Source organism: Lepidochelys olivacea (assembly GCF_965140295.1).
Source record: "Lepidochelys olivacea isolate rLepOli2 genome assembly, chromosome: 3".
NCBI lineage: Eukaryota > Metazoa > Chordata > Testudines > Cheloniidae > Lepidochelys > Lepidochelys olivacea.
Window position 1 is genome coordinate 195451326 of NC_140413.1, and position 136531 is coordinate 195587856.

Sequence of the window (136531 nt, forward strand, 5' to 3'; positions counted from 1 at the left end):
TTATACCATCATGGGGAGGGGTCAGGAGCATAGACTGAGGCCATGTCTACACCCTGGGCACTACAGTAACATAGCTACAGTGCCGTGACTATGCTGCTGTAATCCTGTAGCACAAACACAGACTACAGTGGCAGGAGGGGTTTTTCCATTGCTGTAGGAACTCCACCTCCCCAAGCCAAGGTAGCTTGGTTGAAAGCAGCTTTCTTCTGTTCACCTACCTGCGTCTACACTGGAGGTGTAGCATAGTGCCGTAGCTATGTTGACCTACATTTTCAGGGGACCCCAGAGGCCTAAATGGTCAGAAATACATGCTAGATAGGGCAGGGAGGCTCTAGACTTAATTTCTTAAGTGTTTCCAAACAGCAAAGGTGTTTTTAACCTTTGTGTCAGAAGAACATATTATAATATTTGTAGAGTTTATGCACATGCTTAACTTCATGTCAACAGGTCTACTCATGTGCTTTAAGTAAGGAATGTGCTTGAGTGGGGCCCTATTTGGAAATTCCCAGCAATACATGATGTTGTAGCATTAACTGTATTTTACCTAAGTCATTAAACAACATCTTTACTATAACCATGCATGTAAAACCATCAACAGAAAAAAAATCCACTGTAAAATAACACACAAAATATATAAAAAAAAGGAGGACTTGTGGCACCTTAGAGACTAACAAATTTATTTGAGCATAAGCTTTCGTAAGCTTCAGCTCACTTCATCGGATGCATTCAGTGGAAAATACAGTGAGGAGATTTATATACACAGAGAACATGAAACAATGGGTGTTACCATACACACTGTAACGAGAGTGATCAGGTAAGGTGAGCTATTACCAGCAGGAGAGCGGAGTGGGGGGAGGGGGAGACCTTTTGTAGCGATAATCAAGGTGGGCCATTTCCAGCAGTTGACAAGAACGTATGAGGAACAGTGGGGGCGGGGGGAATAAACATGGGGAAATAGTTTTACTTTGTGTAATGACCCATCCACTCCCAGTCTTTATTCAAGCCTAATTTAATGGTGTCCAGTTTGCAAATGAATTCCAATTCAGCAGTCTCTCGTTGGAGTCTGTTTTTGAAGTTTTTTTGTTGAAGAATTGCCACTTTTAGGTCTGTAATCGAGTGACCAAAGAGATTGAAGTGTTCTCCGACTGGTTTTTGAATGTTACAATTCTTGATGTCTGATTTGTGTCCATTTATTCCCGCCCCGCTGTTCCTCAGACGTTCTTGTCAACTGCTGGAAATGGCCCACCTTGATTATCACTACAAAAGGTCTCCCCTCCTGCTGGTAATAGCTCACCTTACCTGATCACTCTCATTACAGTGTGTATGGTAACACCCATTGTTTCATGTTCTCTGTGTATATAAATCTCTCCACTGTATTTTCCACAGAACGCATCCGATGAAGTGAGCTGTAGCTCATGAAAGCTTAAGCTCAAATAAATTTGTTAGTCTCTAGGGAGCCACAAGTCCTCCTTTTCTTTTTGCGAATACAGACTAACACGGCTGCTATGCTGAAACCACACAAAATATACATTCAAATGTTACCTGTTCACTCCAGGGAGCACCAGAGATTCAAGCTCAACAGGGCCTCTGAGGAATGTGTCGCTAGCCTGTTGCCTCACCCTGTCTGAAGGAATCCCCTTGTGTATATTGTTTTCTCATTAGTGTTGTCAACACTCTGATGATATTTTTCCTGTCATCAAGCAGGAGAAATTCTAGTTTTTGGAAACAGCGAGTTGCAGAAGGATGGACTCACTGCTATGTGGCAATGCTCTCCACTCTAGTGCCACCTGCTAACCGTTGCTTCAGTCCTGTGAAAAGAAAAGGAGTACTAGTGGCACCTTAGAGACCAACCAATTTATTTGAGCATGAGCTTTCGTGAGCTACAGCTCACTTCATCGGATGCATCCGATGAAGTGAGCTGTAGCTCACGAAAGCTTATGCTCAAATAAATTGGTTGGTCTCTAAGGTGCCACTAGTACTCCTTTTCTTTTTGCGAATACAGACTAACACAGCTGCTACCCTGAACTCAGTCCTGTGGTAGTCTGCCTCTTCTTGTGACTCAGCCTTCCAGCCACATCACTTTTAGTCCCACCACTTCTGGGGTATCAATATGCCAAACAACACTGGTCATCAAATATGACATATTCCTCTCTTCCAGGGCTCTTTTCCTGTTCCACTTTTTTGTCAGAGTAGTGCCCCTCCGCTTCTTCTCCCTGGAGTCTCTTAACCAAACTCAGAAGGGAAAGGCAAACCACAATAAAAGCAACTTCTGCCCCTTCCTCATGCTTAAACTTTTAATCCATCCTGGGTCCTCCCCCAGCTCTCTGTTCCTCTGCAGAATGCTGGCTCTCAAGCGTTACCACACTGGAGCCTTGCCTCTACTCTGGATCCTTCACTCCTATCTACCCCCTAGGCCATCTGCTCATCAGTTGGGTTTCTCTCAGACCCAATCCAGGATTCTCCTTCACCCCTGCTTCCCTCTCCCATCAGGCCCATCACAGGGAAGTAAATTCCCTTGAAGCTCCTCTTCAGTTGAATGTCTTCCTGGATTTCTTCCCTGGAGGCCCAGGTCTTGCTCTTTTGTCAAGGCTCACTGATGTAGCATTCGCTATCCCACAGTTTCTCTGTATCTCTCAAGTTTCCACCCTCCGTTATTCAGAGGCTGCAGCATTCTTTGTCCCTCTTACAGCCTCCTTCTAATCTGTGCTGCCTTTCCTTATACTCACCCACCTAGCTCCTCTCCAGCTTGCCTTCATCTTTAATTAAGCCCGGCCCAACCTCCAGGTGCAGACAGATGGGTTAACTGGCCTCTGAGGCCCACATTAACCCTTTCAGAGGCAGGATACTAGTATGGTGTTAATAACCCATCGCACAATTCCATTCAAGAGCAAAGAACTTTAACACTATCTGTGCCCCAAGGACAACATGTCATGTGCATCTAAGATTAAGATTTGGGTTTATCGTCTTCTGTTTACATCTAAAGCAAGTTATGCACATGAGAGAAACCATCGTGTAATGAGGGGAACAGATCTCTAAATGTTTACTACTCAGGCTAGATCAGAGTTCTTAATGGGAACAGGAGAGAGAAGTGAAACGGGTTTTTTTTAATAGCCTAAAAATACTTTTTAAGCATAAAGCAATATAAAAGAACTTCATAAGAGAAGTTAATGAGTATTTTCCATCCATTAACAAAACAGAACGCAATAAAAACCTAACAAGAACTTTAGGACTGCCAGATCTCATGCAAAGCAGCAGCCTTCAGCAATGTGGGCCATATCTCGCTCTCCCACATGATGTTACAACTCTGTAGAGCCTCTATATCCTGCAGGGCTGCTCTCTGTTTATCTCAAAATTACACATTGGTGAAGATACAACACTGCTGACTATAACTCTGTTTCCTTTCCCACTGGCAGGTGACAAAAAATCCTCAACATACATGCTCACCTCCTAGGCCTACACTGATCCAACGGAAAATCTCAACCAAAGTGAAGAATCTATAGGTTATATTTCAAAACATTACAATCTAAGGAATGCATCTACACTGAACTGTTCGTGTTTGCAAGCTTAGATTATTTGCTTTTGCTATAAACCCTGAGAAGCGTCACTGAAAAACATTGATGCTCGTTCTTGTTGCTTTTAAAATACAATCGGCTTCCCAAAGGACTATTCTGATGGATAGATTCAGGACTATAGGGTTTATTCCTCACTCATCCCAAGTCACAGAATGAGTCAGTGACAAAGCCATTTAAACCAGAATATTCAACTTGGATGTTTAAAGATAGGTGCCTAAACTCATATTTAGGCTTCTAAATAAGTTTCAGCCCAAAAGAAGAACTTCTAAAAAAGATGAGAGTATGCAAAAGCAGGAGGTTAGAATGGAAGTCTGAAAATAACCTTAACTATAGACTTAACTAATAACTGTATTATTGTAAAAGATGACACATTAAACCAAAGCAACTATAGGAGCCAGCTAATGCTACAACTAAGTTTGGTGAATTCCATTTTCCTGTCAAAAAGGATCAGTTTGGAATACACTATATTCTTTAAAGTAGTTACAATATAACTTTGCATCATAAACTTTCCTTAAAAACCAGAATGTAGAACAGTCATATCATGCAGCTAGACACTAAGCTGAAACTGCTGTCTTAAAGTACTCTCACCAATGGCTAATTTTCTGTACTGGAATGATCACATCACAGGGAAAACTGCATTCTCTTCGTGTGAGTAGTAACACTGTATGCAACAAACAATAAGGAGGGATATACAAATAGAATATGTAACCCTGAGAGACACTCAAAATATCCAATCTTTTCTATGGCTTAGAGCCACCATTGTATCTTTCAGATATTTCATTCAGAAAAGCCAGATGTTTGTAAGTCATTATCCATGGGACCAGCATGGTAGCTTCAAATACCACAAAACTATCATTTAGTATTCATAAATATTAAAGGGATACTGAATAGCTATATATTTCAAGTTGCATAGCAGGGGAAACAATTCAAAGAATAGTTATGTTAATAACAATCAAATTATTCTGATAGTGAGACCAGAGATCAAATCTGAGATCTAGGGGAAATTACTTTTATAATGAGTTATGGTACAAAATCCAATTCTTAAGTCTAAGAGGAGTCCATATCTGACCATTATGTATTTATTACAAACAAAAGAATTACATTAAAAGAACATTAAGTTTGCAAAGTTAAGCATGAAAGAGTTAGGAAATGCCAGAATTAAGGTTGCCCCCACAATCATAATTCAGACCCCTTGTGCATATGCATTATGATTAAAGCTACGTTTTAGTCACAGGTATTTTTAGTAAAAGTCATGGACAGGTCACGGGCAATAAACAAAAAGTCATGGCCCAGTGACCTGTCCATGACTTTTACTAAAAGTACCTGTGACTAAACCTTACCTGCGGGGAGGGGGCGCTCCTAAAGACTGCTGCTGGGGGCGGGGCAGCGCGGGGTGATGCTTCTGTTGCGGGGGGCAGCCCGGGGCCCATTGCCACTGGAGGTAACCCAGGGCCCCCTGCTGCTGGCGGGGGGGATCGGACGGGGCCCCCTGCCACTGCTGTGGGGGACGGCCCGTGGCCCTCCCGCTGCCGCCACCAGTCCGGGCAGGGGGTGGCCCGTAGCGCTGCTGCCACTTTGGGTGAGGGTCAGCCAGGGCCTGCAGGTCTGGCCGGCGACGGCCCAGAGCCCCGCCACCGCTGCTCCTGAACCGCTGCTCCAAGGCAGTGCCAGGGACCAGCTACTTGGGGCTGCCGGAGCAGCGGCCAGTGCAGCTGACCCTGGGGCTTCCCCAGCTGCTGGGGTGGTCCTGGGGGGTCAGTGCACAGCGCTGCAAAATTCACGGAGGTCACGGAAGCCGTGAATGATTTGCAGCTTTAATTATGACTAGGCTTAGCAGAATTCAATTTTAATATTTTGATAACTTCAACAGATATCAAACTTTATTTTAAGCGTTTCTTATTTTTATCTATTTAAATTTTCACAGTTGCAGGAAATTAAGCTGGTTCAGACATTTATTTCATGCCATTGAGATTCAAAACGTTAAAGCTTTATGACCACTAATACACAACTTGTCAACACCATATGTCAAAATATACTAAGTAAATAACTTTGTCAAACTCCAACAATTTCTCAAGTAGCATTTTTCTTACTTTGCCTATTTTCTATGATCATCAATAGAAATATTTTTTCTTCAGTTTGTGTGTACAGTGAAACTGATATTTATTGACATTTACAGATACGTACAAGTCTAAGACATCCATGCCTAATTACGATACACTATTTTCTCCACATGACCCCTGTTATGTCTTAGTTCTATCTTCTATACTCATTCTGGTCCTGCAGCAGTTAACAACCAAAAACTATTTTCAGTAATCTGCTGACATCATCAGTACTTTTGCTATACACAGACATTTTGGCATTAAAAGGTGTAATAGAACTTAACAGCCTTTGTAAACCCAGCAACCCAGAAACACAGTGGGGAAACGTGCTTTACACATAGGACAAGGACCAAATCATTAAGGAAAGTACGTTTGTTTTCTAGCTTGTAAGAGGATATTTACAAATGACAGAGAGCAAAAGCAAAAGTCAGCACTATGAAAAAAATGGTGACAAAGTAATTTTAACTTCTACAACGTGGTGAACTGACAAAACAAAGGTTTCAGAGTAGCAGCCATGTTAGTCTGTATTTGCAAAAAGAAAAGGAGGACTTGTGGCACTTTAGAGACTAACAAATGTATCTGAGCATAAGCTTTTGTGAGCTTATACATTTGTTAGTCTCTAAGGTGCCACAAGTCCTCCTTTTCTTTTTTGCGAATACAGACTAACACGGCTGCTACTCTGAAACCTGTCATTATGCAAGGCACTGAATTTAGCTGTATGATGAAGTGAGCTGTAGCTCACAAAAGCTGATGTTCAAATACATTTGTTAGTCTCTAAGGTGCCACAAGTACTCCTTTTCTTTTTGACAAAACAAAGCGTATGATTCCTACAGTATCTCTACAGGACTGTTTTGTTCCTTTTAAGGTATTAGACACTATCATCTGATTCTTAGCTCACCTACACCACTGTAAACCAACTGAAATAAGTTGACTTAAACCAGCACAAAACTGGTGTAAGAATGACTTGAAATAGACCTTGCAAATTTAATCAACTTCTGCCTGTGGGGAAGAGAGGTTGTGAAGTGCGTAATGAGCCAAGTTTTCCAAAAACGGCTTCCAATTCTGAGCCTTCAAATAGTTGTTGGCACAAATTACGCCATTTAGATTTACAAGCACAATCAGGTAGTTGGACATGTACGTGCCACGATTTCCACTCACAATTACCTAAGACTGATCTGACTTCCCTTTAAAATTAAGTTCAATGTATCTGCTAAAAAGAGGTATTTCCCATTTAGAATAAGAAGTAGACTTTGCAGATAAGGAGTTTCCACAGGACAGCAGCCAAAGATGACCTTCTTGGAAATAAAGCTTAGACCGGACGGAAATATTTTTTTTCCCACTACTAATCAATTATGGTGGAATTTTGGTTTTTCATTATCACCTTTTGTAAGGGTCATTCGACTATACAAATTAAATCTTATTTTCCAAAAATCAGTTTCTACTGCTGCTCATGTGTTTGTCCCTCATGTATATTTATACTTACTGGGTTTTCACTTGTTAGGGGCAAACTGAAAATGACTTTTTTTCTGTTTTTTTCAGAGCTAGGAAAGGATTTCACAATGTATTTGCAGACATTCAGTCGCATGTAAAGAATGATACCATTTTTGTCAGTACCCTCTTTAGCCAAGAACAACACAGCGGACCTGCATAGATACTGTTATGCAGGAGGGTGCTGGCTACCGGAAGATACATAGCTCATGCTGTTAGCTACCTTTAATCCAGGATAAATGTACAGTAAAAAGCAAATATTGTAGGCTTCTTTGTGGAGTAAGAAAGCTGAATCAATAACCATCAGCAAAGAGACCAGACCACATGCAAAGCCAATCAGAAGCAGGGATACGTGGGCAAGGGGTTCCCCAGGGGCTGATTGTAAACCCAGTAGTTGTGCGTGTCTGTGAGAAGCAGAGAGCTAGGAGAAAGCAAGTGGACAGTGAGAGAAGCATTGGTATCATGACCCTGAGACAGCTCCTTGGGGCACAGGACCAGCTGGAAAGCAGGCATGGATTTCTGTGAAAGGAAACTGCCTCCTGTTGTTTGTTCCTACTGTGTTCAGTGAAACAGGACTTTGTGTAGATTCATTGTAAATACATGGAATAGCATCAAAGGAGTACCTAACCTGGCAAGGAACTGAATATTGGCTAATTGCTTGGGCCGAGAGGCAACAGTATTAAAATGCTTCATGGAAATGGCTCTTTGCTTCTAAGATGGGCAAGTTGCTTCTTTGTCCATGACTTGAGAAGGATTGTATGGGAACACAGGACTCATTCTTTTGTCCCTCACTTCTAACGATAGCATGCAACTCTCAACAACTCCTCTTCTACAGGAAAGAAAGGAAGAAGGTTGCCAGATGAGAGGAGCTGGCGATTAGTCTGCCGATGGCAACTCATGGGAGACACACAAAGCATGGCACCAGTTAAAGGGGGGGGGCACATGACCTCCCCACGTGACTCCACCCTGCCCCGCCCCCAGCCTGGGGCCTCCACGCTCTCCCCATCCCCTCCCCATCCCACGTTACCTTGGGGGTAGCCTCTATCCGCCCGCTGCACTCGGTATTGATTTCAGCAGATACAGATATCTGAATCGCAGGGCTCTCCCAGGAACCACGGCAGCTAAAGAAGCAGAATGTGGAGCCGCCGGGTGGCCCCACGCCGGCAGCTCCTCTGGCGTGGCTGTACCACCCCCAACCCTGTTCTCCATTGTGGCTGTACCATTCCCAGCCCTGCCCTCTGGCGGGGCTGTACAAACCCCAGACAGGAGACACAGCTGCATGGAAGGCCTGGGGGTGGGCCCCAGCGGCCCCACATTCTGCTCTTTTCACTGCTGTGGTTCTCTGCTGAATGTGCCCCACCCCAGGCATCTGGAGGGGGGCATGTAACCCTTCTTGCCCCTCCCAGGTGTCGCCCACCTGCCAGTGGGTCAGGGCCACACTCCTCTCTCCTGCCTTTTTGGGTCTGGAAAAGCAGCTCCCCTTTACTTGCAGCTTCTCTCTCTCAGACATGCATGACCTTGCCAGCCCCCAGGGCATTCAGCTGCAGCTCCTAGCAACAACAGGCATCACACTTTCAGTCTTCATAAAGCTGGTTCCTAGGGGATAGTGGAGTTGAGGCCTTGCCACATGCTAACAGCTGAAAATTTGCGTGTCAGCTTCCCAGGGCTCTGACACGTCCTATCCCAGACATTCATCAGCCCCTTTCCTGTTAAGAAATCAGGGTATTGGTGTAAAACACAGCTAATAACTGGTTATTTCTTTACTTTAAAAAACCCCTGATGGTAGGGGTGGTTAAACCTAGTCAATAATTTAAGGCATGACTGGGAGGTTATTTATGCTGCCCCAGGAGCAGACCAAGGACCAAACTATGGCTGAGAGAGTTACAAATGGGGCCCTAGTTCCCCCCTTGCTGCCAGTAATCCACAACCAACTCTATCTATTCCTGTGGTTTACCTCTTCGCTGGTTAGCTATGCTGGCTGGTGTGTTGAGGGGATGGGAGAGCAATCCGGACCCTGCCCACTTGTGTGGGAGGGGGAGTAGTAGCAGCTAAGCAGAGGCCAGTCTACACAACAGTATAACCTGTGATGCAGGTGGCCAGTGCAGGGGAGGAAGGAGGTGACTTAATCCCTTTAATCCCATGTGCAGGTACACAAGGTTAGCCACAGTCTTGGTATTTAGTTCAAGATCACTGAGACCCACGCTACAATGGAACTATTTTGTGCCTTGCATGCCACACAAGAACTCGTAGTGCAGATTGGAACAATAATATAACCCATGGTGTCAGTGAACTGGAGAATAATATGTCCTAACTATGGGCCTGATCCTCCAGACACTTGCCAGGTATAATGCCTACTACAATGAGTAGTCCCATTCAAACCAATAGGACTATTCATGGTAGTAAGCACCATGCTGGTAGCAAGTGTCTGCAGGAGTACACAGTAATCATGACTTATTTCCCTGTGTAAGAATCTTTTTAGAATACACTTTTGGGGAAGATGCTTTATAATTATTATAAGTGTACAATAAAGTGAGTTATAAAAACAAGTAACAGCAAAAGAAGAGAGAGACTGAACAGAAAGTGAAATGTCTCTTTGTTGCTGTCTGATTAGATGTATAAACAAGTTTCTTCAATTAAAAGTTAAGCAAAACATGTTGGAAGGCTCCTGGAGGAGCCATTATAGTACATTGTGTCTGTGTATAGCCTAGCTTTTATAGTACAGGCTTTTGATTTAATCTATAAAGTAAGTACTTTATTCTGTAAAGTGCTTTGAGACCCTTGGAAATACAAAAACAAACTCCATGCATCTAAAGAAGTGGGGTTTTTACCCATGAAAGCTTATGCCCAAATAAATCTGTAAGTCTTTAAGGTGCCACTGGATTCCTTGTTGTTTTTGTGGATACAGACTAACACGGCTACCCCTCTAATACTTGGAAACACAGTAGAACTTCAAGTTTACAAACAACAATCTTACGAAAAACCAGTGATATGAAGTATTTTTCCAAACAGGAAGAAACAAAATACAGAACAAATGTGATGTTGATGAAGAACAAGTTAACATCCCTCACGTTCTGATGCCTTCAATGCACTGGAAATCGATTTGCAGTGGTTTGAAGAACTGCAAGAAAGTGATGCACTGGAACTTATACACCATGCCTACTGTAATTGTGAGATATTCAGTTTTATGAACACCTCAGTCCCCAATTGGTTTGTAAAATAGAGGATCTGCTGTAATAAGGTGCTATATTTATATAGTGCTGAAAATATGGAAGTAATATAAATATATAACATTATTATTCATTCTTTTACAATGCCAGTATCATTCAATGCAGCTTACAGACTTGTGTGAAGACAAGTACCAAGCATTACTATTATGATAAAGCATGACGCTGCTTGGGGGAGAGTGTGTTGAACTCCCCCAAACCACCTGGCACCACAGCAAAGAGCTCCCTGTGAAGTGAAATGAAGGCAAACAGAAAACAAGACAAAAAATCAATGAAAAATGCAAAAACAAATCAAATGCATGAAACTAACATGAAGGGATTTGATTTACAACCCTAGGAGCAAAGAGAGTGAAAAAAAATCCCTTATCTCCCGCATTACCACTTACCAGGGTGTCCCAGCCTGGGCACAGCTGCCTAGAGCTATAGCACATGCCGCAGTCCCTGAGCACAAGGGGGTGAGCTGAGGACAGAATCGCTGCTCCAGCTCTGTTTGCATGAATGGCCTTTGCGTTTGGTGGGCAGGAGCAAGAGCCTTCCCCATTCATATCTGGCAGCTCCGAGTAGGGGTATTTGGGAAGGGAAAATAAAAGGTGCGCCTTTTAACTGCTTTGAAACACATGGGTGTGGAAGACATTCCTGCAAAGATACTAAGGGGGTGTGTGTGTGTGTGTGGTGGGGGGTGGGGTGGGGGGGACAGTTACAGATATTGTCCCTTAAAATAAGCATAGGGTCTGAGGCTCCAGGGAATGGGATTATAAGAGAGAGATACGTCCTTAGAAGCTTGGATTATATGGGGTATCAGATGTGTTATTGAAGGTTATGGGGTTATATGAAGGCAGATGCATTTTTGAGACAGAGCTGTGGTTATATAGGGGCAGGTGTATTCCTGGGGTCTTGGGTTTCACGAGGGATCAGATGCATTATTGAGGGGGCCAGGGTTATATTGTGGGGTTGAGTTATATGGGGTATCAGATGCATCAAGAGGCTCGATTTATACAGAAGCAAATGCATTTTTGAGACAGATGGGATTGTATAGGGGGCAGAACCACTACTGCGCGGCTGGGGTAATATGGGGGATCCAATACTTTACTGAGGGGCTGGGGTTATCTGGGGACTCAATGCAGTACAGGGGACTGGGGTTATATGGGGGATCCCATGCAAAGTGGGGAGGGCTCAGCTGGGGGAGCCCATACAGTCCTGAGAGCTGGGGATGTCTGAAGGATCCCATGCAGCACAGAGCGGCCAGGCTGGGATGATCTGTGGGGAGTCCCATACTACACAGGAGGCTGGGGGTACAGGGTAAGGTTAAACGGGGGGGAATCCCATGCAGCACGGAGGGACCCATCCGAGGTTACACGGGGGGATCCCATGAAGCATGGAGGGACCTGGGTGGGATTACCTGGGGTGGATCCCATGGTGTACAGGGTGCTGGAGATACAGGGGGATCACATACAGCACAGAAGGGCCCAGCTGAGGTTACACCGGGGCATCCATGCAGCACAGCGAGACTCTGCTATGGTTATCTGGGGGACACCATGCAGTATTGAGGGCTGGGGTTCTACAAGGGATCCTATGCAGCAGGAGAGGCCCCGCTGCCATGGGTGCGAGGGAAGCCCATGCAGCGGGAGGGGCCCGGCCGGGGTTACACGAGTGGGGGAGGGGGAGTACACGCAGCGGGGCGGGCCCGGCCGGGGTTACACGAGTGGGGGGGGGCGAACTCACGCAGCGGGGCGGGCCCGGCCGGGGTTACACGAGTGGGGGGGGGGGCGAACCCACGCAGCGGGGCGGGCCCGGCCGGGGTTACACGAGTGGGGGGGGGGGCGCGAACCCACGCAGCGGGGCGGGCCCGGCCGGGGTTACACGAGTGGGGGGGGGGCGCGAACCCACGCAGCGGGGCGGGCCCGGCCGGGGTTACACGAGTGGGGGGGGGGCGCGAACCCACGCAGCGGGGCGGGCCCGGCCGGGGTTACACGAGTGGGGGGGGGGCGAGCCCACGCAGCGGGAGGGGCCCGGCCGGGGTTACACGAGTGGGGGGGGGGCGAGCCCACGCAGCGGGAGGGGCCCGGCCGGGGTTACACGAGTGGGGGGGGGCGAGCCCACGCAGCGGGAGGGGCCCGGCCGGGGTTACACGAGTGGGGGGGGCGAGCCCACGCAGCGGGGCGGGCCCGGCCGGGGTTACACGAGTGGGGGGGGGGCGAGCCCACGCAGCGGGCGGGGCCCGGCCGGGGATACACGAGTGGGGGGGGCGAGCCCACGCAGCGGGCGGGGCCCGGCCGGGGATACACGAGTGGGGGGGGCGAGCCCACGCAGCGGGAGGGGCCCGGCCGGGGATACACGAGTGGGGGGGGCGAGCCCACGCAGCGGGAGGGGCCCGGCCGTGGTTACACGAGTGGGGGGGAGCCCACGCAGCGGGGCGGGGCCCGGCCGGGGTTACACGAGTGGGGGGGAGCCCACGCAGCGGGAGGGGCCCGGCCGGCACTACGGGGAGCAGAGGCGGCGGGCGGGGGCTGGCGCAGCGCCGCCCCGTGCACGCCGAGCGCGGCTGGGCCCGGCAGGCCGGCCGGCCGGAGAAGGAGGTAGGGGGAGGTCCTAGTTCGCAGACGCGTCTCCGCCCCTCCCCGGCTCGCTCGGGCTCCGCAGTCCCCGCGCTCCGGCGGGCGTGGAGGCTGCCGCGCGGCGGCGGCTTTGGCAGCGGCGGGGCTGCCCGATCACGTCATCGCTTCCGCCCAGCTTCCTCCTGCCGTCGGCGGCGGCGCGCGCCTCGGCCATGGAGTGACTGAGGCGGGGATGGGGCTCGCGCGGGGCCGCCGCCTGCACCCGGGCGCCGCTGCTGCTGCTGCTCCTCGTGCCGCCGCCCGCTGACCGGGCCCGCCCCGAGCCCCCGCCCGCAGCCGGGCGGCCTCCCCCGCAATGTGAAGCCCGGGAAGATGCGGAGGCGCAGCCCGGCTGCCCGCGGCGGGGGATGAGCCTAGAGGTGGAGAAAATGACCGAGGAAACCCACCCAGACGAGTAAGTGACGGGAGAGAAACACCTGGGGGGGGGCAAACTTACGGCACTTGTGCGTGGAAGGGCTGCTGGGGGGTACCCCGGGCCAAGCCAGCGGGGGCGGTGCATGCCTGCTGTGCCCTGCAGCCATGCCCAGCCTGTGCGCCCCCCCGCCCCCCTTTGCTGGTTGCAGGGCCCCTGCTGGGTGCGCTGGGTGCACGGTGCGTGTCTCTGCAGCCTTTGTTGCTGGCGGGGAGGGGGCAGGAAGGTCCCGCGGCCGGGGAGGCCCAGTGTGTTGTCTGTGCCTGGGCCATATGAACGGTCCTACTAACCCTGCCCCCCCCCCGCTCCCGGCTCTCCCAGCCTGGTTCTTGGAAGCCCCCGGCCCGTGCCTCCAGCCTGGGCAGTCCCCTCCCCCGGGGTGTGCGCGCTGCAGCCCTCACATCCGCCATTTCTTTTTTCTTGAATCGCCCTCATTTGCATACCACATTTTCATTCATAAAAAAAAAAAAAAAAAAAAAAGCCCCGTCCAGACAGGCGAGGGCCTGGCGCGGCGTGCGGGGCTGGCCGCTGGCGGAGCGGCCCCGCGGGGCTGCCGCGGAGACCCAGCAGCGGCTTGGGCCTGGGGCGGCGGCGGTCCCGTGCGAACGGGGCGGTCCGGGGCGCCCGGCGGAGCGTGCCTGGCCTGCCGGCGGGCCCTGCAACAGCCCCGCGGAGCCTGCCCTGGGGCTGGGCTCGGCCTCCCCCGCCGGGCAGGGTGCACGGCTGGAGGCGGGCAGGGGCAGAGCTCGCCTCTCCCTGCCCCGTGGGCCGGCTCAGCCAGTGGCGCGGCGGCGGCTGTTTGTGAATAGGACGGTTCCCGTTATTGTCACATGATCCTGGCATTCACAAATCCGGTAACCTTCAGCCTGTCCCATTCACTCGCTCCGGCTGCCTGGTGCGCGGCTGCTGCCCGCAGGGCCTGGCGGGGAGCGGCTTTGCCTGGCTGGGAAACTCTCCCTCTACAGAAAAAACAACACTCGTGGGCCCCAAACCACCTCCTCCTCCATGCGCTCCGCTGAAGGGGAAGTGACTCAGTTTTGCAGCATAGGCGAGGTGCGGTCGATGTCGAAGGTGTAATCTCGCAGGCGTGGGGAGCATATTGTTACTGTTGCCCCTAATTTGGGTGGCCATCAACGCGTTCGGAAGAGCGGTTCCTGCCTCTTCGTTTGCGTGAAGATTGGTGCAGGAATGCGGTATCCACACTTGACTAGGGGATTCCACTGCAAATAATGAACCTTGCCCATCATATGCAAGGAATGGTAGTAGACCTAAATAAAAGGTTAAATGTCAAACCATCAAATAACATTGGACTCTGCTTAAAAGTAATTGGTGTGGGGAAATGCCTATTAAAAGTGCACTACCCTCTGGTTTCCGCAGCTTACAATCTTTGTATGCATATTTAGTAATGAGTTCTTCAGACCCATGCCCTCACATTTTGTCCAGAAATCTTGATTTGACATGGTTGAAGAAAAAAGGAATTGTAGTATAATTTATTCAACTGTTCCATTGTTGCAATTATAATAATGGCTCGGATTCTGCAGTCACTTACATGCATGTTTAAATTTACATAAAGCACATGTTCTTTAGTGTTTGCAGGATCAAGTTAAGTCTTAGGTATGTAACCTTCCTGCAGTGCAATATGGCAGTAGTCATCAATAAAATGAACAAGATATTTAATTTAATATACAACTCAGACTGTTAGCATGACATTTCTATTTCAATAGCAACAGAGTAGAAAGAGCTGAACTCCTCCAATATTGTAATGCTTTTTTCTTGTTCTCCAGTTAAACCTCTCAGTGTTAACAGTATTTGCAAATAAATAGATTAATACTTCTACAAGATTGTTTTGTGGGTAAATGCTGGGAATGCCATGTTTGCATTTATTTCATAATTATTGAGAAGACTGGTCTCAAAAATAAATTAACGAAGATGTTACTGCAATATTACAGAAACCTATTTAAGAGATGTACTCACCAAAACATTGTTCCTGGCTATCTTTTTCTGGGTTTGTCAGACAGAAAAGTGAGTCTCAGCATATAAAATGGATATATGCTCCAGTATTTGGCATTAGCCCCATACTTAAAATACCCAGCTGCTCACAGGTACTTTAAAACATTGTAAAAAATGTACAGCTTTATTCCTGTTTACAATAAAAATGGTAGTTCAGTGGAGTGTCAAATGTTATCACTATAACTAAAAACCGAACCAACACTAAATCAGGTTGAGGCAGAAAGAGTGGTGAAGGAAATGGCTTTTAACTTCAACCCAGGTGTTAAGAGGGATTATATTTTTCACATTTCTCAATGGAGAAGCTGTAAACTATATGTATAGCTTCTGAAATTGTGATCGGCTAGATTAATAATAAATTATTTTGAAGTCTAGCAGACTATGGCAATTCTTCCAAGTAAGAGTCCAGTTTATCGTATGCATTTTTTCCAGTAATTAAGTTAGGTTTAAAACAAACAAACTCTAAGGTGGGTTTTTTAGTAGTATTACAAAAAATGGTTGCCACGCTTTCCAGCCTATTAGGCCACGTCTAAGCACAGTTAGTCTGTAGTGGAGAAATTAACTTTCTGGTTTACAGTGGATTAAGGTGGTTAGTGGTTATGTATTTATGCTCTTTTATCTAATTAAACAATATTGTACTTTTTATGGTATTAGAAGACAGAGTATTCTAAGTGCATTTGGGGGTTGGTGCCAGGATGGATGTTGATTTAAAACAGCATATTACAAAATTGAGAGAATTCTGTTCAGAAATCTGATGCTTTGTTTTTCAGTGGTTCATTTTGATTTGTTTTAGAATCATTTTTCCCTTTAACTGTCCCACTGTTTAGACTTACATTTCGGTCACGCTTTTAAAAAGGAAACTAACTCATGACTATTTTATTTTGACAGGGTTTTTTTTGCCAGGGGGCGGGAAGCAATGCCACACTAGTTTGCCCTGGGATCGTCACAGTTTAACCAAGCAAAGCTGTCCCTGGCCATTACTTAAATGTGTGATGTACAAGAAAATCTCATGGGCGAGTGGAAGTGGTGCTGGAGCCTCAGTGGGCAGCGCTCTTTAGTCTGAGTTACTGTTGAACCAGTTTCCCTGTGTAGTGCTAATTGTCATCATGGCTATTGGAGGTGCTGCCTTTCAGGTCAAATGTAAAACAAAGGTCCTGACCACTTGTGGTCGTTAAACATCCTGAGCAAGTATTTGCGAGAGTATTCTTGTTTGTTCTGGTGAAACATGGCTTGATGCAGTACAACTCAGGCAGTTTACATTATGACTTGCCTCAATATTCTCTGTAATTTCCTTTATAAGTAATTCTTCACCTCCTGTCCTAAACTGATGGATAGTGTTGCTGAAGTAGTGACTTGTACGTTGTTTTTCACTTCAGGATAAAGAAGTAAGGACCAATACTCTGATCAATTTCCTTAAGCTCGCCGAACAGTGGTAATAAGCTCTTCTATTTGCCCTTGATATCTGGCTCTGATTTGCTTAGTTATTCTAGTTTCACTGAGTACACTACGAGCAAATGTAACTAGATTACAAAAATGGCCACTGTTGAGATGAATTCTAAAACAACCTTTTTCAAGGTAATTTTTTGTTTTGTTTTTGTTTTAGTGTATTGAGCTGAGCAAACTTTGGAACAACTCTGTAACCATTTGTAAATCCAAACTGAGTGTTTGAAACATTAAGATCAATATTTGAAGGTGCATTTGTCATTGCACAGAATGCCTCTTTCTGCTTCTAGAGCTTTATTTCTGTCCCCATTCCTTTCCCCATCTGCATATCACCACAGTACTTCTAATTCATGTTGGTGTTAATGGGCTTGCGAATATTTAATAAAACTTAAACCTAATTAAGATGTAGTGTTGAGTGAGTTGAAGCTAGGAGATATATAAAAAAAAAATGTTAAATTCCATGTTCCTCTGGGCCATTCCACTACAATTGTCTTTAGAATTGAAGACTATAGGTTAGTTGATTCTGTGTTCTGTACAGATGTTAATTTATTTTCAAGAAATGGGCAGGTAGTATGTAACTCAAATCCTAAATGCACATTGCTGGTGTTGTGTTTACAGGTTTCACTGGGAAGAATATAAGATTCCATCAGAATTTGCATGTACAAAAAGATTCAGTTATATTTAATGCTACTTTCATTGAGCATAATGCATACCCCCAGTTCCAGAAGAAGTCACAGGAAGTAATTAAATGGAAAAGGTCAGAAAATGAGATTTGTTTGTGTGTAGTGTTGTTTGTTGTACTGTGTCAAGATAATTAAGTTAGTCTCGGGGCTTGTCTATATGGGGACACTCAGGAAAGTTAAGACAAATTAACTTAAAATGTGAAGATATAGCACATTAAACCCTTGTGTCATAAATATAAAGAGAAGGGTAACCACCTTTCCGTATACAGTGCTATAAAATCCCTCCTGGCCAGCATCCTGTTACCTGTAAAGGGTTAAGGAGCTCAGCTAACCTGGCTGGCACCTGACCCAAAGGACCAATAAGGGGACAAGATACTTTCAAATCTTTGGGGGGGGAGGCTTTTGTTTGTGCTCTTTGTTTAGGTGGTTGTTCTCTCTTGGGACTGAGAGAGGCCAGACAGAAATCCATCTTCTCCAACCCATCCTAATCCAAGTCTCCAGTATAGGTAAGCCAAGCAAGGCGGATTAGTTTATCTTTTGTTTTATGTGAATTTTCCCTGTGTTAAGAGGGAGGTTTATTCCTGTTTTCTGTAACTTTAAGGTTTTGCCCAGAGGGCGATCCTCTGTGTTTTGAATCTGAATACCCTGTAAAGTATTTTCCATCCGGATTTTACAGAAATGATTTTTACCTTTCTTTTTTTTAATAAAATCCTTCTTTTAAGAACCTGACTGATTTTTCCATTGTTCCAAGATCCAGGGGTTTGGGTCTTTGATGATTTTGTAACCAATTAGTTAGGATATTATTCTCAAGCCTCCCCAGGAAAGGGGGTGAGTAGGGCTTGCAGGGATATTTTGGTGGGGGAAGAAGTCTCCAAGTGGTCCTTTCCCTGTTCTTTGTTTAAAACGCTTGGTGGTGGCAGCATACTGTTCAAGGACAAGGTAAAGTTTGTACTTTGGGGAAGTTTTTAACCTAAGCTGGTAAGAATAAGCTTAGGGTGTCTTTCATGCGGGTTCCCACATCTGTACCCTAGAGTTCAGAGTGGGGAAGGAACCTTGACACCTTGTGTGGATGCTCTCCTTCAGAAATAAACTGGCCTTAGCTCCTCCACCAGGCACCTGTAGCTTATTCATGGCATTAAGTTGGCTGGGGAGCAAATAGTTTGTGACTCTGATTAGAAGTGTCAAAGTTGCTTTATGGAAGTCTGTAGCAATTGTGCCATGGTGCGCTGACCTTGCAGAAACTTGGTCCTAGAAACAGTAGAGACACATCCCAAACTTTGCAAATATGACTAGCAATCCTCTTGAAATGTTTCAAATAACAGTTTAAAGTGGAATATTAACTTTGCATTGGCATGTTTTGCAGCTGGTTTTATTGTCAGGGCATGGCTACACTTGCAAATGTAGAATGCTTTGAGTTAAACCAGCCTTCAGAGTGCACAGCAGGGAAAGCGCTGCTGTCTGTCCACACTGACAGCTTCAAGTGCACTGGCGTGGCCACATTTGCAACACTTGCAGCGGCATTGGGAGCGGCGCATTATGGGCAGCTATCCCAGCATGCAAGTGACTGCAGTGTGCTTTTCAAATGGGGCGGGGGTGGAGTGTGACAGGGAGTGTGTTGTGTGTATGTGGGGGAAGAGAGAGTGGGTTTTTGGGGGGCTGAGAGCATGTCAGCATGCTGTCTTGTAAGTTCAGACAGCAGCAGACCTCCCTCTTCTCCCCCCCACCCCGGTGCGCCTCTCACACACACAGAGCATTCCACACTAATGGTTTGCTTTGTCTCAGAGCAGAAGAACAGCCAGCTGTCAGAAACGGAGCTTTCAAAGGGCATATCAGCATTCCTGGAGCAATTCAAAAACAACGATAAGAGTGGCCACTTGACTTAAGGGGACTATGGGACGTTTCCAGAAGCTGATCAGAGCGCAGTAAAGCAACACCTCGTTCACACTGGTGCTGCGGCGCTCCAGCGGGGGCGCAGCAAACGTTATTCCACTTGCTGAGGTGGAGAACCAGCAGCGCTGTAGCCGCAGAGTCAGAGCGCTCTGTGTGCCTTGCCAGCGTGGACGGGTAGTGAGCTAGTGCGCCCGGGGCTCCTTTACTGCGCTGTAACTCGCAAGTGTAGCCAAGCCCTTAGATACGATCCAAAACCCACCCACCACTGAAAATAAGAGCAATAAATCATCACTGTGCTTACTGTGAATACTGAACATAGTGAAGCGTTAAGGTTGCCCTTTAGAATTAGACTTGTCTCATTTTCATAGTAACTTTGTCTATTGCACATTACTGACTGCTTTCTCCTAGATGTAATAAACAACTGATTGCTTTTTTTTTTTTTTTTTTGGTCATGAGTACAAGCTGTGCAGGAAGACACTGGCCATACTGTGTGTCGTGACATCATTGCTTGCACTTGGGACAGGAAATGCAGGCTTGCCAAAATGTAACCATTCACTCTGTGGCCTAAAAATGTAATATGATTATTTCTGAGGTTTATACGTTATTTTAAAAAATACTACAAGTAACTAGCTAATGGATTCAATTACATTGAGAACTAACTGTTTTCAAGGGACGTTCTTAATGAGCTGTGATAATTGAATCTAGCACCTTCTACTTCCTTATCCCAGGCCAGGGCTTTAAAGGGACTCCTAGGTTTGTTTATTTATGTATTTATGCTACATCCTGAATGGTTTATGGGGAGGATATGTGGCACATGGTCAAGTGAGAAAGCAAGAGGAAGAGAAGTCAAGACAACAGGGGAGGAACAGAGCTGGTAGAAGTGCACCGTATTTCTCACCAGAGGTAGCACTTGACTCTGAATTACAGACAAGGTCAGCTTACAGAACAGCAAGTTCAGGTATTGGGAAGCTGAAGTGATAAGGGAGAATCAAATAATTTGACTTCAGTTAGACAAAAAAGTCCATAGTCCGTACATCCTTTTAAACTTTTTTGTTGTTTCTGGGCAGGTGTGGTTCTCAGGTTGACAGCCCTGGACCTAGAGGTTGTTTGCTACTTATAAACCAGATGCAGCCCAGGCAGTGGCAATGGACCGCCCTGCAATGTGCCCCATTCCTGACCTGGCAAAACAGCCACTTAGGGCTGAAAGGTTTATTTCCTCTGCGGGTTTATTAAATCCTAACGTTGCAAACAAGAGTCTCCAATGTAGTGGAATGTTTTTAATGTAGCTCTCTGAGAGCTGGATTTAAATTATAACTTGGTGTGTTAGGCCAGCAAACCACCATTGGATGGCACTCACTTGTAGTCACTCAGACTGAGCCATATTAGAACCAGTGGCATTGAGACAAAAGGCAACTGAATGCCACTATAAATCCCTTGAGCCATCCAATTATTCTGCTTCCCAACACTCACTGTCAGGTTTATTAAATGAACTCTACTCATCATCTCGCACTGTGCTGGAGGAGAGGAAATTATCCTCCAGTTGGGTAAAACCTGGGAGAGGAGTCGTCAGGCAGTTGAATACCTTTTATATCTTCAGAGGGACTGTTGCCATTTAGAACAAATCCAAAGCAAATGGTATAAAACAGGGACTCAAGCCTGTCGTATTCTGGGTGCACTCAACTTCCACTGAAGTCAAGGGATTAAGAAGACTTGTAGCCTTGCAAGGCTGCACCCTATATATCCTTGTATCTTGGGACCAGATTCTGCTCAAGAAGATATGTGCAGCTCCTGCTGACTTCAGCGGATTGGGCATGTTTGTTAAAAGGCAGAATAATGCCTTCCTATGAGAAACTGAAATTTACATGAATACAAGTTTATGTTATGGGTACACACAGAGCTACATAATCAGAAACTGCAGGTGGAGTCTTTGTTACGTAACCTATTTGCTGAACAGACTAGTGAGTCTGTGTATTTAAACTGCCATGGTAGTGTAGACAGCAAGAAATGATGGTATGTAAGCTCTGATGTGAGGGTATATGTTTCATTTAGTAGAATCTATGAAATGATGAGTGAATTTCTAGCCTACCTGACGTTGCATCTTGTGCACAGAGAGCCAGAAACACAATACTTAGGCCAGTTATCCATTTAGTTGAGGTGAATGGATGGCTAATTCTCTTGGTTTTCTCTGCAAGTCTTTCATCGCTGGACTGCTATTAAATATTTAGGATTGAAATGTAGCAAATAGGAGTATAAGGAGAATCCTTGCACTTTTATTTCCTTTGCCAAATAGACTGAAATGGACTGAAAATGGAATCACCAACAAATGTACACTATGCACAACAGGAACTGAAGAGGGGGTATTGTAACTTTTCCCCAGTCATAAGGCCTAGGGAAAAGAAGAGGAGCAGCTCCCAGCTGCAGAACCAGCCACTAGAAATGAAGGCCTTCCTCACTCCAAGTGAGAGCAAAGGATACAGGGGCATCTTCCAAACTCTTAGTCTGTGAAGTCAGCTCCTTACTTGATTTTGGGACACTTCTCCCCCTCCCCTCCCCCCAATTGTTTTTCCTCAGACTCCTCCTGCTTTTCTTCCTTGATACCTCTGCTTTCTGCCTTATCCCTGCCTTCCATACACTCTTCCTTCTTTCTTCTCCCTTCTTCTTCCTCTTCCTTTTGCCTTTGCATTTGTTTGGTCTTACTAATTCTCACCCCCAACCCCATTTAAAAAGAAACACAGTAAGGGCTTGTTTACATGGGGAAATTGACCAGCATGGCTATACTGCAAGACTTATAAGAGTTCTGCTCTATCTATACTGGTTTAACTCCCTGTGTGGACACTGTATTCTGAAATGAAAGTGACTTTATTCCAGAATAATTCTTCCACTATAGCTGCGCTGGAGGATTTCCCTATGTAGAAAGCCGTAACGTTTGTGCCAGATATCACTTGGATAATTTATGTTCTGCATCCCTTTTCTTTATGAGGGACTCCCACTGAAGTCAGAGTCTTGTGCAAAAGCTGATGGCAGCTTTTAAACATCAGTAAGTACGATGTGAAAGTGAAGGTCCCCATCCTGCAAGCTGCTTTGTACAGACAGACCCCTGCACTTTTTTGGAGCCCTATTGCTGGATCAGGGCCTAAATTTGTAAGAGAATTCTGCTTTGCACTTGAATGCATGTGAAGACTTGGAAACATTTAGATTTTAATAGTAGTAGTGTTCAGAATAAAAAAATATGCTTAGAGTTTCAAATTAGTCTAAATTCTATTAGAAAACACCCCGGACTCTGTTTTTTGTCATATATTGAAATGCGTAGCATCGCTTTAATAAACTATTAGTAGCTGAGCAAGATTAGTTTCCTGTTCAGTAATTTTATAATATTGAATAATTTAACTGCCAATGTACTTATTTAAACAGGTATGTGTAGTAGTTACTGTTGTGGGGAAAATATTGTTTTCATTTTTATTAAAATTTCTTTAAATTGTATTCATGAAGTCTGATGATGGCACTGAAGAGTCTCAAACGCTAGAGGAAATCTCTTCGTTCTTCCCCAAACAGCTGACCAAGTGCCCTCTGTCTGTGGCCTACAACACCAGTCTGGTTCCTCCCTTGCCTTCAGCATTTGTAATTGTACTAAACTGTGACTTTATTATCTGGATTAATGCACATTGAGGATTAGATTGATACCATTAACACCACTTCACTTGTGACCTAAAGGTTATTTTAAACTAGAGTCTCCAGATGAGACTATAGTTCACTGACTCATATGGTATCTTTTTCTTTTGTCCTTATGCAGTGGAAAAAGCAGTTCTAAAAAGATCACCCAAACTCAAAAAGGCCACCCGTTCTCCCTTCTGCTAGGGATTCCTCTTGTATGTATTTATTTTTTTTCTTGTAAACACCACTCAGAAACAGGCAGAGTGGTCTGCATTGTGAAAAATCAGTAATGAATTGTTTCTTGCAGCTGAAGTGCTGCCAAACAGCATCTATAGAGTGGTCCCTACTGGGTGACACCAAATGTTCTCTATGAGCGGTGTTTTAATGCCCTATCACATTGCTTCCATAGCTGACTATATCACGTGCTATGTTCAGTGAAAGCCAGGAAGCTAATTCACCCATGTTTTCAGTATATTTTTTTCCATTAACATGTCTTAACAATTTGGTGCTCCTGCATTTTAACACGTGGAAAGTAATCTACCTGTTTATGTGGTTTGTGAGCAGAAAGGTATGCCCCAAAGCTGCTATAAGGTTACTAATACTTCAAGTTACAACATATAAAGAGGAGTGTGTTTTGCCTCAAGTTGAGACAAAAGTGAGTTAAGGTTGTGACTCTGTTGGCTAATGCTCCGATATTAGGTTGCAGCAGGGGCAGGCCTCAGTGTATTTCCTCTTGCACATCCTCTTCTCCTTTGGCAACAGGACTTCTTCCTAGTGACTTTAGAGTGGGAATTGGCAGCCCACAACACTGGAACTAAAGCTGATAACTCTCATAATCTTTAAAACTGCTTTTCAAAGCACCAGCTAGACATTTGTCCTATATTGTTAGCCAAGTAGTGCAGTGGAAGGATGCTAGGAGGCATCCATAGGGTTAATGAGAGCATAAATTCAAACATTCCTGCATGGCTTCTACATGGGCTGTTGCAAGCTATTTACAAATAGGCTGACTTTTAAATGCTTGTATGAGGGTAAATAGACCATCTTGTCCTTTGAGCCCTAGAAGTTTATGAAATCATTTATTTAATTTTAAGGACTCTGTTAAATGTATAGAACTTTAAATGTTCAAAGTTTGGTACCATATTTCTAAGATTAACTTCATTGCCACAGCAGGCTTGCTCTTGTATTACCAACTCTGTCTCTTAGGTAGGAAGCTAAGACAGAGAGGCTAAGTGACTCTCCCAAGGCCACCCAGTGAGTCAGTGGTAGTAGTTTGATTCAGACCGTAGTAGTTTGACGCTTAATATTTTAGTGGTGCATGCTGGTGCTTTTATACTTAACAATTTGTAGTGAAAACTTTATATTTCAGGATTCATAACTATGCCATCATAATTCACCCCTGACTAAAACTTGGCACAACAGGGTAGCAGGCTAGTTGTATTCTTTCACCTGTCCTCCCCTTTTTTACATGCTATTAAAATGAGACTATTTATTTTATCGGTGTCCGGAGGGAGGCAGGAGGAAAGGTAATAAATTATGTTGGCATTTGTCCTTTTTGTAAGGAATACTTTTGATACTCTTTTGTATTCATATGACTTAAATCAACTTGGTTTTAAAATGAAAGTTGTCAAATAATTAGTCCAAATAAAATCAATTAAATTTAGAAATAAGAGATACTGTCAGTCAAATTAGTTCAAACTTTAAATTTTGTAAAAAGTAAGCTTTTATAAAGTGACGATTAGTAAAGCTTCCAGGGACATAAATCCTATAGAAACAGTTATTTTAAAGAAATAAACTTTTCCCCATCATGTTTTCAAACCAGAGATTGTGGCATTGTGCATGAGAACCAGAAAGTAAAATTGATTAGAAACTGACTTCACAAAAGTGAAGACAAATCTATTTTTATTGTCCCAACTGACTGAAATGCAGAAAGTAAGCTAATAGGAGACAAGACAAAAATAACAGAGACTTTTAAAATGCTTACAATTTTAATAATGGAAAGTGGTGGTGGTTGTAAGGAAATTTTGTAAATCATGATTCTTATTTTCCTTGAAGACGTATATGTAAATAAAGAAAGATAGCTCCAACTAACACTTAATGCATATGAGTGACTTTACTTAAACAAGTAGTTCCATATCTCAGCAGAACTACTTAGTTATCTGCAGGATAGGACTCTGTATTACTGAGACCTGCAATATTGTATGTATGTAGCATCTTTCTGAGTGGAGTCTGATATACACACTGAGGACCAAATGCTGCAGGAGGTCATAGAAAGATTCTCATTGTAAGCACTATGTCTACTAGTGAGGGTTTTGTAAGACTGGTTTCTTTTTAACATTCTTCCATGTACTTACATAAACTATAATAGCTCTAAAGATCTTATCACATAGGTGAGGTGCCTTTTAAAAATACTTCCTAAAAACAAATTACACAGTAGACCTCAACAGCTACTTCTGAGCCATTAGTCAAGTTAGTTCATGTTTCTACAAGTTCTTCCTGTATTTATATAATTTGCATCAGTTTAAATGTAATAAGTCATAAAGTTTCTGGGGATCATCACTCTCGTTATTCTAGATGGATTGCTTTTTCAAAAAGAGGATTTAAAAACATAAAGATAATTAAGTGAGACACAAATCGACAAAAGCAAAAAATAGAAGGGTGAGACTCTATCCTTGTGTCTGTTTTGCAATCCTTTTCACACAAGAAGCTGTCTTTTGTACCCCTCTTGCAGAGTGTCGGAGCCTGGGCTCCAGCCCGAGCCAAAATTTCTATGCTGCTATTTTTGGCCCTACAAGTCTAAGTCAGCTGACCCGGGCTCTGAGAGTTGGTGCCACATGTTTTTATTGCAGTGTAGACATGCGCTTAGTGTATGTGCGCCAGGGGATCAAATTAAAGTTGCCTGACATTTCCAGACTTTTGAGTGGTTGGTTACGAATAACCTTAACCTTTTAAAATAGCTTTTTGCTATTCAATAATGTATACAACTAATGACTGGAAGGGGGAACAGTCTCCATTAATGGGCCAGGTTCCAGTGGGGCTCTTGATAGTTGTGGCATCACTTGGAGCTGGAGCCAGTGAAACATAACTTCGGAGCATCTGTAAAAGAAATCGGTGTGCCTGGGATTTTCAGAGGTGTCTAGGGAGTTAAGTTAGCCAAGGGCCTAACTCCCTGAGGTGCCTCTGAAAATTCCAACCTGTATGCCTCGACCTTATTGGTAATGACCAGACTTAAATTTTGTTGCAGATCACCTTTGGTAAATGCCTAAAAACAAAATTCCAATGTACCCGCCCCTCCAAAATTGCCTGATAAAAGTACATACTGGAAAAGAAGTACACCTTTTATATATCAAACTGAAATGTTCATAAAGAAGCAGACCTGTCAAATACATTGTAACCATTTACTTTTAAAAAGTTAATTCAAAAGATTATTCATTTAACCAGTTTCTAATTCATTTTTCAAAATAATAGTAGCCAAGAATATTCCCCAAGTTAATAACTGTAGTGAATTTGGAGATATGTTGTTTATTGATAACTTAAGATCCATAAAGTATTTTGTATTTATGATAGCTTGGCTATGGCTTTTATCTCATGTGCTCTTCCCTTGTGCACGTGCACACATATATATGAGATGCTAAACTAAAAATAATTTCAGTAGCTCTGGACCAGTTCGTGATTATTCTCGCATGCAAGAATAAAGCTAGCCAAATATACCAAATTTCAGCACTTTAAAAGGGTAGTACAATTTCATACTGTCTTGTGTCCTAGTCTGAATAGCATTCAGATATTTAATAATAGCTTAGTGAAAAATAATTCTTGTGGGCTTGGCATGTTGGGGATGTGTGCACGAGCACTCATATCACTATGGAAGTATAGGCTACCTTTATCAAGTTATTAGAGGAACAGCTTATCCCAGCATGCTGTGAGGTCAGAAAAGAACACATGCAATAAATATTTCATTGCTATATTTTTTTATATACACTATCTTCATTTGATGGGAAGAATACAATATATGCGCCTTGGAGTCCATGCAGCATAGTTCAGATGTGGCTGTTTAACTTAGTTCAAAGAGAGAGCTTTGGGCATTTGATCTGAGCAAGCAGAACACTGTTATAAACCAGCAGTGAGCATGAGGGGTAACTTCCTTCTTAGATGTTACTGCTACAAAATAATATCCTTGGTGTGCATATGCCCTCTACTGATGTTGGTGATATAATTGTTAAATGACTTTATTTTCCTGATTACACCGGTGCCTTTGAGGTGTATTTAATGTGGATATTAAAGTGTGGGCAAATAATAGTGTTACACCAGCAACCAATAGATTCTTGATATCTGAATAAAATACTTGAAGTAGAAACTGCATGGATGTCCAGAGTAGCTAATAGAAAAATATTCTGTATGTTTCTCAAAGGGGAATAATTATCCTTAAATAATACTTATAATGCTTAGTTCTGGTCTGCACTAAAGAGTTAGGTCTACCCACCTACATTGCTCAGGGGTGTGAAAAATCCACCCCCCTAAGCAACACAGTTAAGCCGACCTAACCCCCATGTAGATAGTGCTAGGTTGATGGAAAAATTCTTTCGTCTGCCTAGCTACCGCTTCTCTGGGAGGTGGATTACTTATACCTGGTTTCATACCTGCCAGCTCACCCTCCCACTTCATCAGCAGCCCACTGGGGACCCTGGGCTTCCAGTGTCTGCATCTTCAGGATAGTTTGCCCTCAGACCAAATTTCAAGTAGCAAAGTCTTTTGTGAAAGAGGTTACTTTTTTTCCACTCAGGTCTAGCCACAAACCTTAAAATAGAAATCCCACAAACATATCTTATGAAAGTAAACCTTGCCGGAGAATTTAAGACAATCAGCTAAATGTCTTGCTTATCTGTGCGTCTGTTTGGCAAGCATGTTTCTTCATGAAAGGCTGCAGCTGTAGGCAAGGGTACACAGAACTCAACATAAATCCATGGCACTATAGAGCAGCAGCCTGCTCATTCTGCAAGTGAATTTGCTGGGAAGATTGTTTTGTGAAAATACGAAGAATAGCATTCCACCCTACACCTTAGTGCAACGACTGAAGATGAGAAGGGGGACAAGCCCCTCAACTTTTTATGCTACTGAAGTCCTCTTCAACATGACTGAAGGACCCCATGCGTTTTCATTATTTCATTATTCATTTCAACAGAAAATAGTCTTAGGCTCCTTAGAATAATTTTCTTCTAACTTGCTGTGGTGTTAATGATTTTCATGAAGCAGAGAAACTGCCAGCCAGCACAGCAGGGGTTAAAGAAAGCCTTTGGGCCCAGCTAGCCCCACTCCGCTATACCTGCAGCCGATGCCAGGCCTGGAGGGGGAATAAAAGAAGGACTTTCCGTTCAGGGCTGACTGGCGAAGAGGCAGAAGCTGGTTGTCTCTCTGCCTGAAGGGATAGAGCACCGGTGCCTGCCAGTCAGGGCAGCCCCCTGGAAGTAAGTACTGGTTTCCCAGCCAAGGGAGGCTACAGAGGAACCCCCAGCATAGGGAAACTGAGTGAGCAAACCACAGAAACATTGTGAGGCTTGCCCTCGCCAACCTGCAGCTGTCCTGCCCAAAGTAGTCTAGGACCGCAGCAAGGCATCCTCTGGTCCCAGAGGGAATCCTGTGGGAAGCAAGCCGCCCTGCAGCTTAGACTAGAGGGGCCACACCCCAAACTGAATAGACTGGTAGGAAGTAGCCCAGGGCAGCAGATTTTGACTCCCTGCCCTGGACGCCTCCCTGGGAGAGGGCCCGGGTCTCCCTCCCCTCACCCCAGCCTTAAAGGCTGAAGCCAGTCAGCCAGTAGGGGGCTGAGAGCCAGGTGAGCTAACCACTAGACTGCCCGGCCACCCAACTCCTGTTACAGTGATCAACATTACATCTTTTATTGTCTGTTTCTTTGTAATGTGAACTAGCATGCAGTATGCTGCTTAAGTTAAGAATGGCACTTTCAATGACTGATTTATAATAACAATCAATACGTAAGTTATTTCCAAGGACAATTTTGATAAGGGGTAAAATTTTTAAAAGCATGCAAGTCCCATTTGCAAAAGTTTAATTGAAAGTCAGTGGGACTTAGATCCCTTTTGAGCTCAAAACTTGCTTCTTTTGTAGGATTCCAAATTTCCAAAGAATGAGTGAACTTGCTGTTTAAAAAATTTCACATGGAGCATATGAGAGCTAGATACCAGGTGTTTGATTTATTTGGAACAGTCAAAGTGATCTTTCACATTTTAGTCATCTTTGCCCATGTTTAGGTGGTGTTTGCTTCGGGTAGGGAATTCCTTCATACTCCAAAATTTTCACTGGGACATTTTCATCTGGTGCTACTTTGACTTTCTTGGAGGTCAAGAAGTCTCTCTCTTTGATCTGTGTAAAACAGTAACTCTTAGCTTCTGTAACCTGGCTGTGTGCAAGAGAGACTTCTGCTACTAACCAAAGTCATGCAGACTGTGGTACAGTAGAGTAGCCTAATGTTTACTCCTATCTTCACTAAAGGGGATTCTTGCTTAAAGATATTGGATATTAGTTTGTTCCTTTTTTTTTTTTTAATTGGCTCAAACTACTATACAGAAACCAAGCACTTGGCAGGATTTACCCTAGCTCAGACTGCCATTTAAATAAGATTCAGTATGTCCTTGTTCATACTCAACCAAGTCCCTTCCTTGTTCTATGCCAGTAGTCTGGGTTGTGTTTTTCTTTGCAGTGATTGTGGCAGCTCAGTGTTGTAAAGCAGATGCTCAAAACTGCGCTTACTGTGCTCATGTAGTCACCTGCAAAGATATTCAAGAGCACCTAGAGGTGCACCCCTTGCATGTGGAGAAGACAGTTGTTTAGGGGCTGACCATGTGACGGTGGCCGAGAGCTTGTGTCCAAAGAGGATGCCTCCTTTATATTTCGTAAATGAAAGTTAAATGGAACAAAGTGTTAAGAATACTTTGAAAGTGGCATTAAAACTCATCTTGAACATAGAAGAATGCTGGATCTTCTTCTCAGGTAAAATATTATACATAAAATATTATGAGGTGAGCAGCATGGCTGCCACCAATCAAAACACAAGCTATAACCAAAAAAAATAAATAAATCCATATTGTGTAGAGAACACTTTACTTTCAGATTTAGAATGAAGAATTAGGTTAGTTCAACGCTTTCTACTGAACAGAAATGCCTGACGTTATTGTCTGAATGTAAACTTTCCCCAGAACTGTTGAATGTTCTATAGATACTAGTTTAATTGTTGGCTTAGTCACTTTCTTTAAATAATGACATAGAATGTGCCGTGCATTTGAGTGACCGTTTTTTGCTTCATGTAGTGTTACAGGCCATGAAGCCAAGGTCCAACTAATTTTCATAATCTGAAAAGGGCAACATCTCTATGCCAATTTTTTATGGTATGTGCATGTAACCACCAAAGGGGTTAAACTTGATCCTTAGCAATCCACTGCCTCAACCTTATTTTGCTATTAATTAAAGTCCTAGGTACGCTGTGAAGCTTGGCACACCCTCTGCATGGTATCCCTTACTGTGCCTCTAATCTGTTCTTCTCTGTATGCAAATATGCAGATTCACAAGAATCCTGCTATCTCAGGGCTAGTCTACACTGGAAACACTACAGTGACACAGCTGCAGTGCTATAGCACTTCAGTGTAGCCACTTACTAAAGTGACAGGAGGGATTCTCCCATCAACGTAGTTAATCCACCTCACCAGTAGGTGGTAGCTAGGTCGACAAGAATTCTTCCGTCAACGTAGCACCAGCTACACCAGGGGTTAGGCCATCTTCACTATGTCGCTCAGGGTGTGGAATTTTCTCACACCCTGAATGACACATCTGGGTCAACTTAACTTTTGAGTGTAGACCTGGCCTCCATATTGTGGCAAAATCTTGGAGCTTAATTCGCCCACCCTTGCTGACAAGATGTGATATCTTACTATGCGGATAGCGTTATTGAAGTTAATGGCACCACTTGCCTAGTATGGTGTGCTATACAATGTGAGTAAGGGTGGTAGAATGAGGCCTGGTCTGACTTCAGTAGAAGTGTTCCAAAGTATGCACAGTGGAATATTAGAAATCTGGACTGTGCCTTAATCTTAATGATCATAAAGGTTCATTATTTAATGCATACCAGTCATGATATGGGCTGACATCTGCTAAATGTGTCATTCAAACTTGTGAATTCATTGAAAGTATCTCTTTAAAACAGGAGGAGTTGTAATAATCACAATGGAAACCTTGCCTGTTTGAAATAATTAGTTGCCTCAGGCCAGATACAATAGTAACTGGAAATATTTACACACGTATGTTCAGAGGAGTCGGTACAAGAGAGTGGCATGGTATTCCATGTCACGATACTGGATTCAAGTCCTGCTACTAGTGAGTTTGATTCTACGGGTTCTTCTCTCTGTCATTTGTGCACATAGCAGCATTGGTTGGATGCATTTGGTAGGCTTTTCTCTGGAGAGGTAAAGACCTGGAATGACAGAGATTGTGATCACATTATTTACAATAGTTCTTTTTCCATCTTCCAACTGCTTTACAAACAGTCAAGCCTTCAATAACCCTGTAAGCTAGGGGATTCCCCTCTTTTAGAAATGGAGAAAACTGAGGAAGAGAGACTGTTACTTGCCCAAGCTTCCAAGGGAGTTGATATGAGAGCTATGATGAGAATCCGCAAAAAGAAAAGGAGTACTCATGGCACCTTAGAGACTAACAAATTTATTTGAACATAAGCTTTCGTGAGCTACAGCTCACTTCAAGCTTATGCTCAAATAAAATTTAGTGTGAGCTGTAGCTCACAAAAGCTTATGCTCAAGTAAATTTGTTGGTCTCTAAGGTGCCACAAGTAATCCTTTTCTTTTTGTGGATACAGACTAACACGGCTGCTACTCTGAAACCTATGATGAGAATGTAGAGTTTCCTGGCTCCCAGTCTTGTGCTCACTCATCTACTTTAAGTCATTGCTAATTACTCCAAATATTTAAAATAGTTCAGATGTGTCATGGTTTTGTCACAAACAGGTGAAAGTGGAGACACCTGAAGAAGGAAGGTTGTTCTGTTTAAAATGGCACTTTGTCCATAAGTTTAGAGTTGCAAAAGCAATGAATAAGTCAGTGCAGGAATGACAGGAGATGCCAACCCTTCTCTGAATTTCTTTCCTTTATTTAAGCTGAGTAACTACCATCACAGCTGGTATCTTTGAAAGTTAGCTTGTATTTAATAATTTAGTGAATGTTATAGCCACAAACTGTAGACCTTGAATTTTGGTTTGGGGTTTGTTTTTTTGGGGAGTGAGGGAAGAGGGGAATTCTCAAAGGAGTAAACCCACACATATGTGCAAGACATTTTAGGATAAAATCAATACATACAGATACTTTGTAGGAATGTGGGTTTGTGATCCATTCAAGGGCATCATCAAAATACTAGCCTATACTAAACTCCTCTATGTGCATAATCAAGAAAAACCTCTGTTTTCTGTGTGTAGTAACTTCCCATTGTAGATTTGCTTTCACTTTGTTAAAGCCATTTGCCTGAAAGTTCTAAATATGGTAAGTGGTGAATGTCTCTTTTTTCCCTCCAGTCACAAAGCAAACAAACAAACAAAACCCTGTGGCTAGTTGTTGTGTTTTTCTGTATGACCACACTTCAGATGAAATCATTCAGTAGAGAGCAACTCTCTCTAGTCCCTTTTTGGCCCTGATCTCGAAGCCATTTTCCGTGTTCTGGACTTGAAGCCAATAATTCTTTTATACAAAGGCATATTCCCAATATTTTTGTCTGACTGGGGAGTGGCTTGCCAGATCCAAATTTTCCTGTATGGTAATAAGCTTCAGTTCCCAGCAAGCCCTTTGGCTACATTCAAGTTTTGGTACCTCAAAGAAACCATTCAGGTTTACAAACACAGAATGAGTTCCCTAGACATGTCAGTGCTTGATATTGTAAAGATCATTGTTCTAATTTAGGCTAGTAATGACTGATACACATTTGTCTAGATTCCAAACCTGTGCTTTGCAAGCAAAAGCTATAGGTATTTTGGTTGACTTTTTCTTTTTTTCAGCTTTCTGTCATGTTGACCAAATATTTTAAGCTGATAATTGAATCTAAGATAGAGTTTCCCTTGAAAAAGTATAACACAGATAGGGTTGCCACAGATGTACAATTAGTAATTTGGAGAAATTCAAACACTCCAGGAATTATGTGAACTTTACATGAGGTTCATGTATGCAGCATTTTGCATAGACCTGCAAATGTAATCAGTTTTGTCATCTGGGTCCTATCCGCAGCATGCCATAGAAGGTGCTAAAATGTGAATTGGGCATGTCACAACTTCAGAGCATGCTGCAGATCCCTCTTAACCATGAATTCGGACAGAATAATTTTGTTTTAACTCAGAGGTGTGCTGAATATGTTCCCTCTTTCTCAAATTAAACACTAATCCTCCCCACCCCAAATTACTCCCACTCTTGGAGTTTCACCGTCCTGAAAGATGTTCAGAACACACGTTGAGTTGGTGCGGTATTTCAGTTAACTATTAAGTTCTTCAGTGTGGTTTATGTTCTGATTTAAGCTTGAAAAAACTACTTGCCTCAGGTGAATAACTTGCCCTAACAAGCAATGGGACTTGAACCAAAAAATTAAGCTGTCATTTGATATAAGATAAAATTTAACCTTGCAGATATGAACAATATGAACCAGTGCAATGACCTCTTCAGCCAATGCTATTTGCATTGGTTGGCCAAACACCAGCAGATTGAAATAAGACTCTGGTCAATTTAACTGCTATTGCTTTCCAGAACCATGTGAGCAACTGTGAAACTGAGAAGAACCATGTCCATTTCATGCTGCTGTTTGGAAAAACTAAGAGCCGCTTCAGAGTGAGGAACTGAAGGACCATCCAAAAAATAAAGGCTGGAGGAATTGTAAAATGGGGGAGATCCTGTCCAGCCCCAGCAGGAGTAGCCCCAGGAGTCTGGAAAGCAGGAGAGAGACAACAGTCTCTTTTAATAGCTATAGAGGGTGGGTGGAGCATGAAATTCTATGAGATACTTATTTGTCACATACGGGAAAGAAACAAGAAGCCCCAAGCAGGATCCAGGGGCAGCATTTTTGGTACCTTCCTCCTTAGCAGTATTTGCTGGTCAGAATGGTGATGGGCTTCTCATCAGTGAGTTTTTGTGACCTTTGTCTTTGGCATCTCCCTAGTTATAGATTTAGCCTTTGAGCTAGCAGGTGTCCAGCAAACTTTTCATGCCTTCTATTTAGATCAGTTATACTCAGACTGAGGCTCGCGAATTGCAAGTGGCTCTTTAATGTGTCTCCTGCAGCTCTTTGCAGCACATGATATTAAAACACTGTGAGATTTAATTATTCACCAATATAAGTTATTCACCAATAAGGATACTTTTATTATGATACTAACTAATTGTAGCTGATAAAATAATTGTTCTCAGTCATTTTGCTGTGAGAATATGTGTAAATAGTAAACAAAAACAATGAATTCATACTACTGTGACTCTTCTGGGTAATGTTGATTGCCAGTTTGGCTCCTGAACCACTGAGGTTTCAGGCTAAGTCTACACTACGGACCTTACAGATAGTCTCCTGCCAGCGAAATTAAAACCACCTCCAACGAGCAGCCTAAGCAGGAGACATCTCCACACTGGCACTTTTGTCGGTGAAACTTAGGTCAGTCCGGGGTGTAGTTTTTTTCACACCCCGTCCGACAAAAGTGTTACTGACAAAAGGGCTAGTGTAGACATAGCCCAGTATTACTGACTTGGATCATCATTATGACTTAAGTTGGCATGAATCTGACTAGTTTCCCTGTAAGTATGTGCTGGTGTCAAATACTGATTGACTTAATTGTTTGTTTTTTCTTTGCCTCTTAGACTTAGGGGTTCTCACCCTTTTTCTTTCTGAGCCCCCTCCCCCACAACATGCTCTAAAAACTCCATGGCCCACCTGTGCCACAATAACTAGCTTTCTGCATATAAAAGCCAGGGCCGATGTTAGGGGGTAGCAAGTACGACAGTTGCCTGGGGGCCTCATGCCACAGGGGCCCTCATGAAGCTACATTGCTCAGGCTTCGGCTTCAGCCCAAGGTGGCAGGGCTTAGGGTCCTGGGCTTCAGCCCCATGGGATGGGGCTTCGGCTTTCTATCTTGGGTCCCAGCAAGTCTAATGCTGGCCCTGCTTAGCGGCCCCCCTGAAACCTGCTCTCAGCCCCCCAGGGGGCTGGACCCCTAGTTGAGAACCACGTAGGCTTTTTAAAGGCAGGGAGAAAGGTGTACAGTGACATTTGAAGGCAATTGATTCCTTAGAAATCAGTATCTAAACTGTTTACACAGAACAGATGAAGGGAAGAATGGTTTATTGTGGCTTCATGGACATAAGGCAACCACAGCTGTACAGAATCTAGAAGCCATGAGAATCTCCGGAGGAGTTGGTCTCTGATAAGCAAACTGAGAAGCTCTTTGACTAGCCTTTGCTGAGAGCTCTCTTTGAGAACCATGGTGAGCGCAGTGTATTTTTAAAAATGCATTTCTAGGACTTTCTGAATGTAGCTTTGGGATAGTGCACACAGGTGAAAAATGACTGTGGTGCGGAAAGGTTGTCTCTGACAAAGCCTTTCTCCAGCTATTCAGAAAGTTGCTAATAGCTTTTAATCTTTTAAATGCTTTTTTTTTTTAATGCATTAAAAGGGATTTGAGGGGCCATTGTTGACTCTAGCCTGAAGTACCTGATGTGCTAATTATTGGCAGGTGGAGGGAAGAAAATGGAGACTGGCCCCCTAGTGCAGTGCACACTAATTGGCATGCAATACGCTAACAAGACACAAGGTGGGAGCCCAACTAATTTAGTACCAGTCACTTGTTGTGAAGAAGTACTGCACAATTTCTTCCTTTGAAGCAGGTTGGTAACCTGAATATTTTCTTTCCCATCTCCTAGAACAAATAAAGATGAGACCAGAAATAGGTGGACTTCAGCTGTAAAGTTTTTTGCAGGGAACAGAGAAAGGTTTACAATAAATGTTTGTAAGCAATTTAAGTATTGTTCCCGCTTGCAAATCTCACATTTTTAAATTCTGCTCCCCTTAGTAAACCACTCGCTGAGGATTATTTGATTTTAATAGTTTTAATTTTAGGTTGGATTTATTGCCTAGTCCCATCCTCCACTTCATAGCATGAAACAAGCTCTCTTAGGGAGGATGGAAGTTGAGAAGACTTTGACTTGTGTGAGAGCAATGCCAAGGAACTGTCTCTTTGCTAAGATTCTTTGCTTGTGGAACCAGCACAATACCTATATTAATTCTCTTCTCCTACTGCAGGCTTGAGGGAGAAGGGAGTCTTAACTGTGCGGTGTAGAAAGGGACCTTGGCAGTCCAATGAGTCTGACTGTAAGGGGACTTCTGAATATTGGGTCGGAGGAACTGCAGTGAGTTGGAAGTCAGGGTATTCAACAAACCTTCGGGAACAGCGTTGCTGCTTATGAAGAACCACCCAGGGATCTGTGATAGTGCTTTCCTCTTGAGCTGCTCCTGGCAGCAGGCTGTGAGTAGCCACCTCTATGCAGTACTGGCGAATCTCCAGCATCAAGCCCACTCACTTGTTCCTTTCACTGGTGGTTGCACTTGTGCGCGCGCTCTCTCTCTCTCTCTCTCTCTCTCTCTCTTTCTCTCTGCAAATACTTCTGGAGGGAGGAGAATTGATAATAGAGAAGCTAGTGAAAGTGGATGAAGCTTCTGTATATTGGTATAACACACCAATTCTCATCCTGTTGGGAAGGGAATCGTTCTAATGTATGTGTTGGCAATACACAAATTCCCAAGGAAAGGACTGTGAGTAGAGCCTAGAATATCCACATATAATCCAGTAAAGCATATTGATGCTGATTCTAAATTCTGAAAAACATGGTTTTAAAAATTATGTACTGGCTATTTAAATATTTGCAAAATGTGGTTTTTTGACACAGCATTGGCATTTAAATTGAGAACAAAATGAGAGGTTTAGTGCTCTAAAATTCTGCTTCTTGGGGGAAGATACTGATATGATTTTAACATAACCTGATAGAAGAGAACCTGTTTAACAATGATTAGCCTGGTACACATTAAAGTCAATAGTGGCTTATTTTTGTCCTGTGCAAGTGTATTAATTTCACTGATGCTCCCTGTACCACTGCAATGTATCAAAGCACTGAGGCCAGGCTACTATTTCTATACTTCAAAAATATTAAGTTCTGTTAGAGGATGCTCAAATTAGAATTAATGAAACCCTTGTGAAAAGGGAAGGGTTGCATGTCGTGTAGAGAGCATCAGTGTTTTGGTTTTTTTAATCTCTCCTATGTTTTGATTCATGACCACCCTTTTCCTGAGCAAAAAGTAGTGCAGTTTCTCTGTTTGCTTATAAAATTCACTTCAACATTGACTACCTAAGGGAAAATGAAGGTCCCCTCCCAAAGGACACTATCAACTTGAAAATCACTTTCCTGTAGATTTTGAATCTGCTGTTAAATTGTAATGCCTAAGATTAGTGAAATATTTTTTTCTCTCTTGTTTTCAGTTGGCTTACTTTGTGCATCAAACAGCATTGGTGGGCAGTCACTTTCCACTGTCCTGCCCCCGGCCAATTTCTTCCTGGCTGAAAAGATCCTTATAAATATCAAAAAAGGAGCAGAAAAACCTTTACACATTTTAAAGGGATTTTTAGGCTATATTTAATTTTATTTATTTTAATGCCAGAAAAGGGAATTTCTTAACATTTTATTGGGCATGTTATAATCAAAGTAAGGTCACATCTGTCCTTGTAGTGTAGGTGTTTTCTGCTTTTTTCTACATGTAATTTAAAACTAAAACAAAACTGTATACACAGATACGGAATGCTCTCCCAAGTCTAATTTCTCAATTCTTCCTGCTGCTAGGAAAGAAGACTCCCACTGGCTTATGACAGAGGTAGGCTTCCTCTCCCTCTCCCCTGCCCTAACCAAATGATCAGATATGGCAGTATGTTGGGGATTGGGGAGGGAAGGAGAAGCCAAAGAGATCCAGAGTGCTATACAGTATTTCACAGAGGGCAGCACTCCCATGTTTTCCTCCAATGAGAGCTGGAGAGGAAATAAGTTAAGCAAATTACCTCCGGTCTTGGTTCAAGACATAGGGTGCAGTTTTCCTTGCCCTCAGGTACCTGGATTCTCAAGAGGAGAAGATGGAGGGTCTGGGGAGTAGAAGTCTGCTGGAGCCAAATTTTTAAGGCCTACCCAGACCCTCCCCCCCATCCACCTTCCGAACCAGAGTCAATGCTGCCGCCTCCTGCCTGTGGGGTCAATGTGGCTGCAGCTGTATGTGTTAACTGAAGTAAATGTGAGCACGCTGGGCAGGTTTGCTTCACTGCATGTCAGTTTCCTGACCCCCTCAGTGGCACTTGCACTCCCTTCTCCTGGAGCTGTCTTGGGATTTGAGCGGGGGATAAGGGGCAGGGTTGAGGGATTGTCGTCTCTGTCTGGCAAATGTCTGAGAGACAAGAGGGCTCCTCTCTCTCCACTGATACATATCTTCATTTGCTGCTTCCTCCTTTCGTCAGCAGGTGCACGAGGTGGTTTTTTGGAGAGGCATGACAAAGATTGTGTTTGTACCACCTTAATCTCAACTTTAAGGGTTGCCCTTTTTTTAAAAAAAAAACAAACCTAAACTTAGCTAACGATGTTGGTGTGTAAGGCAGAACAGAGCACAGCTTGTAATTCTGTAGTGGCTGGGCAAGTCCTAACCCAGTAAATATTTAACTGTCAGGAAAGCAAGCAATATTAAATAAGCCATTTTTTATTTTAGCATATCATTTTTATTTATTTATTTTGGCTTTTATTTTATTTATTATTTTATTTTAGCATTTATTTTAGCGTATTTCCCTGGGTCAGGGTGCTTTTACATACTTTAAAAAAGCAGTCTTGGGGGAACAGCTATGTAAAATGAGTATTTTTAGAGTCACTTTTCAATTTATAACTCCAGCCCTATTTTTGTGAGAAACTAAGGGTTGGTGCAAATGAACTGTATATTTGCAAAATCTCTTATTTAGTGACAAAGCATGAGGCAGAACAAAGTTTCACTTTATACATGCATCAGGTCATAAAGCAAATTGGCATAAGCAGAATTTTGTAAAATAATTATTTGACCTGTAAACTGAAAACACTTGACAGTGAATAAATATTGGGGGCACTTCATATGCAGTAGGTATGGAATATGGAATGGGACTTAGTTTCTTGACTATAACTATACTCTGAAAGGGGCACACTTCAAAGTTTTACACTGTGTTAAGCTAGTTAGCGGAATATTTATTTTGAGAGAACATTTGAAGTTGTTTACTTTTCATACCTGTTAAGGTATATTACAGCCAAATCTTTATTTCTGTGTTAGTTTGGCTATTTTTAATCTCTTTTAAATTGCAGCAATAACTTGTACAAGTTGAGGTATGTAAAATATAAATACTGTGGTGTGGTACTTTATAGTTTGGGTATCAAACAGTTATTTAAGTTGTGTACACTAAACAATTGTTAATTTATGTTCGTAGTTTGGTTAGAGTGCAACTCCAACTGGAATACTGCAGGAAACGAATAGTTAATTTGGAGATATAGACTGTATTAAAGATGAAACGGCAAAGCCGACACAATTTGAGTTATTCTCCAAAGTAAGAGAAGAATGTCCCAATTCAGACTGTTGAATGCTTTCAGTACAAACAAGTTGCAGCTGACCTACAGTATTTAGGAACTTCCTCGGCTTTGAAATTCTTTGTCACTTCCTGCTTTGGTGAAGATGTTCTGGAATTCATCATTCTCTAACATCAGACACCAGGAGTCTCACTATAACCAAAGAAACTTGGGGTGCCCATTATTCACAAAATAAATCATTTTGCCATTCATTAATGGCACTATCTTCGGAAACAAGAAGATGGCATTGTGGATCAGAGAAGAGAACATTTTCTTTGAAAGTAAGATCAAATTTTTCTATGCTTACTACGCTCTATTGTCAGGGTTTTACACATGGGCTTCACTCCTCTTTATTTTAGTTTTCACCTTAAGTTTATTCTTAAATTCTCAGATTTCTTGTGGCTCCCAGATTATATGAAGGTTCACTTGATACTTTAAAATAGCTACTGGAATAGAACAAATGGATGTGGGTTTAAGTTGTTTGGGGGTTTGTGATTAAAAACAACAAAAATGTATACAGCACCACAGGTCATCCAGAACTGCACTATTCCTCAGATGTACTATGTAAGGACAAGTTTAATTGTTTCAAAATATTTATTTTGTATATAGTTTACTGTGTGTCTGTTGGATTCTTGTAGAAGACAGTAAATACATGCTTCAGAAAAGGAAGAAAATGTTAGTGTTAGCAATCAAATATAACCAGGTTAGCTTGTGTGAAGCAGACTTAACCATTTTTTGGCTTTCTTTCTTTTTAATTGATTTTTATTCCTTTCTTTTAATATTATAAATCTTTTAATCGCAGGACTCTTTTGGTGATTTGCCACCCAGACAATTGCCTGTTGCCCTGATTTCAGGCAGTGCCTAAAGAAGCCCTATCCCCAGTTATCCCAGTTTAAGTCCATCTTTCTTGCAGCACCCTACCGCATTGTGGGACATTTTCTAAACCAAAATGACTATTGGGTGAACCAGTAAGGCAATACCAAACAAGTTAATTTTTCAAATAAAGAATGTGTGTGAAATGAAGTGATTCTGTGTGTAGAATGAGTTTAGCTTGTCTTTATTTGCTCATGTGCAATAATTGTCTTTAATGGAAACTTTTACCTTAATTGCACAACTTGTCATGACTGGTCAAATCTGTGGCTATAGTACCAAACTCTGACACTGCGTCTGTAATACAGCATTTACCTGAGGAAAGCTGTCAACAGATTAGTAATTCAGCATATTATTTTAGGAAAAGCCAATGGAAAAGGAACCCTATTTTGTTGTATTATCATCTATGCACCTTTAGCTACAGTGCCAACATTACAACTTGTAAACGTTTCTAAACTAGGTGAATAGCAATATCTGTGGCTAGTGAGGTAAATAGCTTGTGGATTTGGAACGTGGCCTTTCTGGGCAAGGAACAGAGGTCTGTGGTGGGCTTGTGTAAAGATGCTTTTGTTGCAACTGTCCTTGTATAGAGTAGTAGGACCTGCAGCTGGGAGGGTTTTGCCAATATCTTTAGCTTCACAAAAACAAATATTCACTCAAAATAACATTTAAAAAAATAAACTTCTTCTTCTTCCTATTTTCATAGTTAGCTTATTTCCTCAGGCATGGTTTTGTCTCCAGTACTGTAGATTAATAATCTTCAGAGGACCAGGACTTTCCTAGAAGTATTTCCTGTACATGCTTATCTGTCTTTATCAAATTAGTTTTTATTAGTTCTTTTTTAAATTTTGCTCTGAATGATAGGAAATTGTCCATAGTAATAAAGCTTTTTGCTAGAAAAATCTCAATGAAGCATTGTTGGCGGGTTAAAGTGCCTTTTGTATGTTTTAGCCAATGGCATCCTTTAGGACATCTGCATGTAGCCCCAAATTCCAGAGGTCACTATCTTTGTGTTAGTTTTGGCTAGCCACTACTTTAGCTAAATTTAATATTCAGTAGTAAGTGCAACTAGAATCCTTTTGTCTGCACACTGCCTGGTTCTGCAGAAGGGATACTGCTCCATCTAATATCAGCTCCAAGACTGACATGATATTTCACTGGAATCATTGGTTGGAAGGGCCTACATAAGTGAGGTATTAACTTTTAATCAACAGTTTGTACTATTGTACTAAACCCAGACCCCTTGTTTTCTTGAACATCTTCAGTGAGATGGGAGCAGTCATTCTCTTAACTATGCTATTAACTTGTTCCCCATCCAGCTAAACTAAGCTCAGTTTTTGAATAGATGTCTTTTAGTCCCCCTAAAATATATTTATGTAGGGGATGGGGATCAACTCCAGAATCCACTACAGACCCATTATGTAACTTTTGATTCAGTCTTAATGATCCAAATTGTGAATGTGGTTTCTGTATTCTAACCCAGAATTGATGGGTGTGAAAATCTTGACTGTTGACTGGCTGCCTCTGCCTTGACTGATGGGTTTAAGGAGAAGTCATAATTTTGGATTAGTGTAACTAGACCACAGAAACAAATTATCTTCTTTGGGGAGAGGAGTAGGCTTCAGATGCTGCTCTCAGGAAAATCAGTTCTCAGCTCCACTGTTGAACAGCTCACTGTGTAATCAAGGACTATAAAAACATTCTCCATTTTATAGAGGAGGAGAACATGCTAGCTAATGGGATGTAGTACTGTTGAAGGGGCTTGTATGTGCTACAGAAAACACTGTGGTAAAAAACGTGGTTTTAAAATTGTTTCAGTTAGCATGTTGTTTGCCTCCATTGTAGATGGGACATAATGTGGTGTTTTTATAATTGTTCTGCTGTCTTTCACAACACCTTATACTTCGATGGCTACTGGACAGTGGAAGATGCTGTCAAACCAAACCCACAGCCCAGCATATTAGAGAAATGGGGATGGGAGTCCACGACTTAAAACTCAAGATATTGGTAGTGTGATGGGCTAATTAACCTGGAGTACAGTGACTTCCCAGCCTTTGCTGGAGATCAGTATGTCACTCTTCATCTCTGTGAGATAAGTGAACAAGTTCCCAGAACATTTCCTGCTGGACTTTCCGTGGATTGGCATCAGCTGTAGCCTTGCATGAAGCTTGCCTATCCCATCTTTCTAAACAGTGTAAATGCCATGGTGATTGAGCAAATGAAAAGCAGGTTAGTGGCCAGTTTGAGAGAGTAGAAAGAGTTGCTGCCTCTGAATAAACAGATGGGCTAAAGCTCAACACAGAATGCTTGGACTTAAGAACCCCCATAGAAATGGGGAAGGATTCCTGAACTGTTCATGTGGTTATGCAAATTCCATTTGTGGATGAGTAGCTGGCTTTCTGCCTAGACTTTCTGTTTGGAATTGAACTCTTGCATTAAGCACCAACTTCTTAAAATCGCTAAATCCATTAAAGCTGGGTTGATCTGTTAGGCCTCCAGTAACTTACACTTTTCTTGGCAACATGTTAAGTTTCTGTGGCATGTGCTGAATTACACCACTATCCCTGATATCCCAGTTGTAGTGACTTATCTCCTCCTCCACGCTGCACTTGCTGTGGAGAAAATGTGGGTTTGAAAGTTTGCATTGCTGTGATGCTGGCACTGGTAAACGGGCAACTTACTCTGGATAAAAAAGGGATCCTGTCTGGCTTCCTTTTTATCCAGTCCTTTATAGATCCTAATGTTTAATACTGCCAAGAACCTCCAGATTTTCTAATTACATGGAAATCTGATGTGGACTTCAGACATAAGGAATAGATTTTTATTAGTTGCAGATGGTAGCTGAAGGTAAAAAGGCATAATCTTTGTGGTTTTCTTCTGCTCCTGTACAAAACAAAATTACTCTATTTTAGACATGTGACCTCTGAAGCAGCCCCTTATATTAAATACTGGAAGCATCACTTGGTTAGATTCAAGGAGATGTGGATTTGGTACAGGATGTTAATTGTATCGGCAAGTGAATTATGATGTCCAGTCCCCCTGTTAATTATTCTGAGATGTATATATTAATTATTTTAAGAAGGCTAGCATATGTATATTACCATGTAATTACCAACAATATGTACTCTCTGAAAATTCATTTCTAGTGGATGCAGGACTTTGGATAATCCACTTGGCAGTTTGTGTTTGCTTAATCACCTTGTTTCTGAGCCAAAACATCCTGTTCGAATACTGGGCATGGACCTTCCATCTGTGTACGTGACCTCACCATGGCACCTGGGGAACACATTGCCATTAGATCAGCCTTTTTAAAAGATTTTGTTTACTTTATGCATTTTAACATTTTAACAAGGCTGATCTGTTCCTTTGATGCATGTTCATTATGCAGAGTGAAGTACTGACCATTTTTATTCAACTTGGTGTGTAACCTCTGGTGTGATTTATTTTCATGCTGTATCTCTGCATTTTCCTGCTGGGAAATTGATCCGAAAGTGTGTCCATTTCAAAGTAGAACCGTGTACCTTTTAAGTGTAGAATTTTCCCTTTTGTCATTCCTCCAGTTCCAGAGACAATATAGACATAGTGTAACTGGGTGAAGCCCCGATTTTTAGCTTGTGCACAGAAGTCTGTTTTGCTCTTTCTGTAAAACATTGGGGAATATTATGTCACCATTACCTGAAATAAATCTGGATTTGGGCAAAATTTGGCAATTTGGGGTCCTATGTTGGATCATATTAAAGAAGTTCTGTATTAAAATCACAAATGAGTTTGATTCCCCATAGTCTAAATTCCAGGGTATTATTAATTAAGAGGTCTCTTGGTTTTTGGTACTGTTTCTCTCCCTCTGTGTGTGAAACTTGCAAGCTGCTAATTGTGTTAGTACGTTCTAAGACAGAGTCTGTTCTCAAAGCAATTCACACAGAGAGAGAGACTCAAAGCAATACTCTAACAACAGAAACAGCACCCAGAGACTCCCCGCCTTTTCTTGTATTAACAATTGTGATTTAAATAGAGATAGAGGGTGTATGTGGATGGATGCTTGGTGTGGATAATAACTGAATGATCAGGGAGGTGCCAGCCTAAGAATCCAGTGTCCATCAGCTGAAGAAGGCGTCAAGTGGAAATAACCAGAGGACCCCCGGAGGGCAGACTGGAATCCACCCAACAGCCTCAAGAATGGGAGAACCAAAGACCAAGATAACATCTGGCAGCACGGAGCCGTCAGGAGTGTGCCATCTGCTGATTGATTCAGCAACAGCATGATGAAGCAATTCCCATAGACTGGCATAGGAAGAAATTCCTATAAAAATAGACTCTAGAAAGTGAGAACTTTGGGGTCTGATTCTGCAAACCAACTTCCAGGAGCATCAGATGAGCATCTGACAAGGCCCTGCTCCCTCCTCATGTCCAGGCCACCTGGCCAGTGGCTTGGCATGAGCAACTCTAAGGCTGGTAACTATGATAACAACCTTGCAGAACCTGTGTGTGTGTGTTTGTATGAATGAATGTGTGAATAAATATGAGATTGAATGGAATGTTATAACTATAACTAACTGCTTACTATGATTCTTTCTGTATTCACAATAAATGTATTTTGCCTTTTTCCCTTTAATAAGATCCTGCTGGTTTTTAATTTATTGGTATAACAAAACATTGGGGAATATTATGTCACCATTACCTGAAATAAATCTGGATTTGGGCAAAATTTGGCAATTTGGGGTCCAGATAAGCATCCATTGTTCCACTAGCATCCGCTAAATACATGTGGTTCGGATATACCCACAATTAGGGCAAGTGAAATTCAGGTAGGAAAAATGGGCAAAATGAAAATGTTCAACATTTTGTGAAATTGTCAGCAAAATTCAGCCACACATTCTAGTCACCATCCTAGCAACTATTATTTTTGGGTGAATGGGGTGACAAGTCAGAAGGTAGGTAATCCCCACCCTCCTGCCTGCCTTTGAGTTAAGTTTATCTTAAAAATTTAAGAAGGGAGGGGGGAAATCTCACTTCTGACAAGCAAGTACCTCATAAGGGAAGTCATAGGTTGCCCTCGCTGGTGCTGTTCTCACAGGAAAATAGAAACCACAATGTTGACAAAGGGTGGACACAGAAAATGTCATTGTGTATATTCTGAAAAATACTGAAGATTGGTGTGGTTAGAAGAAAAGCATATGTTATAAACTGGTGCTTTCTTGGTATGGAGGGTCTTCAGTTTGGTGTGTAGTATCCATTTAAAACGTCCAGTTCAGAAACGGCTAATAAATACATGGAATCTGGCAAGACGCTAACTTTTCTTTTCGTTTTCAAAGAAAACAAGCAGAAAAACAAATCCCTCTGACCTCCGGTTGAAATCTTACAGCATTCTTTAAAATATCCATCGCAGCAATAATTATTATGCACAAAAGTGAAGAGAATGTAAATTCTTTTATCTTTTTATCTAAAAGATCCTAAATCTCATACACAAACAAGTAAATGTAGCTGTCACAAATTGCTGAGAGCCATTGGCCTCAATAGTATTGAGGTGGATACTTTTAAACAAATACATTTTGTTGCCATGGTTGTCAAGCAAGTGGATTTTTCAGTTTGAAGCTGCAAGGAATATTACCTCTGCAACTTGTCATGTCATCTGGACCCGTTTATTTAATAACGGGGTGTCCATCTACATTAGATCATGGAATTGTCAAGTGTGCACAATACCCAGGTGTTTGAAGGAATGCCTGCAATCGTTTCCAGATTCGTAGACTAGAAGTGGACAGGAAATGTTGGTACAAGCCCACCGTATATGACACTGTTTGCCTTTTGGTACACACATTCTCCAGCATCTGTTGATGTACTGGTGGGGGGGGTCACCTTTGTACTTGTGGTTACCATTTAGTAGTGACATTATACTGGCATATGTAGCATATTTAAGCAGCCCAAATATATTTTCACATGAAATGAAACAATTTGTGAAGAGTCAAACTGGAGTTGAGCACACTGCTCTGATTTCCAAACAATCACGATTGCCCTTTTTTAAGGGGAGACTTCTTGTGAGAACCCTGTACAGTCTCCTATAAAGCTTCTAGGGATCATCTAAAGAGAAATGGTTGCATTCGAATGGCCAAAGCTTCTGTTGTTTTTAAAAAAAAAAATATCTCTTCAAGGGTAGAAAACTCTGAAAATAATAAAACACAGGGAAATCCAGAAGTTCTCAAGCAGTTTCTCTTTTACTTCCTTAAAGGAGAGAAACTCGTTTCCTAAGAATTAGTAGTACTCTAGCTCTGAGTTAAGTGTTTACTTCACCAGTAACATCATTGGTCTCAGCTTGTACCATTGTACTGGTTTGACCTGAAGAGCCCATTTGATTTCTAATGTGAAATCCTTCTGAGCCTCAGGTAGGGAGGCTCTCAAAAGACAGTTTTAAAAAGTGTAATGGCCTTTAGCTTCTTTCAGTATCCTGACAAGTAGGAGACAAGATGTGAAATCTTAACACTGTTGAAGTCAATGGGAATGTTTACTATTGACTTCATTACGGTCAGGATTTCACTCTACGATCCTCAAGGGCTGTTGTCCAAACTCTCTCAAGTTTATCGAATATGCAGTTTACTTTGACTTTGCTCACCTGGTTTTCTCATCCTAGTTTTGCTGGTCTTTCACTGTGGGTATTTTGTTTACACCTTTAGAGTAACAGGGTTCAGGAGCTCCCAGCTTTGGGGAAAATTTTCTGAGACAGTAGAAATCAGTCTCCCATTTTCCTCCTCTTTTTCTCCCAAACACACGTACCATTCAAATCTGTTAGATATAACCCGCTGCGTGACCATGTGTTTTCTCACCACTGGCAAGTGGCAGGAGGGAGTGGTGTGGTCTTCTAACATCCCCCAGGTTTGCTAGCAGGAAATTGCCGCTAATTTTCAGTTTGGAAGAGCAGCCAGTTTGGTTTGCTGTCATTCTAAAACACCTGAATTCCAGAATATTTACAAGAATTATAACATTTGTGAGCATTCTGTCAGTGTCAGGGGATGAAAAACTGTAGCCCTTTAGAGCTTTAGGGGGAATAGGAAACACTTCCATTGTCAGAATGCAACATCACTTCCTCTGCTTCCCATGGTGACTAGATCGCAGTGCTGCCGCTGTCTGGAACTCCTCTTGTGTGGAGCACCAGGGTGGTGGGAAGAGCATAAAGTGGTGTGACTGTGAGGTTAGTGATAGGGTAGTTTCAGGCCTGCTGTTATTGTCCAGGGACTTCATTATAAAAATATTAAAAAATTAAGTTTGAAAGCACTTGCTGCTGGTCGTGTGTGAGGGAGTGGAGAACAGGAAGAGGCCACTGCTGCTGAGGTATCCTTGCAGGAAGTAGAGGGAAGGAATCCTTGATACCTTTTTCTTCGTCCAATGGTGGTACCAAAAATAAATATTTGATTTCCCTATAACAGCTTCTAGTTAAACTCCAAGGCATTAGGACCCTCTGCGCTATGAAATGCTTAAGTAATGACATTTAATGTAGTGGGGGAACTGTGAGTTGTAAACATTGTCTGGCCCTGACTCTGGACAGAATCAAAATCATGTTATAACCAGGTTTTAAAAAAAAAATGCTTCACGCCTGATGTTTATAGACCATTTGTCTCTTATGAAATGCTTTGTCTACGCTATGAAGCCTAGTTGCCTAATATACTTAGGGATATAACTTTGGAATAACATGGCTGTAAAAGAACAACCCTGAGAGAATTACCTCATTATATTAGATCTAGTCATTTTTATAGTCTTGCTTTTTTTCACCAGCAAATTAAGTGTGTAGCATAGTGGGATCCTGCTATTGGTTGGGATGTTTTCAACACTACCCGACTACAAATAAGTAGACTTTCAACTGTTTTTGAGATAAGCATACTGTAAGATTTGACATGATTTTTAAGGGTGTAAGACTAGAGCATTCTCTTCCCATCACTGCTCTGATCACAACTTTTAAGTACAATGTGACTTGGAGAAAGGTTTCACTGGAAATCTTTGTGGGCAAGGAAGGGTGTATGGAAGTAATAGGCACCCATTAAATTCTGGAGAGAAAATTGTTCAAAGTGAAGACTTTAAAGGTTGTTTAGTACTCCTTTTAAGGTGCGCTTTCTTTTAAAAAAAAAAAATGTCTTAGACATACAGATAAAACACAGCACCACTGGACAAGTGACTCATTTTTAATGTTTCGCTGTTAAATGTTAATCCTGTTAAAATTACTTGTTTTTGTTTTGTTTTTTTTAAGTGGTTGACTTCCTTCTCCTTAACTGTAATTACTCCAATAGCCACAGGGAAAATAGTCTCCTCTTGCCCAGATCACTGCCTCAGCAATTTGAACTGGGCTTGTTGTGGGCATATAGGCAGTGGAACACAGATGTCGTGCCTTGTTAACTGTGCAATTGTAATGTTTACTTTAGTCTTCTAGTAGCAAAACTATGTGTTCCACTCCAAATTAGAAAGAATGTCCATATATTAGAACAGTCACACCGTAGTCCAAGTCAGGAAGCATACTAAAATGTTAGAGGATAGTCAATGCAGCACAAAACAAGTGGGAATACATGCATTTAGTCTCAAACACTGGTGGGTTGGTTTTTTTTAAGGATTGTAGCGCTGTTGCCAAACTGGGAGCTGAAGTTTGGGTAGTATATCTTCAAACCTGGAGGGTATTTGAAAGAGTGACAAGCTAGGCTGATATTCCATTACAAGCTACATAATATTCTGTATTTTATCTCTGCTTTAGAAGAATCTTTGAAAACCAGATGGTGCAGCAAAATTAACTCCCTAGTTTTTTGTTTCACTCTTTTGGCTTTCACACTTAGGTTTCTCTGATCCTCGGATTAATGGATCTAATTTTAGAATTCAGTTTCTTTGAAACAATTCTTAAACAGAAAAGAAGTTTAGCCAGTATTATAGTCTGTCTTTCAGGAGCAGCCCTGTAAGGAGACTATCATTCAATCTTCCAGATCTCCCCTTTCTCCAAGGAGACATAACCTGTGCCAGCTCTATATTTGATTCAAGGTATATCTCCCTGGTGCAGCTGCACTGCCCAGTGCATTGGTGGGCCAGAGCCACCTTTCTAGGAATGGAGATAGTGGTTCTGCAGAGCCTGCTTCTTTCCCTACCCCCATCAACCTGGGAAGCCAGAACAGGAAAGTAAAGCATCAACTTACACCCCTGCACAAATATGCAGGGCAGGCCACCATCTGTTTGTATATAAGGAAGTTGTAAATATTCGCACATCAAGATATGCCATGCCACTGTTGATCTTTCATGAGGTCATACCTTAATTGTCCCCCTTTTTAGTGAAAACAATTACCCATCAAATTTAAGGGCCTTTCTACACTATGAACAGAAGAGTTTGGGATAGGGTACAACACAGTTGTCAGTTGACCTAGTTACAACAAAGTTAAAATGTGTAGTTCCTGTTTTGTGCTATCCAAGTCTCTAGCAAGGCTTGGGAATATGATTAGAGTCCTGTGTATGCTACAAAATAAAGCAATGTTATAAATGGGTCACCCTGGCATTTTCACTTGTCCTGCATAGAGACTGCTGTAGTTTAAAATAAAATGTATTTTTCTGTTCTAAACACCTTTCATTTCTCATAACTTTGTCATCTTTTGGACTGAACTCTCCCAGGCTTCTTAAAAGAAGCTTGTGCAATATTTTTGAGTTATGCGAACATCAAGGGGAAAATAATTTTGCCTTATGTTCTGATTACACACTTTGAGCTTGGATTACTCAAAAATGGCTGAAGCTGGAATCTTCAGACTTGTCTGTCTGTAAGGAAAATTATTCATTCATAAATCAGGTCACTACTTTAAAGTTATAAATATTTTTAGAGCTGGAATTTTCACAAGTGTTAAACATGGCAGGGAAAAAAAAATGCTAAAGCAGTTCTGTAGAAGCATTGTTGTTTTCAGAAAAAAAAAAATGGGGCAATTTAAATCCAAAGAAATGTGTGTAACTTTAAGGGTGAGTAAGCATGAAAACCCCAATTCACTAAAGCCCTTAAACATGTTTTTAATTATAAGCATGTTCTTAAGTCTCATTGATTTCGTGCTTAAAATTAAACATGTGCTTAAGGGCTTTCTTGTATTGTGACTTTAAAAGTTACATGTACTGTATATTATATAATAAAGACAAACCTAAGTAGTAATACATTCTATTCTACATTTAATAAGAAAAACAGGAATAAGAAATGCTACATGTGATATGTGTGGCCAACACTGTGGTAGAAACTTTTGGGAATTTCCTGACTTGAGAACTTCAATGTTAACATTATGCTAATTCCAGTTTCTTTTGCATTTAACTATATGTGGTACTTGGAAATACATTGATCTTGTTTACACTGCAATTTGTAATCACGTTAGTGAACACGTACTAAAACGCTATTATAAATTGTATCGTAGACCAGCCCATTGATAGGTGCAGATTGCTGCTTACAGAAGTGTCAAGTAGTTAGAACTTTTAGGATTAACATGATATAATGTGAACATTATTCAGCATAAACAGCTAGCACAAAGTGCAATTTGGAGTCACTAAAGAGATTATACCTGCTTTCAACTTTGAACCTCTTTGTAATTTGGGACAATTCACTGATAATGATTCTGTGTAATTTCTGACTGATTTTAGCAGTGTGTTCGTGAGCTATTATGAAATTGCTGAATTACTAATTAATGGTAGCTACAGAATTTTCTTTAAAAAAACATAGCATTGAACTGGGATGGCAAGGGGGCAGAGATCTTCAGTCAGTTCAGCGTGCCTCAATTCTGAGAAGCAGGATGTTGAATATGAGTAATGATACAACAGGCCAATAATATGCAGAATAACCCTCTGATGACTCATCTAGTACAATGCAGTATATTTGTCAAGGAGACTGAATCATACATGGGGGGAAGCCACTTTTCAGGCAGCCAGCTGGTACTCAGGTCAGCAAAAGACGATCCATTTTATCAGAAGGTTTATAGTGGTAATAATGGTAAGACAGAGCACCCTGGGTATAAAATGTAGAAGAAATGGCATCTCCCAGCAGGTATATGTATTCTCTTGATACCTATGATTTCATTTTTACATTTCCTTTTTCTCTGCCTCCCCTTTCCTCCTCTGGTTCTCTTTAATTCTGTACATGATCTGTAAGTAAATACTGTGTGACTTCTTCTAAGGAACATATATTTTTTCATTTATGCTTAATATGTCAGTTTTCATAAGTAATATCAATCTTTTAATCTTTATCCTTTCATAAAATTCTGAGAGGAAAATAGATGCTGCCTAGGAAACAACTTGTCTAGGTGGGTGCCCCCTCTTCATGGGCAGTAATTGATGTGAGGGGTTAGGAAGAGAAGGAAGGTGGATTGAATTGTGCATGCTATACTATGTTTATATAACTTAGGAGCATAATTTTTATGATTTATTTACCTGGAAAATACTTAAATTGTGAATGTGTTCATGGTATATATCCTTTTTTATTTTTTGTGAATTAGAATGAGCTTGTGCTGAATTACTGAAATAGCCTTCGTGTATCTGCAAAATATTCTTACAGATTAGTCTGTTATATTGTAATATATGTACTAAAGTGAAGATTTCTGATTGAAATAAAATATGCATTCTGCATTCACCAAATGAAGCCGAATGAAAAAAATATATTTTACATGCACTAAAAGTATTGTCTGAATTGCTGATTTGTACGTTTCAAACCTGTGTATATACCACATTTATCAATCATCTAAAATTTGTAATGTATCAGATGTTTAAGGACTAATGGCTATAGTTGGAGACAGACGTGTTTTTGTGTAAGCTTCCCCATGCCGGTTCACTAATATGGCTGCATCAGGACCAGAAGCTCTAGCCTCTGAAACTGAAAATTGTTGGGAATAAGGAGATGACTTGATGTCTGGCGTACTGAATTTCTGTTCGTTTGCGATTGTGATACCTATGTACAGGATCACAAGAAAAATCTCATTTGTAAAAGACAAGGATCCAGTAGAAATGGCACAGGACTGGGAGTCAGGAGGTTAGGGTTTTCTGCCCAGCTCTTCCATTGACTTGCTCTATGATCTTGGGCAAGTTGCATTTTTTTTCTCTGTACCTCCATTTCCTTATCTGTAAAACGGGGCCGTCTTGAGATGAAACCCCCCATAAGTGTTTGTTAGCATTATTTATTATTTTTGCTGATAATTATTCATTCAAACCATGTCATTGCTTGCTTTAGTTTAAGCAGAATAAATATAATGGGATTTTTATGATCAGTGTGTAGCAAAGGATGAAAGTAGGTAAGGCTGGTTTAAAAATATTGTAATTCATGATGCAATTCTTGAATTGCCTGTTTATTTGGCTGGACATACTAAACGAGCACTCTTCATTTATCTTGCATATGCTATGAAACAAATGCCATCTGTCATGCAATAACATGCTAATTACAACAGGGGATAATAGTAATGAGCAACAGAAATCTGTGGGGAATTTTGTTGAAATCTACAAGGATTTTCTGCCCAAATCAGCAGTGGTCTTGTGTAAAATCTGGGATATCTTAGTTTAGATTTTTTCTCTTCTACTCTGCTTGTCATTGCCCTTGCATTTTAATATGAGACAGGGTGCATCATTCAAAAACTATTAGTTTAAACTGAATTTCTTTTGCTGCTTCTTGAATGTGTGTCCCAGAGTTTATGTACAACTGAAATGATTAATTGAATAATTAGTCTGTTTAAATGTAACAATTTGGTATTTTAAGACAAGTCTCTACACAAATAAATAATCTAATAATCCATTATTACTGCCACAACAAACACTGAACGAAGTTTCAATGAGAATCTCTCTAAAACAGCTTTGAACAGTAGTTTGACTGGTATTATAAAATTGTAACTATGCTTTAAAACTGACCTTACAATGCAGCTAAAATTTCCATATGGTTTTCTAGATCATCATTGAAGCAAACAATGAGCATCACAAATTTAGTAAACGGAAACTTACCATATGTACTCGTTCATAAGCTGAATTTTTTTTAGTAAAAAAGGGAAGCATCAGAGAAGGGGGTCGGCTTATGAACGGGTATAGAGCGGGAGAGGTAGGACACAGCCCTTCCCCGCAACGGAGGGGGCAAGGAGAGGTACCACAGCCAACAGAGCCAGAAGGGAAGAGGCAGGGCCAGAGTCTCTCCGCTTCTGGCCACGCTGCTCTCCCCTGACACCCAGCTTCTCCCCCCCCCCCCCCCTGAAAAAAAAAATTTCCTCACCAGTTGCTGTCCTGGCCCATCAGGTTTACTTAGGTTTACCTCCGTGCCTGCGGACGCTCGAGGTAAACAAACCATCTTAGCCCACCAGCAGCTTATCCTGATGGCCTGGGAGACAGAGTTTGCTGACTCCTGAATTATAGGGTCGGCTTATGAATGGGTCATAAAAATTTTCCAATTTTACTTATCCATCTTGGGGGGCTTAGCTTATAAACAAACCGGCTTATGATCGAGTATATATGGTACTTGAATTTCCTCAAACTTCATTTTATTCTCTGTTTTGTGTTACTCTAAACTGACAATGTGTGAGAGGAGAAATATCGCATTGAAAAAGAGTCTCTTAATTGAGTTTAAAAACGTAAATGAACACTTCATTTGCCACCATTCATGCCAATATACCTTTCACTGATGTTCACAGCTTTGTTCTTCTTACTCACCTACTCACAACGCTGCTACTAGGCCTTCTTCAGAGCTGCTTCTCTTCAGTCAGACACTCAAGCACTGCAGCTAGGGAGACCAGGTGTCTGGTTTTTGACCAGAATACCCGGTTGAAAAGGGACCCTGGAGGCTCCGGTCAGCTCTGGCGACTGGACTGTTAAAAATCCAGTTGGCAGGGCTAAGGCAGGCTAGTCCCTACCTGTCCTGGCTGACGCCACGCTGCGCCCCGGAAACAGCCAGCAGGTCCAGCTCCTAGGCTAGGGGAGGCACGGGGTTCTGCGCGCTGCCCTTGCCCCAAGCACCGGCTCCGCACTCCCATTGCCTGGGACCGGGCCAGCGGGAGCAGGAGGAGGTGCCTGTGGGAGACAGCGGCGCATGGAGCCTCCTGGGTCCCCCGCCTAGGACCCGGACCTGCGAGCTGTTTGCTGCGTGCGGTGCCAGCATAGGTGTGGGAAGTAGAGGTGCGGGGCGTGGTTTCCACGGCTACGCCCTGCCTCCCAGCCACTGGCCCTGTGCTCAGGCCTCTGCTCGTGGGGCCCGCTGGCCCCTCACCCAGGGCTCTGGTCCTGGGGCCCCAACTGCTGCCCCCAAACCCGGAGCCCTGCATCTGGCCTCACAGCTGGGGCTCCGCTCTTGGCCCCGCGCATGGGGTCCCGGCTGCTGGCCCCTGCCCAGGGCTCCGATCCTGGCCCCAGACCCGCCCCCAGCTGTGGCCTTGGCCCCCTTATCCATGTCCAGGTCCCTCTCTCCCGGAGACACAGCCCTGTTCCAAGCCTCAGGAAGGGGGGGGGTGTGATGGATGGGGTAAGGGGGTTGGCTTTCAGCACCCCCACTACTAAAAATGTTCCAGCACCACTGGGTGCCAGGACAAGCAGGCAGACTGCCTTAGCGCCCCTCCCGCCCCCCACTGCGCCACTGACAGGGAACTGCCCAAGGCTAGCCTGAGCCCCAACCCCCATCCCAGCCCTGAGCCCACCCGCCAAACCCAGAGCCCCTTCCTGAACCCCAAACACCTCATCCCCAGCCCAGAGCCCAACCCTGAACCCCAGCCCAGAGCCCTCACCCCCTCCTGCACCCCAACCCCCTGCCTCAACCCACAGCCCCCCCCACACTCCGAATCCCTCTGCTCCAGCTTAGAGCCCCCTCCTGTACCCCCAATCACTCATTCCCCTGCCCCACTCCAGAGTCTGCACCCCCAGCAGGAGTCCTCACCCCCTCCTGCACCCCAACTCCCTGTACCAGCCCAGAGCCCCTTCCCGCACCCTGAACCTCTCATTTCTGCCCTACCCTCTGGAGCCCGCAGCCCCAGTAAGAGCCCTCCCACACCCCAGCCCAGTGAATGTGGGGGAGAGCGAGCCACCGAGGGAGGGGGAACATAGTGAGCGGGGGGCAGGGCCTCGTGGGAAGGGGCAGGGCTAGGGTGTTTGGTTTTGTGCGGCTAGAAAGTTGGCAACCCTAACTGCAGCAGTTCCCTTGCTCACCTATTCTACCAGTTCAGTCCCTTTTTCATTTACTTCCCACCTACATGTTTAATTTTAGCATATAGGTTGGTGGTATCATAGTATCCTAGAGCAAATGGCAGGAATTCACAATGCCTGCTCTGCAAAGCATCTCAAATCTGTCTTCAGGAAGACCTAAAATAACTACAGTAGAACCTCAGAGTTACTTAACGCCAGAGTTACGAACTGACCAGTCACCCACACATCTCATTTGAAACTAGAAGTACGCAATCAAGCAGTAGAGATGGGGGGGGGGGGGGAAGAAGCGAACACTGTACAGCACTGTGTTAAACAGAAACTACTGAAAAATACAGGAAAGGCTAAAAAGATGATTTGACAAAGTAAGGAAACTGTGCTTGTTTCATTTAAATTAAGATGGGTAAAAGCAGTATTTTTTTCCTCCATAGTAAAGCTTCAAAGCTGTATTAAGTCAATGTTCAGTTGTAAGCTTTTGAAAGAAGAACCGTAACATTTTGTTCAGAGTTGTGAACATTTCAGAGTTATAAACGGCCTCCATTTCAGAGGTGTGTGTAACTCTGAGGTTAGCAGGAGGCTAGCAGCATTATGAGTGCAGAGTTAAGGCTGTTAGGTTGACCTTAACTGTTGAATTTGCACACTTTCCACTTTTCAGATTACTTCAAATGTTGGAAACCTTTACTTTGAATGTCCAGGCATTTAGCTGATAAGGATGTATTTCTTAATGCTCTTACTACCTTTTAACTCAGATCGACCTTTCCTTCACTTCAAAAGAAAGGATTGAGTGTAAAAGATCTGGATGACTGCTTGCCTGCCTGAAGCCTTTGAAGCTATAAGAGTCTTTTCTGGAATTCCTCCTTAGGTTCTTCTGATTCAGATTCCAAAGTTGTCCTTTGGTGACAGTGATGTTGAAAGACTTCTGGCTCCTGGACTTTATTTTCTTCTGCAATACTTTGTTCTTGCCCCATTGGCAAGACTCTGATGCCTCAAGAAATTAAGACTTTCTTCATTAGGACCAGAGCCAGTGGGCACATTCATCAGCTTACACCTTCCCCCCCACCATCTGGTGCAGTCCAAATAAGGCCTTAACACTTGAGTTTAGTTTGATATCCCTTGCCTCATGGTGACTTTTAGTAACGGAAGATGCAAAAAGCGCAAACATTTAGTAACAAAACCTCCCCTTGCTTTCCATAAGCTGGAGGGAAGAGAGAAGAGGTGACATCCCTCCCCCATGGAAACCTCTCCTGACTGCTATAGAGAAACACAAGCTGGGTCTTCCTTGATCCTGGGTCTTCCTTGATCCTCTCCTGCCTAGGAGGCAGGAACCCAGTTATCAGTCTTCCTATAGGTCATAGAATCGTAGGACTGGAAGGAATCTAAAGAAGTCGTCTAGTCCAGTCCCCTGCACTCATGGCAGGACTAAGTATTATAGAGCTCCCTGACAGGTGTTAACCACCCTGACGGTTAAGAAGTTTTTCCTAATGTCCAACCTAAACCTCCCTTGCTGCAATTTAAGCCCGCTGCTTCTTATCCTATCCTCCAAGGGTAAGAAAAACAATTTTTCTCCCTCCTCTTTTTAACAACCTTTTATGTACTTGAAAACTATTATCATGTCCCCCCTCAGTCTTCTCTTTCTCCAGACGAAACAAACCCAATTTTTTCAGTCTTCCCTCATAGGGTCATGTTTTCTTGACCTTTAATCATTTTTGTTGCTCTTCTCTGGACTTTTTCCAATTTGTCCACATCTTTCCTGAAATGTGGCACCCAGAACTGAACACAATACTCCAGTTGAAGCCTAATCAGCGTGGAGTAGAGTGGAAGAATTACTTCTCATGTCTGTCTTAGAACACTCCTGCAAATATATCCCAGAATGATGTTTGCTCTTTTTTTGCACACTGTTGACTCATATTTACACTGTTCACTCATATTTAGCTTGTGATTCACTATGACCCCCATATTCCTTTCCACACAACTCCTTCCTAGGCAGTCATTTCCCATTTTGTATGTGTGCAACTGATGGTTCCTTCCTAAATGGAGTACTTTGCATTTATCTTTACTGAATTTCATCCTATTTACTTCAGACCATTTCTCCAGTTTGTCCAGATCATTTTGAATTTTAATCCTATCCTCCAAAGTACTTGTAACCCCTCCCAGCTTGATATTGTTCACAAACATTATAGGTGTACTCTCTGACATTATCTAAATCATTGATGAAGATATTGAACAGAACTGGACACAGAACTGATCCCTGTGGGACTCCACTCAATATGCTTGCTCCTGTGACTACAAACTCCAGTTTTAAAGGGACCGTGACTGTTATGAGGGCACTGGGGTTGGGCATGTGCTCCAACATCTGGTGCACTGTTACAGTATTTTTAAAAATAATCTTCAGGGGGGCATGTGTGAAGGGGAATCCGTCCTGAAGAATTACATGCTGTTGTTTTTTTCGAAGAGGTCCAAAATGCTAAGGACAATCAATTTCCTTTTAAGAATCACAGTATAATGCTAACCTTAAAAATATTTCGGGACTTCAAAAGTACTTAATTGAACCAAAAGCCACATCAGATTTAAGAGGAGATGGAGGAGGAGGAGACATGGCTGTGGTGAATCACGATCAGCAGCTGGGGGTCTATGGCAGAGGTCTTCATAGAAGGGCAGGGAAGGTACAGCCACCAGGTGGCCATTAATCCCTGTAGACAGTGGTTAGTCAAGAAAGCCCCACAGGCGAGCAGAATGACTGTTTCACCCTTTGACAGGACCCCAGATCTGAGTGGGGCAAAGAGGTCTGAAGCTCCCACAGAAAAAATCAGCTTCTAGCCTCAAAAATCAAGCAGGCACCGTGGGGTGCTCTAATGCAGGGGAAACCAATATGGAGAGGCGCATAAAAGTTGAGGCAGCCTCTGACAGAGTGTCCAGTAACTCATTTGGACTGTCTAGCCCCATCTGGCTCCTCAGGGCCACTATACCTCCACAGTCACTTGTGAGGAAGTGGGAAATCTGCTCTGCAGTCAGTGTGGGAGAGTCCATCAACTTGGTGCCCTAGAGTTGATTGTACAAACAGAATAGTATGTAGGCCTTAAACAAACCCAGCAATTAAGGGCAGTCTTAAAGTTTTTAGAGGCCAATAAAATGGGAAGAATTTAAGCCACTTCTGGTTCCTCTAGTAGTTTTACTCTAACAGTAGAAGTCTGCCCTTTATCTAACCTTAATGGCATTCAATATACTATAAATGGAAGTTAATCAAATATTGTACGTGCTCTGAATAGATCTCCTGAAAAAAATGGCTGCAGCACAATAAAAGTAGATGGATGTATCAACAAGATCCTGAGTTTCTTGCTGCTCTGAATGCTCACATAGGATTTGTAAATTATTATTATTTAACTATAGAGAATGAGTTGCTTGCAACTAGTCAAGGCCATAATGCAGTTACCTGAAATTATATTGCAAAGAAAATAAACAGTTTGCATGCAGAAGAGTTTAGATACTTATATGACCCAACACTATATTAGCTGAACACCTCCCAGGTATTTATCTATGCTGTTGTGGAATAGAAAAGCATCGCTGCTTCCATTTTATGGATGGAGACCTTAGGCATAGAGACATTAAGTGAAGTTTGGCAGAACTAGAAGTTGACCCCAGGTCTCCTGAGTTCTATCTCAGTGCCTGAATAGTGGAACCAAATAATAATTATTGTCCTAGGTCTTTTTTAATAGTTAGTATATCTGGAAATAGTGACAGTGCTGTGTCTGGTGATACATGAAGGAGGAGAGCCTGTCCCTGCTCTAAAGAGCATACAATGTAAATGTGACCACCTGGTAACAGCTGTAGACGGAATTCTAACTGACTGTATTAGGAGAGCAATTTAGTGTTCTTCCTGTCTCACAAGCTGGAAAGTATTGTCCGGCAGTGTTGCTTTTGCTATGGCAAAGGGGGATAAAGATCTCATTTTCAGGGCGGAAATTAGATTTGTCTCCGGATGAAAAAGCCTGAGTCCCCTGAAGTTACAGTCTTTAAAATGGAGAAGTCATGTCTTTCTCTATAGAACCTGCATTTATCTATACACTGCCCTGGACAACTGTAGAAAACAGGGATTTGGGGCATATTTTTGAAATGTATTTCTTTCATCGCATGTTGGTTCCTTCAGTTCGGATTCTTATCAATTATAATCTTAAGTCTTTAAACAACCATTTTTAGCTGCTATAACATTAGTCCAGCCACTTGTCATTCAAACCAGTCTACCTGGCTGCTCTATCACTTGTCTGCAGTCAGGTGAAAATACGTTTAATGTTCTCTTTTTTTAGTAGTTCACACTTTATACCAGTATTCTATTGAATTGTATTTGTTACCAGCTAACCTCCATATTCAGTTTTTCTGTGTTCTTCACTCTATAGTTCGGTCTGACTTAATTCGTGTCCGTGTCCACGTCCCTGTGGCAGTGTCCTTGGGATGACTTTTTGGCCTTATGCAATTTCCAGATGTGGGGCCTGATCCAAAGCCTATTTGAGTCTCTTCATTGGTTTGAGTAGACTTGGATCAAACTTCTAAGACATTCCTGGCTGATGACATTGGGTACAATCCAACCAAACCAACTTCCACAGAATGATTCAGTAGTGTAACCATCAGTGACAATTAACAAAGTGTCTGTCTTTTCCCACGTTCAGTGTCAGATTGAGACATCTAGGGTATGTCTACACTACGAAATTAGGTCGAATTTATAGAAGTCAATTTTTTAGAAATCTGTTTTATATATTCGAGTGTGTGTGTCCCCACAGAAAATGCTCTAAGTGCATTAACTCGGCGGAGTGCTTCCACAGTACCGAGGCTAGAGTCGACTTCCGGAGCGTTGCACTGTGGGTAGCTATCCCACAGTTCCCGCAGTCTCCGCTGCCCATTGGAATTCTGGATTGAGATCCCAATGCCTGATGGGGCTAAAACATTGTCGCGGGTGGTTCTGGGTACATATCGTCAGGCCCCCGTTCCCTCCCTCCCTCCTTCCGTGAAAGCAATGGCAGACAATCCTTTCGCGCCTTTTTTCCTGAGTTACATGTGCAGACGCCATACCACGGCAAGCATGGAGCCTGCTCAGCTCACTATCACCATATGTCTCCTGGGTGCTGGCAGATGCGGTACTGCATTGCTACACAGCAGCAGCAACCCATTGCCTTGTGGCAGCAGACGGTGCAATAGGACTGGTAGCCGTCATCGTCATGTCCGAGGTGTTCCTGGTCACCTCTGTGAGGTCGATCAGGAGCACCTGGGCAGACATGGGCACTGGGACTAAATTTGGAGTGACTTGATCAGGTCATTCTCTTTAGTCCTGCAGTCAGTCCTATTGAACCATCTTATGGTGAGCAGGCAGGTGATACGGATTGCTAGCAGTCCTATTGTACCATCTTCCGCCGAGCAGCCATGAGATGTGGATGGCATGCAGTCCTTCTGCACTGTCTGCTGCCAGCCAAAGATATAAAAGATAAATGGAGTGTATCAAAACAAGGAATAGATGAGATTTGTTTTGTACTCATTTGCAAACCACCCCCTGGCCCCCGTCTAGGGGACTCATTCCTCTAGGTCACTCACAGAGAAGGTGCAGCGAGGTAAATCTAGCCATGTATCAATCAGAGGCCAGACTAACCTCCTTGTTCCAATAAGAACAATAACTTAGGTGCACCATTTCTTATTGGAACCCTCTGTGAAGTCCTGCCTGAAATACTCCTTGATGTAAAGCCACTCCCTTTGTTGATTTTAACTCCCTGTAAGCCAGCCCTGTAAGCCGTGTCGTCAGTCGCCCCTCCCTGCGTCAGAGCAACGGCAAACAATCGTGCATCTGAGTTGAGAGTGCTGTCCAGAGCAGTCACAATGCAGCACTCTGGGATAGCTCCCGGAGGCCAATACCGTCGAATTGTGTCCACAGTATCCCAAATTCGACCCGGCAAGGCCGATTTAAGCGCTAATCCACTTGTCAGGGTGGAGTAAGGAAATCGATTTTAAGAGCCCTTTAAGTCAAAATAAAGGGCTTCATCATGTGGACGGGTGCAGGTTTACATTGATTTAACGCTGCTAAATTCGACCTAAAGTCCTAGTGTAGACCAGGGCCTAGTCAGGGAGCTGTTATACACTCAGATACAGTTGCAGGCCTTGGTACTAAAGGTTGTAAAAGAGCCACAGGTCAGAATATCAGCACAGATGTTTTAATAAAAGCCATATGATTCACTTAATGCCCCCACGAGAATGTAAATATGAGGGGGAGGGTAGTTTAAAAATACTATTCAAGCCCAGAGTTTTACTAATATTTAAAACTGAAGAACATGGGAAGCTTGTCAATGACGAGAGAGAATTATCTGAGATAATGGAAACATGCAACCTTTAAACCATAGAAATCTGAAATATTGGTGATTGAAATTAGTCGTTAAATCAAGCAAAATCAAAATTAACAAATTTTAGAAAGTTCCTAGCAGTGCTGTTTCAGGAAGGGGAAAGGCTCTGAATTCTGACTAGAAAGTTTGTACTAGATTGTATAGAAAATGTTAGTCTGAGCTATAATACACTCAAGAAGTTTAAAAAAAAAGGAAACAGGCCATTTGTTCTATGGAAGAGTATTTTTAAGATTGTGTTCGTGTCTCTTTCTTAAAATAAAGGCTGAAATTCCATGGATACTCCCTGATAACACTAAAGGATGTAATATAGAAGCAGTTAAGCCCAAAATAGAAGGAATGCAAACTTAGAAAAACCAGAGGAAATTGGGGAAGAAAGACAAATAGTTAATCTTGAGTAATCAATGCGTAGAGATAATCTAATGCATAGAGAGAAACTGTATGAAAAACAAAGCACAGGAGTAGAGAGTTCAAACATTACCATAGAGAATGTTTTCTAGAAGCCAGTCCATTTTTTGTTTGAAAAGAATGTAGCATATGTAAATTGGCCACTTGGTATCCAGAGTGGAGCAAATCAATTTTTTAAAAGTTACTGTGAATCAAATTTAGAAACTATTTTTAGTAGAAGCCATTGGCTGCATAACACATTTTACTGGGAAAATACTAATGTCTGGATCAGACTCTGGACATGCTCATCTGACGTTCTGCTATAGAAGGCTTCAATGTCTTGAGGGCTGGGAGCAAGATTTCTGAAGACATCCCTAGCCACTTAATCTCCGTTCTACGGCTGCTTTGCATATCAGTCAGAGCTATGGGCAGCAATGCAGGCATATATGACTTTATTAAAAGCAGATGTCCAAGCAAAGCCGCTTATGACAACATCAAAATATGTTGGAAAACGTCATGGAGAGCCAATGAAAAAGTAATGGCAGAGGCCCAGGGCAAACAGAAGGTGAAACTCTACCTTGTACAGGGCTGTGTATAGGGGAATAAAAGCCATACTTAAACCATTAGACAGTCCTTACGAAGCTGTATTGCATGCAAATCCAATAAGAGAACCAAAAGTCCAGTAGATAAATCTGATCAAAAGGAAACCGTTATGGAGAGACTTTTCTAGAACTCTCCATCACCACAAAACAGACTACGTAACTCCTGATATACCCAGAGGCTCCACTGTGTGGCAGACTCCTATGTTTTGCCAAACTTGATAGGTCTTCCAGTTTCCTTAGGATACTCTCTGTTTTTGGGTGACTTCTGAAGATTTTCTGAGTGGGTGGTTGGATCTTCTAGGAAAAGAGGAGTTCTGTTATGAACTCTGCAGGGCAACAGCATAGGCATCGATCCATACCTTTATCACTATCATAAGCTAAACTGTCAGGCCTCTATGAAGGCTTTCGTCAGAAGATAGATTCTGCATGATACAGCCAGGTAGATCTCAGATCTCTGCCTTTCTGCTCTGGGTACTGTTTTTGACATACCAAGTGACCAAACTGAACTGGGGGGTGCAGGAGAAAAATAATATTACTTGTCGCCGTTTCTTTTCTCCTGTTTCCTACTAGTCTCTGTGTGCATCCTGTGGCTAAAATACAGAACAGTGCTAGTTGGGGGTGTCTTTTAGATACACTCCTGTCTTGGAATTTGCTTTTAGCATACCTGTGACAAGGCAAAACCCCATCACAAGATAAAAGGGGTTAGGAGACAATTAGTATGGCTGCCATATGAGGAGAGATTAATAAGACTGGGACTTTTCAGCTTGGAAAATAGACGACTAAGGGGGGATATGATAGCAGTCTATAAAATCATGACTGGTGTGGAAAAAGTAAATAAGGAGGTGTTAATTTACTCTTACTCATAACACAAGAACTAGGGGTCACCAAATGAAATTTAATAGGCAGCAGGTTTAAAGCAAACAAAAGGAAGTATTTCTTCACACAGTGCACAGTCAACCTGTAGAACTCCTTGTCAGAGGATGTTGTGAAGGCCAAGACTATAACAGGGTTCAAAAAAGAACTAGATAAGTTCATGGAGGGTAGGTCCATCAATGGCTATTAGCCAGGATGGACATGGATGGTGTCCCTAGCCTCTGTTTGCCAGAAGCTGGGAACGGGCAACGGGATGGATTATTTGATGATTACCTGTTCTGTTCATTCCCTCTGGGGCACCTGGCATTGGCCACTGTCGGAAGACAGGATACTGAGCTAGATGGACCTTTGATCTGACCCAGTATGGCTGTTTTATGTTCTTACGTTCTAGTTACATCTATTGCACTGTGCTGTAATTAGTTGCTTCTCCACTAGAGAGGTGGGCCTAAGAGGCATCAGGTAATGGACACTTAGGATTCATCATCTGAAGGAGCTAGGTCGCCTGTGAAGGGGCCTGAGTCTACAGGAGAACAGATCCCTCAGGGAGATTCTGTCTGAGGGGCTAGTGGTCAAATACTAGCAGTGAAAGAAGAGTCTGGAGTTACAAGAAGGGTGAGGGTAGACGAGGAAGGGTTGATTTTTGAAGAGACTTTGGGTAATAGTTTGAACTTCTGTTACCTCTGAGTTGCATACAAGCAGACTGCATACTGGGGATCACACCCTGTACGCCCATCACACCGTCACGCAAGGGGGTACGCTGGTGTTGAGGTCACACCATAACAGTACCAAAGGACTGCAAAGTGAACCAGGTGGTTGATCTGTAATAAGCCTTATTATTACTTATTAATAAGTAAGAAGTCCTCCTTTTGACTTTTATTTTTCATAAATCATTGCATTAATTTCACTTTAGTGTTTAGAGAAAGTCTTTATTGTACCAAAGTTTCTCATGCTATTTCTCTGCTGTTCCCCAGTGGCCAGACTGACTTAGTTGTGTATGTAAAATCCATAGGATGCAAATAAGCATGAAGTACTGGTTGGTTTTTGGGCGATGGTAATTTTGGACTACATGCAAAGCTTATTTTTAAACATATTTTTGAAGTTATTTAAAGTGGAAAATAAACCATTAAAGGGAGAGGGAAACATGAAATAAACAGGATATTTATTTTTAACAAATGTTTTCCGAGTCATGTCGCTAAGCTAAAAGCAAGACCACGGTTGTTGACTTACTAGATATTAGAGCCTGGCTGCATTTGAGAAATGCAAGTGATACATCAAACACCAACAACTTTTAATGAAATATTAACTGTGTGTTGGTAAATTTTAAAAAACCGGTTTACTACATGTATAAGGACGAATGGTGCTGCCTTTCTATTAACCTTAGCCGGATCTTGTCAAGTTTAAAGAGATACTGTCAGTTTGTTCAGATGCCAAGAACTTTCGCAAAAAATAAATTTCAAGCCTCATCCCTCAGGTTGAAGTCTAACTATTTTGAAAGGCATCCTTTGGGAATGCTGCATAGATTTACCTTCTTTTTTATGGACAGTATGTTTTGGGGGCTGAACAGGATGTGTCATTTACTAGTACAAACTTTTGGGTCTGTTTGATTTGACAGTGTGTTGAAAACTTACTAGATCAAGTAATTAGTTTTCTCTTCTGTATTTTCCTACCCTTGTGCAGTGGGTCAATTAATTTACAAGCATACTCCTCATTAATATTCCCCAGTAAAAAAAAAGTGAGACTAGTGCAGGTCCACAAGGCTCACTAATGTGCTACAGTGTCTCTGTATGAGGTGATCAGATGTCGGTTGTAGCATCGGAACCGATTGTGAATATGCTTGTTGACTGTTGATGTGCATGGTGACTCTTCAGTTTCAGGGACCTGATGGCCACTAGAACTATCCTTAGGATCAGTCAGTACAACTGGCCACATGCTAGACATAGAGGGTTTTTGACTCAGATTGGTGGTAGATGGGGTAGTAATTACGCCTTTGTCCAGGACTGACCTCTGCCACCTTCTGTTTGGACTCTCTTCCATGATGTGTGAAAGTCTTGTTTTGGTTGCCAGCTAAGACTGGTGAAACTAATGCATTTATGGGTGTCTCTCGAAGGGAACGCTCTTAAGGTGACAAGACTACTCTCCTTTTGCTTTCAGTAACATCTCTAAATGGTGAGACAAGTCTAGCAGTGTCAGAAATCCTCAGATTTCCTTGATTCCACTCTTGTTTCAGGCCTGGGTATAGTATGGAAATTGCACTGGTTGATCTGCTCCTTGTCAGGTATCAGCACTGATTCTCTTAGCTCTGTGAGCTGCTTCCAACGCTGCCCATGAGATCTTGGTGGAACACTATGTTCCCTACGGGGTAGGTGGAGCTGCCTTAGAGTTCTTGTGTGATCCTAAAGATTAGTGTTGGGCAAGTTGTTCCTGTGCCCAGAGGGCATGCTTACGTGGGATATTGCAAGGTTCATTCTTTCTCTCAGGGAGCATGTTATGCTAGTTGCAGATGAGTTTCCAAATGTAATTTAATGTGTTCAGAGTGGGAGGTAGCCCTACATGTTTTGGACGCTGGTATCTGACAAGTTCCCACTCTCCCTGTGTGATACTTCAGCAGTTGTGATCATGGGAGACACTAGAGCTAGAATCCTTTCCCCTGCTCAAGAGGGGACTACTGGCAGGATGCTTTTCAGCAAGGAGTATTCAGCCCTGGAACTTTCTTCTCTTTGTAGCCCAATAGAGCCCACATCTGTAGATCTGCGGGGCATGTTGCAAGGCTTGTCTCCCATTCAAGGTCTTTTCCCGATGTGCTGGGGTAAAAGGCTTCAGGCTTGATTGTGGTGTGTTGAGCTCCTGAAATTAGACTGGGCAATTACTGCTGTTTGTATAGTGGCTGTTTTGTATAGCAACTGGCAGTAAAGAACATCTGCTATAAACACTTTCATATCTACACCTCTACCCCGATATAACATGACCCAATTTAACATGACCCGATATAACATGAATTTGGATATAACGCAGTAAAGAGCGCTCTGGGGGGCGGGGCAGGGCCGCGCGCTCCGGCAGATTGGCGCATCAGCGTGTCTGGCTCCGACACGCTGCTCTGAGCGGCGTGTGAAGAGTGCCGGGCCATGGCTGAGGGGTTGGATAAGGGGCAGAGGGTCTCGGGGGGTGTTCAGGGGACAGGGAGCAAAAGAGGTTGGATGGTTTGGAGGTTCTGGGGACGGGGCAGTCAGGGGATGGGAAACGGGGGCGTGGGAGTCGCGGGGGGCCTGTCAGGGGGCAGGGGTGTGGATAGGGGTCGGGGCAGTCAGGGACAGGGAGCCGGGGGCGGGGGAGTTGGATGGGTCGGGGGTTCTGAGGGGTCAGTCAGGGGGCGGGGAGTGACTAATAATAACGGAAATGTTCGAGGCCAAAGCACATTCGATATAACGTGGTTTCACCTCTAATGCGGTAAGATTTTTTTGGCTCCCGAGGACCACATTATATCAGGGTAAAGGTGTATCCTCAGATAAAACTTGAAATTGCTCTGCAAGTACCTGGAGTCTAGATCCGTACTTTCTAAATACTGCAATAAATAAAACTCTTGTAAGATTATATGTAATCTCACACCGTTATTTTTGTTGTTGTTGTTACAGTGACAGCTATATTGTGCGAGTCAAAGCTGTGGTTATGACCCGAGATGACTCCAGTGGGGGATGGTTACCGCAAGAAGGAGGCGGACTCAGTAAAGTTGGCGTCTGCAAGGTCGTTTACCCAGAGGGCAGCGGAAGAAGTGGGTTTCTAATCCACGGGGAAAGGCAAAAAGACAAACTGGTAATAGAACCTAATTCAACTTTTGTCTGTTTTCTTAGGAAAGCTACCCAAAATCAACATATCTTTAGGAGTTTCAAAACCGAACAAAAAAAACTGGGAAGCAATGCCAGATTGTGCAAAGTAACCCCATCCTAATTCAAATGAACAATAAATGATCATGATCTGGTTTTTAGGTTGCCATGTTATCTCCTTGAAATAGCAATTGCATGTTGAACAGCAATATGTAAAGTCCACCTTTAATTCCTAAAACATGAAACTGACACATTTATTTTTCTAAGACCTGATAAGAATATGTGAGAAGTGAACTGAAGTGTAAAGAATTCATGAAGCCAGTCACGTTGTACTGAGTAATGCAGTGCAAGCCTTTAAAATGGCAATGAATTATTTATGCTGCATGCTATTCAAGGTAGAGTAAGAATGTGAGGACAAGTTGTCTTTTTATGAATTGACAAGCTCAGTTCCTTCCAATATTTTTTTTAGAAGACTTCTTTTATTGCACAAAATAAAATGAATAAAACTTATATTCAAATATGAATTGGAAGTTTAAAAAAACAACTGTTGTTTTAATTCCCTGTTGGTTAGTTTTTCTTGTTGCTTCTAGGATACCCAGTTATAAAATGGAAAAGCTTAAAAATCCACCTCTTGCAAAGTGGTTTGGTACAGGTTTAGAATAGGTGTTTGAATAAAAGTGGATAGTATAGTGTAGATTTAAGAAGGTCTTGTTGTCAAGAGAGCTGGGATTTTTAAAGTGATTGTTTCACTTATAACTGCTTTTGACATGATTTTATATTGAACGATATTCTCTCACCAGAGTAACAGATTTTATATTGAACGATATTCTCTCACCAGAGTAACAGATTTATAACTTGCTTGTTTTGTGTTGGGGAGATTGTGGGGCAGGAGATTCTGGTCTGTACTAAAACAGTGACAACCCTGCCCTTCAAGTATAAATGTAACCTTACTTTTGTGCTGAAACTTTTTAGGTGGTATTGGAATGCTTTGTAAAAAAGGACTTGGTCTATACTAAAGCAAATCCTACATTTCATCACTGGAAGGTTGACAACAGGAAGTTTGGGCTCACTTTTCAAAGTCCTGCCGATGCACGAGCATTTGATAGAGGAGTGCGGAAAGCAATTGAAGACCTCAATGAAGGTACTGAAGCTTGTATCAGCATTCTGCTTGTTTCTTTGCAGAGGAGAGGTTCCAGAGACAGGACTCAAGCTAACTTGAATGCATTTCTCACATTTCTTACTGCGGTCAGCCAATTAGCCTTTAAAATAAAGTTTAGTTCTTGTTCAGCAGAGAATTAGATTAGTAGCCTCTTGGGGAGGGAAGGATTTAACTCAGGCATTTCTTCAGAGTTTCCCATCCCTATGTACCCTCATCCATCAAGACCTAAGATGAAAAGATGCATTACTTATAGCTGTGGATCTAACTATAGCTAGCAAAAGAACAAAGTACCGGTATTTCACATCTTGTCTTTTAGGTCACTTTTCTGTACATGCAGCTAATGCTGCACTGGAAATTATTTCATGATATGTTTTTGTTGTGCTTTGTTAAATTATCGTATGAATTCCTATGTGGACTTGAATGAATCATAAGGATTTTTTCTTCGACAAAATTAATTATGTTAAATCTCAACTTAATTGGAGAACTGTAGTGCTTGAAGGCTTCATATTTTTTATCCCATCAAAAATTTTATCTTAATTAAAAAGAATGGTACATACTTTGAGGTTGTTATAAACATTTCCTTTTTGCATTATATTGCCATCAAACGAGAATCAAAATGTATCTTCAAATCAAAATTATCCTGTATTTTGTTCTCATTTCAGTGAAAAATAATTAATCAATTATTTGATACGTAGGTAGTTGTGATGCCAACGCTATCCTTTTTTTCTGAATGACTGGAATAAATATTAACAGTTGATTAAGTTTAGGATATGTTTGCAAAAAATCTAGTTCCTTATATTTTGGGATCTTTAATTTTTGAACATTTTTAGCTGTCCCATCACAAATACATGGCACTCTAACTTCTCGTCCATGCCTTATCACTCAGTTCCCTCCGTTAAAGCAGACCTTTCAGTGATGCTCCACTGAGAGGTGAGATCAAATTCTCAGTGGTCATTCATGCATTATGTGCTTGACCCTGTGCCACGGAAATCCATGGGAGTAGGATTAGGCCCTATGCTTCTGAACTGTATTCCTTTTCTTGTTTGTCTCATATAAACTGTAAGCTCTTTGGGGCATTAAATGTGGTATCTTCTATAATATAATTCACACTGAATCTCAATATATTAATAATGTATATACTCTGTATTGAAGGGAAATGGTAATAAAATGGTATTTGAGGACATTTGTACATGGCAGCAACTCCTAACTGAAGATGTATTGAAGTAGAGTAGAATTCAAGATTCAAGTATAAATTTAAAGCTGTGTGGCTATTTTTTAGCTACTGTTCAAAATCAGTGCATCTGTGTTTATCACATTAACAGAACAGACTAAGCCTGATGGATGCACTCTTACTTAACTTCCAAATAGGGCTATCCAAATTAAAACCAATAACTAGTTCTCAAAGTTCTGGATTTGAGTCACTGTATCTCAGTACTGTCTATGAAATCTGGTCAAATTAGCACAACCAAGCATATGCATTTGAAGCTTCACTGCATTCAAATATTCTTATAAGCAAAACTTAATCCTTAGCTTGTTTCTTGAAGTATCAGAACTACAGAAATTCTGTTTGGTATTAGTGATGTTGTACAGCTCTGGAGTCATGGGAGCTGGGCTTTCAACCTGAATATGTATGCACATTGCTCATTAGGTGAAAATTTTGCCTTTAACTCTGCATGTCTTCATGAATACTCAACTCAGGTTAGCATGCCACAAATAAGATTAACTTCTAAAATCTTTCAGAGTTAATGTAACTCATTGTCTGCCCCAGTACAAACAACTTAATTAAAAAAAAAAAGTTACTAAAAGCTCAGCACTCATAAGCAGTAAAAAAAACTGTGTGCGATGTGGGAGGGAGAGAGTTTTGGTACAATAAAGTTTGGTGATTATTCTGGCTTAATATTAAAAGCCCACATACAGAGTTTATTTTTCCCCCCCAAAATGTAGAGAATACCGCAGTGTCCCTTTTTAAATGCATAAAATGTTAAATGAGATGAAGGAAGGATTCTTGGATGAAATTTGCAAATTTCATATTAAACCCTAATAGTTACCACAAGGTTAATCAGAAGCTCCTCAAATTAATGTATTCTTCTGCCTGTTTTTGTTCGTTCTTCTGTCAGTTCTTACATGTTTTGTTTACAGGGGGGAGGTGAGAAGGAGAGAGAGAGCTCTCTGACAAATATCTTTTAAAACAAAAATTCTTCAGGGTAGGTCATTACTTCCTGAATGCTAAAGATTGACTCCCTTTCTGACTGAGCTTTTTTGTATGTTTTGTTTGTTTTAGTAAAATCAATAAGTTTTCTGACTTCAGAGGTCAGATCCTTAGCTTGATGTAATTCAGTGTAGCTCCATTGATTTACATTAGTTGGAAGATCTGGCCCTAAATGTTCATTCATTATACTTTTATCACATTTTGAAAATGAAAATACTATATGATTGTAAGTGCTTATCATTATTCTGCCGTGACCTAATAGTACGGGTAGCCATAGGAACTTTTTCTGGTTGTCACCTTTCTAACCTACTTAGCAATAGACATACTTTTCTTCTTGTTAATTTGGTACCACTTTCTCACTTCATAATTTTATTGTGTGAGTTCATCTGGAGAATGTAATGGTCCATGATAATCCCAGTGGTCAAAATCCAAATAAAATCCACCAATTTTTAATTTAAAAATATCTGATGTTTAGAAATGTCATATATTTTAATAATGTTTTTCTAGGATCTACTACTTCCTCTTCAACGATCCACAATGAGGCTGAGATTGGTGATGATGATGTCTTCACAGTAAGTAAAGTTAGTTTGAAATTGTTCTCTTTTGCACTGTGGTTCACTTGATCAATTTTGAATGGCCCTTTTTTCATCATCATGATTTTCTTTAATGTCTGTAAGTGATATTTCTCTGTTCATCTTCTGCCTTCCATGGCCCAAAAGAAGATTCAGCCTTCTAAAGTCCTCCCATTGTCATCACTGTAGTATCGCATGTAGAACAAATGTTCGTAGTGTCACAGAGCTGAGTAGATAATGCCAAAAAAATAAAATACAGGTTTTAATTTAATTTTCAAATGACTTGGCTTTGGTGGAGTTCATGTTTTGTGTTAGCTGTCTGCTAGTTTTAGAGACGTTGAGTGTTACCGGCATGTTTCTGGAAATCAAATTTTGAAGTCATGTTTGTGGTTACTCATGAAAACTGAATTTTAAATTTGCTTGTGCAAGCATTAACGTAAGAAGTCCATCCAAGCTTATTCAAATTGGGGAGCAAACCAGATCTTGTGACTTACTGACCAATAGCAACTACATAACAGTAGAAAGTCAGCCATTCATTATTATTTGTTCTTGTTTATAATGGTAGTTTCTTATTTTATTTTGTAGTAGCATCAAAAATGTGTCTGGAGCTTTCCTAAAAGACAGTGTCCCTGTCCCATCCATAAGCTAAAAAGGTTGAATAGATATATGAAATGAAATTTCAGTCAGGTCATGGATATTATTCCATGGGCAGAAAAACAGCTAAATTAAGATTATTTGCTCAGATTATTTGCTCAGCTCCAGTAATGCGCATACCCACCTTCTTTACATTGTAAATGAACTGTTTGTTGAAAAACATTGGAGAAAGCAGAGGGTTAAAGGTGGATATCTTCAGAATCCAAAGTAGATGTAACAAATATACTTTAACACTGCATTTCATTGCTGTGAAAGTGTGAAAATATTTCATTTATTTCTCATTTCAAAAATGTGCTTTTTCTGCGTATCTAGGATAATGGAGGGAGGAAATGGAGCAGGAAACATTCAGTTAAATCCTGTGAATGTCAGGCCAGGGGGCTGGGGTAGGGGAGGGGAGAGCCCAAAGCTGAAAGGTAGCTCAAGATGAATTTAGCTGAGCTTCCATTAGAAGCATGGTGTGGGTCTGGACAGGTTTCCTGTAGTGTTTTGACCAGATCCTCTTGACAGTTGGCATGTTGTTCACATCTGTTCTTTTGTCACAGTTCTAAGAGACAAACAACAGCAGGCAGGGTTAAAAGGTGACTTCCTGTGCTCCAGAGCAAAACTATCATTAGCAGCTGCTTCCCAGCTACCTGCCAGAAGTGATTTATAGAATCCGAGATGGGAGAGGGTAAGGCCTCATTGGAGCCAGAGTACTTTACTCTTTTGTAGTATTTATCCAAGAGTTACAAGATCCTTGAAAACAATGTTCTGGTGCCATTTGAAATGCATACGTCTCTTCAGGCTTGTGTATTGCGTTTGAGCGTTTGTTGTAAAGTGGAGGTACTCAAAACTTGTCATGCGTACAGGTCAGCTTTGTTAGCCGTGTTAGAGATGTTGAAGCTGCCAAATGAACGTTCCATTTACATTTCTTTAAGTGCTTTAAAGGGAAATGTGGAAAATAGCTAAGGATATTCGTCCTAAAATCAGTCCAATTTGTTGAGGGACCAGATGGATCCATGGAAGTAACTGAGGCCTGAAAATTCCCATGGTTTTGTCCATAATATTTAGTTTTGGGCCCATGTCTAGATTCTAGGGGAATAGAAAGTTGGGGTGCTTTGTTTTTTAGATAGGAACAAGTGTTGGCAGTAGTTTAATGTTTGTGTTAGGAAAGCTGGATAAATTGTGCAGCAGCTACTTTAAATATACCATCAATCCTCCATTTAGTGTTCAAAGCCAGAACTGAAAAATAAACTAATTTTTTTCCCACTTGACTCCCAGTGAAGCACACATATATAAGGTATCTGTAGACATATTATTATTACAGTGATGGGTTATTCATGTGCATCTTCAGATTTGTTGCGGGGGGTGGGACCCGAGATTCACCTCTTTCATATAATTACACTCGAAACAGTCAAGCTCCATGATGTACTTCAGGCTACGTTTATTGATAATCTTAGCATGCAAATAGTCAAAACTTAGCTGTGATCAGCATCCACTTAAGATGAATGGTGGAAGTTTATGCCTCGGGTTCTTCTGTTTCAACCTGTCTGGCAGTTCTATCAACAAGATAATGTGTTGATTTATGTACTAAAAGTAAGGTTGCTAAGTCTTTGGGTTTCCAAGGGCCATGGCCATTTTTCACTAATTGTAGGTGGCTATGCTTTGGGTTGTCTTTTGTAGCTGTTGATAGTCTCTAGAAGGCTGTTTCTGTGCCACTCTGTTGACCGTAACGTTGAATCTCCTGTAATCCATAGTACAGTAAAAGTTGTTTTATCCAGCATGTTGGGGGAATGGGAGGAGCCGGTAAGTGAAAAATTCCGGTTAACTAAGAGGGAGGACGTTTGGGTGTGGGAGGGGGCTTCGGGGAGTGGGTTGGGACACAGGAGAGGGTGCAGGGTGCTGGATCTGGGTGGCGCTCACTTCAGGTGGCTCCCCGGAAGCGGCGACCTGTCCCAGCGACTCCTATGCGGAAGTGCAGCAGGTGGCTCTGCACGCTGCCTCCACCAACAGGCGCCACCCCCACGGCTTCCATTGGCCATGGTTCCCAGCCAATGGGAGCTGCGGAGCTATGCTCAGGGTGGGGCAGGGGAAGCGTGTGGAGCCACCTGCCTAGGAGTAGCTGGGACAGGTCGCCACTTGCGGTGAACCACCCGAGGTGAGGTCTACACAGACAGTTTAAATTACCAATGTAATTATATCAATGCAAAATCCCTAGCATAGATAGGCACCAAAGTCTGATCCTTTCAGCGGACACCACAGGATAATAGTGCTTTTGTATGCTTAGTTCTGTTCACTTCATGTAGTGGTAAATAATATGGCTGGAAGTAAGTGGAGGGGGTGGGAACGAGGGAATTAGACCTATAATTATTTGATAAATTTTCGCTCCCTCATTGAAAACCAAAGCCATACCTGAACAGAAAACAAAACACCCCGAAAGACTACATAAACTAATGACTGGCTTGCAGGTAAAATGCATGTTTTAAAGATGAAACCTTCATTTAGGTTCAACGGGTATATAGTAGTATTACTTTAATTCCAGACCCTCACTAGAATCCATAAATGTTTTCCATATGTTTGCAAATAAATTTCACATGCCCCTGTATATTATAAATTTTCCTCTCAAGAGATGCAATCTGAGTAAGGCTAGCCATCCATTCTGTTTCCATTGGGGGAGCGCTGTCTTTCCAAGAATCTGGGATTGTTCTGTTTGCCTTCACTAATCCAGTCTACATGCAGACTGCCTTCCTCAATTAAATGTTCTTCAATTCGGAAGTATCACTTATACTTCAGACACAATGTATTCTGTGCTTCTGCAGCCACAGAATTTACAGCTGAATCCTCCATCCCTTGCTGGAGAACTATTTTTCAAAATCTAAGCTTTCACTTTTAAAAATTAAAATAAAAAAAAGGTTTTCTCCCATATGATTATCAACTGAAAAACGAGAATTTTGTCCACTGAACGATGGAGTGTGTCTTCCTGAGTCTGCAGAATGTGTGAAGGAATAGCTCTGAGCAGTGTAAACAGCCCATTGAAATAAATAGTGGTTGTTAATTCTGAAACCTGTTGACAATCTTAGCAGAAACATTGGTCTGATCTGTGTATCGTATAAATCCAAGTAGCCTTCCTGTGTGCCAGAAGTGGACCCAGTGACAGAAAAACTCTCTAGCTTTCCCCTTGACAACTTCCTCAATGTAGTTCTGTTTTATAAATACAAATATCTTTCTCTCTTTTCTCCCCCCTTCCACATTCAATTGTTAATATGCCAATGTAAAATAGTTACTTTGGTATCAAATTCTAACACATGCTACAGTACTGACTATTTTAATATTTAATCAAAACCTCTCCATTTAAATGAAACTGCTGAAGAATCTCCAATCTGCTACACCAGAGTCCTGCAGAATCTATAATCTAAAGAGGAACGATGGTGGTTATACTTGCAGCCCTACCAAATTCATGGCCGTGAAAAACGCGTCATGGACCATGAAATCTGGTCTTTTGTGTGCTTTTACAGAAATTGACTGAGGAGACCAGCATTTCTCAAATTGCGGGTCCTGACCCAAAAGGGAGTTGAAGGAGGGTCACAAGGTTATTTTAGGGGGGTCGCTGAATTGCCACCCTTACTTCTGCGCTGCCTTCAGAGCTGGGTGGCCGAAGAGCGGTGACTGATGCCTAAGGTCCCAGCTCTGCAGGCTGCAGCTCAGAAGTAAGGGTGGCCATACCGTACCTTGCCATCCTTACTGCTGCTGGCGGCAGCTCTGCCTTCAGAGCTGGGCTCCTGGCCAGCAGCTGCCACTTTCCAGCTGCCCGGCTCTGAAGGCAGTGCTTCTGCCAGCAGCTGCACAGAAATAGGGGTAGCAGTACCGCAACCCTCCCTACAATAAACTTGCGACCCCACCCCTCCTCTTTTTTGGGTCAGGACCCCTACAATTGCAACACCATGAAATTTCAGGTTTAAATAGCTGAGATCATGATATTTACTATTTTTAAAATCCTCTGACTGTGAAATTGACCAAAATGGACCGTGAATTTGGTAGAGCCCTAGTTATACTGCTAGCCTAGGACTCTGGACAGCTGGGTTCAATTCCCTGCTCCCACACAGACTTCTTGTGGGATTGTAGGCAAGTCTTTGTGCTTTAGTTCCCCATATGTAAAATGGGGGTCAGAGTATTCTCCTATCTCAAAGGGGAGTTGTGAGGATAAATACATTTTAAGACTGTGAGGTTCTCAGATACTACAGTGAAGGAGTGAGTTGGGGAACATACAAATACGTTAGATAGAATCCTTGAACTAGAACATAGGTCCAGCCTGCTGTGGAATACGTTGGATCTTTCACTTAGTATACTGAACATTCGGTTGAGATAGCCCTAAAGTACGTGTCGAGAATGATCCTTTTTTCTCTTGCATTTTCTCAATAGGCATGTATAATCACAAATTCCCATAGCCCGGGGATAAAATTGTGAGGTTGTTGGGTGTTTATCACGTGGTTTGGCTGCTGCTAATAACCGTTTAGGTCTCAGACCCGATTACCTGCCATGTCATTACAGATTATGTCAAATGTTAACACTGCAGGCTTTTTTTTTTTTTTTTTTTTTTTTTTTTTTTTTTGCATCTCTCATTGTTTTATAATTTAAAAAACAGATCTCGTCCCACTGCCTTTCCATGAAACCTTTCCCCTACTTTCATCTCCCATGTGGGTCTCAAGTGCACTAAGGCACCATGTCAAGGTTCCTCCCCCACTCTGAACTCTAGGGTACAGATGTGGGGACCTGCATGAAAAACCTCCTAAGCTTATCTTTACCAGCTTAGGTCAAAACTTCCCCAAGGTACAAAATATTACCCCCGTTATCCTTGGAATGGCCGCTACCACCACCAAACTAATACTGGTTACTGGGGAAGAGCTGTTTGGACGCGTCCTTCCCCCCAAAATACTTCCCAAAACCTTGCACCCCACTTCCTGGACAAGGTTTGGTAAAAAGCCTCACCAATTTGCCTAGGTGACTACAGACCCAGACCCTTGGATCTTAAGAACAATGAACAATCCTCCCAACACTTGCACCCCCCCTTTCCTGGGAAATGTTGGATAAAAAGCCTCACCAATTTGCATAGGTGACCACAGACCCAAACCCTTGGATCTGAGAACAATGAAAAAGCATTCAGTGTTTTACAAGAAGACTTTTAATAAAAAATAGAAGTAAATAGAAATAAAGAAATCCCCCCTGTAAAATCAGGATGGTATATATCTTACAGGGTAATTAGATTCAAAAACATAGAGAACCCCTCTAGGCAAAACCTTAAGTTACAAAAAAGATACACAGACAGAAATAGTTATTCTATTCAGCACAATTCTTTTCTCAGCCATTTAAAGAAATCATAATCTAACACATACCTAGCTAGATTACTTACTAAAAGTTCTAAGACTCCATTCCTGTTCTGTCCCCGGCCAAGACGACTACAGACAGACACACAAACCCTTTTTTTTTTCTCCCTCCTCCCAGCTTTTGAAAGTATCTTGTCTCCTCATTGGTCATTTTGGTCAGGTGCCAGCGAGGTTACCTTTAGCTTCTTAACCCTTTACAGGTGAGAGGAGCTTTCCCCTGGCCAGGAGGGATTTCAAAGGGGTTTACCCTTCCCTTTATATTTATGACACGCCCCCCAAATCTCAGCTAGGGTGAAACACTGGCTGGGATTTCTTCCTGGAGCTCTAGGAAAACAGAGTTAATAAGACACATGCATCTCTAAATATACTACCAAGTACATAAAGACTAACAATATTTTCCACATCTCAAGGACGATTTTAACCAGTTGATTCTGGGAAACTTTCACGGGAGAGTGCATCAGCCACTTTGTTAGAAGCTCCTGAGATGTGTTGGATGTCGAAATCAAAATCTTGGAGAGCTAAACTCCACCGAAGAAGTTTTTTGTTAGTTTCTTTGACGGTGTGAAGCCACTTTAGTGCAGCATGGTCGGTTTGCAGGTGGAAACGCCGTCCCCAAACATATGGGCGTAGCTTTTCCAGAGCGTAGACAATGGCATAACATTCTTTTTCAGTGACTGACCAGTTGCTTTCCCTCTCAGACAGTTTTTTGCTGAGAAACACTACAGGGTGGAATTCTTGATCAGGTCCTTTCTGCATTAAAACTGCTCCCACACCACGCTCGGATGCATCTGTGGTTACTAGGAACGGTTTGTCAAAGTCTGGGGCCCTTAGTACAGGGTCAGACATGAGTGTCGCTTTAAGCTTGTTAAAGGCCTTCTGACACTTTCCGGTCCACTGAACAGCATTTGGCTGTTTCTTTTTGGTTAGGTCTGTCAGTGGGGCAGCGATTTGGCTGTAGTGCGGTACAAATCGTCTGTAATAACCGGCTAAGCCTAAGAAGGATTGAACCTGTTTTTTTTGACTTTGGGACAGGCCACTTTTGGATAGCATCCACTTTGGCCTGTAGGGGGCTGATAGTTCCTTGACCCACCTGGTGTCCAAGGTAAGTCACTCTGTTTAGGCCTATTTGACACTTCTTAGCCTTAACAGTTAGTCCTGCCTCCCTTATGCGCTCAAGGACTTTTTGTAGATGTTCCAGGTGGTCTGCCCAGGAATCCGAAAATATGGCCACATCGTCAAGGTAGGCGACTGCATATTCTCCTAATCCCGCTAGGAGACCATCTACAAGTCTTTGGAAAGTGGCGGGTGCATTTCGCAGCCCGAAAGGGAGTACATTAAATTCATACAGCCCGAGATGTGTGATGAAGGCTGACCTTTCCTTGGCAGATTCATCTAGCGGTACCTGCCAGTACCCCTTGGTTAAGTCCAAGGTAGAGATGAACTGGGCCCGTCCCAGTTTCTCTAATAGTTCATCAGTGCGTGGCATTGGATAGTTGTCTGGGCGAGTTACAGCATTTAGCTTACGGTAGTCCACGCAAAAACGTATTTCCCCATCTGGTTTGGGAACTAGAACCACTGGAGATGCCCATGCACTTTCAGAGGGGCGAATTACACCCATCTGTAACATATCCTGGATCTCCCGTTCTATAGCAGTTTTAGCTTGAGGAGACACCCGGTAAGGTTGGACCCTAATTGGGTGAGCATTACCTGTGTCAATGGAGTGGTATGCCCGTTCAGTCAGTCCTGGGGTGGCTGAGAACGTTGGCGCGTAGCTAGTGCACAGCTCCTGGATCTGCTGTCGCTGCATACGCCCAAGGGTCATGGAGAGGTTCACCTCTTCCACACCACCAGCACATTTCCCTTCGTAGTAGACACCTTCAGGCCACTCAGCGTCGTCTCCTCCCTGGGCTGTAAACTGACAAACCTTTAATTCTCTGGAATAAAAGGGCTTTAGAGAATTAATATGATACACCTTAGGCTTTCGGTTGGAGGTGGGGAATGCTATGAGATAATTAACAGCTCCCAGGCGCTCCTGGACCACGAATGGCCCTTCCCACGATGCTTCCATTTTATGGGCCTGGAGTGCCTTTAAGACCATGACCTGGTCTCCTACTTTGAAGGAACGCTCTCTGGCATGTTTATCATACCAGGCTTTTTGCTCTTTTTGAGCATCCTGTAAGTTTTCTCTAGCAAGGGCTAAAGAGGTTCGGAGGGTGTTTTGTAGGTTGGTTACAAAGTCCAGAATGTTAGTTCCTGGAGAAGGTGTAAATCCCTCCCATTGCTGCTTCACCAACTGCAATGGCCCCTTAACCTCACGGCCATATACAAGTTCAAATGGGGAAAACCCTAAACTGGGATGTGGTACAGCTCTGTAGGCAAAGAGCAACTGCTGCAATACTAGGTCCCAATCATTGGAGTGCTCATTTACGAATTTACGTATCATGGCCCCCAAAGTTCCATTAAACTTCTCCACCATGCCATTTGTTTGATGATGGTAAGGAGTGGCAACCAAGTGATTTACCCCATGAGCTTCCCAAAGGTTTTTCATAGTTCCTGCCAGGAAATTAGTCCCTGCATCTGTGAGGATGTCGGAGGGCCAACCTACCCTGGCAAAAATGTCTGCTAGTGCCTGGCACACACTTTTAGCCCTGGTGTTGCTTAGAGCTACTGCTTCCGGCCATCGGGTGGCAAAATCCATGAAAGTCAGTATGTACTGCTTTCCTCTGGGTGTCTTTTTCGGAAAAGGACCCAGAATATCCACAGCTACTCGCTGAAATGGAACTTCAATGATGGGGAGTGGCTGGAGAGGAGCTTTGACCTGGTCTTGTGGTTTTCCCACTCTTTGGCACACCTCACAAGACTGGACATAGGTAGAAACATCCTTGCCCATTCCCTCCCAGTGGAATGACCCCCCCAAACGGTCTTTGGTCCTGTTCACCCCAGCATGGCCACTAGGGTGATCATGGGCTAAGCTCAAGAGCTTGGCCCGGTATTTAGTTGGAACTACCAACTGTCTCTGAGGATGCCAGTCTTCCTGGTGTCCCCCAGAAAGAGTTTCCTTGTATAAAAGTCCTCTTTCTACAACAAACCTGGATCGATTAGAAGAGCTGAGAGGCGGTGGGTTGCTCCGTGCCGCCGTCCAAGCTCTCTGGAGGCTTTCATCTGCTTCCTGTTCGGTCTGGAACTGTTCCCTTGATGCTGGAGACATCAGTTCCTCATGGGATTGTGGACCTAGGCTTGGTCCCTCTGGAAGCGATATAGGGGATGGAGCTGTTTCTGTTGACTGTGAACCGCTCTCCGCTGGTGCACTATGTTGGGATTCAGGCTCCGGCTGAGCCTCTTGTGTAGGGTTATCGGCTGCTGCCAGTTCAGGTTCGGTGGGGCCCTCTGGTGTTGAGGTTGCAAGTACTGGATTCAGTGCTGACACGGGGTCTGGTGTTGGTTGTTCGGCTGGTTCCGGTTCTGGGACTGGTTCCGTCTGGGTCTCTGGGACTGGATCCACTACTGCTGTTGCAGACATTGGCCTGGGGTCCAGGTCCATCACCTCTGACTGGGTCCTGATAGAAGTTTCCGGAACAGAGCTAGGCCTCACGGCTTGTTTAGCCTGGTTGCGGGTGACCATTCCCACCCTCTTGGCCTGCTTCACATGATTGGCCAAGTCTTCCCCCAACAGCATGGGGATGGGATAATCATCATAGACTGCAAAAGTCCACATTCCTGACCAGCCCTTGTACTGGACAGGCAACTTGGCTGTAGGCAAATTGAAAGAGTTGGACTTGAAGGGTTGAATCGTCACTTGGATCTCTGGGTTGATTAAATTGGGGTCCACTAAGGAAGCATGGATAGCTGACACTTGTGCTCCGGTGTCCCTCCACGCGGTGACCTTCTTCCCGCCCACACTCACAGTTTCCCTCCGCTCCAAGGGTATCTGGGAGGTATCTGGGCCTGTGGACCTCTGGTGTGATTCCGGTGCAATGAACTGTAATCTGTTGGGGTTCTTGGGGCAGTTGGCCTTTACATGCCCCAGCTCGTTACACTTAAAACATCGTCCAGCTGACGGGTCACTGGGGCGAGGAGGGTTGCTGGAGAACGGGGTGGTGGGACGATAAGGGGTCTGGAGGGTTCTTTGGGAGGTAGGTGGGGCTTTGGGCGGCCCCCGGTAATAGGGTGTGGTCTGGGGTGGTCCCTTCTGGTCTCCGCTCCAACTGCGACCAGTTTTCTTCTTCTCTGCCACCTCCACCCATCTGGCTCCAATCTCTCCTGCCTCAATTACAGTTTTGGGTTTCCCATCTAGGATGTATCTTTCTATTTCCTCAGGAACACCCTCTAAGAATTGTTCCATTTGCATTAGGAAGGGCAAATTTACTGGAGATTCAACACTTGCTCCTGATATCCAGGCATCCCAATGTTTTACAATGTGGTAGGCATGTCGGGTAAATGACATGTCTGGTTTCCACCTTAGGGCTCTGAACCTCCGACGAGACTGCTCGGGTGTTATCCCCATTCTGACTCTCGCCTTGGATTTAAACAGTTCATACTTGTTCATGTGTTCTTTAGGCATTTCAGCTGCCACCTCAGCTAAGGGTCCACTGAGCTGCGGCCTCAGCTCTACCATGTATTGGTCAGTAGAGATGTTGTACCCAAGGCAGGCCCTTTCGAAGTTTTCTAAGAAGGCCTCAGTATCATCACCTGCCTTGTAGGTGGGGAACTTTCTGGGATGGGAAGTGGTACCTGGAGAAGGATTGCTAGGGTTTGTTGGTATATTCTGCTGGGCCTTTATCCTCTCCATCTCCTCCACATGCTTCCTCTCTTTTTCCTTCTCCTCCTCCTTCAGCCGCATGAGTTCTATCTGTCTTTCATGTTCCCTTTGTTTTTCCTCAGCCTGAAATTTGGCTAATTCCAGCTGTAGTCGAGCTGAGGATTTGGCCATTCTAACCTCTCTGTTTTTAACTAACTTTACACCCGAGGTTTAGAAATAAACAAACAAAACTTGGCTGTAAAATTTTGCTGTGCTGGAATAGAATACCTATTCTCTGATAGTGATTGTCAGCCTACAGAAAAAGACAATTCCCTTGTCTCTGCTCTGGGCCCAAATTAAAGCAAAAAACCTCCAACTACTTGGAAACCTGCTTACCCAGCCCAAAGAAGAAAAAAAATTTCTTTTCAAACCTGTGCTCCTTGTAAAACAAAAAAAAAATCAAAATCCTAAAAAAAACCCTGCCACTTTTGTCTCCAGGCAAATGGGTAGAGCACACACCCCCTATTTACTTTTAGGAAGAAAAGAAAAAAAAAAAACCTCTGGGTTGGAAGACTGTGAATTTCCCTGCAGGAGTTAAGTACCCTGCCTCCAGGCAAAGAAAACCTGCAATTCACAAGATAATCCCCTTTTGTCTCTGCTTGGCCACAAAGCAGAGAGAAACCAAGCTGCTTTCAGTTTCAAAGCTGCCTTCTGGACTTCCTAAAAATTCCTTTTTAAAATCTGTATTTCTAGTTCAAAAAATCTCAACTGGATCTCAAAATGATTTCAGGTTAATCCCACCACTGTGCCACCATGTCAAGGTTCCTCCCCCACTCTGAACTCTAGGGTACAGATGTGGGGACCTGCATGAAAAACCTCCTAAGCTTATCTTTACCAGCTTAGGTCAAAACTTCCCCAAGGTACAAAATATTACCCCCGTTATCCTTGGAATGGCCGCTACCACCACCAAACTAATACTGGTTACTGGGGAAGAGCTGTTTGGACGCGTCCTTCCCCCCAAAATACTTCCCAAAACCTTGCACCCCACTTCCTGGACAAGGTTTGGTAAAAAGCCTCACCAATTTGCCTAGGTGACTACAGACCCAGACCCTTGGATCTTAAGAACAATGAACAATCCTCCCAACACTTGCACCCCCCCTTTCCTGGGAAATGTTGGATAAAAAGCCTCACCAATTTGCATAGGTGACCACAGACCCAAACCCTTGGATCTGAGAACAATGAAAAAGCATTCAGTGTTTTACAAGAAGACTTTTAATAAAAAATAGAAGTAAATAGAAATAAAGAAATCCCCCCTGTAAAATCAGGATGGTATATATCTTACAGGGTAATTAGATTCAAAAACATAGAGAACCCCTCTAGGCAAAACCTTAAGTTACAAAAAAGATACACAGACAGAAATAGTTATTCTATTCAGCACAATTCTTTTCTCAGCCATTTAAAGAAATCATAATCTAACACATACCTAGCTAGATTACTTACTAAAAGTTCTAAGACTCCATTCCTGTTCTGTCCCCGGCCAAGACGACTACAGACAGACACACAAACCCTTTTTTTTTTCTCCCTCCTCCCAGCTTTTGAAAGTATCTTGTCTCCTCATTGGTCATTTTGGTCAGGTGCCAGCGAGGTTACCTTTAGCTTCTTAACCCTTTACAGGTGAGAGGAGCTTTCCCCTGGCCAGGAGGGATTTCAAAGGGGTTTACCCTTCCCTTTATATTTATGACACACCAGTTTTAAGATTCATGTAACTTGAATATGCACTAAATCTGATTTTTCTTGCTAGCATGTCAGTTCACACTCAGAGAGTTCTTGTCAAGAACCACTGCCATTTTTTTTAAAGAGATAATACTTAGAACCTCATTAAAGAATTTGTTACTGGCCACAGGATATTTTTTTAAGTTGTATTTAAATTTGGAATATACTTTTTTTTTTGTCAGAAAACAATGTAGTCTGTTTGTTCTGGGGGAAGGGACTCTCTGTGGACAACGCTGAAGGGTGGTAGGATTCTTCTGTCCGCACCAACTCCTGCATTAGTTTGGACAGCAGCTTGAGCAGCAGCAGCAGGTTGTGGCTTCCCTTCACAGGGCTATGAGATAGTGGCAGAAAGGCAATGTGCTTCTTTACAGGGCAGGGCAAAGGCCAAGAGGACTAGACAGTTTCCACTGTCCAGCTTGACTCTTCTATAGGCTGGGCAGAGTTCAGGGAAAAGCCACAACAGTGAAATCAGGTGATATGTTGCCTATGTTCTTACTGCTGCTTAGCAACCAACCGTAGCTGCTGCTCCTGGTTCCTGTTGCTGTTCTGTATGTATGACTGTGGGCTCAGAACTCCCACCCACATCCTCTGAGGTTGGCTTTTGGGCTCGCATGCAAACCACAGCTGTTCCGTTTGGGTCGAAAATACCAGCTGAGAAAAGTGAACCTGATCCCCTCCCCAAATCCTCATTCAAAAAAAAACAAAACCTCTTTGCTTTATCAAAAGAAGAAAAATGAAAGACTTAGAAGTAGATAAGATATTTTTGGTACTTAAGTATTTTGCATTAAACAAAACTTATTACTGTGCATCAGAACCCATTACTTGAATGCCAAACTTACACTGGCCAAATGTTCCTGTATCTTAGTACAACTCTCATCCTTCCTGCCTCATCACTTCTTCCAGATCTCTGTCTTCATTTGTTCCAACAGACTGATCGCTGAATTTTACGTCCCCATAATAAGTCTCATGTACAGTTTGGTGATAATTCTTTTCTTTCTATTGACACTAAGATGTCTTGTGTTTTGACAATGCTTCCTACCTCTAATGGAATCCTCCTGAATTGCATACTGTCAAGGTTCCTTCCCCACTCTGAACTCTAGGGTACAGATGTGGGGACCTGCATGAAAACCCCCTTATTTTTACCAGCTTAGGTTAAAACTTCCCCAAGGTACAAACTATTTTACCTTTTGCCCTTGGACTTTATTGCTGCCACCACCAAGGGTCTAAAAAATATATAACCGGGAAAAAGCCCACTTGGAAACGTCTTTCCCCCCAAAATCCTCCCAAACCCTACACCCCCTTTCCTGGGGAAGGCTTGATAAAAATCCTCACCAATTTGCACAGGTGAACACAGACCCAAACCCTTGGATCTTAAGAACAATGAAAAAGCAATCAGGTTCTTAGAAGAAGAATTTTAATAGAAGAAAAAGTAAAAGAATCACCTCTGTAAAATCAGGATGGTAAATACCTTACAGGGTAATTAGATTCAAAACATAGCGAATCCCTCTAGGCAAAACCTTAAGTTACAAAAAGACACAAAAACAGGAATCTACACAGCTTATTTTCTCAGCCATTTAAAGAAAACAGAATCTAACGCATATCTAGCTAGATTACTTACTAAGTTCTAAGACTCCATTCCTGTTCTGTCCCCGGCAAAAGCATCACATAGACAGAGAGAGCCTTTGTTTCTCCCCCCTCCAGCTTTTGAAAGTATCTTGTCTCCTCATTGGTCATTTTGGTCAGGTGTCAGCGAGGTTATCCTAGCTTCTTAACCCTTTACAGGTGAAAGGGTTTTTCCTCTGGCCAGGAGGGATTTTAAAGGTGTTTACCCTTCCCTTTATATTTATGACCCATACCCTGTGGCAGAGATATGAGAGAATATTGAGATGTGTGGGTGGATGAATAAGTGTTGAATATACAGAACTTACGACTTGATTTTTCTTATTCTCCTCTATCTTGGGGGTTATAGTGGATTACACATTGAATATGACCGAATAATATGGAGTATTTGCATAAAAAGCTAATATACCAGAGTGTATTATCAACAGGAGTATCATATGTAAGACATGGGAGATAATTGTTCTGCTTTGCTCAGAGAGTAGAGCACCTGTGAGGAAAAGATTTTTGTTTTTTTGGGTTTTTTTAAAGGCATGTTGAACCTTGAGAAAAGAAGACTGAGAGGACCTTCTAACAGTTATCAAATATATTAAGGGCTGTAATAAAGAGGCCAATGTTCAGTTGTTCTCCATGTCCACTGAGGAAGGACTGGAAATAATCGTTTTTGATCTGCAGCAAGGGAAATTTAGATTAGATGTTAGAGGACAGTCTTTTTAAGCTGGGTAAATACTGGAATAGGTTACCAAGGGAGGTTGTGGAATACCTGTCACTGGAGGCTTTTAAGACCACCTTAGACAAACACCTGTTAGGGATGGTCTAGGTATACTGGACCCTGCCTCACCATGGAGAGGTGGACTATCTGACCAGATTAATTATGCTACTAACTAGTCCTGGGCAATCAACAGGGAACCTCCACTAGTTGGAAAGATTTTTACTGTAGGAAGTCACTTCAAAAATTAAATCCCTTGTTAAGTGTGGGACCTTCTCTCATTCACGTCTGTGTCATGTTAAGGCATGATTCTGCCTTTGTCCACAGTGTTTTGGGTTTTTTTAGTAGATAGTTTGAAAAAAGCTACATTAAAATTAAATTTGCTGCCAATACAATCAAGTTATGATTTCTTCTGAAGCATTTGATACTGGGCTAGACAGATGATTGGTATGAGCTGAGATGGCAATTGCTATGTTCCTAAACTGATTAAACTACAAGAATAATCATATAGTTCCGGCTATAAAGTATCTATATTTCCATTGCAGTTTGTAGATTAGAGAGGATCAGTCATAAAATCTACTGTGGTGAAAGTTGCATAGATATGTAGTGCATAAAATGGATTCATTCTAATATATTTAACTGATCTCCCCCTCCTGCCCCCAATTTATTTACATGTAGCAAGCTCAACCCTTGGGGGAAATGGTTGCAAGGTAGTGGTTTTTAAAATGTGACTAAGATTTAGTTACTTTTAAAGAAAAAAAAAAACTTAAAAAGCAACCAAATTAATATCACTGGAGAGTGAAGCTGGATTTTGTTCCAAGAGTATAGGAAAATGGAATTGGTAGCTCTAAAGTGTTCTGAACCACACATCCTCTGTTGTATGAGTTTCAGGCCTTAAAACAATAACTTCCATCCCTTTTCACCAAATCACCCTGCCATTTCACTGTCTGTGAATTTCACCACACAGTTCTGAAAATGTTTTAGGGAACAGGTGAAGTGAAAAGTATTCTCCAAACACCTCAAAGTGCTTGACAAAGCACTTACATACCAGTGCTTCAGTAACTTTATGTGGGCAGAATGGTCTCTGCAGTACCATACTGCTAAACACAAACTACTAAAAAAATAAAGGGAAAGCAGCATTTTTCTTCTGCATAGTAAAGTTTCAAAGCTGTATTAAATCAGTGTTCAGTTGTAAACTTTTGAAAGAACAACCATAATATTTTGTTCATCGTTACGAACAATCTCCATCCCCAAGGTGTTCGTAACTCTGAGGTTCTACTGTATGTGTAAAGAGGCACATATAGCATTTGTTTTCAATGCTGAATTTTTCAGCAAATCTGTAAATAATATCTACAGTCCACACACACTTTCTAGTAATGGATTCTGCTAACATGCAGTTTTTCTATAATTCATAGTAGTTATTAGTTGTGCTAAACTACTTTTCCTTTACCTAAAAGAAGCAATTTCTGTTGCCTCCAGTTCCCTTCTCTAAAAACAGTTTTATAGTGCATTTCCTGGCTCTCTATCTTCCCATATACATATGCAGTCAGGTTTGCAGTGGGACAGTGATATATCCTGCAGGAAATTGAAAAGTGGTCTCTTGCAGTGATGTAAGTTTCCTTACGGTTGTATCTTGCCAAAACATGTAAGCTTTGTAATAAGATGTGCCATTTAGGCATCATTTTATATTGTTTTCCTTTTTTTTTATTTAACGGCCAGTGTGGGAATTTGGGGGCAGCTTTTTAATGAGAAACGCCCTGCCAGCCCCATGAGCCTAGCACCTCAGGTTAACGGACGATGGCAACACTATTTCATATGATGATTGTTTTGGTTTTGTGCATTACATTTAATTGCTTTATTATATATAATTGTAATGAGAAGCAATCAGGTATTCTTCAGAATACCAAGAACCATCACACGCATAATGCTCCTATATCTGAGATTTCTAACCTGAGAAAAATGCATCCTCCTTCAGATCATAAAATACATCGTTTGGGCTGTGCTGTGAATGCTGCCAGAGGTCAAAATGAATTGAACAGTCGCTGTTTTCAAAGTTGCTGTCTCTCGCCTAGGTGAATAAACCTGTGTTCTGAATGAATGTATTATAGCAAACTCACACTTTCATATATCACTTGAAAGTGTCTCGGTTTCTCTAGTTTGGAAAAATAATTTTGTAAGGGCAAATGTCTGTATTGAAATGACCCTACTTAATTCTGAGATCTAGCCTCAAAACGCTTTCGTGTTAGTTTTAACACCTCTCTTCATGCAAACCAAGCAGTGGGAAAGGGTATTTCCAGCTTGTCTTAGTTTTGTGTTTCTTTTAACACTCTTGAACTCAACCAGTGACAATTGAAAAGGGCACGCACTCACACAGTCGAGCTTCACACTTGATTTGTCACAAGGTGATTCTGAATGATGCTTGTTGACAGTGGGACTTTGAATTTGAAAACTGCAGTAGTTAAAACTTTATGAAGCTGTACAAACTCTGACGCCCCAACCCTCCAGTTACACTGACAGGCAAGTTCTGAGGTGGATGGAAATGTGGTTGGAGAAGGGGGCAACTTAGCTGTCTCCAGCCACTTTCAGTTCATTTTATGCTGCATAAGCACTACAAGCGAACTTGGCAGACTGGAGAATCCGACTTTGTAACTCTATCCAGTCTGTCTCTGCTATTTAAAATTACCCAAGGAACCTGTGCACTATGTAGACAGACAGAGTATAGTTAAGGGTGGCAGTCCAAATCTCTCTGACCTTGTTGGTTTGTTTAAATAATTGTAGGTCTGATTTTAAGCACAGGGTTTTTGGAATGGAGAAGAAGAGGTTGTATGGAAGCTTTTTATTTTTATAGTAGGTATGAGAGAATAAGGCGGACATCATGTATCTGCTTGGAAGATTACATCATGTCTAACAGCACACTGAGTTTGTTTAGATTTAGCCTTTGGGTTTGTCTAAAACAAGATTTTTTAAAAAGGTGTATTTTTAAAATGTGTTAGCTAACACATTTTAACACTGTTGTAAGCAGGACAAGTTTTGTTTTAGCATGTGCTAGTTGGTCAAGGTGAACCCTAGGCACCCCTTGAGGTTCACCTCAGCCAACTGACACACATACAATGTGTCCTGGATACTCTAGTGCAGTGGTGCTCAAACTTTTCCTGCCACACCCCCCGTTACCAATAATGGAATCTGTCCACGCTCCCCCTCCATTACTGCACAGTTGGCTCAGCAGAGGAGCTTGGGCTGATGGCGGAGCTGGGGGCAGAACTGGGGATAGGGGAGAAGCTGGGCTGGGGGGGAATGAGGGCAGAGCTGGGGTGGGGGCAAAGCAGGAGCAGAGTGGAGCTGTGGCTGGGACCGGAGCTGGACCAGGCTAGGGGCAGAGTAGGGGGCGGGGCAGAGTGAGGCTGGGTGGCACTCCCTCTTTGCCCCCAGTGAGGGCTGGCCCAGGCTCCGCCGTGCACCCCCACACAAACGTCCCTCTCCGCCCCCCTAGGGGATGCACCCCACAGTTTGGGGACCACTGCTCTAGTGAATTAAAACATGTTGGCCAACACATTTCTGAAATACATCTTTTTATCCTAGTTTAGATAAGCCCTTTGTGTGGTGTTGCTAAAATGTATGTGGGTCACAGCTGGTTAAAGTAATAAATCCCATTGCTTTGTTTTGGGTGGGAGGGTATGGGGGAGGAGAGAACTTTATTTGTAAAATAATTTGTATATAGTTAAATCACTAGACTAGGTTATCTAGGGAGGCTGTGGAAACTCCCATCACTGGAGGTTTTAAGAACAGGTTAGACTAACATCAGTCAGGGATGAACTAGATGTCCTCTTGGTGTCCCTTCAGGAAATTCTGTATACTTGTGTGGACCGTGGCTCAGCAATTGGTCAGCAATTATAGTCTTTTGCCCCTCCTTAAATCCTGCTGAAGTTACCCAGAAGAGTCTATATGATTAGTGTGCATCCTGAAATAAATATATTAGGTGAGTGAGAGTAGAGTAACAGTAACATAGCCAGACTGGCTTGAGTAGCAGCCATGTTAGTCTGTATCCGCAAAAAGAAAAGGAGGACTTGTGGCACCTTAGAGACTAACCGATTTATTAGAGCATAAGCTTTCATGAGCTACAGCTCACTTCATCGGATGCATTCAGTGGAAGTAACAGGAATGATAATAGTTCTACATGTAAGATAGGGTTTATCTGATTCTGCCCTCCGGTCAGGATTCTTTTTAATCTATGAAAAAGGAGGAGGAGTACTTGTGGCACCTTAGAGACTAACCAATTTATTTGAGCATGAGCTTTCGTGAGCTACAGCTCACTTCATCGGATGCATTTAAGTGATCCGTTGAAGTGAGCTGTAGCTCACGAAAGCTTATGCTCAAATAAATTTGTTAGTCTCTAAGGTGCCACAAGTACTCCTTTTCTTTTTGCGAATACAGACTAACACGGCTGCTACTCTGAAACCTTTTTAATCTATGGACACAGCTCTTTACACTAATATCTAAACTGTAAAATACACACAAATGTTTTGTTGTCTTTTGGCTCTTAAGATACTTGAAAATTTCAAAAAGTAGTAAAGGCTGAAAACTTCTGTTATGTATTACATATAACTAAGGAAGTTGTTCTCAACAAGAAGATAGGTTCGTAAATGGCGAGCCATTCTTCTGATACGTTAAAACAGACGTCATTAGTTTCCTTGGCTCTGGGGTACGTATTTAGAATTAAGAGAGCTAGCAATCCGTGCAGAGGAGCAGCCAGAAATTTCTGTTTCTTGCTCGTCATTCAGTTCTGCCTTCTGCTCTTGAAGGTGACACACTGAGCCAGCCAAACTTAGCATGTAAACATGGTCTGAAAGAGAGGCAGCCTTGGCAGCCTGACAAGGAGATGATTGACAACTTCCTGTTACCACAGTAAAAAGGATTAGGGAATTGCCTTTCAGTGTATAACACAACAATGTTAGTGAAGCCTGAGGAGAATGCTGGAGGGAAGTGGAATCTGGAATTAGTGGATGAAGCTGTGCCTGGCCTCCTGGCCTCTGTAATTTAAAGTGGGGGGAAGGGAATTTGCCTCCTGGTGCTAGCTTGGACCATCTGTCTTAGTGATGACAGGAAGAGGGTTGATTCAGAACCACAGGGCAAATGACTGCCTAACCACCACTCTTCAGGAGAGAGGCTGTAATTTCCACATGCTCTTTTAAACATAGACAAATCTGGATTGATTTCCCTTGTCTCTAGTAACTTGAAGAAAACATGCAAAGATTTCAGTCTACTTGGAAATGCACACAGGAGAGTTGTTAAACCAACCATAATTTGGTTTTATTCTTAAATGTTGCAGAAAGTTCTCAAAGGAGAAGGCAAATCTCTTTGTGACGTTTTAATAAAACTAAACAATGAATGTGTTTTGATGAGTCAGCAACCAAACAAAAATTTTTTTTTAAAACCTAGAGCAAACACTTCAATTCAATCCTCTTCTTCTTTTAGTGTGGTCCACTAAGGAAGTGGAAGAGGGTTACTGTAATATTTCATGGTAATCAACTTTTTCTATAGAAACGTATTGCTAATAGATGGAGAGGAAGAATACATGTCATCAGCTTATCTGAGTGTGGGGGACTGAAAATTTAACTCTGCATAGTGTAGAAATCCATTGTAAACGACTGCATCTAATAACCCTCCTCCCTCATCTACCTGCTTCATGAGATTTGTCAAGGGCCTGATTTCCCTGCATCTTGTAAATGTTTTATGAAAATCAAATCAGAAGTGATTGTAAGTAGGCGGTTACTTCATCCTCTGCTTATTTCTGCAAAAAGATAAGTTCGTAATAAATAAATACTACTGCCTTTTTAAACAAAGCTTAACATATTTGCAAGGCATGCAGTGAGAGAATTTAAAAAGTTTGCATCAGCTGTTGAGTTCTATTTTGGTGATGGATTCCAGCTAAAATAATGTGGACAGTTATAATTAAATAAATGACCCTCTTATTGACTTAAAGTATCAGTTCAGTCTGATGAACTGTGTGCAGCTGAATTCATGGTTTTTTTTAAAAAGTTATAAAGAGCAAACCCTTTAACGTGGGGGTGGATGCACAATTTTTTAGCTCAGTTAACTTGGTTTTGTTTAAGGTTTTTTAATTCCAGGTTTTCTTGGAATGACAGTTGCTATCAAATAGCTAGTTTTGTAGAATTTTCTCGTGTTATATGCTCCTACCAGCAGATGGACACAGAACAAAGTTACTCATTGCTTGTGCGTGTGTGCACGCCCACGAGTGCTCTTTTCCCAATTAGTTCCTCTTGCCTTGGTAGTGTGTATACAGATTTCTGAAAGATAAGCCTGTAAGTAACATTGGGTGTTTAGTCACCTGAAAAGGCCTGTCCTACCATCAGCTCTAAAAGGGGTGTCTTTGCTAATCTTGAAGCAGATCTCTGTAAATGAGAACATGCAGACTCAGCTCTTGATTCTACAGACTGTCATAAGCTGTCACCAGAATGCTCTTTCGAGGCCTGAAAAAATTAATTACTGAAAGTACTTGCTTGTGCACTTACTAATATACTAACGATGCAGTGTGGCAACACTACAAAGCTTGTTACCATGCAGTAAGTACCCCTCCTCACAAGGGCAGGCTCTCCTTCTTTGCACAGAGGGTTAAGTTAAACAACCACCAAAGATTTTTGAAGAGGAAAGGGGTGTGATTTTTAAGGTACATGACAATGTCCATGTTCCCAGTGAAATAATCTAGTTAATCTTACTAAAGAGAAATCTATTAAGGCAGAGGCAAGGCACAAAGAGAGGATGCCCAAATAACGAGAGACTCTCCGGAGTCTCATAAACAGAACTTGTAGGCTGAAAGAACATTCTTTTCTGTCTAGGTTGTTGTACCGCACTCATCACTGTAACATGCGATAGCTTTAGCCATTGCTGTCAGCATAACTTCCCATATAACTGAATAACATCCCATATAACTTTTTTCACTACTCCTTTTATATCAACTTCTTGAAAGTTAGAAAGTGAGACCTTTCCTTACCAAATGTGTCCAGGATATGAGAACATACAAGATGATTATAGATCGTATTAGAATGGTGGCTTTAATTCACAAATTTCTTACTTTAAAATTTGTTGACATTAAAATTGCTTTTTCTGTTGTGAAAACTCTATTCTGTCCTCTGCTTTTAAGAGACATGTCTGACACCTTGTATCAGTGACAATTAGTCAAGAGTATTTAAAGAACACAGAAAAAACTCAGAGCTTTTACTCTATGCACATTTGACACCATGTACCATTCTAATTAAACTGCTCATGCGCCTGATTCTCATATATACTAAGTCCCCTTCTACCATGCTAGTAGTGTGAGGGAGTCTTAATCAAGCCTTGTACAACATAAGAGAGAACTTAATAATACCAGAAGCAGACTAAGATGCAGTTTAATCAGAAGATTTTGTGCACAGAATCCATGTAAACGTTGCATTAAGTTATGCTGATTTAACACAGCACAGTCATGGGAGTAATCTTGCCACTATATGTTACCACTCCAACAAACAAAAAGGTAATATTAAAACTAACTTGCTAAACTTATATTTTGCTATTTGTATAAATAGTGACTAGGAAACTGTCCAATCATTTAAGAAATTGTAGTCCTATTCCTGTTTTAGAAAATCCTAACCCGGGTTTACTGTAACCACGGTTATCTGTGTACACTCAAATCTTCTCTGAACTCCGTGGAAAGACAATCTCACATTTGCTTCAGGTTTCTGTGTATTACCGCAGTTGTGTGGTGATATTTTTTAAATGTACAGTCTTTTTCTTAAATCTGTCCTTATGCAGCATCGCTTTCAGGGTTATCCAATAACCACTTACCTTACAAGTTCTTGGCAAAAATGTGTTCTTTGACTAGTTTTGGTTTTTTGTCACTTCAGTTTGCCTGTGTTCACAAGAAATCATTTTATAATTTTAACTTTTTTTAATTTTTTTTTTTTTATTCTCTCACTTTACAGCCCAAATTCTCAAGGGATTTTCAACCTGGCCTTTTTACAAGCACAACAAATACAATGTTAGATGTGACTTGAAAATCTGATCCTGCAAAATATTTCTTGGTGGGTGGGGGTTATGTATGTAAAATCTCATTGATGAGGGAGGAACTGGTGTGTTATGACACAAGAAGAAAGTATTTTCTTCTCCCCTCACTTCTACCAAAATCAAAAGTGCAAAGGCACTAGTCTTTTCCTGAGAGCTTCATCCCAACTTGAGGACTTGCTCTTATAAGATTTAACTGAAGGAATCTTGGGAGAATGACATCTCATGAATTCATTGGAAAGATGGTTGCACCCCAATCGAGCTATTGAAATTGTGCACAAACTACACACATTAAAATAGTGTAAACCAGAGGGATTGTCTGCAGAGAAACTGCAGACACAAACTTAACCCAATAGTTGTCTGATCATTTATTTTATGTGCCCAGATATTGTGGTTTTTCTTCCATGGTGTTGCCATTTCAATTTTTTTTTCCCCAATGATCCAACTGGATAAAGAGAGTCATATAAGAAGAAATAGCTTGTGCTACTCCCCTTAAATTAGTGCATCTGACTATAGTAAATACACAAAGGGGTAGATTCCACATAGAAGATCCTCACAGATGTGTAGGTGGTTGGAGGAAGCTGTCAATCAAGAGAACTTGGCATCTCCTAACCTGTTAGGTCTTTGTCCCTCCTCACCAGCCCTACTGCTTAAACAGCCTCTCCCTGGGAGAGCAGGATACATTGTCCTAATGATTGATCACTATTGCTCCTGTTTGGGAATGAAGATCAGTTGGCTCTGCAGCTCTGCACAGGCCTCAAAATTACTCTCTCTAGAGGATGTTAGCTGTGCAGTCATCCTTCTTCACCCTATTGTGCACCCATCTTTTGTGTTATCCTGCAGTGATAGTCTTTTTCTGACACTTTAAGGCAGCTGCATCAGTACAAGTTCAAACACATGCAAAACTATAACTCACTTGACTACACACACACACATACACTCTCTCTCTCTCTCTCTCTCTCTCTGGAGCCTCAAAGAGTGGCTCTCCAAAACACCACTGCTGCTGGTGAGAGGAGAAGTCCCCCCATCCCTGTGGATACTTGGAGGTTGGTGGGAAGAGGAATAACTTGCTTAAGAAAAGGAATGATTAGTTTCCGCAGCCTCCCTTTTCACGTTGGGAAGGATGAGCAAAAGATGTTGGACTGTCTCCATGCATCTTCCTGCTATCTGAGAATGGTGGTGGCTGGTGGGGCTCTGGGACACTTCAGCGGCAAGCGTGAGATGGGCGGAGAGAAGGGGATATGAGAGAGTGGTTCTGTCTCCACCCACATTCCAAACCAAACATGGTTGATTCAGCAGATGGGATTGCATAACACAGGGAAGTGAGCAAAGCAATGTAAAGCAACACAGAGCATTGGTCAGCTAGTGATGTTTGTTTTATGCTTAAAAAAAAAAAAAGACGATGACCAAGCTAATGTAATATAGATTCAGATTATGTTTAGGCTATTATTCGTGTATCTCCTGACTAACTTTAAAAGCATGATTACTTTATTTTGTGGAATCATAAAATCTAGAAAGGCTTATTGTATCATTCAAGAATCATTCTTGACAGTACACTTCTTAGTGCCCTATTCAGTCTGCTTTTAAAAATCCCAAGTGGTAAGGCTTTCATTACTTCCCTTGAGCAACTGACTTCTGACCCTGCCTCAAATTGCATTGCTTCATATTTTCAGCATGAATCTTTCAAATTTCTTTATATAGTCATCCTGTATATTGCATAACAAATGGTGAAACTATTCTGAAAAGCCAGCAAAGGCAAGGTGACCAGTCCAGTTTTGTCACTGTTGGGAAGTAGTCTTTTCTCATCTTGTTCTGTGATCAGTGCTTATCTCAGGATATTACTCAGACACCTGATTAGCCATTCTTGAGCAACAAACACATTTAGTGGGAAATGGACTGTAGTAAATGATTAACACACTGCTCTTCACTAATGACATATATTGACTAGGCTTTTAAAATTGTAAATGACGAAGTCATTTGAAAAAGGAACGTCTCAAATTCTGAGAAGGAAATGTAAGTTAAGCATTTTTTTTTTTAAGCAAACCTACTGCAGTGTTATAATAGAGATCTTTTCACACTGAAACTGGATAATTTGTATTTTCTTCCCCACCAACCGTATCTGACACATTATACGCACACTCCTTTTATAAATGTGGGTAACTCACATTTTCACTTACCCCGTATTTAATAATTGTGCTTGGTGACTTCAGCGTCCATGTGGATAACAAGCCTGAAAGAGCCTGGGATTTCTTGGTCACCAATGATTGTCATGGGACTGTGCCATGGGGTTAGCAGTTCAACTTCTTCAGCAGTCCTAGTGTTTGAGATGAGTGGAGGTAGGGGAGTACTGATATGTATACTCACATTGTGGACAGAGTGTTGCCTCCTTCAGTTTCAGGTTTGACGGTCTACCTTCATGAACTAATGGAACTGAACTGGTTTTAGATGGCTCTGAGGAAGAATATTGATCCTCCTACAGACCTCTCTAGCAATGCTTTGGAATGGTGTAGCACGCTTTTCCGCCACTTTTTGTGAAATGGCCCCAGAGGCACACATTTCTCTAAACGCATCCCCAAGAAGCGTACTGGTGGCATGCAGTGACTGAAGTGAGAGGGAAGACTGCTAGCGCACAAGCAACAGAAATCCCAGCTCGTACATCAGTTGCAGCATAAAATGCTTTTTAAAATCATATGCCATGGCATCATGGGAGGCAAAAAAATGGTGATGGGCTGTATACTAATTAACAGCTTCATACTCTTGTTGGCCGTGGATTGTTATCCTGCAGGGATTTTTCTCTGACACTTCAAGACACCTGCATCAATACAACTCCAGGCTTATGCAACAGTACAGTGTTTCTCGTTGGTATCTAGGCAATGTTTGTGACTTCTTTTGCCATCCGTTCCTTCCACTCTCCCAGTACTTCTTGGCAGGGATGCCAACAGGTGCAATGAGGTGTTCAGGCACTTCTGCCAGTTTCAGTGCTGATACAATGAAGGATTTCATGCAAGTGGAAGAGAACTTGTTAAATAAATCACACTCTGGATTATTTATGGTACAGGTGAAAAGCTGGACCAGTTTCTGAAACAGGCTCAATGGATGGTCTGCATCAATATGGTGGGCATATTGTTTGCACATCAGATTCAGAGTTCTCAATCAAGATTGCACATGAAGTTATTTGTTATCCTCAAATCTATGATCAAATAGAGATGCTGGTTAAGACCCCTTGGAATTTCTCTTGCGGGAGAAATAATCTTAATATGAAGCTGCAGGTCTTGTGATAGATCTTGATGGCAGTACATGATGTATCACCCATTTGTTGAGATACTCATTGCAACGCAGTGATGCAGTAGTATCAGACCCAAAAAACTTCAAGACTCTAGGCAAGATCTGGGCTAGAAGAACACTGGACGTATCTTTTGAAAATTAAAGAATATTCACTGAATTTTGAGAATGGTGAGAACTTTAAAAAAAACAGCTTAAAAAGTTGATCATTCTATGTAAGTAGTTCGTGACCCATTAGTGTTAGGCAAATGCTTAGAGAACTGCAAAGAAGGTTCCAATTGACTTTTTTTTTTAAACCTGCAAAAGACCATTACTAAATCTTCTGCAGCCTGACTATCTAGTCTGTGTGCATAAATCAGTTAGTCACACCTAACATTGTCTGATTGCATCCTATTTAAATTCCTTTAAATGATGCAATCAGCTAATTTTTGCCATCCAGAAGGAGTTATAGCATGAACATCCTGCTTTCTAATGTACATTACAACAAATAACATACCAGGCAAATAGAAATTGTGTTCTCTCACCAAGCACTCATAGGCTATGGCATATTGTATTTTCTGTCTGTGGTAGCAACTTCTGTGACCTACATATAGATCCATCTGCTTTTTTCTAGAATTTAGGGGCAGATTACCTGTATAATGGTGTCTGCTTTTTTGTGTTGCCAATATTGCCGATACCTGAGTTCCTGCATGTATCTCAAAGCTATATGCAGTAATATATGGCTGTATGAATTAATTATCTTTTCCTTCCCTTTTAAAATAGAATGCTACAGACAGCTCTTCTAATTCTTCTCAAAAAAGGGAACAGCCTCTGCGGATACTAGCCTCTCCCACACCCTGCGAACATCGCAGAATTTGCACTCATGGTCACGTTCACGACCAGTATAGCTCTGACCACTACCAACCAGAACAAGTGAGCTTCTTATTAATTGCTGCTTACTTAAAGGGATACTGTGAGAAAAGTTCAAGCATCAAGTTCTTAAATAGTCTGATATTAAGAGACTTATGAATTTTGTTTTTAAAAGTTTTCAGTGAAGAGGAGGTTGGGTTTTTTTAAAAAATTGGAATTTGAACACTCACCTGTGCTGTCTGCAACAGACAACTGCAGCATTGGGCTGGCATGTGGATTCTTAATCTGGGGCTCTGTCCCTGTGGTGGTTACAAATATGTGCATATTGTACATGTGAGAGGGGGCATAGTGAGCAGCATGCCTTTCCTTATGTCTAGATGGGATGCAGGTTCTGAAGCTATTTTCTGTTGCCACGTAGGGTCACAGCATGTAAAAGCTTGTTACCACCATGCTAGTGTAGAAAGTGAGGCACAGTATAAAGTGAAAGTGGTTTGTCTATTTTGTTAATCACAGTTTAGTAGCATACAAAAAAAAAGAAAATTAAGTTAATTTTATCATTTTAATAATGTGTGTGATCAAGATAAATTTTAAAAAAACTAAGAAAACAGTGATTAAAATTTATTTCCCAAATGCACTACTGATGCTTAGTAGCACTTGATCAAAAATGTCAAAAGTCTCTGCCAGTTCTTGATAGAAAAATTAACTGTTTGCCTTTTCTCCAGCAGTCAATACAAAGGTCCTATCGACACGTCAGCTTTCCAGATGATGATGAGGAGATAGTGCGCATTAACCCTCGGGAAAAGATTTGGATGACAGGTTATGAGGACTACCGCCATGCCCCATCGCGAGGGAAGTACATCGACGCTGATGATGTGGACTCGTACGTACGTTTTGCCAAAAGTGATGCCTCAAAACACGATTACAATTATCCTTACGTAGACAGCTCAGACTTTGACCCGGGTGAAGATATAAAGGGTGCTGCGATAAAGACTCAGCCTGTCAAGTTCAAACCAAGACGGAAGGAAGATGGAGAGAGATCGCGGTGCGTGTATTGCAGGGACATATTCAATCATGAGGAAAATAGGCGGGGTCAGTGTCAGGACGCACCAGACCGCGTCAGAAGTTGCATCCGTCGAGTCAGCTGTATGTGGTGTGCGGACAGTATGCTGTATCACTGTATGTCTGATCCAGAAGGAGACTATACAGACCCTTGTTCATGTGACACCAGTGATGAAAAGTTTTGCCTCCGGTGGATGGCCCTTATCGCCTTGTCTTTCTTTGCCCCATGTATGTGCTGTTACTTGCCCCTTCGGGCTTGTTACCACTGTGGGGTTATGTGCAGGTGCTGTGGTGGGAAACACAAAGCAGCTGGATGACTACACACAAGTTTAAATTGTGTTATGCTTTCCCTGTAGTTAAGGAGCACGTTGGTTTGGAGCATTCAAATCCTTTATATTTTGATGCAGCCTGTGTGCCCAACAGAGTCCAGAAACCACTTGGATCATTTATGTTTGGTTTTTCATGGGCCACTCTGCATTGATTTGCTCTTCAAGTGTTCTAACAAACTAACCTACAGCATAGACTTTTGTATTATTAATCTGTAATCGAACAGAATGTCGTGTACATGTTTATATTTTTTCAGTTAAAAGGACTCTGAGATATGAACTGTGGATGGTGGTGGATTTTAGAACATCTCTAATATGGATCTGTCTTGCCGTAGCTTGCCTTGAGCAGTACCACCTAGACGTAGCAAGCATCGGCACTTTGAGAAATATAGTGTAATGGAATGAAATCCCACCCAGAAAGTAGTTTAACCTGCGATCAGTTATTGTATGTATAGAAGGTGTTCTAGTAACAAACTTGTACCACAACACAGTATTGCTGTCACTGTTTGTTTTCTAAAGCCAAAATATTCATGTAAGCTGCAGTTTCTCGTTAGAGTCCATAATCATTTCTTTTGTCAGACATCTTAAATTATTTCTCTGATGTTAAATTTCAAATATTAACTGAATGTGGGAAATGAGCCTTAATTTCAGTTAACTTTTGAGAATCTGAAAGTCCTCCAAACTGCATTCATTTCAGATCAATACTTGAAAGGGAAATTTAAATTTAGGCTTTTTTCTTAAATAATTTTGCAAATAAAACTTTAGTTTTGGAATTCTACATAACGGGAAGGAGCTTTTCATTACCCTGCTATGTCTTTATTTGAGAATAAAACACTAATATTTCAGCTGAATAAAAATTCTTCTCGTTATGCAAAGAATTAACAAGATAGCCAGTGCAACCACAAAAGTAGTAGCATAATCCATTGTGATTTTGAGAAACATTGAACAAGTGGTGGATTATGCAGAAAAAATATATTTTTAAATTAAATTTTGGTCTATAGAATAAATACATGTGCATGAGAATTTTACATTCACAATGAAATCCACATGTTAGAGTAACTCGGAATATGTATTTAAAATAAAAAGCCTACATATAACTACCACTCCCATTTCCTGACCCTGTAAATGCTTATGCATGTGCTGCTTTTATACATGTGAGTAGTCCCGTTGACTTTAGAAGCACTTACTCACAGGTGTAAAGTTCATCATATGAGTAAGTGTTTGTGCGATTGGGGCCAAAGTGTCTCCTACACCCTTCTCCTCCCAGCTCACCACCCAGATACTGAAAGTGGATCCAGAGAGTTGTGTTATGCATACAGCAAGATGAGAATACTTTAAAAAAAAAATGTTACTGTCATGTCTTGTGTACAAGGCTTGTAATTAGCTGGGAAAAGAGTATTTTTCTAATATATTACAAGGAATAGCCAAATAATTTTTATTAAAATAAAAAACAAAAAAGATTTAGATCAGTTAGCTATAACTAGCATAGTACAATCTGAATATTTTGAGGCAGCTAGGGATTGGCTTGTCAAAGCTGGCACTGCTGTTCCTGCCATAATTTTTTTCTGCAGTAAATTGCCAGTGGATGCATGCCCCTTCCCTCCCTCTTATTGCACATTGACATCAGTCTTAAAGGAAAGGAACTTTTTATTTTTGCCAAATAGATTTAAGAAATGCTTGCCATTCTTTCGAGTTGGAATGTTCCTCTGAGAGTTAATCACAGCTTTTTGTAAACCATCCATTAATTATGCAACGTGCTTATAGACTGTAGAGTTTGGTAAACTTAATTTGCAGCAGTTGCTGGGTTTAGGTTAAAAAAAAAATGGAATGATAATAGAAAGGGAGGGATTTTTGCTCTTGGTGTAATGTGTCTGGGTTCACTGAATGGAATATAAATATTTTGTGCCTGATCGCAAATGACAAATCTCTCAATGATGTCTAGTAAACATCAAGCCAGCCTCATATAAACAAACATCTGTAAGGTCTTGCCTCTACAAAGCACAACACTACGAAGAGATCTTACAGTTTTTTGTCAAGTCTCTATTAAGTGCCCCTATTTATTTAACTAAATCAGACATACTCCAAGCCTTTATGTATGTCGTCTTTTTAAAAATCCCTCTTCCTTACCCCTCTTGGTTTTTGTAATACTTGTAGATCTTGTTACACATTTTCTTTGGATTGTGAAGGCAATGGTGTAAGGGCACAAGGGTAGAAAATGGAGGCGTTCTTTGTAAATATTTCTCATTGGTCTCCACACTGCAGCTGAACAGTGTGTCGTGTTTTCCCAGTCAGCTTTGCAATACTGACATCAATCATTTGAGAGACATTCTCCAGATTTTATTTTTGTATCTGTGGTAACAAAACATTAACCAAAATTTTTTTCGGTTGTGAAGAGGTTTTTTTCAAGCTATTGCTCACATTAACAAATGAAAGTGCCTGAAGCCTACATCCATAATGTATCTGTATACTAAAAGTTAAAACCCTGTTGTATTGATTTTTTATAAGCCTTTTTACCTCTGTGTAAAAAATATATATATACACAAGTGTATGATGTACATTTTAGTTAACTTCTTTTTTTATTGTTTCTAATATGTATGATCAGCATAGTCCATGTAAATATAAATACATCGTATCAAAATGCTGCTGCTTACATTATTTGCAAATCTGGAAACGAGACCAGGACCTAGCATTGTTACAAATACGGGTGACTCAGAAGAGAGAACTGATCATGGGAGGGGAGGGGATAAAGGAAGAATTTTTTTTTTTTAAGCCAGGCGAACACATGATGCCAATTCCTCCAGTTAGCGTGGGATTTTTGATTGCATTCAACACTGGCCTAAATCTGCATCCAGTGAGGTCAATGGGGATTTTTTCCTCTTGGGCACCTGATGCTCTATTATAACTGAGTTCCTCATTTTCCAAGGATGGAGTTTCCTCTCCCTCTAGTCTAGAGTGACAATGTACTGCCAATGGGTGGAGCTGTTCAGAGACTTGGCTGTCTCCCAGTGCCTCATCTCCACTCAAAGAAGCAAGAGATTCTCCTAGGACTGTCCTCTTTGTGTCTCCAGGCTTCCTATTGTGTTTGGTTTTGATTTTTCTGTAGCAGGCCCAATTAAGATCACAGGAACTCTGGGTCTCCGTCACTGTACAGCAAGGTGACACATGGCAGCCTTGGCTGACTCCCAACCGTAGCAGTGGTGGAAGGCAAGCTTTGAACTGTTTGGGGTGGAAATTCAGCAGCAAGGGATCTGGCGTTTTGGAAGCAACAAGCTAGAGAGCCCCAAACCCAGCCAAGGACATTTGCTGTTCTGACTGGGGTGAAATACTGAGTCCAGGAGTGTCACTAAGAAGCTGGTAAGTTAGAAAGTTATGGAAAACCCACAGCACAGGAACACACACCCCCACCACCACTACCCTTTTCAGACTGCCTCAGTAGCCAGATTTTTTACCCCAATAATTCCAGAAAGGGGTTTTATCCAATCTTGCCTGATCTCTTGAAATCCCATCCCCTCACTGATTCTGTCAGCCCCCTCCATCTGAGGGCCGCTCTGACTCTTACAGACTCTGAAACCAAAACCAGAGTTTACACCAAAGAAACCCAAAACACACACATTCAAATGGCTCAGCTTCCCTGTATTTGGTACCAGTTCCCATGACATCATGATCATGGCAGCCTGACGGGTTTCTCCGCTCCCTCAGATGTGGGCTTCTGCAGCACAGCTTAGCCCGCTATTGTGCCACTTTCTTTTCCCCACTCTTTCCAATGTATTTCTCCCCCCTCCGTCTCCCAGTCAGAGAGTCTGGCCCATTCTACCAGCCTGCTGGTGCAAATTAACCCTCAATTCCTGTGGCTCCCTCAAGTGCAGCCTTGTTTTTCATGATGTAGCCCATACTGCTATCCTTTTCGTTCCAGCATATTTTCTGTTTGGCCTCCCTGTGGACAGTGTGGTCTTACCCAGCCTGCCATTTTTGTTTGCTTACCACACCCACTGATTGCTTTGTCTTAGCAATGCAGCACAGCACCCCAGCCCATACAGCTAGCTTGCATGTGCCACCAAAATAGCTTGTCTCTCCCCAATAGAAGGTCCAATAAAAAATATTACCTCACCCACCCTGTCTATCTAATATCCTGGGACGGACATGACTACAACACCACTGCATATACCAAAATAGCTGGAATCTGCAGGTAGAAGATTTTCTCTTTCCAGTTTCCCTTTGTGTATTCCAATTTGGCCTAGCCATCCATCCTGTTGAACCTGACAGCTTTCATCTAAGCCACACTGCTGAGTATCTAGTTGCTCCTACCATCAGCCTGCCAGTTCCAGTGGACAATCAGAAAGGCTACGATCCGACGCTAAAATCCCATTGTTAAGCGAGGAGAGCACACTGTTGTGTTGTACAGGTGTTTTTAAAACCACTTCCGTGACACTTTAAAGCTCATAGAGCATTACTGCATGAGTAAGGGGCTTCTAAACTGCGCTCACATAGAACAGAATCATAGAACTGGAAGGGACCTCAAGAGGTCATCAAGTCCAGTTTTCTGCACTCAAGGCAGGACTATATTATAGACCATCCCTGACAGGTGTTTGTCCAACCTCTTAAAAATCCCCAGTGATGGAGATTCCACCACCTCCCTAGGCAATTTATTCCAGTGCTTAACCAGTCTGACAGGAAGTTTTTCCTAATGTCCAGCCTAAAACTCCCTTGCTGCAATTTAAGCCCATTGCTTCTTGTCCTGTTCTCAGAGGTTAAGAAAAACAATTTTTCTTCCTCCTCCTTGTAACAACCTTTTACATACTTGAAAACTGTTATCATGTCCCCCCTCAGTCTTCTCTTCTCCAGACTAAACAAATCCATTTTTTTCAATCTTCCCTCATAGGTCATGTTTTCTAGACCTTTAATAATTTTTCTTGCTCTTCTCTGGACTTTCTCCAATTTGTCCACATCTTTCCTGAAATTTGGTGCCCAGAACTGGCATAATACTCCAGTTGAGGCCTAATCAGCGCAGAGTAGAGAAGAAGAATTACTTCTCGTGTCTTGCTTATAGTACTCCTGCTAATACATCCCAGAATTATATTTGCTTTTTTTGCAAGAGTTACACTGTTGACTCATATTTAGCTTGTGATCCACTATGACGCCCAGATCCCTTTCTGCAGTACTCCTTCCTGGGCAGTCTTTTCCCATTTTGTATGTGTGCAATGATAGATTGTTCCTTCCTAAGTGGAGTACTTTGCATTTGTCCTTATTGAATTTCATCCTGTTTACTTCAGACCATTTCTCCAGTTTCTCCAGATCATTTTGAATTTTAATCCTAGCCTCCAAAGCACTTGCAACCCCTCCCAGCTTGGTATCATCCACAAACTTTATAAACGTACTCTCTATACCATTATCTAAATCATTGATGAAGATATTGAACAGAACTGATCCCTGCGGGACTCCACTTGTTATGCCCTTCCAGCATAACTGTGAACCACTGATAACTACTCTCTGGGAATGATTTTCCAGCCAGTTATGTACCCACCTTACAGTAGCTCCATCTAGGCTGTATTCCATCTAGTTTGTTTATGAGCAGGTCATGCGAGACAGTATCAAAAGCCTTACTAAAGTCAAGATATACCACATCTACCGCTTCCCTCCTACCCACAAGGCTTGTTACCCTGTCAAAGAAAGCTATCAGGTTGGTTTGATTCCCTTGTCTTTCCAAAGGGCAGGCCACAGACTGGGACAGCAGCAAAAGCTGTAGCTGTGGAAACAGCATTCTTTACAGCTGTGAGACTGGGATGCCCAGTAGACTGGGACCTCTGCCATTTCTGAGGTGGTCAGTTCACGCCTTCTGTAAGATGCCTTAGTGTACTGTAACCAAAAAAACACCCCAAAAGGGTATATGAGACAAAACAGGAGTAGAAGGAGAGTAAAAAACACCTTGGTTTCCACCGTTTTTTCACTTAGAACAAAGCTTTCTTCCATAGCTTTCAAGCCTTCCAAATCCAATTACAAATCCGTATCAGACTGATAGACTCAAAACTACCTGAGAGAATCTCTCCATAGACTTTCAAGTTCCTCTCCTTCCTTGGGAAAAGTAAACAGGCAATTGCAGACTTTATTTCACCAGAAACAGTTACTCCTTTTCCTGAGAACTATTTGTGTGAGAGAGAGAGAATGCAGGGAGAGGGGGTTCATTCAAGACACTGGCTAGCTGGGAGAGAACAGACAAGTTCTGCCCAGTATTGTTTCTCTCCAGGCTGAATGACAATGTGCAAAGCCCATTTCTACATGAAGTTCAGACCATTCTGTTAAACTTCGCTTCGAGATTGGGGGAGCCTGTCCTCATGTGCCAATTTGCCAGTGCTACCTGCGCTTTGCCTTTGGCTTCTCTCCCCTCCTTAGCTTACCAGTCTACCAATATAGCTGATGTCCAGTCTATGACTGAAAGCTCAGAGATGACTTGATGGCCCACCAATACAAAATATTATCTGTACATACTGACTGGGCCTTCCAACTGTTTAAGTCCCTTGCCTTCATCTATTTTCAGAGGTGTTCCCTAGTGTCCTCTCACTCAGATCTGGCCTGCCTCTGGACATTCTAGCAGACATTCCTGGTTCTAGTACAGTTGCCCAAGGAAATATTTCACAGTTAGTATTTTTTCTGGGAACTCCCCAAGTACTCCACTTACTTTGAGACAGTGATTGGATTAAAATCTATTCTGTGATGGCGACGCACTGCTGTATTCTACATGTGTTCCTGATTGTCCATGGAATTTCCAGAATCAGGAACCTTCTGCATCACTGAGGGAGCTTTAACGGGCCCTATTCAATTCAAGGTACATGGTTGTCCCGAGAAACTCATCAGAACAACTTCCTACAGTAGCAAGCAGCTAAGAAGGTGCTTTTCCCTCTCAAGATTTCCTCTGAATTTGGTTGCCATTCACATAAGAAGCAACCAATAGTGCCCCCTCAGGACACATTAAGAATCCTGAATGAAGCAAGGGAAATTTTCTTGCTCCTAGAGCAGGAAGTTTTGTTGATTTATTACTTATTGTTTGTTTACGGAAGTGCCCACGCTATGCTGGGTGCTTACCAAGCCCTCACTAAGGACAGTAAGAGCAGCCTGTAGGTCACCTGACTAAGCAGATGCCAGTTGGATATATGAGAATAAAACTAGTTATTTTATGTTGCTTTTCATTCCTAGATGTCAAAGTGCTCTACAGATGAGGTCAGTATCATTATTGCTATGTTAGTGATGGAAAAATGGAAGGAAGTGACTTGCCTAAGGTCACCCGGCAAAGCAGCAGTTGTGAATTGAACCTAGCTTTCCTGAGTCCTAATCCAATGTCCGATCCACTAGGCCACACTGCCTAAAACCATTGAGTCCTCAAGCAGTTATCAGTTATGGTGGCCCAGGCACCCATAGTCTCTGACTCCTAAATACATTAGCTAAGCACCTTTGAAGCTCCTGGTCTGTAGGTAATTTCTATTCCAGGATTCTCTCCCTTCAGACCTACAGCACTTGAGTTTCTTGTCAAAACCTCTCAGTTTACAGGAGAATATTCAGGATAGTTTGTGGGCTTCCTGCTCAGATCTAGAAACTGTCCCCAAATCTGGGCATTTCAAGGGATTCTGAGAACTTGATCTTCATGGTGCTCTTGAAAGGACAAGAATCATTGTGTTTCAACCAGAGAGATACTGGAGTTGCTCTTAGAAAGGCTCTTTATTGGGGCTGAGTCTTGTTGCCTTCTCCACTTCTTACCCTTTTGTGCAGCACCCAAGACACTGTCAGGAGAGTGGTAGAATGATGTGATGCTTTAGGTAATCTCTGAACCTTCTTTTTTTTAATATATGGAGGGATTTTCCCTGTACTTTCTGTTAAAATACTGTCCCCATTAGCAATTGCATTGGCCAGGAGAGGAACTAAGTCTGAGGTCTTACCCACCTGCAGTCCTTATGTGCAATTTTTATCCCAGATGAGGTGATTCTGAGGCCTGCACCTTGCATATGGTGGGAAAGGGAGAAGAAAAGCAAAAGTTAAACAATAAAAGCTCATCTGCAGATAAAAACTGTTTTTCCTCTTGGCTCAGTTTTTTATTGATGATTGTTTTGGAGATTGGTTTTACTGCTGGCTACTGTCCGGTTGTAACAGATCACAGAGCACCCAGAGCTCACAAGGGAGAAAAGTCAATTTGACTTATCATAAATTTTTCTCTCTCTAAAGTGCGCACTTTGTTGCTCTGAGAGACATAACCCAGGGCATCCTCTAATCGGGGGGGAAATATTTAAATACTTCCTTTTTTTCCCTTACAGGGGATTCCTTTAGAAAGAAGGAGAGATGGAGACATCTTGGGCCCTATATGTATTCCAAAAGCGGGTGCACATGTGTGTCATGCGCCGGAGCTGTATGTTTTTCCTCAGCAGTGGCCGTTAACCTGCACAGTCGTCATATATCACCATGTGTTCCATGAGAGGTTATAGGAGGCCATGCCCTCTTACCGCATTGTGGGAATTGGAATCCCCTCTTCACACTTGTAGCTTTTCTATATTAAAGAAAAGCCCTCGTGTAGGCGCAGTTATGCTGCAGAGTTTATTTCATCCAGTGAAACTAGTGTAAACCGGGACTAGCAAAAGAGTGCTGTGTCTACATTAAGAGAGTTTGCTGGTATAGCTGTAACCACAACCCTTTTCCAGCGTACGCTAGAGTGGCAATCAGGACTCTGAACAGTACCACCGGCTGTTACTACATTGTGAAACTAGAGAGAGAGGTTTAAAAAAAAAAAAAGAGAGGTGCCTCCATGCTTGGAAAAAGGGGATCCAGATGTAATGGATCACAGAGTACCAAGTACTCAGTTCAGAGACAGAAAAATTATGGGTAGGTGAGTAAATTGTACCTTTTGCCATCTAATTCAATGGGAGCAGAGTTAGGCTAACACTGAGCACTTTTGAAAATACCAGCTGTTTTTCCAGTAAACGAATATTGAAGTGACATACAAGAGTGCCAATTTAATTATTTACATTATTTAATTCGTTGTCATTTGTTTTTTATGCCTGAAGAGTAACGGAACTGTGGTCAATATTTTGTGGAATGGAGTGTGCAATGGGACATGCTCTGAACTAAATGTCCTTTTAAAGCATTTCAAATAGCCCTTTTTGAACAAAGGCATGCTACCTAAGTCTGCATCCATCCACAAAGCAGAGAAACCTTTTAGATGTATAACCTAACTGGCCTGACTTACGGCATTTATTGCAGCTTTTCAAAGATTCTAGGTCTGATTTTGTTAACGTTTTTCTGTCTCAGCCCACACAATCTCTGCAGACCACCTTAGTAGTATTTGCAATGTGAGTCAGGACTTGTGTTTAGCAGGGCTATCATTGCATAGACGATCCTGTGGCCTGCATTGCCGTTAACCCCACAAACAGGGAATCTATGCTTCCTGGACTGAGGACATGGTTACTCTTAAAAGGCTGCAACTCGCAGTTCAGCACATTCTGTCCCTGTGGTTCTGGCATGAACTCTTCAGCTTTGTTTCTTGGGCCTTTTGGTGCAGCATGTTTTCAGGTGGCCTCATGACATGAGATTTCTTTCCTCCTTCCTTGCTTTGACCTTTACAGGGCCATATATATCCTCTCTTAGTCTCTGTTGTCCTCTTCCATAACGTCAACCTGTGACTCAAAGAAGTAACTCACTTTCTGAAGATTTACTACTGGAGTAACTGAAATGTTCCAGAGTAGCAGCCGTGTTAGTCTGTATTCGCAAAAAGAAAAGGAGGACTTGTGGCACCTTAGAGACTAACCAATTTATTAGAGCATAAGCTTTCGTGAGCTACAGCTCACTTCCTCAGATGCATATCGTGGAAACTGCAGCAGGCTTTATATATACACAGAGAATATGAAACAATACCTATTCCCACCCCACTGTCCTGCTGGTAATAGCTTATCTAAAGTGATTTCCAGCACAAATCCAGGTTTTCTCACCCTCCACCCCCCCACACAAATTCACTCTCCTGCTGGTGATAGCCCATCCAAAGTGACAACTCTTTACACAATGTGCATGACAATCAAGCTGGGCTATTTCCTGCATAAATCCAGGTTCTCACATCCCCCCACCCCCATACACACACAAACTCACTCTCCTGCTGGTAATAGCTCATCCAAACTGACCACTCTTCAAGTTAAAATCCAAGTTAAAACAGAACATCTGGGGGGGGGGGGTAGGAAAAAACAAGAGGAAACAGGCTACCTTGCATAATGACTTAGCCACTCCAAGTCTCTATTTAAGCCTAAATTAATAGTATCCAATTTGCAAATGAATTCCAATTCAGCAGTTTCTCGCTGGAGTCTGGATTTGAAGTTTTTTTGTTTTAAGATAGCGACCTTCATGTCTGTGATCGCGTGACCAGAGAGATTGAAGTGTTCTCCGACTGGTTTATGAATGTTACAATTCTTGACATCTGATTTGTGTCCATTTATTCTTTTACGTAGAGACTGTCCAGTTTGACCAATGTACATGGCAGAGGGGCATTGCTGGCACATGATGGCATATATCACATTGGTGGATGTGCAGGTGAACGAGCCTCTGATAGTGTGGCTGATGTTATTAGGCCCTGTGATGGTGTCCCCTGAATAGATATGTGGGCACAGTTGGCAACGGGCTTTGTTGCAAGGATAAGTTCCTGGGTTAGTGGTTCTGTTGTGTGGTATGTGGTTGTTGGTGAGTATTTGCTTCAGGTTGCGGGGCTGTCTGTAGGCAAGGACTGAATTTATGAATTGTAACATTCATAAACCAGTCGGAGAACACTTCAATCTCTCTGGTCACGCGATCACAGACATGAAGGTCGCTATCTTAAAACAAAAAAACTTCAAATCCAGACTCCAGCGAGAAACTGCTGAATTGGAATTCATTTGCAAATTGGATACTATTAATTTAGGCTTAAATAGAGACTTGGAGTGGCTAAGTCATTATGCAAGGTAGCCTGTTTCCTCTTGTTTTTTCCTACCCCCCCCCCCCAGATGTTCTGGTTTAACTTGGATTTTAACTTGAAGAGTGGTCAGTTTGGATGAGCTATTACCAGCAGGAGAGTGAGTTTCTGTGTGTATGGGGGTGGGGGGATGTGAGAACCTGGATTTATGCAGGAAATAGCCCAGCTTGATTGTCATGCACATTGTGTAAAGAGTTGTCACTTTGGATGGGCTATCACCAGCAGGAGAGTGAATTTGTGTGGGGGGGTGGAGGGTGAGAAAACCTGGATTTGTGCTGGAAATCACTTTAGATAAGCTATTACCAGCAGGACAGTGGGGTGGGAATAGGTATTGTTTCATATTCTCTGTGTATATATAAAGCCTGCTGCAGTTTCCACGATATGCATCTGAGGAAGTGAGCTGTAGCTCACGAAAGCTTATGCTCTAATAAATTGGTTAGTCTCTAAGGTGCCACAAGTCCTCCTTTTCTTTTTGAAATGTTCCAGTCTGTTAAAAAGGCATCACCAAAAAGCTGGAACATGCATTCCCCCAATCCATGGGACATGCATCCATCATCAAGGCACTAATGTGTCTGCTTGGTATTCTGTATATGTGAATCCTCCTAAATCAGGAGATACACCTCCACTATAGGAATTCCTTCTAGCCATAAACATTCCCCACACATTTTTATGTTAGGAGGTACCACCTCAACAAGTCATAGTCAGGAAGAGTGTGATCATATTGTTTACATTCAGAAATACAAGCTTCCAATTCTAAGCCCAGACCAATAACTGGAAATGCCCTTTATCTGTGTTTCCACTTTTTGTAGGATTCCTTTTCGATTGTTAGATTATTAAAGAACTCCTGATGGAGACTTTTTGGGCTCTTACTATTCTTCCTATAATTTCCTTTGCATTGGGTAGTTTGCTGTTGTGCCTCTTATATTGTCTCTGAGAAACTGCCAGCTCTTCTGAACTCCTTTTTCCCTTAGATTTTCTTCCCGGGGTCCATACCTACCACTTCGGATTTTGTAAATAGTCTTCTTTTTTGAATTTTTCCATCCTCCTCCTTCTGCTACTCTCACTTCCTCCTTTTCTTAGAATCATAAAATCTATCATTTCATGATGATCACTTTCACCGTAATTGCTTTCAGTCTTCAGGTTCACATCCAATTCTTTCCTGTTAGTCAGAATCAAGTCTAAAATGTCTGTCCCCATAATTACTTCCTTCACCTTCTGAAACAAGAAGTTGTCCCCAATATCTTCCAAGAACTTATGGGACATGGTGTGTTATGTTGTTTTACCTTTCCAACGGATGTCTGGTTACTTAAAGCCCCCATTACTACCAGATCTTGTCTTTTGGATATTTGTTTTGTTCTAGAAATGCCTCATCCACCATCTCTTCGTCCTGATTTGATGGTCGATAGTAGACCCCCTACCATGTTTTTTTTCTTTTGCCCTTTTATCTTCACCCAGACACTTTCAGCTCATCTGCTTCTCCCCTCCTTGACCTCAGAACAAGTATATATATATTCTTGAAGTATAATGCAACACCTGCTCCTGTTTTTCCTGGTCTGTCCTCCCTGAACAAGCTATACCCTTCAGTACCAATATTCCAGTCATGAGATTTATCCCACCAAATTCAGTGATGCCAATTTAGTCATAATTTAGCTTAGGTACAAGCTTACCACTATTAAGCTAAATTCTATACGACTATACAATAAGTAATTATTCTTGCCCCCAAAAGCGGTGAGTCTAAAGGGTAATTTAATCAGAGTAGGGATGTGTATAGTACACTGAGTTGCAATTGCTGAGTTCACCACTCTCCAATCAAAATATCACATTGCAGTTTGGTTTTAGGGGCTGCTTTATCTGTATTTGATGCAAAATAATGTACAGGTTTATTATGCATACTTACTAGTTATTTTTATCATCAGACGTTCAACAGCAACCTTTAAGTGACGTTAAATGGGAGAAGAAGTCTCCACGCAGGTGCTGGTTCAGCTGTAAATAGGTCCTTGTTGTGTAGCAATCCACAGTCTGACGCACCTTTTGTTCTACACCCTTGTTTTTATTCTATCTGGTTCATTCATGAACCTGTCTCAGCTAATCAGCTCAGGATTCAGTTTAAACCGTCCGCAAGTCCTGCTACTGAAATAAGTGAGGAAGCATAAGGGGGTCAGTTTAAGAGTTTAAAATGAAGTGGGAGACTGAAATAATAAATATGAAGGGCCTGACCCCAGCTCCCCTTTAGATCAATGGGATAAGAGCACCATTTCTCTGCCTAGCATGAGGAAGATTTTTTTTTACAATCCAGCTAGTGCAATATATTACATAATGTTTAGTTTATAGCACGATTCTTGCCTACATAATATTATTGTTCCTCACATGTTGCGTTTGTGCTTGTGTAAAAAGTTCTATACCATGCTGCAACGGGGCACCTGCCCCGCACCGGCCCTGAGAGAGTTAAAACCAGCCTAGGGAGGCTGAGCAGCAGGCAGCCAAAGGAGTGGATGCAGGGGAAACAGCCAATTAGGGCTGTGGCTGCAGACAGTTAGGGCAGCATCTGGATCAGCCAATCACGGCCCAGCTGGCCCATATAAAAGGAAGCTGCAGACCAAAGCGAAGGAGTCTGCTGCAGAGAGCCCTTGGATTGGGTGTGGGGAAGAGGGCTAGCTCAGTGGTTTGAGCATTGCCCTGCTAAACCTAGGGTTGTGAGTTTAATCCTTAAGGGGGCCATTTAGGGATCTGGGGCAAAAATTGGGGATTGGTCTTGCTCTGAGCAAGGGGTTGGACAGGATGACCTCCTGAGGTCCTTCCAATCCTGATATTCTATGATTCTATCAGATTGTTACCTGGATTGGAGAGAAGGGAAATCAGCCATGAGACGGCTGGAACAGCCAGAGGTAGGTAGCTGTTTAATACATCTCTCTCCATCTATACAACCTCTATAATACACCCAAGGGAGGTTTCTTCTTGGTCAGATTCTTAATGTTGCCTGATCATTAAGTATTTTAGTTGAATAATTTCCACACCACACTGTTACCATCAGGGACAGAACCCTTTAGCCAGGAGATACAAAGCTCATGGCTGCTTTTTTTTAGAACCTAATAAATAATAAAAACAGGTTTGTAACCAACTAATTAATGTGTAGGTGGGGGAATAAGCCTTCCTCCAAATCATCCCTGTCTGCACACATCCATTGCTCTTTCAGTATAACTATACCCGCCTCTCTCACTCTGCCACTGATTAACATGGTTATGGTTGTTCCCACCTCTTGCAACTTTCCAGGAGCCCAGGATGCTTTTCACCTTCTCATCACAGGGACCAGGAGCTCTGACATTGTTATGAAATATTAGGTGCTACTTAATACTAAATTTACTATTGGCTCCAGCCAAGACTGGGGCCTTATTGTGGTAAGCACACATAGTAAGAGACAGTCCCTGTCCTCAAATAGCCTATCTAAATAGACGAGGCAGATAACGGAAGTTTTATTTATCCCCATTTCACAGGTGGGGACCTGAGACCTTAGCTATGTCACTTAAACTGAGCTTAAGTGACATAGCTAAGGTCATACAGGAAATCTGTGTTAGAGCCAAGAATTGAACAAAAGTAGTCTGCATTCTAGACTAGGCCTTAACACAAGACCATCTTTCCTTTCTTGCTAGCAGGCTTTCTGCTTGCGAAGTTTTGGGTTACACAACCAACTTTCTAGATGGAGCATGAAACAAACCAATTGTCTCAATTAGTATAGAACACGTAAATCAGGGTCTTGGGCTAATTCCAGCTGGAATGTGAATTGCCAGCCAGCTGTCATGACAGTTGAAGCTTACGCATGAGATAGCCATTAGCATATCCATTGTTGTGTGTGTTCCCAAAATTTATTATGGATAAAACTTGGCTTCATAAATGACCAACCCGTTCTTACAAACAAAGTGGCAGACTCTGATTGCAAAACTAACACCAGAGATGGTTCAATGCCTTCAGCGCATGATGCTTAAAGGAATGAACAACTTTCTAATACCTCATCCTAGCCCAGGATGATGTGCCTTTAGCTGTTTTCTTAACATTTTGAATGATGAGATTAAATTCCTCAATGGCTTGATGGCACAAGTGGAAATAAATATAAAAATGCTTGGCTCTTGACCAGAGACTAGATATTTACAATGGTGGAAACTATGCATGTATTTTTGGTGCGGTGCACTTAAATCTCTCCAAATATTTTTAGCAAGCCTCCCTGCATTCATGCACAGCCAGTCAGTGTCATTCATCTGATTCTGCCATTTCTTGCCTGTAAACAAGAGTTGACAGACTTTGGTCTGATTTCTATTTGATCATTGAGTGCAGCCCACTGTCTATGCAGGGTAAGACAAGATGACAACATCAGTACTTTTGACTGGTGTAACTTTTTAAAGCACTATAAAACCAAAAGTATCTTTGTGCCTGCATGTGTGACTGATAACTGTATACTGATATATCAGTAAATACACTTTGGAGTGAAATCAACCACTCCAAAGTCAACAAACACTGAGTTAAACTCAGTCTGAATTCTCCCCCTTTTGCAATATAATATACTCTTAAAATGTGGTTTATCCTTAGACCACTATCATATTTGTCAAGTACACAGTGTATTATAAATTGGAATTTCTGTTTCAACATCTACATTTGTTAAGTTATGATAGTATTCACAGTTGACCAAAATATATTTAAGGCAAGGGATGGTTTTAATATTGAGCTTTCAATCTCAATGGTGCATTTCTTGACATTAGAGTTCTTGATTTCTCTACCAGAATGCTGCGTTAATGTCGGCTTATTTGGTTGAGTTTTTGGATGGAATTTTCTTGTTCAGTTTTCTAAAAAGAGAAGAGGGTGGGGACATTTGCCAATGGAATTTTCAGTTTCTTGATCCTGAAGTATCAAGTCTGACAACTTTCCAAATCCAAGTCACCTTTACATTTGAGACCACCTAAATTCAGATCACCTTTAGCTCTGGGAGGATTCAGACTCTGGATGCATTAAAAATGCAACCTGTTTTAAAAGTTTACATAGCAAAATTCTTCTGCCCTCATGTGACATTTCTGACTTCACAAGCACAACTTTAAACTTCTAGTCTCTACTTATTTTTCTTCAAATGTGGTTTATTAAGAATATGAAACAAGCCAAGGTAGAAAGTCCAAACTTCAACCGTGTTTTGAAGATGTTCTGTTGGGAGCATAGTATTTTTTTAAAACACAATGTCCTAAGTCCATATTTAGGCAACTGACTAAAGATCTTGATTCAAAAGTGCTGAGCACCCTACAGCTTCTATCATGTCCATGCCCAGCCCTCCTCTCCCCAGCAGGTGCTGATGTTCAAAGAGGAATGGCTAGAGATTAGCATTGCTAAGGTTCAGGCTGCAAAAAGAAAAAGGTGAGGGGGAAATTGCTATGGAGGCAGAATCTTGAAATTATCAAAATGAGCTGAAAACGCATGACATGGTGAATCTTTTAAAAAACGAACTCCAGCTGCATGGCAGCCCCTTGTGGCTTGACAACAATGAAAGAGGCTTCCCTGCAACAGCCCCAGGATTGGGACTCACCAAAGGAGCTCTCTGCTTGGTTAGGGTGTGCTTCAATGAATGTGAATGTGTTGAGGAAAACCCCAGATCCGCACTGGCCTTTGGCCAGGCTTAACCCCAGAAAAGGGAAGCCTTCCAAAGGGGAAAAGGAAAACACGTTTATTTATTGATACCGTGAAGCAAACATCTGTCACCCAACTGGAAGGTATATCAGCCTAGTTCTCTCTTGCTTGTTAGCTCAGTGCTGAATGGCAATTATGGTTGTTTACAAGTGGACAGTAATAAGCAACAACACAGCTACTAAGCTGTGGTTATGCCAGGAAGTCAGTACATCTTGGGTGTACTGGTCCTGTGCATTCAACCAGCTGAGATGAAGGGATGTTCCTGAATGATCTTTTGGCAAGGAATTATAAAGGTGCCAGATTAACGCCACTGGAAAATGGCTTCCTCCATCCACAGCATGGGTAGCAGTCATATACCATCCCACGCCCCTTCCCTGTCTGGCCAAATGTACTCTAGAGTAGGGTGTGTGAATGCATATCCTCCCTGAGTGCTAATTGGAGTGGAGTGCTTTGTGATACAGACATCTGTCCCACCTGTGCGTCTAACAGGGTCATACCCTATGGGGAAGGGACACTAGACGTCTGGGAGAATGAGGGTACATCTGCTCGGCAAAAAAATAAAACCCGGCAGGGAGTCTCAGAGCCTGAGTCAACTGAGTCAGGCTTGCAATGTAGATGTTCCTGCTCAGACAGGAGGCCGGACTCTGAAACCTGGCAAGGGGGGAGGGTCTCGGAGCCTGACCACCAGCCTGAGTCCAAACGTCTACGCTGCTATTTTTAGCCACACGGTGTAAGCCTTGCAAGCCCAAGTTAGTTGATCTGGGCTCTGAGATTCACTGCCAAAGGATGGGTTCGGTTTTTTTTGGTTTTGGGGTTTTTTTTTTTGTTGTGTAGACATACCCTGCGGGGGACTGGCAGATTGCCGTGCAGAAGATGGAGGAGAAAATGCAGGATCTCGGGGAGTTAGTGGCAAAACTATGTCAATTTAATTTAAAACTTAAATACGCAGTAAAGATACAAATAATTTACTGAGCAGGTGTTTTCACAGGCTTTGAATTTAGTTTTATTTTTCCCAATGCAGGTGGGAGAGGGTCAGCAAAAAACAGCACATAGACAAGGCTGGAGCTGCCATTCCCCATTTATCCCTGGGACGAAATCCTAATCCAACTGCAGTCACTGGCAAAACTCCCATTGACTTCCATGGGGTAGGATTTCACTCCTGGGATTTGGTTTGGATGCCACGCCCCTTGCTTTCTCTGTGGTCTCCAAGCCCTTCTCCCAAAGAGGCGCATTCACTGGGAACTCCATAAGGTGAACCTCCCACAGTTTCCTAGGCCTTACGTTCTTCCCCACTTCCGATGGGATGTTACCATGGCTATGGACACCGCCCATGAAAAGGAATTTACATCGCCCATAGCACATCAGCTTTAAAGATTTGTGTATGAAATAAGAGCCACCGTCCGCAGCTGTGGAGTCATAACTCCGTGGGTGATAACAGTATGCTGCTACGAGAACATCACACATTCCGCATGGTTAGGAACCAGCTGCAGGAAGAGAATGCACTGGGAACCAGATGGAGCTCGGGTTTAAGCACAAGTATGTTTGCAAGCTAAAATTTCAAAGAGAAGTGTGGAAAATGCAAGAGAGAAAATTCCAGGTCCCCTAAAAGCCACGCTGTCAACTGATATCACATCTGTCTGCAAAGGATGTACCTGCCATTGTCGCTCGTAACACCTGAGCTCGTGGAATGAATGTGAGAGAGTGAAACTGTAGAACAAAACAAAAGAGATCAGAATGTTGTTGATATTTATCCCGTTTGTTCACACTGCATTTGACAGCACTTTCCTTATAGACAGTCTCACCATTTCAGTGTTAATTTGGTTAGTTTTCCTTGTCCTCATGAGACTTTCAAATACCACCAGGAAAGAGAGAAACACTGTAAAACAAAAAGAAGCCCTGATTTAAAGACACACACATTGGCAGGAGCATTCAGAGAAGGTGTAGTCCCTCAAACCACTTTAAATTTGTTTTTTGTTTGTTTGTTTTGTTTTAATCTGGTTAGCTTTCAAGTTGACAGTTTCTTTAAAACACTATCCGGTGAATGAAAGTCTAAGCACACGAGGGTTGCTACATGATGGCAAGCACTGAAATGAGCATCCCTGAAAGGAGCTTGTTTTTTTAAAAAAAAAAAAAAAAAAAAAAGGGGTAAACCCCTTCACACAACTTAGATCTGAAAAGGTGCCATCCATGCTGAGGTTATTGCAAATTCCTGAAGGAAGTGGTTGTAAAGCTGTGGCATGTAGAGGAGTAGAGAATCCAGATGCTGAGCAGAAACAGTTTTTGAACTCACAGAAAATTAGATACCTTTCTAGTGGAGCAACTGCCTTTTGTGACTATCTGAGCTTTTGAAATAAATCTTCAAGAAGGCTCAACATGCAAGCCCCGGCTTCCTAATGGAAGGACTGTGATCTACAGATGTGACTGACAGTGCTGAAAGTAACCAGGGAGACGGGTAGTGAGAGAATGCTGCTATGATCTGTACAGTGCTGTGAAATGGTGGACTTGCTCTGTTACACTGCAACTGTCATGGGGAATAAAGCTAGACCCTTATGAATGTGTAGGTTCTGTGTGATAGAGAGAGAGAGGCCTCTGTTGTAACGAATATAAAGGAGATTCCTACAGATGTTATCTTCCCACTATTTTGATGCAACATCTTGTTGAAAATGTCACTGCAATCCTCCCTAGAAGGGAGGTGTGCTGGGAATGGGCTAGCATTTATCTTTATTAGCTAGCTGTACCAAACATTCAATAGTGTGGAACATAGAAACTGCCATGCTGGAACAGACCCATGGCCTATTAGGCTGGGATCTTGTCTCCAACTGTAACCAATAACTTCAGAAGGAAGATGCAAGAAACTCCTTGTTAGAATGACCTGCCCATAGAGGATATTTCTTACCAAGCCCAGGCAGTTAGTGGTTGGTTTTTGCTCTGAAGCACAAAGCTTTATATGACTCATAATTGTGTCCCCTATCTACTGTAACAGTGATAAAGAGGTTGTTCATTGAGCACAAAACACTTACAATGTATGTAATTCCTCCACACCACAGCAAAGCAGCCCTTCACCAAGGGACACGAGCAGTGTTGGAACAATTTGTATAGTAGGGGTGCTAAGAGCCATTGAACACAACTGTAAATTATATGATAGAAACCACGTCAAGCCAGGGGGTGCTGCTGCTGCATCCCCAGCACCCCTAATTCCAGCATCCCTGTGGAACACCTTTTGTGGGGACTTCCCCAGTGCTGGGTCATCCTCTGACAGGAACCCTTTTTCTTCTTCAAGTGTTTGCACATATCCATTCCAATATAGGGGTGTGTGCACCCCAAGCACAGTCACCAGAAATTTTCCCCTCAGTCGGCTCTGTTGCCGACTGCATGCTTCTAGTGCTGGTATAAAGAGCCCTGTCTGCCTCCTCAGTTCCTTCTTACCACCCAGGATGGTCATTAGAACTGGGATTACCTTACTTTTGTAAGTCTTTCTCAGTGGACTTTGTTTCTTCTACATTGTAGATAGTTGTTGTTTATTGTTATGAAGTATTCGTCGTTAGTGTTCTCTGTGATTAGCCAAGTTCTCTCGGCACCATGCCTTGTTTGCTGGGCTTCAAGCCTTGTGCCTCCTGCAGCAAGGCCATGCCCCTGAGCGACCCACACTCCAGCTGTCACAAGTGCTTGGGGGAAGCTCACATCAGGGACTGCTGCAAAATTTGCAGGGACTTCAAGCCCTGTTCTAAAAAGGATTGGGAGGCTAGGCTGAATTCCTTTGGAGCCAGGCCATTCCAACTTGGTTCCGAGCATCTCTGCATCCATGAGAAGTGCTCTTCCTGCCCTCCAGGAGTCTCGGCACTGCTCTCCATCTCCAGTGCTGAGGAAGAATCAAAAGAAGCTGTCAGCTGAGAGAGGATGTTCCCTGACCCCGAGAAGGGGCAGGCACAGAGTCCAGATGAAGTGCAATCCTTGTCAGGCCACTCTGCAGTTCTAGCAGCTCAGTCTGCACCTTTGTCTCCAGCCCATTTGCTGGACATCCCATCGGCACTAGAAGGTCAGCGCGGTACTCGTGGTATGGCAATACCCTCAAACCCAGAGTCCTTTGCTGTGGCAAGAGACCTCCTCTCTCTCTCTCAATACCGGCATTGACAGCAGTGCAAGAGTTGGTGGTATCAGTGCTGAAAGGCAGAAGAATACACAAGGCTGCAGCCTACCATTTGGCACTGAGGCCCTTGGTGCTGTCTGAGAGGAAACCAGCCATGATGGCTCAGTCCCACTCTTCCCCTCCCCAGCACCAGTCAGGGCCACTCCTCCATCGTCGCTGGGCACAGACTTCTCATCTTCAGAGTTGGAGGTGTACTCCTCTCATGACAGGAGTTGATCCCATCACACCTCACGTCAGTGCTACCCGGTGCTGGACCCAGGCCAAGGAGGGCTGTCGATCTCCAGGGCATTGGCTGGTACCCATGCAATGGCCATTCTGGAATGCATGGGGTTTCCCTAAATGCAGGGGCTGCAATCGAGGTGCTCCTGTTCGGTGGCCTCTGAGGGAAGCATTCCTCCCCTTCAGGCAGCGCCCAATCCAGACTCCAGTACTGAGGCCAGGAGTGAGCACCAGGAACCAATGCCAGGGGATCTGGTTGGTGCCGAAGGTGAGGAGGAAGGCCCTCTGTCGGTGTTTGGCAGCCTCCTCCTCCTCTTCTCCTGATGAGGCTGTGGCAGGAGCAGGCAGGTCACCCTCCCTCAACGACTATAAGGCCCACCAGGAATGCTGAAGAGGGTGGCCCAAAACCTAGGCATACACATAGAAGAGGTTAAGGAGTCCTCCGACTCCTTGGTGGACATCTTGACCGCAGCAGGCCTGTCAAGATTGGCTCTCCCTCTCAATGAGGTCATCATGGTCCCAATTAAAGCCCTGTGGCAATCCTCAGCATCCCTACCTCACACGACCAAGTAGGCCAAGAATTACTTGGTCCTGGCTCAAGGGTATGAATTCCTGTATACCTACTCTGGTCCGGGATCTCTTGTGGTCTCTGCAGTCAATGAGTGTGAGTGGCAAGGTTTGCAAGGGGTGACCCCTACAAAGCAAAGGACACAAAGTTGGACCTGTTTGGGGGGAAGATCTGCTCAACTGGGGGCCTGCAGCTCATGAGCGCTTGTTGGTTAGCGATCCTGAGCAGATACAACTTTAACAGTGGGATTCCTTGTTAAATTTTAAGGCCTCATTGCCCCAAGATGCCAATTGGGAGTTTTCCAGATCCATGGCTTCCTCAGTCCTCCTGCAAGAGGTTCCTCCCGGACCTTCCCTTTTGAGGGTACTTTGCTCTTCTCAGAGCAGACAGACACCCAAGCCTCAAGGATGCCAGAGCTACTTTGAAGTCTCTGGGCTTATACACCCTGGTGACTTCAAGAAAGCAATCTAGCCCCAGCAGTCCTCCCAGTTCTTCCCTCTGCCAGCCTGGCAGGACTCTCAGGAAGAAAAGCAGGGGCTTCAGGCCCTCCACTCCCCGTCCTTGACATCAATGCCTGCCCCTCCCCGACATTCATGGGGCTCTAAGCAGGCGTTTTTGATGGGGCATTCGAGGATGCCGTACCAGTCGGACTTCAGATGCAGTTTACCCCTTGTTTGTGGACTGCTTGTCCCTCTTTCTCTGGGCATGCTACAGAGCTTTGGGTACTAAGCATGGTAGAAGTGGGATGGATATACCTTCCAATTCAGTTCTACCTGCCCTGCTCCACTCCTCAGAGAATTCTCTCAGGAGCAACTTCTGGCACAGGAGCTGCAGTCGCTCCTACAGGTGTGAGCTGTGGAAGAGGCTTCATGGAATTTAAGGGGTAAGGGGTCCTACTCCCATTATTTCCTAATCCTAAATGCCAAGGGAGGTCTCAGACTTACCCTGGACCTGCTCCAGCTCAACAGTTACCTCAAGAAGCTAAAGTTCTGCATGGTCTTGTTGGCTTCTATCATCCCCTCCCTAGATCCAGGGGACTGGTACACTGCCCTTAATTTGAGAGACGCCTATTTTCACATTTCAATTTTTCAGGGACACAGAAGGTTCCTCAAATTCATTTTAGATCACATGCACTACTTATTCACAGTTTCCCCCGTTTGGCCTGTCAGCAGCCCCGCGAGTGTTTACAAAATGCATCTCAGTTGTAGCGGCCTTCTTGAGAAGGCAAGGGGTGCAGGTGTACCCTTACCCCAGCAACTGGCTGGTCAGAGACCAGACCAGGGCTCAGGTGGAATCCAGCGTTCACTTCATCCAGTTGACCTTCTGGGACCTGGGCCTGCTTGTAAATACTCAGAAATCCATCCTTACCCCAGTACAGAAGATGGAGTTTATCAGAAGTGCTCGACTCTGTCCAGGCCAGAGCCTTGCTCCCAGAAGGGTGGTTTCAAGCAGTTGTGGCACTCATGGTGATCCCTGAGGTGCACTCAGTTATGACAGCCTGGAGTTGCCTGAGGCTTTTGGGCCACATGTACTTATCTAGTGCAGTACATGAGACTACGCCACAGACCTCTCTAGGCGTAGCTGGCTTCAGTGTGCTCACCAAATTGCCACCATCTGTATATGGTCCTCACGGTTCCTCATTTGGTTCTTGCCTCCCTTTATTGGTGGCTGGACCCACTGGTGGTTTGCACTGGCATTCTTCTCTCACAGCCCCATCCATCACTGTCCCTGGTCGCAGTCGCGTCAGCACTGGGCTGGGGAGCTCACTTGGATCCCTTCGGAACTCAAGGCCTTCGGTCCCTGGAGGAGCGCTCTCTGCTCATCAACGTCAGGGAGCTTAGGGCAGTCCGCCTGGCTTGCCAGATGTTCCTGCCTCATGTTACAGACAAAGAAGTGTCGGTTCCCACACACAACACGATGGCCATGTTCTATATAAACATGCAGGGAGGAGCTCTCTCTTCCCCCCTGTGTCAGGGGTCAGTTCAGTTGTGGGAATTTTGCTTAGCCCATTCGATTCTCCTTGAGGCCTACCTACCTACCAGGAGCACAAAACGAGCTAGCAGATCACCTCAGCAGATCACCCTGAATGGTCCCTTTGCTCAGATGTCACAGAGGTTGTTTTCCAGCAGAGGGTGACTCCCCAGGTGGATCTGTTCATGACAAGGCACAATAGGATGTGTCACCAGATCTGTTCCCTTCTGAGTCACAGCCCCAGGTCCTCCGCAGACACTTTCCTCCTTCCATGTTCTATGCATTCCCTCCTATTCCGCTAGTACACAAGGTTCTGCTGAAGATCATCCCGATAGCTCTGACTTGGCCCCACCAGCACTGGTTTGCCACTCTGCTGGACCTCTCAGTGGCGTCACTGATCCCACTACCTGTTCATCCAGACCTGATCTCTCAAGACCACAGTTGTCTGCTCCTACCAAACCTCAGGTCCCTCCACCTGACAGCCTGGAAGCTCCATGGCTAAATCCTGCAGAACTAGCCTGCTCAGTAGGTCTGTGAGGTTCTCTGAGGAAGCAGAAAGCCCTGCACCAGGGCCACTTACCAGTTGAAATGGAAGCGGTTCTCTGTCGGGTGTTCCCAGAGTGGTGTCTTACCTACACTATGGTCATTGCTGTTCATTCTAGAGTACCTACTGCACTTAAAACTGCAGGGTTTAACTGTTTCATCAATTAGAGTCTACCTGGCAGAGATCTTGGCTTTTCACCCTTGGGTGAATGACTGATCCACTTTTTTTCAAACAATATTTCTAACAATTTCCTTAGAGATCTTAAGAGGTTGTACCCTGGGTGCAACAGCCAGTCCCCCCTGGGACCTCAACCTGGTCGTATCAAAGCTTGCAGGCCTCCTGTTTTGGCCAATGGCAGCATGCTTTCTGCTATACCTCTCCTGGAAGATGACCTTCTTAGTGGCTCTTACTTCAGCCAGATGAGTTTCAGAGATCCGGGCCTTCACTTCAGAGCCACCCTACACTGTTTTGTTTAAGGATAAGGTGCAGGTGCATCCACACCCTGCTTTCCTTACAAAGGTGGTCTCCCAGTTTCATAGCTAACAAGCAATCATCCTGCTGGTTTTCTCTCCAAAGCCACATGCGAACAGGGAGGAGCAGAGACTCCACTCATTAAACGTTAGGCATGCACTAGCCTTCTACATAGAAACGACCAAACCGTTCTGGAAATCCACCCAGCTTTTTGTAGGAGTTGCAGATAGGATGAAGGGTCTCCTCATCTCAGCTCAGAGAATCTCACTGTGTATCCACATGTGCTACAAGCTGGTGGGTGTTCCACCTCCATCTGTCCTAATTACCCACTGCACAAGAGCACAAGCATCTTCAGTGGCGTTTCTGGCACCGCTCGCTATTCGGAGCATTTGCAGAGCAGCGACTTGGTGGTCGGTGCACAGATTTTCTTCTCATTATGCCATCACTCAGCAGGCCAGGGGCGATGGCAGATTTGGTCAAGCTGTATTGCAGTCACCGTGTCCATGAACTCCAAGCTCACTACCGATACAACTGCTTGGGAGTCTGTCCACATTGGAGTGGACATGTGCAAGCACTCAACGAGGAACAAACAATTACTACCCTTTCCGTAACTGTAGTTCTTCGAGTTGTGTTGCACATGTCCATTCCAAGACCTGCCCTCCTACCCCTCTTAGCAGAGTTGGCCAGAAAGAAGGAACTTGGGGCGAGAGGTTGGCAGGGCCCTGTATACTGGTACTATGTCCGCATGGCACCAGAAGGCCTGAGAGCCGACTAACAGATACCACTGAGGGGAAAAATTTCCGGCGACTGTGCGTGGGATGTGCACACACCTACATTGGAATGGACGTATGCAACACCTCTCAAAGAACAACAGTTGCGGAAGGGTTAGTAACCGGTTTTTCCCAGCATGCTTTGCGACAGCTAGCCCTATAAATTTGGCAGCACGAAGCAGCTGCAGCCCTAAAGCTGCCATTTTGCAACTGGTTGTGGCTGTTGTGTTATCATTATTCTTTTCTCTCTCAGCTAATAAGTGTTCTGAAGTTCTGTTATGTATCTTCCAGTTTTCCCTGCTAAGAGTGGTACATTCTTATTCTTGTATAGTTTCTCTGTGTGCTCTTGGCTGCCAAAAAGGACACACAATAATCCTAGGTGGGCATATGACAGTGAGGATGGAGGAGCATGTTTGTTTGATCATTTTCAGTGAGTATTAGACCGGATTCAAGATACTCGTTTTCTGGGCCTCACCTATCCCTTAGTTTCAGAAATAATTGTACCATAGACCTGTATCATTATCAGGGCCACATTTAGGATCCTAAATAAAAGTGGCCTGATTTTGAGTGATGCTGAGCATTCACAACTCCCACTGAGGTCAAGAAGAACTGCTAGGTTCTCAGCACTTTTTAAAATCAGGGCTGCAATCTTAGTCTGATTGAAATCCGTGGCAAATCTTTCACTGAGTGAAGCCAGGGTTTCACTCTAGGCCTGGTATTTGGAAACTTATCTAAATATTTATTTTTTCTAAAATCCTGGCCAATACATACAATATAGAACAATACAAAAATGCCTCTGTTTATTTTAGATTTGTGGAAAGCTTTTCTGTACACTTTCTCCTCCCTTATAAACCGATATGAAAGGACAACTTGTTCGTAACCTCTGCAGCCTGAGAGACCATCACAGTCCCTGTACAGTATAAGGGCCAAAGTTGTGATCCTGCTTCCAAATGACATCAGCAGAAGATCAGCCATTGGTTTTGATGAAAGCAGGAGTAGATGATTATTCTTGCTTGACTAACTCATGAAAGTAGGTCAGTTGAGGTATAGTAGAATATCAGGGTTGGAAGGGACCTCAGGAGGTCATCTAGTCCAACCCCCTGCTCAAAGCAGGACCAATCCCCAACTAAATCATCCCAGTCAGGGCTTTGTCAAGCCTGACCTTAGATATTTTTAAGGAAGGAGATTCCACCACCTCCCTAGGTAACGCATTCCAGTGTTTCACCACCCTCCTAGCAAGAAAGTTTTTCCCTAATATCCAACCTAAACCTCCCCCACTGCAACTTGAGACCATTACTCCTTGTTCTGTCATCAGCTACCACTGAGAACAGTCTAGATCCATCCTCTTTGGAACCCCCTTTCAGGTAGTTGAAAGCAGCTATCAAATTCCCCCTCATTCTTCTCTGCCTATTACCTATTGTTTAGCCTGTGGAAATTGGGTAATAGAACCTGATAGAGCTTGAGTCATAACAAATCTATTTCAGGGGTAGGCAACCTATGGCACGCGTTCCAAAGGCGGCACGCGAGCTGATTTTCAGTGGCACTCACACTGCCCGGGTCCTGGCCACCGGTCCGGGGGGGCTCTGCCTTTTAATGTAATTTTAAATGAAGTTTCTTAAACATTTTAAAAACCTTATTTACTTTACATACAACAATAGTTTAGTTATATATTCTAGACGTGTAGAAAGAGACCTTCTAAAAACGTTAAAATGTGTTCCTGGCATGCGAAACCTTAAATTAGAGTGAATAAATGAAGACTCGGCACACCACTTCTGAAAGGTTGCCGACCCTTGCTCCATTTGCTGTTCTACCACTGACTGAATGCATGACTTTGGAAAAGGCGAAGTCTAAAAGTCCCAAATAGATCCACTAACGTTGGAGCCCAATTTGAGACCTAGATCCTGGTTTTCTCGCTGACATTAACATGAGCGACAGGCGCTCAGCGCCTCTGGAAATCAGGCCTGGATGTATCAAGCTGAGCACCTAAACTTAGTGACATTTTGAAAATGTGGGCCCTATCATCTGTGCCTTAGTGTAGCTCGCAGTATAATAGTGCTAGTGATCATAGAATATCAGGGTTGGAAGGGACCTCAAGAGATCATCTAGTCCAACCCCCTGCTCAAAGCAGGACCACTCCCCAATTTTTGCCCCAGATCCCTAAATGGCCCCTCAAGGATTGAACTCACAACCCTGAGTTTAGCAGGCCAATGCTCAAACCACTGAGCTATCCCTCCTCCCAGTACATTGTGTAAAGCACTTTCATCCAAGAGTCTGAAAGGCCATATACAAGTTGGGAGGTTTTAAATCGTATACTCTGATGCAGCCTACGTGATGGAATGTGGAAAGTTTTCCCAGTCTGGAGAGAGGCACATATCAAGTAATTTTCAGTCTAGCTCTGGCTGCAGGGTTAGCCACATGATCTGATAATTCAACCTCCGAGTATAGGATGTATCACTGAAGTGTTGTAGGTGGATGATTTGCTTTTGTTTGTTGCCAAAACGAACAGTCTGCTCATATATTTTTCCATCCCGTACCTCATCTTTCCATTAACTGGGAGAAGTCTGAAAGTCAGTGATGTCAAGAGATTTCCTTCGGCTTTCACATCAGTAATGAGAATTATACCTGGACTACAGCAAGCTTAAGATAGTTGGGTCTTGCTGTTAGTAACAACTCAAACGCGAGAGCTCCACTGAATCTGGTCCAAACATTAGCACATTGACACGTTCGAGTAGGTCAGGTTAGCTGCAGTTTAGCTTCAGAAGCCTCAGAAATATGTTCTCACATAAAACACCTCTCTACACCTTCAGGCTTTGATCACTTCTGATTTCACAAGTGAGTCCACGTAGTACCTTGGATGGTGCTCACCAACTAAGTCCAGCAGTGTCAGGGTTTGGGAAGAGATGCTTCCCTTTGAGCTGCCATCTGGAACAATATCCTAATGTGGTCTAGGGGGACTCTGCAACTGGAGGTTGGTGTTTTCTCAGAGGAGATGTAAAATTGAGGTCCTCACTACATGAGGTCATTTATGGCTGAAGGTGCCAAACATGCTTAACTTTAATGCCCTATGAGTAACCCCCCTGGTGTCAATGGAACTCTTCATGGTGTGTAAAGTTAATCCCAGGCATGTATCTTTGCAGGATTGTGGCCTACATTTGAAAAAGTTGCCTGACTTGCAAGCTGAGTTTACACATAAATTCCTATTGTTTGTGCTTATGCAAATTGGACTTTTGCATGTGCACTTTTTTCAAATGTGGGCCTCCAAATTTCAGATCCCTCTTATTTGTTTTGCCAAAGTTTAATTTATATGCTTACGTTTTCAAAGGGAGAATAGCATTTTTCTTGTTTCCTATCCTACACTGAGATATACTCTTGCTATGCACCCCAGAGGTAGCTGCATTTCCATGCTGAGTAAAGTTATTATATATCATTTGAAAAGTGGTTTTGGGTTGAAAGGTAATATATCTGTATAAAATTTCATTTAAAATAACATGGTTTCCTCCCAAGTTTATACACTTTAAATGTATTTCCTTTAAATGTAAATACTTCTGAGATGTATTTGAGAAGGAGGAAGATACCCATACAACTTCATATGAAGCTGTGGAAGACACTATATACCACAAGTGATGCTCTAGAAGATCCTATTTACACAAGCTTTGCATCGATGTCAGGACCATGGCAAGGCTTTACAACGCTTCTTACAAAGTTGGCTTAGCTCCTGTCTGTACTGTAAAACAAAACCAGGAATTAGCCAAACTGTGGTACAACATGTTGCAAGTGACTCCCCTCAACACGTTTGCATTTGTATTGTACTTAGGTCCAAAGGCAAACATCACGCTAGAAGATAGGGTTGCCAACCCTCCAGGTTTTGCCTGGAGTCTCCCAGAATCGGCAGAAGTCTATTGAAAGCAATCCAGGAGATTTTAATAAAATATTTTAAGAAAATGACATTGTCATGTTGGGGTGGGGGAAATCTCTCAGAATAGCTTTAGTCAGAGTTGGCAACCCTACTAGAAGATGATGCTGGAATAGGTTTGGATTGGGTGTTTAAAACCTAGCCCCGTACATCTGTTCCTACTAGTTTGCAGCACCCAAGAGTATGCTGGGTTCCTCACTGTACAGATGGGATTACGTAATCCCTGTCTCTCAGATCTTGCAAACCAATCCCAGTGTGACTCACTGAAGTAGGAGAGGGGTTGGGGAAGTAATGACAGGAAAACACTAATAAGATTATTTGGCTATTCGGTAAAGGCTACTATGTAGCATGATGGAGTAGGAAGTGTATTTAAAAAATATAAATAGCTGTCTTAAAGAGTAAATTTCTCATGAGGAAGGATGATCTCTGGTTAAGGCACTGGACTGGGACTCAGGAGAGCTGGGTTCAATTTCCAGCTCTGTTATAGACTTCTCATGTGACCCTGGGCTAGTCACTTAGTCTCTCTGTCTCAGGTGCCCATTATTTAGATTGCAAGCTCTTCAGGGCAGAGATTGTCTCTTAATTGGTGTATGTACAGCCCCTAGCACAATGGGGCCCTGATAATTATTAATAATAATAATGGGTGTCTTCATTTCAGTGCATTACAACAATTTATGCCTTCATTTCATAACATAGGGAAGGAGGAGTGTGTTTAAAGTCCTCTGTTGAAAACACCACACCTTCACCAGCTTTTAATTCCTCAAAGCAGTCTAATCCTGAGGTTAATGTAAAGAATCCAAAGATAATGGTGGTTTTGTGTTGACCTAGCTCGTGGGGTACAGACAGGTCTATTGTAAGGGCAGGGGAGTATCCATATAGGAATGGTGTACGTATGCCTGTCTCCCAGGACTGGTGATAACAGAGTCAAGAAAGGGTTAATGTCAATTCTGTGTGAGTTCAAGCAAACTATAGGTCTAAATATTCATAGCGTTCTTGACATGCCAAATCTATGTTGGAAACCAGGAGCCTAAGACATTACAAAGCTGCTTTTGCACACAAGTCTATTAAGAATGCATCATGACAAGGGAAAAGCAAAAATACTGCCAGTAGTAGAGAACTTAATGTGACTTGGCTAGTGCTGTGCAGGGCTAAATTGGAGCTAACCTCCATTAATCCACTTAAATGGAATGGTGAACGTGATCCAGCAAAAGCAGTAATCCTCTCTCAGATTGACTAGACTCATGCTGACATGCAGAGAACTGGGGTTTGTGCCAGATAGTTGGCTAGGTGGGACTGCAAAGGGGATGTGTGGGGACGACCAGCCATATAAACTCTGGGGCCTGAATTTCCCAAGATAGGTGCACCTCTGCACCCAGATGACTTAGCCCAGAGGTGTGGGCAGGTCAGCTGGGGATACTACGTATCTCCAGGCACTTGGGACAAAATATGGAATTGGCAATTTACAGGCGAAATCAGACATGCGCAGACATGAGAGGCTTTCTTAGATCTCTGAAAAACTGAGCCTGAAGTTAGGAGGCAAGCAGACCCACAGCTCTTTGTCATTTTTGTTCCAATACGTACTTGGATGGATTCGCTCACTCCTTTATATATAAAAATAATTTTTTTTAACTGCAAACAGCCCTGGTTGCTGAAAGACTCGCCCCACAGTGGAGGAGCTCCATTCAGCTGAGCAGAGAAAGCATTCACTGTAACCTTAGTTAGCCGATCTGGAAAGCGTTTCTTCTTGCCGAACGAACAGTTCAATGCATCTGAAGACATCTGGTCTGCCTTTTAAAGTAGTACGTGATCCATATTCTCTTTTTAGTTGGCCTTGTAATTTATGCCTTGTCTGCCGTTCTCTATTCATGGCTGTTCCTTATGTTGACAGCTAAGTAGCTGTCTGTGAAAATAAGTAATGCTATCATCTGCTCTTGGGTATGCAATTCTACAGGCCTGCTTTGTATGCATGTATTCCCCAACCCCCTTTTTCCTTAGCTGCCTTTCTACCCCTTTACCGTGCGGCCTGTGTTTGGGTTTCTCTGTGTTTGGAGGGGGAGGGGCAGTGATGTGTCTGTGGTTTAGATATTTGAAACTTAACAAGCTTTTATGCAAGGAAAGAGGAGGAGTTTTACTCCTGTCCCCTTGGGAAATTTTATCAAGCTTAAATAGACACTCCACGTTGGACTAAAGTCTGACCTTCACGTGTTTCGAATTTGCTATTTTACATAAGAACGGCCATATTGGGTCAGATCAGTGGTCCATCTCACCCAGTATCTTGTCTTCCAACAGGGGATGGTGCCATATGCTTCAGAGGGGATGGACAGAACAGGGCAATTGTCAAATGATCCATCCCCTCTTGTCTAGTCCCAACTTCAGACAGTCCAAGGCTAAGAGACACACACAGCATGGGGTTGGATCCCTGACCTCTTGGCTAATAGTCATTGATGGACCTATCCTCCATCATCTTATCTAATTATTTTTGAACCCAGTTTTTACTCTTGGCCTTTTCAACTTCCCCTGGCAATGAGTTCCACAGGTTGACTGTGTGTGTGAAGACATACTTTCTTGTGTTTGCTTTAAGCCTGCTGCCTATTAATTTCATTATTTTGCCACTGCTGACTCTGTTCTGCCTTTTTTCTGACTCTGACAAAGCCTCACAATATTTTTGAACAATGACACCTAGTTTATAGCTAGATAACCTGAGGCACAAATAAATGAAGGAACATGCCCAGTCGAAGGCATACCCGTCAGCCCTGCCTTCCATTTTCCTGCTCTAATGACTAGCCACTCTACTCTGTTTTCCCTACTCTTGCAGATGTCATCAGTCCTAGCACACACTTCACAAATGGTCATCCCACGAAGTAATTTGTACCTTTTGCTAGTTCTCTGTAGAAATATTCCCAGACTGGTTGTACTCTGGGCCTCTTTTACATGCTGTGGTGCCATCTGGAATATTTCTTGTATGGTTTGGGCATAATTTGATTAATTATATACTGCTCAGGGAAAATAAAACCCCTGCCGAGTGCAAAAGAAGTGTCTTACGTTATTAAGGGCAAACTCAGCATTTTTCCCTAAGGTCTTGTACACTTAAAAGCAAAATGTGACTGCACCCTACACAAAGACCTGTGGGGGGGAAATCCTGGCCCCAGAGAAGTTGATGGCAAAACTCCCATTAGCTCTAGTAAGGCCAGGTTTTCACCCCTGCCTCTTGCCTTGTGCAATGCAAGCTGTGACTTATACGAAGAAGACTGTGCTGCATAGAGCTCTAATTGACTGCAAGGCCCATTCACACCCAGCAATACCAAGGCCTTGTATATGTAACCGGCCTTGTCTACACTACAGAGTTTTGTTGACAAAAGTTATGTTGACACTCAAAAAGCACTATAATAAAAACGGGTATTGCATGTTCACACTCACTCCCTCTATCAGCAGAGCGCATCCTCAGTGGGGGCACTAACATTGACAGTGTGAGCAGTGCACTGTGGGTACCTATCCCACAGTCCAGCTTGACACCTTCTGCTGCTAAGTCTTGTGGAAAGGCAGAGCAGATTGTGGCGCATCTTGGGATTGGGCTCAATGTCCCATGATGCATTGCTTTCTGTCCCAGCATTCCATGGGCTTCTGGCTTTCTTTTGCGGCATTTTTCAACAGCCCTTCTTTGCTGTGCACCCCGGCATCTTTGTGAGAAGGGATGGATCCCGCACTGCTCTCCTGTGCTCTGATAACTGTCATGAAGACATCACAGATGGCAGTGCAGTTAATCGTGAAGTTCCTAACTGAAGATGACTCCCGCTTGCCTGACATGCTGTAGGATATGGATAGGAGCAACTTTGTAGTGCTTTTGGCATTCACAGAGCAGCTGCAGATGGTGGACCATTGCTTTTGGGCTCAGGAAACAAGCACCGAACGGTGGGATCACATCGTCATGCAGGTCTGGGATGACGAACAGCGGCTATAGAACTTTCGGATGCAGAAAGCCACCTTCCTGGAACTGTGCGCGGAGCTCGCCCCAGCCCTGCGGCGCAAGGACACCGGAATGAGAGTTGTCCCAGGGGTAGAGAAGCGTGTGGCAATTGCTGTGTGGAAGCTGGCAACTCCACCCTGCTACCAGTCGGTCGCAAATCAGTTTGGAGTCGGGAAGTCAACCGTTGGGGCTACATTAATGCAAGTGTGCAGGGCAATTAATCGCATCCTGCTATGAAGGATCATGATTCTGGGAAATGTGCATGAAATAGTGGATGGCTTTGCAGAAATGGGTTTCCTGAACTGTGGAGGGGCGATAGATGGCACACATTTTTTCCAATTTTGACACCAGACCACCTTGCAATGGAGTACGTCAATAGGAAGTGGTACTTCTCTATGGTGTTGTAGGCACTTGTGGATCACCATGGGCGTTTCACTGACGACAACACAGGGCGGTCTGGGAAGGTACATGACGCACATATCTTCAGGATCACCAGCCTGTATAGAAAGCTACAAGCGGGGATTTTCTTTCCAGACCAGAAGATTACAGTGGGGGATGTTGAACTGCCTATAGTGATCTTGGGAGACCCAGTATACCCCTTACAGCCGTGGCTCATGAAACCTTACGCGGGAAACCTGGACAGCAGTAAGGAGCAGTTCAAAACCAGGCTGAGTAGGTGGTGGATGACAGTGGAATGTGCCTTTGGCAGATGCGCTGGTGATGCCTTTATGGCAGGCTAGACCTCAATGAGGATAATATTCCCATAGTCATAGCTGCTTGTTGTACATTGCATAATCTTTGTGAAGCTAAGGGTAAAAAGCTTGCTCAGGGGTGGAGTGTTGAGGCAGACTGCTTGGCTGCTGATTTTGAGCAGCCAGCTACCAGGGCTGTCAGAGGGGCCCAGAGTGGGGCACGTCGAATCAGGGAGGCTTTGAAGCAACACTTGGAAAATGAAAACCAGCAATGTATATCCCTGTGATTGGTGCTGCCATGTTACATTACATGTAGTGGTCCTAGGAAGCAATGGTGACATTTTGGAGCCTTACATTCCAGCAAGCACAGGATTAAACCGCCTGTGTCTGTATTGGCAGTGCCTGCTGTCTCAATTCGTAGGAAACAAATCAAGATGTTACCCTTCAAAAACTTTGCTTTTATTGCACAAGAACAGCTGCCCCCCCCCGCCCCCCCCACACACACGGAAAGGAGGTGCCAGGGGAGGGCAGGCTTTTAGAGCTCTGTGTAGGTCCAGCTATCATTCTGAAAGTTGTCCCAGGGGGTGGAGTGAAGGGGAAGCGAAGACGTCCCGGAAAGTGGAAAGGACTGTGTGGGCGGAGTTTCAGGGGAGGGGGGGCATGGAGAAGGGTTCTGAATGTGCTGCAGGGGCGGGCAGGCACGCCCGTACCTGCTCAGTCTGCAGAATTATTAAGGACTTCAGCATCTACGTTTGCTCCTCCGTGACTTTAATCACCTGCTCAGTAGTGTCCTTAACAAACTCCTGATCTTCTTTTCTGTCCTGCCTTTCAGCTTCCCTCTATGCCTTACGTTCCCTTTTCTCTGCATTGGAGCAGTGCAGTATGGCCCGGAACATGTCTTCTTTGCTGGGTCTTGGGCACTTTCTTATCTGGCGGAGATACTCGGCTGGTGTATATGTAGGGGTGTTCCTGAAGGCCACATCTGCCAAAGCACAAGGAACAATGCACAGAAGCATGATTGTTAAATTCACTCACAGCATTGAAACATTTCAGTTAAATACACCTTTTGCAACATAACAGTCACTTTCTCACTCACCCTTGGCAAGCACACATGTCTACAAACACCAAAGCATGGTGAGTGTTGGCTGGGGGGGGGGGGGGGGAGTGTGCTCTACATGGGGGGGGAAAGAGCATTCTGCAAGCCGCCTAGGGAAAAAATAAAATTCTCCCACACTTGTCCATAGGCGGGGTTCATTGTAGCAGACCTCTCACTGCTGAGGGTAAGCAGGGAGGCGAGGGTACATCTACTACACTTGTGGCTTCCGCCCTGCTCCCTATGCTGGTCACCTGTGTGCCACTTTGGTCCCTGCACAAGTGATTGCCGAATGGCACAGGAAAGTTTCCTACAATGGGGAAGGAACAAAGCAGCTCTGCCAAGGAACCTTCAGCAGAGGATTACTGAGTATCTTTAGGAAAGTTTCCTGGAGATCTCTCTGGAGGAGTCCTGGGAGATCTCAGCATGCATCAACACCCTGTTCTGCTATACTGATTAGCTACCCAGGGAAATGTCCAGCTCACAGAAACACAGCCAGCCTTATACATTTCTATACCCTGAACCCACCTCTGCACTACACAAACCACAGCCACTTACCAGGTGTCTCCTCTCCTGCTTCTTGCTCACTGGAGAGCAACTGCTGAGAGTTGCTAGACAGCTCCGGAGTGGTGAACAGTTCCTGGCTGCCTGCCCCACCAGGCGACCTCACCAGGAGCTCCATATGGTTGTCTAACTCCACCTCTTCGTCAATGACTACTTTCTCCAGGTTGGGTCCTCTTTCCACTGCCTCCAGACCTGCCAAAATATCTACAGTGCTCTTGGTGGTGGGGTCACTACCAAAGATCGCATCCAGCTCCTTATAGAACTGGCAGGTCTTAGGTGAAGCACCAGAGCAATGGTTTGCCTTATGGTACGCCTGCCTCAGCTCCTTTATCTTTGCTCTGCACTGCACTGTGTCCTGATCATAGCCCTTTTCACACAAGCCTCGAGAAATGTGCCCATAGGTATCAAAATTCCTATGGCTCAAGTACAGCTGGGACTGCACAGCGTCTTCTCCCCATATACTGAGCAGATCCAGCAGCCCCGCAGTGGTCCAAGTGGGAGAGCGTTTGCTGTGACTTTTATAGTAGATGTATATATTTTACAGAACATATATGGAAAAGAAAGCAAGGGCTCTGGTCACAAAAGAGCCTTTCTGCCTTTTCAAGTTGAGCTCCTTCATTATGCCCTTTGGGGCCTGATCCTGCATCATGTCAGTCAATGGGTGTTTTAACACTCATTTGAGTGGGAATATGATCGATCCCTCTCTGTGCATGGTCATGCAGTTTGTGTCAATTTGCAAATACGATGTTACTGGACAAATCTCTCGCCCACCCCCCACAAATGCTGGTGCAGTTGTCATTTCTTTCT

The 136531-nt window shown here is 42.9% G+C and overlaps 1 protein-coding gene across 3 annotated transcripts; it reads left to right on the plus strand.

The window, feature by feature from the left end:
* Positions 1–12989: 12989 nt before the first annotated feature.
* On the plus strand, positions 12990–102822 carry SPRED2 (sprouty related EVH1 domain containing 2). Of its 3 annotated transcripts, none has more exons than XM_084624228.1 (6): positions 12990–13392; positions 67634–67811; positions 68795–68963; positions 71698–71762; positions 98713–98862; positions 99522–102822. In XM_084624228.1, exons 1-6 carry the CDS (start codon positions 13346–13348, stop codon positions 100173–100175), a joined length of 1263 nt encoding a protein of 420 aa, XP_084480354.1. In that variant the 5' UTR covers positions 12990–13345; the 3' UTR covers positions 100176–102822. The 3 variants fall into 3 exon arrangements, with proteins under 3 accessions (XP_084480354.1, XP_084480355.1, XP_084480356.1); XM_084624229.1 differs by having other exon boundaries at positions 99525–102822; XM_084624230.1 differs by lacking the exon at positions 12990–13392 and adding an exon at positions 51634–51665.
* The last annotated feature ends 33709 nt before the right edge of the window (positions 102823–136531 follow it).

What these genes read in the sequence shown, in the direction of transcription:
- SPRED2 (XM_084624228.1), top strand. Translation starts at nt 13,346, where the DNA reads ATGAGCCTAGAGGTGGAGAAAATGACCGAGGAAACCCACCCAGACGA. An exon ending in AAAGGCAAAAAGACAAACTG is followed by an intron (nt 67,812 to 68,794) that starts GTAATAGAACCT and finishes GAAACTTTTTAG; the next exon opens with GTGGTATTGGAATGCTTTGT. An exon ending in AATTGAAGACCTCAATGAAG is followed by an intron (nt 68,964 to 71,697) that starts GTACTGAAGCTT and finishes ATGTTTTTCTAG; the next exon opens with GATCTACTACTTCCTCTTCA.